General features: G+C 40.7%; 3 protein-coding genes across 5 annotated transcripts in view; 2 read left to right on the top strand and 1 right to left on the bottom strand.

Moving 5' to 3' along the window:
* The window catches only part of GPCPD1 (glycerophosphocholine phosphodiesterase 1), a 64,906-nt gene extending 36,818 nt beyond the window's left edge, over window positions 1-28,088 (bottom strand). The window contains exons 1-4 of one of the 2 annotated variants that reach the window (XM_070732689.1): window positions 27,709-28,088; window positions 18,198-18,275; window positions 6,720-6,816; window positions 4,133-4,217 (exon numbers count right to left, since the gene is read on the bottom strand). In XM_070732689.1, coding sequence (XP_070588790.1) covers window positions 4,133-4,217; window positions 6,720-6,816; window positions 18,198-18,246 — 231 coding nt within the window. In that variant the 5' untranslated portion in view covers window positions 18,247-18,275; window positions 27,709-28,088. The remainder of the gene's footprint in view (window positions 1-4,132; window positions 4,218-6,719; window positions 6,817-18,197; window positions 18,276-27,708) is intronic. The other variant, XM_070732690.1, reaches the window with a different exon arrangement.
* Window positions 28,089-47,414: 19,326 nt separating this feature from the next.
* On the top strand, window positions 47,415-107,170 carry SHLD1 (shieldin complex subunit 1). Of its 2 annotated transcripts, none has more exons than XM_070732687.1 (3): window positions 47,415-47,513; window positions 59,603-59,764; window positions 105,387-107,170. In XM_070732687.1, exons 2-3 carry the CDS (start codon window positions 59,605-59,607, stop codon window positions 105,884-105,886), a joined length of 660 nt encoding a protein of 219 aa, XP_070588788.1. In that variant the 5' UTR covers window positions 47,415-47,513; window positions 59,603-59,604; the 3' UTR covers window positions 105,887-107,170. The 2 variants fall into 2 exon arrangements, with proteins under 2 accessions (XP_070588788.1, XP_070588787.1); XM_070732686.1 differs by lacking the exon at window positions 47,415-47,513 and adding an exon at window positions 50,668-50,807.
* A 20,143-nt stretch (window positions 107,171-127,313) lies between these two features.
* Window positions 127,314-144,179, top strand: part of CHGB (chromogranin B) — a 24,435-nt gene continuing 7,569 nt past the window's right edge. Inside the window, exons 1-3 of the mRNA XM_070732682.1 lie at window positions 127,314-127,410; window positions 140,837-140,883; window positions 143,049-143,142. Coding sequence (XP_070588783.1) covers window positions 127,359-127,410; window positions 140,837-140,883; window positions 143,049-143,142 — 193 coding nt within the window. The 5' untranslated portion in view covers window positions 127,314-127,358. The remainder of the gene's footprint in view (window positions 127,411-140,836; window positions 140,884-143,048; window positions 143,143-144,179) is intronic.

Here is a 144,179-nt window from a genome sequence, read left to right as displayed (position 1 = left end):
GCTGGAAGTGACAGCATAACAGCCACCCCAGGCAGAGGGGGCGGTGGCAAGGATGGGCAGGCTAGGGCTTCCCTTCCTCCCTTCCCGAACAGGCTTCTTGCATGGCCCAAACCTCAAGCCAGCAGCACTGACATGCGTCCATTATCTGGAGTACCTGGCTGGCTCAGCTCAGACAGATCTGCATTTTCTGGCTGGGCAACCGGCTGCAAATGCTGCCCTGTGCACCTGAGCTGAGCGTTCGCTCCTGCCCTTCCTCCTACCGCTGTCTTCTGGGGCTGTGGGGCTGCACAGGAGGAATGCTGGGGACAGCGCACTGGCCTGGAAGCTGTTGAGCTTCCTTAGCAGAACTGCCTGCTAGGGGGAGAGGGCTACGCAGGGTACAGCCGGCTCTTCTGGGGTGCCCAAACTAGCCAGGCACTCTGGCCTGCCCTGGCTGACAGCTCTGCTCCCCTAGGAAGTGACTACCAGGATCCCCTCTCTGTGTCTTTTGGCACGTGCACCCATTGTTCTTGCTGTTGCTGGACTTCTCACAGGCATGCACCCAGAAAGTGGTCAACATGCACACGCGCACTAGAAACAGGAAGATGATCTTCCTGGCACGCACATGCCTACTGTGTGGCTGCTCGTCTAGTTTTTGGCACACTTGTGCTCATGAAAACCAGCTGGCTGGCATACCAGAACCCAGAAGAGCAATAGGCAATGGCTCTGCTTGCCCAGAGAGATGGTTCAGCGTGCCATTTCCGGTCCACGTGCCATAGGTTCGCCATCACAGTGCTAGGAGAATAATTTTACAAAACAGAAGGCCTGGTCTGGCCAAAGAAAACTGGCATTGTAAATTATTTTCTTTCACTTATGTGGAAGGTGGCACAAAAGCTATGGGAAGCTATCTTTATGTCTGCAGTTGAGCATTTACAGCATGCCAGCAGGGCTTTTCCATCACCCAGTTCTTTACATATAGGACTGCTGATTTTCAGCGCACTACCCATTGAAAGCAGAATATGTTCTAGGATAAAAGCTACTTAAATAAAGGAACACTTAAAATGCTGGTGTATTTTAATTACTGACACAAAAATATACTGAGATTTTACAAATTAAACATTTATGATCATTTGTATCCCTGAATTATTAGGCACTAAGATAATTTATTGTATTAAGCATGCCCATGGTCAAACAACATATTTCAAATTAAAATATTTAAAAGATACATTTTAACTGATAATTGTAAGTATTTTGTGCACATTGTAGTCCTCATCAACAAAAATATTACAATAATGGAATAAACATCTCATATGAAAAACAGTAAAAAGGAAATGCAAATGCAGTAAACAGTTATGCAAATAACTTTGTTTAGTGAGGCTTCCATTTTCAAATGAACATTCAGAGATGCCAGGAAGGAGATTAACTTCCATTGTTCAAGTCAAAACTTACAAAATAAACAGTTCATGAAACAAGTAACAATAAAAACCTAAGTTAAATTGACAAAATCATTGTAGATAGGGTTTTGGGTTGGTGTAAACAGGAAGACCTCATCTTAAAACAAGGGGGGGAAAGCATCATTTATAGATTCCTCAAGATGCTTGAGCCAGAAATAGAAGGTATGACATACAGAATTTTATTTTTCTTAAAAGTAAAAATTGGATCCCTGCTTGTCATAATAAATGTAAAAGGGTTCATATCCCATCTCTAGTATTCTACCAGCTATGTGAATTTACACTAGTTTTTAAATAGCGGTTTTTAACACATGCTAATGATTCAGTGTTTCTTAAGTATCTCAAGTAGGTGCTTTTCTGTCAAGCAAGTTTCTTGAAGCATTAATCAAATGTGAATCAAGAAAGTGAGAGAAATGTTGAACTATTTGACAATGCTTGTATAATTCAATTTAATGCAAGGCACTGTAATCTAGTACATATGCAAGTCATCATCTCTTGGCAAATCAGCCTGCTCTTACTAATATTCCAAGAGCATTATGTCAGTATTCAAAATATTTGAGACTAAGGGTCATATAATAAGTTGCTGTAACAAAAAAATATGGCACTTTCACAATTTCTAAGGATTAAGTCCAAAAGCAAACTGTTATTTTCCTTTCTTACTGCCATTCTAACCACAAATTATGAAATCAAAGTTAACATATAATGGTTTTATTATCAATTTTAGAAATTTAATCGTTTCCAAATACAATTCATGAAAAATTTAGAGATTTGCGATCTCTGTTAGAGGTTTTTTTAAAAATCACTTCAATAATTAAAATATCAAATAGTACATGGAAGTAAGCCTGCATCAGTTGCTGTACTTCCAATTTTTATTTCATGTACTTTAAAATCATATTCAATTCCTGTGCTCCTAAGACATTGAAAAATTGATCTGGATTTTATCTCAATTCAGTTCTAAATGTAGGCAGTTTCTCAGCTCAAGATTAAGGAATATGAAACATTTAAGAAATATTGAATAGATAAAATTGCTAAAAATAGATAAACAGCAAATACAGTTTATAAAAGCCTTATCCTATCATTAATCCAAGTCACAGGATATGTTCATTTTTCATTAATTTCAATCACACTAAATTCTATTTTTTCATCATTCTCTCATTTATTTTCACCTTGTATGTATCCACACTGAAACATATGCTTGACTGCAATATATCCTCTCCCACCAACTCCATCCATTGTTAAACCTCTGTTGGCAACCAGGTTCATGATGGCCCTTATATTGATTCTTTATGTATGTTTCTACTCTGCTATTCCATAAAATGTATACTTACCACAGAAGCCTCTGCATCACACGGTACTTATAGCGTGCACAATACAGAGAACCTACTCAAAGGAAGCACACTTACCAATACATACTGTGAAGTTTGCATGTATTATATGGGGGTATATCTTATTACATTCGATCTATATTTAAATGGTTTTAATGGTTATCTTATCATTTATACTGTAAGTGATTAACAACATTATGACAATACTGAATGATTTGGCAGAGTTCTAACTTATGGGTGTCCTGCCTTATTTATGTCATTATCTACTTCTAATAAGACTTCTATTTTCTATTTTGAGAAAAGTTGTGAGTGCCATATTTAATACTTCATATTCAAATTTAAGTTATCAGCAACAAAGGTACTATTGATATTTTTTCTTATGCTCTATGCAGAAAGCAACTGAATAAGAAAAGCATAGAATATACTACTTCTGTGCATTTATCACAAGTATTTATTTGGATTAATGTACATAGGTTGAAAAAATGGATCAATTGTCATTGCTATCTATACAGAAAAATGCATGCATTTTTTTGACATACAGACTTTTTGTGTAAAAATGTGAATTTAAAAATAATCTGCTGTGAGGATATTTGAATTTAATTAGCTATTTAGTACAGACACCCACAGAGTTATGCAAGATTTGGAGTATCAATTTGATTTGGAACAAATATCTTCATAAGCCATATGTAAAGTTTGAAAATTAATTAGCAATTAAGTCCCTCATTATCCACAACCAAAATTCCAACCTCAGATTCCAATGAATATACAGTGTTCCCTCAATTTTCGCGGGTTCGAACTTCGCGAATAGCCTATACCACGGTTTTTCAAAAAATATTAATTAAAAAATACTTCGTGGTTTTTTTCCTATACCACGGTTTTCCCCACCCCATGACGTCATATGTCATCGCCAAACTAATATTTTTTGCAAATAAATAACAAAAAAATAATTATTGTTAATAAATAATTATGTTTATAAATATCAGGATCACTAAGTGTCTTATTCAATGGTGAGTACCAGTAATAATGGTGAGTAAATGGTTGTTAAGGGAATGGGAAGTGGTAATTTAGGGGTTTAAAGTGTTAAGGGAAGGCTTGTGATACTGTCCATAGCCAAAAATGGTGTATTTACTTCCGCATCTCTACTTCGCGGAAATTCGACTTTTGCGGGCGGTCTCGGAACGCATCCCCCGTGGAAATCGAGGGAACACTGTACTTCAGTTTTTGGACAGTTGGTGCAATTCTGACATGTTCAAAAATTAAATTAGACAATGTTTTTGGAATATCTACATAAGTCTGAAAGTGCCTGTAGATTACTTTATTTTTAAACATGTTAACATAAAATAGCCATTTAATTGAAGTTCATTGATGTATACATACCTTAGGTTCTAAGAAACTTCCTCGAAAATATCGATATGTAATATTTTTTCCACTGGGGAGATCAACTGTAGCTTTCCACAGCAGACTACAGAAAAATATTTTTTAAAAAATATCAGGAAAGTTAAATAACAAAACATAAAAATCATTGGCTGTGTAAATGTATGCATGCACACATGCATGCACAATGGGATTTAAAAACATTTCTACTCCCTTTTCCTTTAATAAGGGTTGGTTATGACCTATAAAGCCCTTCATGGCATTGGACCAGAATATCTTCAGGACCGCCTTCTGCAGCACAAATCCCAATGACTGGTTAGGTCCCATAGAATTGGCCTTCTCCTGGTCCTGTCGACGAAACAATGTCATCTGGCAGGACCCAGGGAAACAGCCTTCTCTGTGGCGGCCCCGACCCTCTGGAATCAACTCTCCCCAGAGATTAGGACTGCCCCCACCCTCCTTGCCTTTCGCAAACTCCTTAAAACCCACCTTTGCCATCAGGCATGGGGAAATTGATTCCCCTGGGCAGTTTCCATTTTATATATGGTTTGTCTGAGATGTATGACTGTTTTTTATGTTAAGGGGTTTTAAATTGTTTTTAACTATTGGATTTGTACTATTTTGTTGTTGTGAGTCGCTCCGAGTCTTCGGAGAGGGGCGGCATAGAAATCAAATCAAATCAAATCAAATCAAAAAATAAATAAATAGAGATCATAGCTTTTAATTACCTCCACAGATTAAACAAATGGAACATAAAAATTATCCTAGTGCCCTAGCATATATTATTCAGGATTTTTAAAAAGAGGTATTTATCAAGTGTTTTCAGACAAAGTAGCTTGCATGTTCTGTTAAAGCTTCCAAACAGCAAAAAAAGAAGCTGTTTACATTTTTAAATGAAACCTGAAATCTAATGAAGGTGAAAGAGTTTTCCTGACAACAATCTTGACCTTCACAATATTTTGTTACTCAAATAAAAAGTAAGAAAGGTCAATACATAGTCCCCTGAAAATGACTCAGGAAAAACAAAGTATTTTCCCAAGCATTGAAAGGTGTAGAGAAAATTTAAAAGAGCATGCACTGTTGTACATCAACTAACAACTAGAATGCATTTCCCAATTAGAGATCAACCTTATGGGAATGCAACTTATTCAAAGGCTTTCATTTATAACAATAATACTGCTTTACAGTTTTTTAACAACTACCCCAATGTTGTATTAACTTGGCTCATGAATGCCTATGACCAACCAGGTTGTAATACAATTCATTATAATAAAATCATATCTAAGCAAATGAGCAGAATAATATCTCCACTCACTTGGACTGAGAGAAAAAAAAATTCCCTGTTGAAAATTAATCAGAAAGTTCAATTTTTTTCAGAACAGCATTTCTTACTCCCCCAATCATGCAAGCTAGTTAAGTAAAATGAGGACAATAATAATGTGAAAGAAAACATGAAATTAACAGAAGGCCACATTGTTAAGGTATGTGTTTCGGTAATATATTGATTATTTGGGATGCCCTGCTAATCCACAGTGAACTGAACTACTGTTTCCCATCAGCATGGTCTTTTAGTATAGTGTTAAGAAATGTGTGGGCCATGGGAAACATTTCACCTTATTCCATCAAAAGTATTCCTCTTACACCTTCCAGCCACTGGCATAGTTAATGTAGGCATATTGTGGTTTTTTCCATCCTCTGTACCAACTTCTTTATTTCTTAATAATTACAAACAAGTGGGGATAGGGAAGGAGTCTCATGTTATTTCTCATTCCGGGTTCTACTTTCCACAATTAGTTGCAGACATGTGAAATTTCAATTTATAATAAAGATAAACAGAGAGATTAATCTAGAAAGTTAACATGTGCCATAAAAATGTATCTGGGGAAAATTATTTTTAAACTTTAGGCATTCTGTGGTTTTGTCCCTAATGAATCCTCAGGACATCAAATATGTCAACAAGCCAGTTATATTTTGGCTATGCTGCCAGATTAGTGATTGTAGTCAAAGAACCAGAGTGAAATCTGGAGGACTTCAGTTCAGTGACTTTGGGACACTTACATTTTTTCAGTCCAATGTATCTATCAAGTTAAAATGTTCAATGTATCTACCAGGTTGTTTCAATCCAATGTATCTACCAGGGAATAAAATATGAGAGACAGAGAGAGACTCCCATGTGTAACACCTAAGCACTGCTACAGAAAAGGTGGATACAAAGACAATGAATACATATGAGGCCCAATTTGTTATAGTGAATAAAGTGATGAACTAGAAACCAGGAGACGGGGAATGTCTTGTCCTTCTTTAAGCATGAGAACAAACTATGTCTCTGGACAAACCTTCTCACAAGGTGTTAGCTGTGGGGAAAACAGGAGATGGTGACATTATATATGCTGCCTAGAACTGTAAAAAATGTGGGAGATAAATTTAATAATCAATCAAATAATCCTTAACTTTTAGGCATGTCAAATCAGCTAAGAATAGAATTTGATATCAGTGAAATAAATGACAACTGCAAATACACCCGCAAATATTATCCAGACTACTGTTACAGTTATTATTGGGTTTTAATGAACTACTGAAAAGAGCTTACGTATCACCAGCATCATCTTGTGGGTGAAGGATTACTGCACACTGCGGATTCCAGTTTCCTAGAGAATAACAGCTTCCACATATAGCCAAAACCTCTCCTAGAAAAGAAGTGTCAGAAAATAAATAATAAACTTTCAAATATTGAGTATTCAGCTAACACAAAAACAAATAATACACACTGAAGAAAAATGATAGAATAAGCTTAATGATTGAATTAATTTCAGAGTTATTACAATTTTGTTAACTAAGTTCTTATTTTTGTCATATTTGTTTTATTTTAAACACTGTAAAATAGTTGGATGTTTTGTCACCATATAATTATTGTGTCCAAAGTAGAACTACCGTATTTTTCGGTGTATAAGATGCACATTTTTACTCCCCCAAAGAGGGTCAAAAACTGGGTGTGTCTTATTTATTTATTTATTGGATTTGTATGCCGCCCCTCTCCGGAGACTCGGGGCGGCTAACAGCAACAATAAAGCAGTGTACAATAGTAGTCTGATGTTAGAAATAATTAAAAGCCCATTAATATTTAAAAAAAAATGAATGTAGCCCCCGCCCACTTGTCAGCACCCGCCCCCGAGAGCTTTTCAGGTGGCAGCACGGCGATCCCCACTCCGATTCCAAAATTGTAGCATGTGGAAACCAAGAGGGAGAATTGCGTTTTGGGTGGTGGGCATAGTTCCCTCTAAGCTGAGCAGCTGAGCAATCGCTCACTTAAAAATCATCATCAACTCAGAGTTTTCCAAACCTGCCCAGAAGCCGAGAGGGAAAGAGTGAGAGGGAAGGAGAGAGAGAGGAAGAGAGGAAGAGAGAGAAACAGATAGAAAAAAGAGAGGAAGGAAAAGAAAAAGAATGGGAGTAAGGAAGAGAGAAAGAAAATCAAAATCTAGTTTGAAACTAGCTCAACTATTTAAGTGGCATTTTGATATTGATAGAGTTTCCCTATTATGAGCTCACTGTTATAGACACACAGTACAGTATTTTATTTTGAAATTCTCTGAGGCAAAACAGGGTGGGTTTTTTATTTGTTTGTTTGTTTTGTTTTGTTTTGTTTGTTTGTTTATTTATTCTGTGCCGCTCAGACACTATACTTTTCCGCCCCCCCTCCCCCCCAAAAAGTAGAGGGAACACTGGTGGTGGGCCGTTTCGGCTAGCGCTGCTGCCCAAAATCTCTTTCCTCTATTCCAAAAATGGGGCATGCAAGCAGAGCTGCCCGCCACCCAGAATGCGATGCTCCACTTTGGACTCTGCACAACTGACAGTTTGGGGCTTGAAACTCCCACGCAGCCTTCAAAGATGGCAGTACCACCAAAAGAGCCATAATCCTGCACCCCACAGCCTTTCCCCCACACAGTAGGACACTCTGTTGTTTAGAATCGGGGAGGGGGATTGCACGTTGCTGGCTTTGATCTCCACACAACTGACACTTTGGGGCTCGAGACTCCCATACAGTCTTCAAAGATGCCAGCATTGCCAAAAGAGTGAGATCCCGCACCCCGCAGCCTCTCGCCCCACGCAGCCAAGTGCTCCGCTGTTTTGAATTGTGGAGGGGATTGCGCATTGCCGCCTGAAAACATTTTCATCCCTGATTCCAAATACAGGGCATCCAGCTGTGTGTAGGGGAAGGGCTGCAGGGCATGAGATCGGGACTCCCATGGCAATGCGTCTCCAAAGGCCACTCAGGAATCTCAAAACCAAATCTGTCAGTTATCACTTGATCTTATCGTGCCAGCATTTAACATGCAATTAAAATGAGATAGAAAACGTTGCAGTGATGTGTCCTTCTTACTTTTGCTTTCAGGTTCTGCTATTTTTGTTAGGTCTTTTAATTTTATGATTTAGTTTACTGCTGTTTTAATCCTACAGATTTTAATTTTCAACATCTCAGGTGTTGCAGAATTGCAGTGGAATGTAAATAAATAGAATTTATGAACCATTGGGTTTTTCTTTTAGAACTCTCCATTCCCTCATGCTTTTCAATATAGAAAGCTTTCCTTCCTTCCTCCCTTCCCTGTTTCTTCCCTCCCTTCATTCCTTCCCTTCCTATTTTATTTGACTCCTAGTGCGATCCAACTCAACCAAGTAACTCAAGGAATTCAAGGAATAAGATTGCATTTCCTGTTAAAAAGCGAACATTTATTTTTCATTTTAATTTTTTTTACTCCCAGCTGACTGTAAAATAAAATAGGCATTCCAAATCAAAATCCCTAAGTGCAGTTTAGGAAAACCCTCTTCCTCCACAACTGGCATTTCAATGATTTTTTCTCTCTCCCAGCTTGCTTTGTACAGAACAGCTATCATGAAAAGTTGCATCACTTAATAAATGTTTGCTCTACTAATAGACAAAACAGATGTGCTATTACGGTCTTTGTTCTTGCCCATATGCCAATTTATTTTCGAACAATGGGAGCTTGTGTACAACCACATTTTTTTTTAATGGGGAGATCTGTTCTCCTCTTTATCAGAATTGCTTTTTTCTTATTTTGCTCCCCACAAATTAAATTGTGTTTTAAACTCCGGTGCTTCTTATACACCAAAAATACGGTACTTTAAAACATTATTTAGAAATGCCCTGTTTACACACAAAATATTTGTTTCCTATCATTTTAAATTATTATTATTTTGGAAGCGCACTTAAGTGTTTTGCACACAAACCAGTTCTGTTTACAGTTTAAAACATTATTTCACATTCAAAGCACTCTCCAGATTATTGAAGAAGCTTATTTGAACTGTGTTCTGCACAGCTTGCACATACCTACTTCACACCCCTCTTAAATAACAGCAACAACAGCGCACACAGCAGAACAGAAAATTCTGAATTTTACAATAAAGACTATACTGGGATATATTAGGGTTAGTGATATATAATGCCATTATATGGATATCACACTTGGGGACACAAAAGAATGGGTTTTTTTAAAAAAAATACTATGTACAAATCAATATATATATGTAACATAGTTACACATCATTAGTTTTGCAAAAGCATTTAAAGTTCATAGGTCCTAGGCCAAAAATCTAAGGCATCCACAACTTGCTAGTTGCTAGGGGATGTTACATAATATTTCTGAATATGATCTCTAATGAAGTTTTGAAAGGAATCAGTTACACAATTAGACAAAATACAATCCACAAATGAAAAGAACAAAACAGCACTACATTGCTTTAAAAGACGGCCAGGCACCTTGACGTGCCAGGACCACATGCAGTTTTCCAACATCTTTTTTTCTGGTCCCCAAAGTTCACCATTTTCTGAATCATTCAATTTTGCATGGTTTTGTGGTGATGGGAATCAAAACACTAAGTGTAGGAATGTCAGAATACCATCATACTCCCCCAATTTGTTGGGAATGTAATTCCCAGAACTTCCACAACTCGGGCATCATACTGGAGAAGCTGTGTTAAAATATTATTCATGAAATTAATGAAGGTGAGCGAAAGGGAATAGCCAGGTGGAGAACAGTAGCAATTTCAGCCTTCTGAAATATCATGGTGGATTATATCAGGAACTACAATATGGTGGCTTAGTGTATTTATTAACTCCAACAATTTGGTTTGGAAACTGTAGCTTATGAGCTAGATTAATTTATGGATCAGGCGATTTTAGCCAATTCCATAAACCAAAACTAAACAGTGACTTGGAACAATGTGCAAACCAAGCCAATAGCAATCAATGCAAAAAAAATATCATTTCTCTATGTGAGGTATTAGAAATTATCTCATTCAAACTTCCTGACAATAATGTATTCTTTATGAGCTGTCAACATTTCTTCATGCCAATCCTCTATACTCTGGCTGGGTATGTCTTCACTGTACCGGGATTGGGAGGCGGAGGGGATGTGGCGGCGGGGGGGGGGCAGCCCCCAGCACGATGGCAGGGGAGGAGGCGAAGCTCGGAGACGGGACCCAACACGCCCAGAATGCGGATCCCCCGGGCTGACACCACCTCCGACGACGCGCGGGTGGGTATGAGAGCCGGCTCAGCCTCGGGCATCAGGGCCTTCTTCTTGGGCAGGATCGTCATGGCCAAAGCGGGGAGGGGAGGGGAAGGAGGAGGACCGAGGGACAAGAGACCCCCAGGCAGGAGCCTCGTACAAGGAGGACCCGCGTGTCGAGGAAGCAGCGGCGGTGGTCAGACCAAGACATCGCTGGTGGCCGGAAAAACTTGGAAGCCGCAAAGAAGGAAGCTCAGCTTCCGGTCTCACAACTTTTTGCTCTTTGCGCCCTCAGCAAAAAGTTGCAAGACCGGAAGCTGAGCTTCCTTCTTCGCGGCTTTCAAGTTTTTCCGGCCACCGGCAATAGAATCTACAAGGGGGAGGAGGGGAGATTTGAGACCTCTGCGCTAGGATTGGAATCTCGTGCGCTGAGCTCTCAAATCTCTTGCGCTATAGCGTATAGCGCAGGTTACAGGGAATGTGGTATCTAGTGCCTTACATTTTTTAAAAGGGATGCAAGTCGTTTAACTTTAAAAAGCACAATTACAGTATAGCACAATTCAAAGGCTATGGAGAACAAACATATGTATTCAATCAATATGGGCTGAGTTTTAAAACAGATGTATTATAGAATGAAACAGCAGAAATTGCCTAGTCACAAGTTCTACTTTATATTATATTGCAGAAATTTTTGTGAAGCACTGTTATGTAATTGCTTGGAAAAAGGAAAAGAAACTCTTCACATAGTCTGGTACCAGCAAGTAATGTAGGTGGTAAACTGATCTGAAGAGTAAATAGGGAAGTTCAACTTTTTATATACAGTGATACCTCGTCTTACAAACGCCTCGTCATACAAAGTTTTTGAGATACAAACCTGGGGTTTAAGATTTTTTTGCCTCTTCTTACAAACTATTTTCACCTTACAAACCCACCCCCGCCGCTGGGAATAGGCGTTGATTGCTTACCTGAACGCCTCTTCTCGTACGGTGAGCGGGTACAGCAGTCACATGGGTTGCTCATGTCCAATCCGGTGGAACTGAGCCTAGTATTAAAAAAGCTTGCCGGATCCGCCCCTTCCCCAGAATTCGCGAATCCATAGACTAGGCTCAGTTGTGAAGCTCTGTAGTGTTCAACTCTCATTGTTAGAGGAAGAAAGATATAGAAAGGTAAAGAAGACACATACAAGGGCGGGAAGTGACTGCTGTACCCGCTCACCGTACGAGAAGAGGCGTTCAGGTAAGCAATCAACGCCTATTCTCCGTACTGAAGGAGCGGGTCCAGCAGTCACATGGGACATACCCAATAGATGGTCCCTAGGGTGGGATTAGCTTGCTATCGTGTGAGATAACGGATTGGAGTACCCTTCTGCCGAAAGCAGCGTCCGCTGAAGCGTAGGAATCAATCTTGTAGTGCCTGATGAAGGAATTTGGCGAGGCCCAAGTGGCTGCTTTGCAGACCTCCTCCAACGGGGCTTGAGTCGCCCAAGCGGCCGAGGTGGCTGCGCTCCTGGTGGAATGCGCTGTGATGTTCCTTGGAACTGAGAGGGAGGCCGACTCATAGGCCTTAGATATAGTCCCTCTGATCCAACGGCCTATTACTGTTGAAGACACTTTGGCCCCCATGACTCTGGGATGATAGGCTACAAAAAGTGCTTCTGACCTCCGAAAGGGTCCTGTGCGTTGGATATAGATTCTCAGCGCTCTGGTGAGATCCAGGGTGTGCCATCTAATTGCCAAGGGATGGTCTCGTTGGAGGCAGAAGGAAGGTAGGACAATATCCTGAGATCTGTGGAACATGGAACTGACCTTGGGTAAGAAGGTGGGGTCCAGTCGCAAGACTACCTTGTCCTGATGGAATTGACAAAGGTCCTGCCTGATTGAGAGGGCAGCCAGCTCCGAAATGCGTCGGGCAGAGGTAATAGCCACCAGGAATGCTACCTTAAAGGATAGGTACCTGAGGGACGCCGATTTTAGGGGTTCGTATGGTGCCTGCGTGAGGGAATGGAGAACCCGTGGCAAATCCCAGGATGGGTACCTGTGGACCTTGGAAGGTCTGAGGTTGGCTATGCCCTTGAGGAATTCCTGAACTTCAGGGAAGGATCGGAGAGGCTGTCTGCGGGGACCCCCTAGGACAGATGAAATGGCTGCCAGATGACGCCGGAGGGTGCTGGTGGAAAGTCCTTTATGGAAGCCTTGCATAAGGAAGGAAATTATTCTGTGTATGGGGATGCACAGAGGGGAGAGACCTTCCTGTAGACACCACTGGTGAAACTTGGACCACGTGTGGTCGTAGATTCGATTGGTCGAACCCCTTCTGGCCTTTAAAATGACCTCCACTGAATCGGGGTCATGACCACGCAGTTCTAAATCTCTCCTGATAACAGCCAGGCGGTGAGGTGGAACCACTCCGGGTCTGGATGGAAAGAGGCCCCCTGCCGCAGCATATCCCCCGAAACGGGGAGTCGCCAAGGGTCCTGGACGGACAGCTGTTGGAGATCCGCGAACCAGGGCCGGCGGGGCCAGTGAGGGGCGATTAGGATTACTCGGGCCCTCTCGGTGAGGACCTTGTGAATCACGTCCGGGAGGATTGGAATTGGAGGAAATGCGTAGAGTAGGCCTGGAGGCCATGGACTCCGGAGGGCATTGATTGCTTCCGCTCCCGGGGATGGAAATCTGGAATAGAAGCGAGGGAGTTGGGCGTTCGCATTGGTCGCGAAGAGATCCAGGATTGGTAGGCCGAATCTGAGGGTGATTTGATGGAACAGGTCTTGATGGAGGTTCCACTCTCCTGGGTCTATCGTTGCCCGGGATAGCCAATCCGCCTGGACGTTGAGACTCCCCGAGATGTGATCGGCTAGGAGCGACTGGAGATGTTTTTCCGCCCAAAGGCCCAACTTGAGGGCCTCCCTCATGAGAGCCTTGGATCTCGTGCCCCCCTGTCTGCAAATATGGCTTTTCGTGGCAATGTTGTCGGTGAGAATGAGAACGTGCCGGTTGGGAATGCGAGGAGAGAAATGCTTCAGAGCCAGGGAAACGGCTCTTAACTCTAGCCAATTGATTGGCCTGGAAGCTTCCTCCGGGGACCACGTGCCCTGGGCTATCATCCCCTGGGCGTGGGCGCCCCATCCCGATAGACTGGCATCTGTGGTGATGACAAATTGATCCGGGCACCTGAACGGGGATCCTCTGTCCATGGCCGGAGACTTCCACCACTTGAAGGATCTGCGAACACTCAGTGGGATGACAATGCGTCGATTTGAGTTGCTGTGCCCTGATCTCTGAAAAGGTAACAGGAGCCACTGGAGTTCCCTAGCATGAAGGCGAGCCCAGGGAATGATGCCTATGCATGACACCATCTTCCCCAAAAGGGAAGATAGAGTGACTATGGAAACTGAAGAATTAGATAAAATGCTAGAAATTAACTCCACTATACTGAGTTTTCTCTCGGGAGAGAGAAAAACCTGGGAGGATTCTGAATCGATAATGGATCCCAGGTGAGAAATGGATGTGGAAGGTTGGAGGTGGCTTTTATCAAAGTTGATGGAAAATCCATGGTCCTGAAGGACTGACATGGTGACAGAAAGGTCTGTTTTCACTTTCTCTAGGGAGTTCCCATGAATCAAAATATCATCAAGATAACATAAAATGTGGATGGGAAACGCCCGGATATAGGCCGCCAGGGACCCCAAGAGCTTTGTAAAGACCCGAGGGGCCGAGGAAAGGCCAAATGGCATCGCCCTATACTGGAAATGCCTGCCTTGAAAGGAAAAACGTAAAAATTTTCTGTGGCATTTGGCTATAGGAATGTGAAGGTAGGCCTCAGTGAGGTCTAAGGAGACCATGAAATCTCCCGAGTGAATGGCGGCCAAAATAGAAGACAAGGAGTGCATCTTAAACTTCCTATATTTGATGAATAAATTTAGTTTCTTTAAATCCAAAATAGCTCTCCAACCTCCGGAGGACTTTGGAACCATAAATAGGATGGAGTAAAAACCTAGGCCCTTCTGACCGGAAGGGACCGGTTGAATGGCTCTGATGGACAATAGATGAGAAATGGCCTCCTCCATACGGTTACAATCTGAGGATGACCTGGGAGAAGGGCAGGAAATAAAACGTTTAGGGGGAGGAGAAATAAATTCTAAAAGAAGGCCTGTTTGAACAGTGTCAATGACCCAAGGGTCCTTGGAGGTGAGACGCCAATTAGAGGCGAAATGAGCTAGGCGACCCCCTATGGGAATAGAGGTAAGATTACCATCTAGGTTTTTTTGAAGCCCTGTTAGAGGAAGCTCCCCTTTGGAAGCGAAACCCTCTACCCCTGGAGTTCCTACCTTGGGAACGAAAGCGGGGGGAATACTGACCTGGAGATCTCTGGTAGGAAGCCGCTTGATCTTGCTGGCGCCCTGGGCGACGAAAGGACTGCGTTTTGGTAGCCTTTTTTGTGGTTGGACCCAAAACTTTCTTCTTGTCCGTGGTTTCCGTGAGGAGTGGATCCAGAAGATCACCGAAGAGAAGGTCGCGCTTTAAGGGACCCTGGGATAACTGCCACTTTTGGCGAACTCCCGCTTGCCAAGGGCGAATCCATAGGAGTCTTCTTGCCGTAGTAGAAGCTGCAATAGACTTAGCAGAAAATCTAGTAGATTGCAAGGTGGCATCAGCCACGTACTGGGCAGCTGCAAAGACCTTGTTGAAGTCTTGTTGACCTCTCAAGTCATCGGGAGGAATATGCTGTTGAAGTTGGCGAAGCCACAGCAGCATGGCTCTGGAGAAAAAGGAAGCCGCTGCAGAGCTTTTAGTGGCCCAGGAATCAGCGGTGAATCCTCTTTTGAGCATTTGCTCAATGCGCTTGTCCTCTGGGCGGAGGACTTCCTCCGCCTCGCCTGGCACAGCCGCTGCCGAGTGAAGAATCTTGACAGGTTCATCCGGTTTGGGAAAAGATAGAAGCTCTTCATAGGAAGAGGAAAGTTTGTACAACTTTCTGTCCTTGGTGGAGGGATTAAGGCCAGAGGCTGGAAATTCCCACTGTTTGAGTAAAGCATCTTTAAACAACTTAGGCATAGGAATTACCTCGTTATCCTCCTGTTCCTCTGTGAAGTAAGGTAAATTCTCCTCCGGGGGATCAGTGGAAGTGGAGGCTTGTTTCTCCTGGGCCGCTAATCCCGTAGAAATTCTAGCTTTGAGGAGGAGAGATTTGAATAATTGAGAAGGAAAAATAGTAATTGGAGGAGGAACCTTTATTTGGGATTCCTCATCATCTGATAGGCCTTGAAAGGCATCCTCATCATCCTCTATATCCTCATATTCATCCTGGGAGGAATCTGAATCATCCTGCATAGGAGCTCTGACCGCTGGGGGAGAACCCAAGGGGCGGGAGGAGCGAGAAGGAGGAAGAGGTAAGGGAAGCTCATTGATGGTGGAGAGTTTGGCATCAATGGCTTTGGACAACACAGCAAAAATAGACTGGAACTCAGGAGGTAAGCTGGAAATATCAGCAGAAATGGCAGAAGAATCCCTAAAGGCCTGGGAGGATCCTGGCTGGGGGGAATCTTCAATAATATCTGGTTCCTCTGGACCTATGCCCCATAGGTTAGGTTGGGGTCTGTCTAGGTTTGGCTCATCCAGAGATAACACAGGGACCCCAGAAGGAGGAAGACTAGAAGCCTCTGGTGGGTCTTGACTACTGATTACTTGGGCCTGCACTTTCAAACGTTTTGCTGATTTGTCATGGATTTTTTGTAGGGCTAGGTCCCTTCTCTTCTCGGCCCTGGTGACCTTGGTCGAGGGGCGGGCCCCTGGAGAAGAGGAGGAAGAGGCCTGGGGGATACTAGTAATCTCATCGCCTGTAGGCCTGGCCTCTCTGGGACCTTTAGTTGTGCCTCTCTTGGGAAAAGTAGCCATATTCTGACAATTAACAGAAGACAAGGCTGAGCCAATAACTGAATAATAAGGAGAAGAATTTCAAGGACTTCCCAAGAGGAATGGATCCTGCTTCGAGGCCTCGAAGCTGCTGAAACTTGAGGACAATCTGGGCAAACCCAGAGTTCGTGCCCCCAAATCCAGCGGGGCCAGCCTCCCTAAACTTTATAATTAAGTAAACCAAGGCACTCTGGTTGGAGGCTTAGCCGGTGGAGAATTTAGCCTGGGACCCCCAAGGCCCGCTCCGGGATCCACGCGGTGGACTGAGGCCTACGCGGCTGGCAGGAGGCCAACACGAGAGGCCTAGATTTAAAAAGGGCGCGAAGGCCTTCGCGCCGAAAAAATCGCCCCGTAAATTCCTTAAAGGGGAAGCGATCGACTAAGTCCAGGAGACTAGAAGGCGTCTCACTCCGCAGGAGGTATTTCTTAAGCCCTTAAATATATTGTATACAATAAATAATCAATAATTCAATAGATTAATACTTGCACCAGGACCTCCAGGCCAAAGGATTAGAAGAATCCACAAGCGGCCGCAGGAATCGTAACCGGCAAAACCGCCGGGGGGAAACGAAACCGCAACTTCTCCAAAGGAAAAAAGCCGAGCCGCAAACGGCTGGCGCTATTGGTGCAAGTAAATAATAATGATAAAACAAATCTTACTACTTTTGAAGAAAAGGAACGAAGGGAAGGTGTTAGAATGTTGAACGAGCTATCACAATACAACCGCAGGATATGCGAACTGAGCGAATTCTGGGGAAGGGGCGGATCCGGCAAGCTTTTTTAATACTAGGCTCAGTTCCACCGGATTGGACATGAGCAACCCATGTGACTGCTGGACCCGCTCCTTCAGTACGGAGAATCCCCGCCTCCGGACTTCTGTTGCCAGCAAAGCACCTGTTTTTGTGTTCCTGGGATTCCCCTGAGGCTCCCCTCCCTGGGAAACCCCACCTCTGGACAGAAAGTTTCCCAGCGAGGGGAGCATCAGTGAAATCGCAGCATCAAAAAAACACAGAAGCCTGGAGTTGGGGTTTCGAGGACTTCAGTGTTTTTGCAATGCTGCGATTTCACTGATGCTCCCCTCGCTGGGAAACCCCATCTCCGGACTTCCGTTGCCAGCGAAGCGCTCATTTTTGCGATGCTGGGATTCCCCTGCTGGGATTCCCTTTCAGCATCACAAAAACACAGAAGTCCCTCCCATGGAGGGAAGCCTCAGGGGAATCCCAGCAGCGCAAAAACGGGCACGCCGGCTGACAAAAGGGGTGAGTTTTGGGCTTGCACGCATTAATCGCTTTTCCATTGATTCCTATGGGAAACATTGTTTCGTCTTACAAACTTTTCACCTTAAGAACCTTGTCCTGGAACCAATTAAGTTTGTAAGACGAGGTATCACTGTACTTACAAGACATAATCACAGAAATATTTGAGAGGGTATAATATTTGGAAACAGTGTACCAGAACTAAGGAAACTTATCTTGTTCATTAAAAATATTTTAAATGCCAAGCATATCTACAAGATGTAACAAATGAAATTTTCCCAAAACCCCAACTACAACTGCCTGGATATAATTTGTTACATGGAAAATCAACTTTCAATGCTATTACAAGTCTGCACTAAAAACTACTTTGTACCTGGTGGAGATAGTCCTCTTATTTCAAAGGTAACCTGACAAGGTGCCATCTTCAATTATTTTCAAAGAGTATATTAATCTGTTGAGAAAGAGAAGAAACCATCAGGTTATTATTTGATTTATCTGCACACAATCTTTCAAAAAAGATAGCAATTTAAATTACAATACAAGCCAAAATAATAACAACAGAGGGTAAAAAAATTAGTAGTGGGCAAGTCAGAGAGGGTTTTTTTTTTAATTTAGTGCATATCTAAACAAAGCCAAATGTTAAATTTCTCTGCAAGGGGAGGGAAGCAGCTCTGCAATCTGCTGTATTGATAATAATTATTAGCAAACAAGAGATGAAGGTCTGTGAAACCAAACTGAAATATTCATACAGAATTTAGTGATTCTTCAAAAAAGCATATACTAAGATGTTTTTGCACATTTAAAAGCCAACTATTTTTTTTGCAAGGCTGTGGAGTAGTTAGTGCATCAATTAGTGAAGCTATCTCCACCTTTTTCCAATGAAGTGTTTTTCAGTTATATTTGCAGCATACTTATGATCATGTGATCAAAATTTAGATACTTGGCAACTGGTTCATACTTATGACCATTGCAGCGCCCCAAGGTAATGTAATCCCTTTTTGCAACTGTCTGACAAGCAAAGTCAATGAGGAAGCCAGATTCACTTAAAAAACCAAGTTACTAACTGATCAACTACAGTGATTCTATTAACAAATGTGGCAAAAAATGTTGTAAAATGTGGAAACCACTCACTTAACAAATTCTCAATTAACAACATAATTTTGAGTTCAATTGTGGTTGAGGACTACCTAATAGAAAAGGAGCAAATTTCCTCTTTCAAGCCAAGAAATATCATAGCATTTTAAAGAAAGAGTAAAAGGTGAATTTGATTATCTCCCACCAAATCTTTTTCAACTCCTAATGACTATAGATTTTCTCCATAATGACTGACTGTCAATGTAACTGAGTCCACCCAGTTACTATTGTCTTCCACACCTTTTCCAACACTACAGACATTTCTAGAGATATGTCTTTGCATAATATATCTGAAGTAAGATGAGCTTGTTCATTTGTGTAACACATGAGAACTCTGGATTCATTTGTTCTATGATTCTTTTTTTAGTTTACTTGAGTATACACAATACTCTCACGGGTCTTCTCTTAAGCCTCTAACTACTTAGCTGGGTAGTTGATAATATAGGTAGTCTTTGACCACAATTTGCTAAAATTTCTATTGCTAAGCAAGAAATCTGTTAAGTAAGTTTGTTTGTTTGTTTGTTTATTAGATTTCTTTGCCGCCCCTGTATTGTAAGCAATACAGTTTACAAATCCAATATTTAAAAACAAAACACATTAAGAAACCCTTATTAAAAACAATCACACAACTCAATAAACCATGCATAAAACGGGACAGCCGGGGGAATCAATTTCCCCATGCCTGGCGAGAGAGGTGGGTTTTAAGGAGTTTGCAAAAGGCAAGGAGGCTGGGGGCAGTCCTAATCTCTGGGGGGAGCTGATTCCAGAGGCCTGGGGCTGCCACAGAGAAGGCTCTTCTCCTGGGTCCCACCAAATGACATTGTTTTGTCGACAGAACCCGGAGAAGGCCGACTCAATGGGACCTAATCGGTTGCTGGGATTCGTGTGGCAGAAGGCGGTCTTGAAGGTATTCTGGTCCGTTTTGCCTCATTTTATGACTTATGCCATAATTGTTAAGTTAGAACAAGGTTGTTAACTGGATTTAGCTTACTCATTGACTTTGCTTGTTAGAAGGTGCAAAAAATGATCCACTGTGACCCAAGGACACTGCAATCATCATAAATATGGATCAGTTGCCAAGCATCTGAATTTTAATCACATGACCATGAAGAAAGATGCTGCAACAATCATGTGAAAAATAGTCATACGACCAGTACTATTGTAACTTTGAATGGTCACTAAATGAATGGTTGTAAGCTGAGGACTACCTATACCAGTGATGGCGAACCTTTTTTTCCTTGGGTGACAAAATAGTGTATGTGCGTGCTATCGCACAGATGCGCGTGCCCAAACCCATATTCAAGGCCCCTCATGTGCCCGCTCCCCCATTTTCTGTCTTCCAATGGGCCTGATAGGCCCATTTTTCACTCTCCCCAAGCTCCAGAGGCTTTCTTGGAGGTTAGGGAGGGCAAAAATGTGCTCCCCTGGCCCCTTAGAGGCACAAAATGTCTTCCCAGAGCCTCTGTGCAAGTCAAAAATCAGCTGGCAGGCGCCCACATATGCGCTGAGCGAGGGCAACAGCTTCCGTGCCAGCAGATATGGCTCTGCATGTCACCTGTGGCGTGTGTGCAATAGGTTCCCCATCAGGGACCTATACTGACTTGATGGCATATACTCATCAAGCCTCTTCTGACAGGTACAGATGCTTACTTCACATACTATATTATGTTCTAGTTTGTTTTAATGAAGATTTATTGAAGAAGTCATCGTGATCTGGTTCATTCCTAATGTTAAACCATATGTTATTTACAAACTATAATGGCTGAAATTACAACTGCACCACATGTTTCATATTAAGTTGGTTTATATTTCATGTAATTAATAGTTTCACAATGATTTACTGACAAAATCTAACACATCTAACACATCTAATTCAATCATTCATGCAGTATGTTAAATTAAAACAAAAACAACTACATTATGATTTAGGACACTGTGAATCTAATTTTTTTTTTGAATTAAATTGTTTAGTTCTTTAAGCTGAACAGTCAACATTCCTGGCTCGATCCATTAATTCACTGATATCAAGAGTCAAACAAAGCTCTTTCTCTTCTGTATGAATAGCTAACACAGTTTTGGATGGAGACTGTACAAACTTCTTTACACTCAGGATATACTGCATGTTCAAAGGACCAGTAAGTTATCCAGTATGTGGGATAAACTCTGGCAAACCATTTAAATCTCAATCTCAATAACTGCGTAATATACTTATTTTCCTTTCTGTTACTGTACAGCAGTCTTCAAATATTTCATTCTTTGGGGAAATAGATATACAGTGATCCCTCGATTATCGCGAGGGTTACGTTCCAAGACCGCTCGCGATAATCGATTTTCCACAGTATAGTGGTGCGGAAGTAAAAACACCATCTGCGCATGCGCACCTTTTTTCCATGGCCGCGCATGCGCAGGTGGTGGAGGCGGGGAGCGACGAGAGTGCGGAAGCTGACAGATTGCTTTGAATGCCAGCTGCCCCTGCACCCCCAGCACCCGCCCGCCCGCCGCTCGCCCGCCCGGCTGCTCGCTCGCCGCTCGCCCGTTCACCCGCCCAGCCGCTCACTCGCCCGTTCACCCGCCCAGCCGCTTGCTCGCCCGTTCACCCGCCCAGCCGCTCACTCGCCCGTTCACCCACCCAGCCGCTTGCTCGCCCGTTCACCCGGCCGCCGTTTGCCGCTCGCCCGCTCACCCGGCCGCCGTTTGCCGCTCGCCTGTTCACCTGCCCGCCCGGCCGCCGTTTGCCGCTCGCTTGTTCACCTGCCCGCCCGGCCGCCGTTTGCCGCTCGAGAGCAAGAGGGGGAGAGATAGAGAAAGAGAGAGAAGGAAAGAAAGAGATGAGAGAGGGAGGAAGAGAGTGTGAGAGAGGAAGAAGCAAGATAGAGAAAGAGAGAGAGAAAGAAAGATGAGAAAGGAAGGAAGACAGTGAGAGAGAGGAAGAAAGAGAGAGAGAGAAGAGTGGAAGGAAGAGAGAGAGAAATGGTAGAAAAAAGGGGAGAAAAAAAGAGAAATGAGAAAATGATTGAAGCAGAGAATAACAGGAAAGAAAGAGAAAGAGACAGAGAAGTGACTCTTGGTGATGACGTATGACGTCATCGGGTGGGAAAAACCGTGGTATAGCAAAAAAACCGTAGAGTATTTTCTAATTAATATTTTTTGAAAAACCATGATATAGCGTTTCGCGAAAATCGAGATCGCGAAAATCGAGGGATCACTGTACTGTATTACCAAATTTGCACTGGTTCTATCAGAGTGTGAAAGCCCCATATAAAAACTATATATTAACATTCAAGTATATTACTTACAGTCAAATCCTAACCCAATATAAAATATGTAATGCAATAGTAAGTAATTGAAGCACCTATTACTGCAAAACATTTCTTTTCCTGTGGACATCCACTTGTCCGTATCTGTTTCTTCTCATAGTTTGCTTTAATCTGCAATGCAGAATTCACTGACCTCAAACCTTCAGCTTTGAGCATTGCAGAAAGCCAGTGGAACATGTCATAATATGCTTTTCATCTTTGTGAACTACACAATAAGCAATGACTTTGCATGAAATGCAATAAAAGCGTGTGAATAACCTGTTAGAAAAATCACTTTTCTGATATGGATTAGAAATTGATAAATTGCTGCTCACCAAATTCACTACTGTGAATTTATAAAGCATCAATATTCATAGTGATACAATCACCTCACAGTCTTAGCCAAGGAAAATCCATTTGTGAGTTACAGTATTTAAATACTACTGACTTAAGTCAGTCACATTTACAACAAAGTCATATATTGATAACAATAAATAACCAGGTACTTATGATACATTGTCTTTAACAAGAAAAGAAATACAGTACACCATTGGGTGCCCCCATGAAATCTACAACAGCAATTAGGGGAAGTTCTTGACCTACGACCACTATTGAGCCAAAATTTCCATTGCTAAGCAAGACAGTTAAGTGATTTATGCCTCATTTTATGACTTTTCTTGCCCCAGTTGTTAAGTGAATCACTACAGTTGTTAAGTTAGTAACACGGTTATTAAGTGAATCTGGTTTCCCCACTGACTTTGCTTGTCAGAAGGTTACAAAAGGTAATGACCCTGGGACACTGCAACTGTTGTAAATACATGCCAGTTGCCAAGTGCCTGAATTTTGATCACCCCAACCCCAGGAATGCTGCAACCATAGTAAGGGTGAAAGAAGGTCATAAGTTACTTTATTCAGAGCCTCTGTTAACTTTGAATAGTCTCTAAGCAAATGGTTGTAAGTAGAGTACTACCTGTATGGCTGCTTGGCTTAAGACTAGGAAAGAGCCGTTGAAATAAATTTAAGCAGAAGTAGTTAAGTAAAGAAAGTAAGGTATGGTTTATCAGAATCAGGATGACAACAGAGGGCTTTAATGCTAAGACACAATTCATTGTCTATATACAGTAGTACCTCTACTTATGAACTTAATTCATTCCGTGACCAGGTTAAGTAGAAATGTTTGTAAGAAGAAGCAATTTTTCCCATAGGAATCAATGTAAAAGCAAATAATGTATGTGATTGGGGAAACCACAGGGAGGGTAGAGGCCCTGTTTCCTCCCAGGAGATTCCTAGAGAAGCCCCACAGAGGCTTCTCCCACCTTTTCCGGCCCTTTTTCCTCTCAGGAAATTCCTAAAGAGGCCCCATAGAGGCTTCTCCCCACCTTTTCCGGCCCTGTTTCCTCCCAGGAGATTCCTAGAGAGGCCCCACAGAGGTTTCTCTCTGTCTTTTCCAGTTACAGTTTCGGAAGCTCAGGTTTGTAAGTGGAAAATGGTTCTTGAGAAGAGGCAAAAAAATCTTGAACACCCGGTTCTTATTTAGAAAGGTTTGTAAGTAGAGACGTTCTTAGGTAGAGGTACCATTGTATTACTAAATCCCTTGGGTGTGTAACCTTTAAGTGGACAAAATGTTGAAGCAGAAGGTCAAATCTTTTCAACCAAAGTACCTCAAATGGGCTTACAGAATACTACTGGGATTCAGGGAATGAAATTTGGGGAAGTTGTGATCGCTTCATTCTTAAGGGGTTACTGCTTCTTCAGTGATGCTGCCACTGCACTGTTGCATGTGATCCTCATTATTGATTTTCTCTGACAGCTCCCCAGCCACCCACACAATCACTTTGTTCCTACTCCACCCAGGACCATTCACTTAATTGCCTCTGGGAAGGAGGAAGGAAGGAACACAAAAAAGGGAAAAGAAGGAAAAGGAAGAAAAAAGAGGAAGGAAGAGAAGTGGGAGTGAATGAGGGAGATTTTGGATGCTGACTGCCAGCTTCCCACAAGGACATTCAATGGGGAAGCAGACAGCAGGTCAGAAGTTGTTCCTGCACCAATTTTTTGCCCTCTGGTGGTCATTCTGTTTCTCTGCTTAAGTAAGGAAATCTGAATGAAATGAGATTTCAGAGGTCACATGATGTTTACTAGTATGATAAAGATGACTTTCAAACTTCCAAACTGTTATGGAAAAAAGTGAGCAGACTCAGCTACAATATCAAAGCAGCAGTAAGCAGAAAGAACAACTTCTCTCATTAGTGTTTCTAAAGCTGTTCAAATCACAAAGAATAGACAGAGATTATAGACAGGCTATATTGCTCCATCCCCCAAACACTTTTATTTCCTTTGCTCCTTCCCTTATTGGATTTCTTAATTATGGTTAAGCTAAAAAGCAAATAACTTTAATTGAAGAATAGTTCTCTTCTAATCTAGAGTAATATTAATATGTTTGACTGCTAGAAAGAATCTGGCAAGTGTGTCTAATTGTGAAAATGGCCAATTGGAGAAAAGTAGGATGCTTTAAATATCCCCAGCTGGTCTTGTACTATACAGGAATTTCAACAACAAAATAACAATATTCAAAAGAAGCCAAAGATATCATTTCCCAACCAAGATTATGCACACATTCTCTCAGTTTTTCCATTTTTCAAAATAATGGCAAGTGTAGGCATGGGATTGGCATCAGAGGTGGGCTTCACATATTGTCAAAATGGGTTTGCTGACACAATGGCTTCACTCACATGTGCCATCCGCACATCCGTTTGACATCAAACAAGCAATTCGCTTGTGCGCACCATCCACACATATGTGTGATGCAAAACACAGCTATGTAGGATGGGATTGTGCCCAGGAGGGTGGGCAGACCTACTCGCAGGTCACTGCTACCAGTTTACCCAAACCAGCTGAATCCCACCATCTGATTAGCATACAATTGCCAATGGCTATGCTATAGCAAATAAATATTTGAATAAGGTTGCCAGAGCCATAAAATGTTCATGAGCTATTTCTTTTGTTATCAGATAAATAGGCATTTTAAAAAACCCTGGCTTTTCCTCCTTGGAATACGTTCTTAAACAAAAAAAGAAAGGAGGGAGGTGTTAGGCCCAGAGGAATGCCATTAACCCACTGCAGTCATCCTGCCCTTTTCTATGAACAGCTGATGTCACAAAAGAGGACTGCAAAGAAACCACTAGCCTTGAGCTTTCCTCTACATCAGACAGCCTTTTCCTTTCCTTCCCAGAAGAAATATTTTTAAATATCTGCAGTTAAACTTCTCTTAGTTACTGGACTTTTATATTAGTCCACAGCTTCTTCAAAAAATAAGAATCCAGAAGCAAAGATACAATATCCTCATTTTTTAACAAATCCTCATCCTTTAATTAATCTCCAGTTTTAGGAGCACTGTGTTTTCACAAAGCCAAGAACTATCCAGCTCAGTATTTTAAACAATTTAGCCTCTGATTTCAAAATTGATACTTTAGGATCTTGGTGGGAAAGCCTTTGGACTTAGTTATTAACAGGCTTATTGGGAAGTGTCCTACTGTTTTTAGTCATTATTTGTGTTATATGCTGTTAAGACCTGGCTTTTCTGGCAGGCCTGTAATTAGGAATGATTGTGCATGGTTTTAGGACATTTTATATTTTATTGCGTTGTTGATTATTATTGCTGTATTGTTATTGTCTCAGTATTTATGACCCAATCCTTTTTGGAGTAGGCAGCATATAAATACAAATAAAATAAATAAATAATTTTGTTTGGAGGGTGCTGCTTTATTCAGTGTCTTCCTTTCTTTTTCAACATATGTATCACAACTTTTCACCCCAAACCCCCTCTCAAGTTGCCTCAAGATCAGATTTATGCCCTGTATTAGCAATTGCAGGGACATTCTTCTCCTGATTATTAACCCCTCTAATGACAATGTATATAAAATAAAAAAGAGTGAGATGTAGAGATGGAGGCTATGTGAAGGTTGTGTGAAGCAAACTGCCTACCCCTAATGTGCCTCTCATGCCTACATGATCTCACCCAATTCCCATAGCCATAATGATTTAGGACACTATCCCTGGCTGGCTGCTCCATATTCTCATCTAGGTTGTATCAACAGGATGTTCTTAAGGAATGGCAGGGAAAATTCACCAATGAAAATACTGTTGCTCTTTTCTACCTTTTGCTGCTTGGAAAACAGTATAAAAAGCAATACACACTACGAAGGCAGTTAGACATCTTAGCATCCTGCAATGACCTGTCACTACCTCCATCACTGCAATCTATTAATCTACCCACAAGCTGCTTATTTAAATGCCTTATATGCCAGCCTCAAATTCTACTTGTGCTACTTCCTCCTAAACATATTGTTTATCATTTATCACCCTGTTTATTTTTTAATCTGTATGGATGGTTATTCTTTTCTTTTTCTTTTTTAAATTTCCAAAACACTAAGTCTCATTAACAGCCTTTAAGGATAACATCTCAACAGCTAGCGCTGTTGCCCCGGTTCATACAAAGACACTGTCTTACCCTTCATTGTAGATAGCTCTTTAGCCAAGCTGTGTAGTTTACTTTAGTTAAGTCATATTAAATTGGCAGTTTTTAGGTTTCCTGAAATCGACTTTATGTACATGTTTTTGTAGATTTTCACAGGTACAGGTATGATGGTCTTGGCATATTCGGGTTTCTTCCCGTGTAGGATTCAGATATTTCTGGTGACCTTTCGAACTCTCGTCATCTTCAGGCTGGTGCTTCAGTCCTTGTTCTAGGGCAAATACTAGACTAGTAGACAAGGACAGAAGCACCAGCCTGAAGATGACGAGTGGGACCTCATCGAAATGTTGCCAGAAATCTCTGAATCCTATAAGGGAAGAAACCCGAATATGCCAAGACCGTCATATATAAATTTATATACAGTATATATAAACTTACCAGCCAGGCTTTAAGACAAGATGGCCAGGGTTTGATGTGACGATTCTTAAGTGTTATGTATATAACATAACACTTAAGAGTCGTCACATCAAACCCTGGCCATCTTGTCTTAAAGCCTGGCTGGTAAATTTGGGCTTTATTCAGTAAAAGCGTCGCCTTACCAACCAGCGCCCAGTAACCCCGCCAATTCTTGCCACACACTTTTAAGTAACCGAGTGAAAACAACGAGGGAGATAAACCGACCCGGTGCACAGAACGAGCGGCGCTGAAGCAGCTACGGCCCGGGGCGGGGGAGAGAAATCCGCATTGTTGAGGGGGAAAGACCTCCATTATGTACCATTAACAGTGAACTTGGTGGAATGGGGGTGGGTGGGTGGAATGGAAACCGGTGTCGGGAAAGGAAGAGGCGGCAGAGTCGCGGCATCCCCTTTACGGTACACCAGGAGCTTCTTCTCCTTCCTATCCCCGGCCCTTGACGTGAGCTCCTGCTTGTCTCTCTCTCTTTCCCCCCGCCTCCCTCCGCCGCCTGAAGAACCGGGACTAACCTGTGCCGGCAGGGGAGGGAGAGAACTTCGGGTGGAAGCCGGTCGGGATGCGTGAGAAGCAGGAGTTGGCTCTCGCTTCCTCCCTCGGGCAACCACCTTCTTTCCTGGCAGGGGGGAGGAGGAGGAGGAGGGCGGCTTTAAACGTCAAGGGCAATCGCGAGGAGGAAAGGGAAAAAAAGGAAGGGGCGCGGCGCAGTTGTTCAGTTGACGCCTCAGCTTCTTCCCCGGCCTAAACCGGTTACAGCCGCCCGGCTGAAACCGCCGTCGCCGGGCGGCAAGAAAGGAAAACAAGCGGCGCCAAGAGCACGTGAGGCGGCCGGCCAATGGGAGAGCGCGCGAGGAGGGTATTTAGGTCTGTGTGTGTTTCTGTCTGTGTGTAGAAAGGCGGTGGGAGGGGCGGAGCGAGATAGGGGAGGGGAACGACGGGAAGGCGACACCCTTCTTAGAAGAAACGCGCGCGCGGGCGGTCTCGGGAAAATGTGGGGATGGGGGCGGGGCCTATCAAGGCCGCGTGGCCGAATAAGCCGAGAAGAGAAGGCGAGACCGGCAGGCTCCAGCTGCGCGAGCGGCAGTCATGTTCTTATTGTGGCACCTACTATTGCTAGTTAACATTTATTAGAATAGAATAGGATTAGAACAGAATAGAATTCTTTCACACAAGGAATTTGTCTTTGCTGCATAAGCTCTCAGGATACATAAAAGAAAATATGCATTTGTCAAGAATCATGAGGTACAATACTTAATGATTGTCAGAGGGGCCAAATAAGCAAATTATTAGACCACTTATAGTAACACTAGTATGCAAAACGACCTATAATAGTGATGGCGAACCTTTTTTCCCTTTGGTGCCCACACCCAAATTTCAATGCCTGGGGAGGGGGGGGGGAAGAAAACAGCTTCTCGCCCCTCCCCCAGGCGGGAAATGGCATACTTTCCAACTTCTGGTGGGCCCAATAGGCTCATGTTTTGCCCTCCCCAGGCTCCAAAGACTTCCCTGGAGCCAGGGGAATGTAAAAGCCCCCCCCAAACCCCTGGAAGGTCTCTGGAAGCCAAAACTGCCCTCCCAGAGCCTCTGTGTGAGCCAAAAATCAGGTGGCTAGCACACATGTGCATGTTGGAACTGGTTAGGTTAGGTTAGGTTTATTGGATTTATATGCCGCCCCTCTCCGCAAACTCGGGGCGGCTCACTGAACTAGGGCAACAGCTTGTGTCCCAGCAGATATGGCTCCACATGCCACCTGTGGCACCCGTGCCATAGGTTCACCCTCACTGACCTATAATATACTCTGCAGCTTATTTTCCAAGGAACTGTAGGAAGCAATCGCCACCCTCTCCCCCAGGGCAGGTAATTTTCAAATATGCTCCTAGTTGATTTGTGATGGGTAGTAGATGTACTTTTGAATAGCTTTTAAGTCATTGTGAGTGTTTTATTTCCATGATGGGTCGGTATTTGAGAGGTGAAATTCAGAATGTTCTGGAGGACCAATAGTGGAAATTGCGTCCCCGCAAGCAATTTTGCTACCTGCCTAGGTGCAGTAGCATAATTGCGCTGGACTCAGCTAGCACTCAGAACCACAGGGGTGAGGACACATCACCATTCCACCTTAGTAGCCCACCTCTGCATACTTCCCACATTACCCTCCCTGCTCCATTCCTGTGTTCCAGAGGGACAGGACACTTCACTCTTTGTTTACTAGAAACCAGCAGACAAAACCTGCTGTAGGATAGTTAAACCAACAAGAGGGTAGCTTGGGTCTTAGTTAAGGTATGATTCAGAGCACGTGAATCAAAGAATGAATATGCTAATACTGCACCCTATATAATGATTGTCAATGAATATTGAAGCCATATTACAATATGTGAAGATAACTAAATATCCTTAGTAACTGCCAGTCTGGACTCTTATGTCACGTGTACATTATATATTAGTGGTTATTAACCACAGTATCTTGTACTGGTTTCTTGGGTTGAGAGAGTGGTTCACCATGGTTTGCATCTCTTGGTGGAGGAGCAGGCAGCAGCAGTGGCTGGGGGATGTGGGTGTGGGCTTTCCTATTTAAGGCACCTGTTCATAACCCAGAAGTCTTGTTCATAGTCTCTTATTCCTTGGGCACTGCTTGGCTAGAATTACTGCAATGTACTCTACATCAGACTGTCCTTAAAGACTATAAATTGCAATTGGTCTGGAAGAGTTTTGAAAATCAAATAACCTTTACCCATGAGCCAAGAAGTTATCAGGCATTTTTTTCTGCATTTAATATATTGTAATTATATATTGTTTACATATTCCACTGCCATGGTTTATTTGAACATTATTTTCTGAATTACAGTTAGATGAGATTACATGACATATCAATTGATAAATCATGGTTTACAAGCCACAGTGTTGAAGTCAAAGTTAAATCAAGCAATATATGACCCCTGCCTGTATATTACACAGCTCACATCTAAACCATACTTCCATGTACTGTACACTAGTCTTCAGAGTCAGATATGAACTATTTATACTGCTGAAATAAAACTCCTGTTTTTTATCCTTAATAGGACGGTAGATGTATACATTCCTTAAATGTACAAGATTTTGATCTTTATTCTCAGTATGCCTTCTCAACAAACTTTTGTCTAATCGGTCCAATTTGCAACTTTGATGATTTCAGAAGTGAATTTAATTAAATCTTAAATGAGAGACAGGATATCATTATCAATACTGTGGAAAATTAATTAAAACTGCATGACTGTAAAGGAGATATTTAATCCGAAATAATGGGGGTTGATATGGTCCAATTACCATTCCTAGTAAAGTGACAAGAAAAAGCAGCTGAGATTTATCTGATTTGTAAAAATCTCCTTTCTGTGTTCCAGATTCTTGAAGCAGCAGCTCTAAATTAAGAGAAATGGGTATTCACATGGAGGTAGAATATCTCACTAGGGAAGATATTCAGAATAAAAAAGATGGCATATAAATCAAATAAATAGGTAGGTAGGTAGGTAGGTAGGTAGGTAGAGAGATAGAGAGATAGAGAGATAGAGAGATAGAGATAGATAGAGAGATGGATAGATAGAGGGATGGATAGATAGATAGATGGATGGATGGATGGATGGATGGATAGATAGATAGATAGATAGATAGATAGATAGATAGATAGAGGGATGGATAGATAGATAGATAGATAGATAGATAGATAGATAGATAGATAGAGGGATGGATAGATAGATAGATAGATAGATAGATAGATAGAGGGATGGATAGATAGATTAGATAGATAGATAGATAGGTAGATGGATAGAGGGATAGAGGGATGGATAGATAGAGGGATGGATAGATAGATGGAGGGATAGATAGATAGATAGATAGATAGATAGATAGATAGATAGATAGATAGATAGATAGATAGATACAAGCGTGAGTAACTTGGCTCTGAGAGGGGAGGATGGACAGTCGATCCAGGCTTTAGGAGGCAGTACTCACAGCCACTTGGCCTTGTCTGGGTTAAGTCTGAGCCTGTTGACACCCATCCAAAATCTCACAGCTTCCAGACACCGGCACATTACATTCACTGCTTCACTGAACTGATGTGGGGTGGAGATATACAACTGGGTATCATCAGCATACTGCTGATATCTTATCCCAGAATGTCAGATGACCTCACCCAGTGGTTTCATGTGGATATTAAATAGGAGGGGAGAGAGGACTGAGCCCTGAAGCACTCCACAAACAAGGGTTCTGGGAGTCGACCTGTCCTCCTGCCAACACTGACTGTGAACGACCAGAGAGATAGGAGGAAAACCACTGCAGCACGGTGCCTCCGGATCCTAGCTCTCTTAGTTGTCCCAGAAGGATACCATGGTGAATGATATCAAAAGCCACTGAGAGGAATGGCCCCCATCTCAGGCTCACACCTTTGACTGTTTTACACCTGTTTGCTCACACCTTTGATTGTTGCAGCATCTACATGGCACTGTGATACAAATTGGGCTTCTTGGCAACCAGCATGCATTGCTGATGGTTATGACATTTTAGGGTCACATGATTGTCGTTTGTCACCTTTCCGGCTTCCAAAAAGCAAAGTCAATGTAGAAAGCTGGATTTGCTTAATGATTGCGTGATTCACTTAATAATTATGGCAAAGAAAAATTGTAACATCAAGAATGTTGCTTAGCAATATCTGGTCCCAACTCTGACCATAAATTGAGAACTGTCTGTACTAGGAAAGAGAAAACAACAACCAGCAGTAAGGTGGATGGCGTCAATTACAGAAATAATGGCCTTACTGTTGGAAGATCTAAAGGGGCAGATTGAGGACAAATCATCTTAGAGAAGGTCTATTTATATTGTCACTAAGAGTCAACAGTGACTTGGTGGAACATACTGTATTTTTCAAGAGTATAAGACACACCAGAGTATAAGATGCACCTTAGTTTTGGGGGAGGAAAATAAGGAAAAAATAATCTGCGCACCAGGTTCATCTGGCTAGTCTTCACTCTGGTCAGCTTCATCACATTAGTTTGCTGGTTTTGAGCACAAGTGCTTGCTTTTTATTACCTGGTTGGGGGGGGGGAACAGTTTCTAAAACCCTTCACTTCTCTCTCTCTTGGGAGAGAAACAATGAGCAAAGGGTCAATTGCTTTGCTAGCAAAGCACAGAAGATCACTTCACTTGTTAGCACCTACTTAGGGCTGAAAAAAGGCTCAGCTGATTGTTGGAGGGAGCAGCAAGGAAAGAAGCAGGCAAAGGGAAGATTGCTTAGCTTGCAAAGCAGGGAAGATCCTGTTAGCACCTCATTAGGCCAAAAAAAAAAGCTCATTTGTAAAGGCTACTTTCAGAGTATAAGACGCACCCAAATTTTCAGCCCCTTTTCGGGGGGAGTGGGGGGAAGAGTGCATCTTATACTCCAAAAAATATGGTAATCTTAAAATAAGAGTAGCTATGGTTTGCACGAGTGCTTTATAGCTTCAGCATTAATCTACAGACTTGTAGTTTCTGATACTAAGACAAGTGCCGCCCCAAGTCTACGGATTTAATAATAATAATAATTTAATAATAATTTAATAATAATAATTTAATTTAATTTAATTATAATAATTTATAATAATTTAATAATAATAATAATTATTATTATTATTATTAATAATAATAATTTGATAAATAAATTTAATTTTTTTTTAAAAAAGCTGCAGTCAAATCCAGGGCAAAGAAAAGAAGACGAATACATGATGCATTCCCAAGATCAGATGTGTTGTCAGCTGGCAGTTCTTGAAATATTGTTGGCAGAGGAACTTCTCTGCTCTGACGCAAGTGTTACGCTTTGGGCAGATTTTGGCTTGGCTTGCATAAACTGCCAATGACCTTGCTCCAACTTGCATTTGGCAAGCGTCTTTACTGAACTATAGCTGGCAATTTCAAAAAGTATGTTTGCTTCTACAAGGCGTACTTCTTGTTTGTTTAAGCTGGCACTGCCTATCTTTTTCATGTTCGTCAGGGTGAGGGAGAGATTGATCAAGTCAGAATATATTTTGCATAGTTCTGGGTAGAGAAAGGTAACCGCATTTATTTATTTATTTATTTATTGATTGATTGATTGATTGATTGGATTTATATGCCGCCCCTCTCTGAAAACTCGGGGCGGCTAACAGCAATCATAAACAGTATACAAATAATAATCCAATACTAAAAGCTAATTAAAAGCCCCTTAATATACAAAACCAAACATACATACAAACATACCATGCATACAATTGTAAAGGCCTAGGCCCTAGGGGGAGAAGAAATCTTAATTCCCCCATGCCTGGCGGCAGAGGTGGGTTTTAAGTAGCTTACGAAAGGCAAGGAGGGTGGGGGCAATTCTAATCTCTGGGGGGAGTTGGTTCCAGAGGGCCGGGGCCACCACAGAGAAGGCTCTTCCCCTGGGTCCCGCATACACATCTTAAGCTAGTTTTAAGAAAAATATGTAAACTAATTTGGTAGTTTTGGGGAAAAAAATCTCAACCCTTCCAGGTCAGCGAACACTCGTGCCACTGTAAATCCACATTACCAGTGGCTTATCAGGCCATCCAAAAGCTCTTGCCAAGACTACATTTAAGATGGAATAGTATGGGATATTCTGCTGTGATGGGGGAGAACTGGGTAGAAAAAAGGTATTGCTTAGAAAGGGGATAAATTATCTCTTGGGACAGAAGAGTACATTCCTCTCTGGGATTCAGTAGGGAAATAGCCCATTTTTAGGAGAGCATATCTCATGTGATAAACAGAAAACACAATTATTATTGTTGTTATTATTGTTGTTGTTATTATTATTATTATTATTATTATTATTATTATTATTATTATTTATTAGATTTGTATGCCACCCCTCTCCGTAGACTCGGGGCGGCTTACAGCTATGATAAAAACAATATATAATGGCAAATCTAATAGATAGAATCTAAAATAACAATAAATTTAAAAAGTCTAAAAAACAAGAAACCCCAATATATGAAAACATACATACAATCATATCATACACAAAAAACTACATAGGCAGGGGGAGATGTTTCAGTTCCCCCATGATTGACGACAGAGGTGGGTTTTAAGGAGTTTACAAAAGGCAAGAAGGGTGGGGGCAGTTCTAATCTCTGGAGGAAGCTGATTCCAGAGGGTCGGAGCCGCCACAGAGAAGGCTCTTCCCCTGGGTCCCGGCAAACAACATTGTTTAGTTGACTGGACCCAGAGGAGACCAACTCTGTGGTTGCTTGGATTTGTGCGGCAGAAGGCGGTCTTGTAGATACCCTGGTCCTGTGCCATGAAGGGCTTTATAGGTGATGACCCACACTTTGAATTGTGACCGGAAACTGATCGGCAACCAATGCAGACTGCGGAGTGTTGGAGTAACATGGGCATATTTGGGAAAGCCCATGATTGCTCTCGCAGCTGCATTCTGCACGATCTGAAGTTTCCGAACACTCTTCAAAGGTAGCCCCATGTAGAGAGCGTTACAGTAGTCGAGCCTCGAGGTGATGAGGGCATGAGTGATGAGGGCATGTCATATTACAACTCTGTAATTAATAATTAATTAAATAATTCCTTTCTGATTAGTGTTAAATGTTTTTTGGTGGAATAAGAAAGGCAATAAACAGTATGCAGATGTTTAATAAACATCATAGTTAACTCTGTGTCCCCCAAATCTATTAAAAAAGAGAGTAAAGTTAATTTTTATTGTTCATTCTTTGATTGAAAAAAAATGCTCCCTTGGAAAAAGAAATTGGGCAATTTGGCATGTGTAAAATATTTTCTTCTGCTAATATGTGTCAGTGTAAATTTAGGACGTTCTGAATTTATCAAGTTAGAAGAATTGGACACAAATAATGCCACTACTGTTAAGGTTTTTTGTTAGCCATAAATAATGACATTAAGAAATGGGGTTACACAAACCTTCCTTGGAATAAAGATGAGGAAAATTTAAGCTTTGGGTCCTTTATACAAGACAATGACATTTCTTCCTATTGTCATGCTGGGTTGTTTTAATCGGTCAAAATTCCAGTTGACTTAAATGCTAGTACATTTTTACGATGTGTATGTTGGCATCATTCAGATACGTTGCGCTAAAATTCTCAGAATTACCAGGCAGTAATTCACTGAGCAGGTGCCAAGTTGAAGTGATTTTTGAAGTTAATTTTATGTTCCCTCTAGGAAGAGTTTGCATAATTATGTCTCAAGCCAGTAGCACAGATTACCCAATTAGAAAGTATATGCTATTTGAAAGATAGAAGATGGAAGCATACATTCAGTTTTGGATTAATGTTGAAAAACCTTTAGTTGTAGTAGGCAAGGTTCAACTATGTGGCCATAGTTGCTAAATCCTAACTCTGCAGTAGACTAGGGCAGTGTTCCCTCTAATTTTTGGGGTGGATGGGCGGAAAAGTATAGTGTCTGAGCGGCAGTCCCTTTGGGACTGGGCGGCACAGAAATAATAAACAAACAAACAAACAAACAAATAAAAAACCCACCCTGTTTTGCCTCAGAGAATTTCAAAATAAAATACTGTACTGTGTGTCTATAACAGTTAGCTCATAATAGGGCAACTCTATCAGTATCAAAATGCCACTTAAATAGTTGAGCTAGTTTCAAACTAAATTTTGATTTTCTTTCTCTCTTCCTTACTCCCATTTTTTTATTTCTCTTTTCCTTCCTCTCTTTTTTCTATCTCTTTCTCTCTCTTCCTCTCTTCCTCTCTCTCTCCTTCCCTCTCACTCTTTCCCTCTCGGCTTCTGGGAAGGTTTGGAAAACTCTGAGTTGATGATGATTTTTAAGTGAGCGATTGCTCACTGCTCAGCTTAGAGGGAACTATGGACTAGGGGCAATGGTGAAGGTTAAAGAAAATTATACCTCCACAAACGTGCATGACTCCAATTGTCAAGATGTTTTAAAATGTGGCTTTGCTCCCATGCCTGGAAGTAGGATGGTTGCATTAGCTCTACCTGATGTGTGTGTGTGTGTATAGATAATCCTTGACTTAAAACCATTTGTTTAGCAACTGTTTGAAGCTCCAATGACTTTGAAAAAGTGACTTATGACTAGTTCTGGCACTTATACGCTTTACGGTAGCCCTGTAGAATAGAATGGAATAGAATAGAATAGAATAGAATAATTTATTGGCCAAGTGTGTTTGGACACACAAGGAATTTGTCTTTGGTGCATATGCTCTCAATGTACCTAAAAGAAAAGATACATTTGTCAAGAATCATGAGGTATAACATTTAATAATTGTCATAGGGTACAATAAGCAATCAGGAAATGTAGGGTTTTGAAATCCAGCTTGCTTTTTTTAAAAGGCAAAAAGGAAAGAAAAAGAAAAGTAAGCCTAGCTTTTATAGCGGAAGAGAAGAAAATAACAGAAGTTAATATCTCAGTTATTTTTCCATTTGGCAATTCTTGCTTTTACTCTATGTATTTACTGCATAGTTTTTTTCTATTGGTCAGCTGTGAAAATAAATTCCTATTCCAACCAATACAGAATGAAGAGACAAAGTATTCAAAACTGTATGAAGGCTCAAGAACTTATCAGCTTTCCAGTACAGTAGAACATCTGGTCACGACCATAATTCATTCCATAACTTTGGTCACAAACCAATTTGGTTGTGACCCAAACCTAATTTTGGAAATTTGTCACTCCCCCCCCCCCAAAAAAAAATGATGCAGAAGGGGAAATTGGCTGTGAAAAAATAAATTGTGATTTTTTTTATTTGGTCTTGGTCAGACACATTTTTTTTATTTGTTTGTAACTTGTGACCAGAGGTTCTATTGAATGTTATAATTTAAAAACTTGGCAAGTTTTAGCTTTGTTTACTTCAGTTTACAGTCCCCCGAGTTCTATGGTTATTGTAAGATATTAGTAATATCAAAATAGCAAAACAGTCAAATTTTATTTATTTTTATTTATTTATTCATTTGTCCAATACACAAATAAATAGGAAGAAAAATAGACATGTAGTAATATATATATAAGGGTAAAGTGAACTTAGAGGAGAGGATATATGAAAGAAAGAAAATATATATGATAGGTGAAAGAAAGGAAAGACAATTGGACAGGGGACGAAAGGCACACCAGTGCACTTATGTACCCCCCTTACTGGCCTCTTAGGAACCTGGAGAGGTCAATCATGGAGAGTCTAAGGAAGAAATGTTGGGGGTTAGGGGTTGACACAATTGAGTCTGGTAATGAGTTCCATGCTTCGATAACTCGATTGTTGAAATCATATTTTTTACAGTCAAGTTTGGAGCGGTTCGTATTAAGTTTGAATCTGTTGCGTGCTCTTGTGTTGTTGCGGTTGAAGCTGAAGTAGTCATTGACCGGTAGGACGTTGCATCATATGATCTTGTGGGCAATACTCAAATCGTGTTTTAGGCGCCGTAGTTCTAGGCTTTCTAGACCCAGGATTGTTAGTCTATTTTCGTAGGATATTCTGTTTCGAGTGGAGGAGTGAAGGGCTCTTCTGGTGAAATATCTTTGGACATTTGATGTCTGAGATGTGGTATGGGTTCTAGACAGATGAGCAGTAGTCTAGGCTGGGTCTGGCAAAAGTTTTGTAGGCTCTTGTGAGTAGTGTGAATTGGAAGCATCAGACTTTCCCTCTGTATTGTGGGTCTTTGCGTATCCTTCATAAAATAGTTTACAACAGCTCCTAAAGAGCCTCAATCAGCAGATGGGTGAAGAGATTTGAAGTCAGATGAGAAGAGAAGCTACTGTTTGCACTGGCCTTTAGTCAACATTAAATCAAAATCATTGTTATCATCATTAATTAATATATACAACCTATAGATTGTATATAGGCTTTACATTTTGATGCCTTTAAAAAAAGCAAGCTAGATTAAAAATCCCTAGAGTTCCTCTGTTTATCTCTATCTACCCACAGAGAACAGTATCTACATGTTATTTATAGAATTCTACATCAGGCACACTTGTGGTCTACAGGTGAAATCTTAATAAAGGATTAAAAAACAAACAAATAATAATGCTAGAGGTACTCGATACAATTAATGCGAAGAGTACACCTTGGTATTTCTTTGCTGTGTTGCACAGATTAAACCCTTCTATTACAGACTATTTGTTTAGAAGAGGAAGTATTGTGCTGTTCCAAATTTCCCTAAAGAAGAGCTATGAGAAAAACTAACAATCCAGTCGTTGCATAATACAAACTGGTTGTTTTTCTTATTACCAAGAGTCAGTTGTATAACTAATCCTGGGAGTGGCAGCTGCCCTCAAGAACTTATTATGTGACACTTTATGTGTAGCAATGTCAAATAACAAATTCCAGCGTTGCTGATTACCTCCTTTTTTTCATGGTACCCCATAACAGTTGTGTAAAATTTATCTTCTCTTTGGTACTCAGATCTGATTGGGTTTCTCGTTCAGAATAGTTCCTGAATGGTGAAGACAGCCTATTTTGACTCAAAAAAATATTTTGATCACAATGGGTTCTTTCAAATTCAGTATGTTTTGCATGCAGTGTATGGAATTCTATGCATCAGGTCAGAACCACCTGAAAAAAAAATGCAAGTCTACTTTTCTTGTCCTGGGGCAATAAGTTTACTTCTTGCTTTTCCCTACTCACAGCTCTAGGAATCTTTGCAAGGGAGCAAAAGTAATACTTTGCTTTTATTTTGATGCAGGTGACAAATTTTAGCATGACTTTTAAATATAAGCTGTTCTGCTTATCCTGGGGATTGTATTGGTATAATTAATTGATACTGCATTATTAACTTGTTCATTGGGTGCTCACCGTTCATGCACTAGTACGGTAATCAGTGTTCCCTCTAACTTTTTTGGGGGGTGGGCGGAAAAGTATAGTGTCTGAGCTGCAGTCCCTTCGGGACTGGGTGGCACAGAAATAACAAATAAACAAACAAACAAACAAATAAAATACTCACCCTGTTTTGCCTCAGAGAATTTCAAAATAAAATACTGTACTGTGTGTCTATAACAGTGAGCTCATAATAGGGCAACTCTATCAATATCAAAATGCCACTTAAATAGTTGAGCTAGTTTCAAACTAGATTTTGATTTTCTTTCTCTCTTCCTTACTCCCATTCTTTTTCTTTCTCTTTTCCTTCCTCTCTTTTTTCTATCTGTTTCTTTCTTTTCCTCTCTTCCTCTCTCTCTCCTTCCCTCTCACTCTTTCCCTCTCGGCTTCTGGGCAGGTTTGGAAAACTCTGAGTTGATGATGATTTTTAAGTGAGTGGTTGCTCACTGCTCAGCTTAGAGGGAACTATGACGGTAATTCTGTGAGGGGTTATAACAATTGTGTCTGAGTTTCATTGTGAACCAACATGTGATTTGTTGAAACATTAATATGCAAATAAATGGATTGTCCATATTTTTTGGAATATAAAATGCACCTTTTTCCTCCCTAAAAGAGGCTGAAAATTTGGGTGCATCTTATATTTTGAATGTAGCTTCCCCCCCCCCCAAGCTTTCCCCCCCAGTCCTAATAAGGTGCTAACGATCTTCCCAGCTCTTTAGTACAGGAAAAAGCTTGCAGGCTTTTTCATTGTTACTCTCTCTGAAGGAGGTTTTTTTAAAGCCCTAAGCAGGGGATAGCCGCCCCGAGTTTTCAGAGAGGGCAGCATACAAATCTAATAAATAATAATAATTATAATTATTATAATTATTATTATTGTGGTTATGATGATGATTGATGATGATGATGATGATTTACATCACACAGTCCTAGGTGCTTGGGAAGCGCCCGACTGGTGATGAAATACGAAATCCAGCATAGTGATCTCGTTTGTTGTGTTGTACTGACTGAATGATGATGATGATGATGATGATTATTATTATTTTAATAAAATAATGTGCTGAAGCTGACCAGACTAAGGATGCTAGCCAGGTGAATACTTCGTAGGCAGCCCCCCCCCCCTATTTTCCTCTCCTAAAACTAAGGTGTGTCTTATACTCCGATGTATCTTATACTCTGAAAAATACGGTACATTTATGAAGGGAAGTGTTAGATAGTGGGTAAGGATCACAGGAGACAGACTTCAGAACAGCTCTTTTTATTAGCACAGCTCAAGCAACCAGCAAAAGATAGTCTGATAGTTTGCCCTTTTATAGGGGGCAGTCAGAAGTAACAGCCAATGGCATTCAAGTATTTTTCCCACCAGAATGCAGGACCTGAGTGGAACCATGAAACTAGTTAGAACTTAACAGAAAGGAAGGTAAGCCGAGTCATAAAAATATAACAGGGTGGATTTAAAGGCCCCAGGCTTTGCCTGGTGCAAAGGAGAGCTCTCAACACTAGTTTTTAGCCCCACTATGCGGGGCCATTTTCCAATTTTGGCCATATTTGGTGTAAATTTCAACTCTCAATAATACCCAGTCACAATATTAGCTTTTGCAGACAGCTTCTGAGAGGACTGCCATAATTTGGGATGTTCCAATTCCCCCCAATTTTATAAAACTATAGAACCATGGGGGAAGAAAACCCTCTTTAAATGTCCTATTTTAGTAAATTTTCTCCATGTCTGTATAAATTTATTTCCAAAGAGAAGGGTTAGTTTTCCCATGACTGTCCTAGACAGATATTGCACACACTTCAAATCCAGCAGTTTCTGGACTTGACTCCTGACTCATTGTGAAGTATCGAGGGAGTTTTCTTAACAACAGTATGAAAGTAGATGGTCTTCAAAGCAAGTTGACTTTGCCTCCACCTCCTCCTTTATTTTCAGAGTACCCTATTATAACAACAATAGAAATAGCACTTAGACTTGTGTGCTGCTTCACAGTGCTTTACAGGTCTTTCAAAGGCAGTGATGGCGAACCTTTTTCTTCTTGCATGTCCAGAATGGGAGGGCACGTGAGCACTAGTATGTGTGGGTGCCAGCACATAACACCCCCCTATGTGCTTCCCTGCTCATGCTCTCCCCAGTGAGCCGTTTTTCATCCTCAGGCTTCCCTGAAGCCTCTGGAGTGCAAAAAACTGCCTGACGGTCAAACTGGAAGTTTGGAAAAACAGAGTTCTGGTTTGCCCGTTGGGCTGTTTTTTGCACTCTGGAGGCTTCAGGGAAGCCTCTGGAGGGTGAAAATGGCCTTCCCCAAGGCCACAAAGCCAGCTGGCCAGTGTGCAAATGCACGCTGGAACTGATATAGGGCAACGCCTCATGTGCCCTCATATGTTGCTCTACCTGCCACCTGTGGCACGCGTGCCAAGGGTTCGCCATTATAGCTCTAATTGGTTTATTGATTCAGCATATTGCCTCCATCAATCTGGGCCACCTCATTTTACCGACCTTGAAAGGATGGAAGGCTGAGTCAACCTCGAGATAGTCAAGATCGAATTCCCAGCTGTGGGCAGAGATAGCCTGCAATATTGCATTCTAAACACTGTGCCACCACGGATTTTAATCTTAATGTAAGAGCCATTTACTGGGCATAATGTTTTGACTGCATCCATATAGTTATTCAATTTATGTCTGGGTGTAGTACCAATGTTATTAATTTAATTTTTGCTTGCAAAGACCCTACAGAACAAACTTTGCACAGGACATTATAAATGGCTTTAGCAAATAAAGCATTGGGATCATTTTGAAGAGTTTTCAAAGGAAGACGAGCCCATTGATTAATCCGAAATGATTTTGCACTCTTTGTCAAACAGTTTTAGCTGAGTAAGGAGGGATGACTGGCAGATGGGAGCATTGCCTGCCCTGATTCAGCATTCTTAGCCCTCTCAATCCACAATTATATATCCAGAGCAAGTCAGATTAGTGGCTTTATTATGATACATAAAACTGGAGGTTTCAAAATCCACCATTTTTGGTTTTTTTCCATTAAAATATGTTGGTGTATATCCAAGAGAATACATATTAACACCCTTCATAAAACTGTATGTTGTGAAACTCTGACAGGGTGAAGTATCCCCTCATTCTTCTAGACCTGCCTGCTCAACCATTCCAGTCTATATACCTCTCGTGGTTTCACTGAATGTCCTTTAGTGTCTAAGGATATAAATCACAGACCACATTGAATGCTGCAAATTTTTAAACCTTTCATAACCAAAAGATCTAATGGGTTTCAAATGCTAGGCAGGTCATTACATACCACTTCTTTATAGATACATGTGCTGTCCCCAGAGACAGAGATAGTTAGACTGTATTTAGGCATATTTCTTTAAGATATTGCATTAAGGGGAAATGTAGTGAAATTGCACTCTGGGTAATGTAGTTTTACATATGACCACATTTGTGTATTCCTATTGGCTCTGACTCAGGATGAGGGGTAATTGGAGAGAACATTCCAGAGGGTCTTTGTCTTCACTCACTAAGCCAGCCAGCATGTAGATGCTACACCTAGAGCCTGGGTCAATTCAACCTCTTTTTACCTGCACAATGGGAAAGATTATACTGCAGAAGAATCGCATCATAACTGTGAGTTATTGTGAGAATTCCTGTAATAAAATGATCTGTGATACCTTATTGTGCTGCGTTATCTGACTGGGAAAAGTTGATTTGTACCAGAACAATACACAAAACATGTTATGATTCAGGATATCAGAATGTTTTCTGCAATAACTCCAAGACATTTCACAGAATGAATCTTTGTAAATTACTCATTGAAGTGCATTATGATTCAAATATCTCTCCCTCTACATATATATATATAAGTGAAAACCACTTATACCATGATCACGAAATCTCCAGAGTCATAAAGCCTACAAACTTGAAGTTTGGCACATACAGTATGTTCCCCTTGACCTCAAGGTGCTCACAAAGGATTTTTCAAAATGACGATCAGATTATTAATATTTCTTTTTATTCACACACTCTGATGCTAATTAGTTAGACATTTTACTCCCCCTCCCAACTTGAAAATAACTCTGGAGAGAATGGGATAGCATAGGAGAAGCTTCTGTAGGACAAGCCTGAGGGAGAGAAGGGGCTAGAAAGCTTGAGGGGGAGAAGGGGATAGGATAGGGGAGGCTTCTGTGGGGCAAGGCTGAGAGAGAAAAGGGGATAGGATAGGAGATGTTTGTGGGGCAAGCCTAAGGAGAGAAGGAGATAGGATAGAGACATTTCTGTGGGGCAAAGCTGAGCAAGAGAAGGGAGAGGAGAGGCTGATCATAACTACTCATTAACTTTCAAGCTGTAAGTTTTGATTTATCAAGCCCAATCACATAATTTTGTAGCGAAGCACAGGTATGCAGCTAGTCTATGTATATAAAAGCCAAATACCACTCGCTCATCAGGAAATCTACAGAACTGTAAAACCTACAAACTTGAAACTTGCCACGTATGTTCTTCTTGGCTTCTTGGTGCTTATTAAGAAAGGATTTTTTGAAATGAGCATCAAATCATTAGTATTTCTTATACAGTATTATATTAACACACTCTGAAGCTAAGGAAATAAGACACTCTGCTCCCCCTCTCCACTAGAAAAGAACTCTGTTCCAACTGCCAATTGCCTTATATTATTACATTCTGATACTACCACTTCGCTAAACTGGGCATGGGCATGGCCAGTGCCTGATTTATCCAGCATGCAGGCTGGGAGTTTAGATATTCTACTCCCCCTCCCCACTGAAAAGAACTCTGTTCCAACCGCCAGTTGCCTTATATTAACACTGATACTAAGGAGTTACACATTCTAAATAAATTTTCAAGCTTTAAGTGTCAATGTATCAAGCCCGACTGTAATTACTCATTAATTTTCAAGCTTTAACTGTTAATTTATCAAGCCCAATCACATAGTTTCGTAGCGAAGCACGGGTATCCAGCTACTAGTCAAGTATGCGGAGAGGGGCGGCATACAAATCTAAATAATAAATAAATAAAGGATTCACAGTTAAGAAAGTAACTTCATTTACATATCAGTGCTGGCAAGATCAGTTTTCAAGTCTGAGGAAATGTTTGTTTGTTTGTTTGTTTATTATTTACCTTCTATGCTGCCCAATCCCAATGGAACTCAGGGCAGCTTACAGCAATATTATTTTCTACTGCATGGCTACAGATCTTCAGAGAATCCTAGTGCTCATTTTAATCTAAAAGTGATAATAGGTACTCTGCTGGAGGTCTATGATACCCCATCCTATTTAATAACTAAAGATAAGTGCCAAACATCATTCAGGGAAAAGGTCTCAGACACTGGTGACATAGTTGGGCAGTAGCTTAATACTATAAGGCAAATAGGTTTTTCTGGTGATTGAACTGTATAGCTGCCAGAAGACCTCTGTGTCTCTGGAAACAGCTTATTCATTGACAAGCTTCAGTCATTCAGCTGACTTTAGGACAGAAGAAACACTTGTGTTTCTATCTCTGATAATAAATATACTAATGTCTTAATGATACCCGGTTACATAATTTGATTTTCACAATTCTTTATTATCTTAAAAGGGTCAGTCTTGTTGCAGTTACCTTTGCCGGAATATAAACAACCATCCAGGTTCATTCAACCATTTGGGCAAAACATGTTTTGACAGCGCACATTTATAAAAGTGTAACAGCTGTTTCAAAGATTGCAGCCAACCAGTGAGATTGTATTGTGACTGCCACCTAGCTCTTCTGCCTTTAAGATAGCATGCAGATTATTTATTTTACACAACTTAGACAGTGCCCACACAACTCTGGACAGCTTTTAATAAAGATATACACTTATAAAAGGAAAAAATATACAACGAACAGAAAAGTTCGCCCATTGTACTCCAAGGCCTGGGAAAATAACCAGGTCTTAAATGGTTTTATGATCATCGTCAGGGTGGGAAAGCTACAGATCTCTGTGGGGATGTTATTCCAGATGGCAGGCACTGTACACTGTACAGAAAAGATGCAGTTCCTAAGACATGATAAACACCACTGTTTGAGAAGAGCAAAGATGATCAAAAGCCTGGAGACTAAACCATATGAAGAACAGAAAATATTCTCCAAAGCACCAGAGGGCAGGACAAAGAATAATGGTTGGAAACTGATCAAAGAGAGAAACAACCTGGATGGAATTAAGGAGAAACTTCCTAACAGTAAGACAATTAACAAGTAGAACAGCTTGTCTTCAGAAAACGTGGACGTTCCATCACTGGAGGTTTTTAAAAAGAGACTGGGCAGTCCTGCTTGAGTAAAGGGCTGGACTAGAAGACCTCCAAGGTCCCTTCCAGCTCTAGTCTATTCATTCATTCATTTGATCAAAAGGACTTGGAATGCACCCAGCCTCTCTGGTTTTACAGGCCAGGTAGACATTATCAGGAGATAGGTGTTCCTTCCAAAAGCAAGGCCTTATGTCATAAGGACTTTATAGGTTATAACAACCTGTATTTTGAATTGTATTTGGAAGCCTACTGGTATCATTTGGACATATTTCTGCATGCTGCCACATTCTAGGATCATTCAGGGTGGTCTTCAAGCCCAGTCCAATGTGGAACACACTGCAAGAGTCCAAATGACATCACTAAGGCACGAGTGACCACCTGAACGGCTTTTTAACCTAGGAAGAGATGCAATTGGCAGACCAGATGAACGTGTCCAAAGGTCTTCTTTGCCACAGTTGCCGCCTGTTCTTCACATAGGGGTTATGAATCCAAGGAGACAACTAGGTTACACATCAGTCTCAAATGAGATAGTGTTATCTTATTAAATATTAGATATAGAAAGTCCTCAGGACAGGGAAGACTCAAATATCCACATCTTCTTGGTCTCATCGGGATTGTCCATGTCTGTCCCTATCCATCCAGACTTACACAGCTTCCAGACACTGGGACAAGGCTTTCAAGCCCAGGTCAAGATGTACAATTACAGTGATCCCAAACTGGTTTCTGGTGATAATTGTTTTCTTTATTTGCAATTTGATTGGATTGCTGTATGCTACCCAGAATCACTTTTCGTGATATGGGCAACCATATACATTTGATTAATAAATAAACAAACCAGTATGTATGTATGTATGTATGTATGTATGTATGTATGTATGTATGTATGTATGATTATTTATTTATTTATTTGTTTGTTTGTTTGTTTGTTTATTTATTTATTGGATTTGTATGCCGCCCCTCTCCGGACACTCGGGGGGGCTAACAGCAATAACAAGACAGCGTACAATAATAATCCAATAATATAGGTATGCTTTTATAGTGGTTTCATGTAAATATTAAACAAAAAGGGCAAGAATATTAAGCCCTATATCACCCCATAAGGAGCCACAGATTTCTTCATCATCAACACTGATTGGAATCGACCACCGAGAAAGAACTACAGTACTAATGCAACATCTTTGCCATCTCCCAGTGCCTGTAGTTCAGCCAGAAAAGCTACTGTGATAAATGTTATCAAAAGCCCCCTTGGTGTTGTTTAGATTTTTCAATCAGGGCAGAAGCGCTGCTTACAGTATAGGACATTCAGAGTTCAAATTTGACACATTTTCACAATATGTGCCTGAAACAGGAAGCACTTGAGCAGATTACTATAAAATGTTAAAGTGTTGTAGTCTTGCAGCGCAAGCTCAAACGGACTCTGAGACAGACAGATAATTATTGCTGATTGCTAATTTAGAGACCTGTTTATTTAGCCAGGATTAATACTCTATGATTAACTGCCTCATTCAAAGTTAAACTTTGATTAGAAATACTCTTTAATATGTAAGTGAAAGGAAAATGGGAGGAACTAGGAACAAGTGACATATTTATTTTTGGCATAACAAGGTTAGGTTTCACACTGGCAGGAATTTATAACATTAAGAGCTTCGTGCCAAGCTGTCATTCAGTCTGAATTTTTTTCTAGGATAGTTGGAAAAGGAAAACTGGGCAGCAAAAGATGGTTGTAGTACAACGGGAAATGACTTATTTGTTTGGATTGATTTTCATCTTGCCTGAAATAGCCTTGGATAACCAATTCATTCAACACAAAATAAACAATACTGCCATTTATATACTGCTCAAAAAATAAAGGGAACACTCAAATAACACATCCTAGATCTGAATGAATGAAATATTCTCATTGAATACTTTGTTTTGTACAAAGTTGACTATGCATAACAGTATGTGAAATTGATTGTCAATCAGTGTTGCTTCCTAAATGGGCAGTTTGATTTCACAGAAGTTCAATTTATTTGGAGTTATATTGCGTTGTTTAAGTGTTCCCTTTATTTTTTGAGCAGTGTATTTTACTACAACTTCTAATGAACTTCTACATTATACAATTGTCTGAGAGGTCTACATATTTTAGTCCTGTTAGATAATTTGGGAGTGCCGCTGCTCCTTTAAGAGGTGGCATTCTGGATCAGCGGTTAAGAAGCTGGGCTTGTTTGCTGGAAAGCAGGAAGTTCAGGTTTAAGATCCAAGCAGCACACAACAGGGTAAGTACCTGTTCCTTGCTCCAGCTCTTACCATCCTAGCAGTTCAAAAGCATGTAAATGCAAGTACCGGTAGCTTAATACAGTGTTTCCCAACCTTGGCAACTTGAAGATATTTGGACTTCAACTCCCAGAATTCCCCAGCCAGCGAATGCTAAGACGAGGAAAGATGACGAAGCGAATGTAGCACTTGGCTCCACTGTGACTATGGTGGGAGACGAAGAAAGACTGGTATGTTTATTGTGTCTAAAAATGTTGGCAGTGGACAGCATGAAGCCAAATAAATTAAGGCATCACTTAAAGACATAACACCCCAACCCTGCTGATAAGCCGCCAGCAAAAATGTGCCAAATATTGCAAACAATTGTCCCAGTAGAGAGTTGGGGAGACACAAAATGTTTACTTCTTCCTAGACAGGGCGTAACAAAAAATAATTGAGAAGCACTGGTCTACAGCAATGCCGTTTAATCTTTTAGACACAAGGGACCAATTCTGTGGAGAGGTTTTTCCATGGACTAAAAGAGCCATGGTTTTGTGTGCTGCCTGCACCCTCTAGATGGGGCTTCGCTTGTTTGTATGGCCCAGTTTCTGGCATGCCATGGACTGGTGCCGGTTCCCAAATAACCAAAAGTGATAAGGAGTCTGATAGCACCTTTTCATTTTGTTAAAAGCCTTTTCAAACAAAATATATCAGTCTAAAAAAGTGTTACCAAACTCCACCATCCACCATATACATGTGGAGTAACTTTTTGTCAAACAGCACAGGAAATCTCTCTCTCTGTAATGGTTTGTCCATCTGTTTCTTCTAATTATGCTTAATATTAATTCTAATTATACTTAATAATTAATAATAGACTGAAGACACTGGAACAAAGAGGCTATTGCTCTTTAATTTTACAGTATTTGTGTAAACTGCAGAGAGATACCAGATTGCCCATTGTAGGATCATAGTACTAAAATAGTAGATTGTGGTTTAAATACATGACTTTTTTTTATCCTATGAAAAAAATGGCAGGTTCATACTCTACATGAAATACTAATGAACCAAAACCTCATCTTTTAAAAGGGGCATTCTACAGATATTTGCTTCTAAGTGCCAACTGTCTTACTATATTTTTGATTCCATATGGGATTTGATTCCATATGGGATTCCATATAGGAGTCTTCAGAGAGGGGCGGTATACAAATCTAATAAATTATTATTATTATTATTATTATTATTATAAAACCTTATCAAAATATTAAGCAAATAGAAGCCAATATTGTGGGTTTTCTCGGCTGAATTATTTTATAAAAGATTCAGGATTCCCCCACACTTACAGTTAATGCAGTACATTTATTATGCACATTTTAGTTTCAGTCATTAGTGCATTCATCTATGTAAAATAAAATACCGGTAGATGAAATTATAAAAAAATAATGACACTGATTCCAAATACGGAAGACATAACTTATAGGAAGCAGGTACAAAGGGTAAGAGAAACATTAGAGGTGTTTTTTTAATATGTATATTCAGAGTATTGCAATGCACTGTTGTAGTGTTACAAAGAGATTGTATCACATGGGACAGGTAGAGGTTGCTCAAGTCTCTCGGCAAAATATAAACAGCAATACGTATTCAAGCAAAACAGAAAAAGCATGCCAGAAGAAGCCAAAGTCCTTTTGGGTGCAGTTTACTAGACTACTCTGCTTATTTCTTCAAGCTGATGTGCATTAACAGCACAGTGATAATGTTTTCTTGGAACAAAATAAAAGCAAACCTGAAAAAAGACAAAATCTGAAAGGGGTTCATAAGGATTTTTTAAAAAGAATGTTAGAAACTGCCGTACAAAGAAAAACTCAAGAACAAAACCAATACAAAAATATGTATTCTAATAAAAATACCTGAAATCATTGACAGGTAGGGCAATATCCTTTCAATTAATACTTCAGCTTCAACCGCAACAATACACGGGCACACAATAGATTCAAACTTAATATAATCCGCTCCAAATTTGATTGCAGAAAATACGACTTCAGCAACAGAATAATCAATGTGTGGAATGCACAACCTGACTCTATAGTTTCTTCCCCAAACACCAAACCTTAGATTGTCTATAGTTGACCTTTCCCCATTTCTAAGAGGTCTGTAGGGGGCGTGCATAAGCGCACCACTGTGCCTACCATCCCTGCCTTACTGTCCTATTGTCCCCATTTATCTGTACTTATGTTTGTGTTTATTCAATACTTGCTATCTTGTACATGTTTTGACAAACAAACAAACAAACAAACAAACAATATGTAACATTTAAAGGACTGTCCTTTATAATAAAGGATGCACTGTCACTGTAATTACCAGGGGATAAAGCTTTCCTGAAAGAAATAGGATAACACCGCTGTAATAATTCTAGCACCTTAGAAAAAAATATATATTGCTAAAAAAAAATAAAGGGAACACTCAAATAAACACATACCTAGATCTGAATGAATGAGATATTCTCATTGAATACTTTGTTCTGTACAAAGTTGAATATGCACAACAGCATGTGAAACTGACTGTCAATAGCGTTGCTTCCTAAGTGGACGGTTTGATTTCACAGACGTTTGATTTACTTGGAGTTATATTGTGTTGTTTAAGTGTTCCCTTTATTTTATTTTTTTTGAGCAGTGTATACTGTATATGACATTTTCACTTCCTCTCTTCCTTTTTGCCCACAATCAAAATGGCCGGAATAGGGTCCCGCCCCATTTATTCCTTATTTTCATCTTCAGAAATAAAGACCATTTCCCCCAGTTTCCTAAATACCTTAAGGCAAGGATCTCTCCAACCTTGACAACTTTAAGACTTGTAGACTTCAACTCCCACAAGTCCACAAGTCTTAAAGTTGTCAAGGTTGGAGACCCCTTGCTTTAAGGAGGCATCATTGCACACCTGCTACATTTTAAACCAGCATCTTGACCTTCTGCACACCCCTCCTATGACTGTTACATTTGGGGGGGGGGGGGGCTCGGCAAGAGGAACGCGCGTGTGTGTAGTTTTTATACAATGCTTACTGATACGCCCTACGAGCGAAAAGAACTAGTACTGTAGTAGCAAAACAAATAAAAACTCCTCTCCGGTCCCCACAGAACCCGCTTTCTGTCTTGTTCTCACGTGCTTTGCTGACTTGTGGCGCTTCCGGTAAGGCAGACTTCCTTTAGAAGCGGAAGCAGCGCCTGGCTTTGAAACTGGTTTGTTGTGTCCGTCCTCCCGTTTCTACGGATACGCCTTGTGCTGCGAATTCGCTTCGAGGCGGGGGCTGGAGGAGGAAAAGCGTGGTATGGCTTCTCTAAGCAGATGTTGGGGAAATGCCCTAAGCCATCGGGTGGGGAAGGGGGGGGGGGAAATGTTTGAGAACCCTCCCCGCATTAAGCCGCTTTTTGCATCCTTAAAACGGCCGCTGTCCTTTTTTCCCTGCAATTTTAACCCATCCCAAAGAGCCTCTTAAAAAAAAAAAAGCAATTCGGATTAGGAATGATGGAAATTGCTGGGATCGGGAAGCCCTGGTGAAGATTAGCCCGAATAGAGACTTATTAACGGGTTGGTCTGAAATCACTGCCTTTGCTCTGCTCAGCTGTAGGGGGGAAAGAAAGGCTACAGTAATCTTAGATTGCTCCCCGAGAGACATTTAATTCATATTGATTTTAGATTGCTCAATGTAGGAATGTGAAATTGTTCTGCCTGGTTTTCTCAATATAGCAATAGCACTTAGTGCTAATAATAGTAATAATAATAATAGAAATAATAATAATAATAATAATTTATTAGATTTGTATGCTGCCCCTCTCTGGCATACATAGTGCTTTTAATAATAATAATAATAATAATAATAATAATAATAATAATAATAATGCTTCATAGTGATGATGATGATGATAATAATAATAATAATAATAATAATAATAATAATAATAATAATTTATTAGATTTGTATGCCGCCCCTCTCCGAGGACTCGGAGCGTCTCACAACAACAATCAATACAATACAAATTATTGTTAAAAGACAAAGTTAAGAAACCCACTATCATTAAAAAACAGGCAAGCTACACAATCACACCACACTCAAATCCTACTAGTCAGAAGGGGGGACACACCAATCCCCCCATGCCTGGCGACATAAATGGGTCTTCAACATCTTGCGGAAGCCAAGGAGGTTGGGGGCAGTTCGAATCTCCGGGGGGAGTTTATTTATTTATTAGATTTGTATGCCGCCCCTCTGAGGACTCCGAGTTAATTTCAGAGGGCCGGGGCCGCCCCAGAGAAGGCTCTTTCCCTAGGTCCCACCAGACGACATTGTTTAGTTGATGGGACCCAGAGAAGGCCAACTCTGTGGGACCTAATCAGCCGCTGGGATTCGTGCGGCAGAAGGTGGTCCTGTAGGTATTCTGGTCCGATGCCATGTAGGGCTTTATAGGTCATTTACAGCCCTCTAAGCGGTTTATAGAGTCAGCCTACTGCTCCCAACAATCTGGCTCCTCATTTTACCCACCCTGGAAGGATGGAAGGCTGAGTCAACCTTGAGCCAGTCGTGAGATTTGAACTAGTGAATTACAGCCAGCAGTCAGCAGAAGAAGCTTGCAGTACTGCACTCTAACCATTGCACCACCAAGGCTCATAAAATGGGACAAAAAGCTCACTTTCATAAATTTTGGTCTCATTGCGGTTTAAGCTGAAGACTATGTGTACTTACCGTATTTTTGGAATGTAAGTTGCATCTTTTTGCCCCCAAATAGTGGAAATGTCGGTGCGTTTTATACCTTGAATACAGCCATTTTTGGCCTCCTGAAGCCCTGCCCCTGCGTCCCATTTTTGCGAAAAATGAGATGAACAGATGGTTTGCAGAGCACTCTTAGAGAGTGTGGGAAGGCAAAACACCCCCGTTTTTACAAAAAAATGGGGGTGTTTTTGCCTTCCCATACCGCTTAGTGCTCTGCAGGCTTCCAAAACTCTGTATGGCCCATTTTTGCAAAAAAAACCCAGCCCTGGTGAAAAATGGGTCATTTTTTTTCAAAAACGGGAGTGTTTTTGCCTTCTAATTACCCCATCTAGCATGAGTAGAGGAGGAATTCTGGGAGTTGAAGTCCACTAGCATTAAAGCTGTCAAGTTTGAAGACCCCCAGGTTATGGTTTGTGGTGGAAGGGTCTTCAAACTTGGCAAGTATAAGACATGGACTTCAACTCCCATTCCTGAGCTAGCATGACTGGAGGAGGAATTCTGGGAATTGAAATCCACAAGTCTTAAAGCTTCCAAGTTTGAAGTTTGTAAAAAATGTACATGGTTGTAAAAAGTATTCTGCTACACTGCTATTTTATTAAATAATATATTACTACACCATTTGCTTCAGAATACTTTTTTTCTTGTTTTCCTCCTCTAAAATCTAGGTGTGTCTGATACTCTGCAAAATATGGTATGTTAACATTTAAAATGAATGCTTTTGTTACCGCTACCACTTCTCATGATTGTTTGGTGGGGTTTTAATATAGGTAATCCTCAACTAGCTATCACAATTGAGCCCCCAGAATTTTGTTGCTATGCAAGACAGTGATTAAGTGAGTCATGCCCCATTTTATTTCCTTTTTTTTGCCACAGTTGTTAAGTGAATCACTGCAGTTGTTAAATGAATCAGGCAGTCATTAAGTGAATCTGGCTTCCCCACTGGCTTTGCTTGTCAGAAACCAGCTGGGAAGGTTACAAATGGCGATTACATAACCACGGGAGTGTGCAGCTGTCATGTATACATGCCAAGTGCCTGATTTTTGATCATGTGGTCATGAGGATATGGCAATGGTGAAAAACAGTCTCATATGTCACTTTTTTCAATTATGTAACTGAACAGTCATTAAAATAGTTATAAACCAAGAGCTACATCTGTCATTAGTTTTCAGTATAGGCTGGCAAATAATTCTGATTTCGTAGACTCCTCGGACCATATTAAGTCATAATATGATGTGTTTGGTTTTGACATAATAATTTGCAGGCACTTTCTAAAGCAAGGGTGGGCAATTAATTTTGCCATAGGGCCGCATGAGAAATTGGGATGGTTTTAGAGTTAATATAATTAACTCAGTTCTACCCAATACTGTATATTATTGGGTAGAACTGAGTTAATTATATTATAATTATAAATTATAATTATATATTATATTATATAATATATATAATTATGTATCAAGGAACTTGTTTGCTTTCCATAAAAGGGGAGAGAGATTCATATTTAAGTTTTATATTTCCAGAGTAATACCATTTCTCCTCCCTCCCTCCCTCCCTCCCTCCATTTCCTTCCTTCCTCCCTCCCTTCCCTCCTTCCCTTCTCTCCTTCCTTCCTTCTCTTCCTCCTTCCTTCCCTCCACTCTCAGTCTTCCAATTCCAATTTTTGTGAAAAGTAGCATTTTAAAGATGGATAATTTTTAATTCTTAAATTTTAAAGATTGGCAATTGCCTTGTCAAACAGTGATCAATTGCAACATTATTTTTTTAGATTTATGACATGAGAGTTAATCAACTATACTTTTATGTCTTGTTTCTTTATGTTAGAGTGGAACTATTCTGCGGGGGCAGCAATATTTGATTTGTTTATACACTGTTTTATACTATGTCTTTTGTGAGCTGCCCTGAGTCTTCGGAGAGGGGCGGCATACAAATCTAATAAATAAATAAATTATCTCCATGCTCCCCAACCTGATTTCCCCCCACTGGGGGTGGGAGAAGCTCCACCGCGAATTCCCAAAGAAGGTTAAGTCAACTTACGGGAAAGGTGGAGAGGGCGAGGAGAGAGCTCTGGTGTAGGCAGCGCTGTCAGCCGAGGAACAGGCACAACACGACTGCCGCTTTTTCGCTTTTTGCTTCTGCATGCCTGCAGATGGCAAGGCTGTCCGACTCCACTGTGCGGCTTTCGGAAACGCCATGTGGCTTTTGGTTTTTGCCTGCACGCTCATATGCGCGTGCACAGGTTAGACTGACCTCTGTGGGCCGGTCACAGACAACGGGTGGGTCGCATCTGGTCCCTTGTCCGCTTCTTGCCCAGGTGTGTTCTAAAGCATGAATTGAGGGGGATGGTGGGTGAATCTTGCTGATTATAGCTTACAGTATTTCATAGGGCATCAAAGTTAAATGTGATATATATTATATATATTTATTAGATTTGTATGCCGCCCCCTCCGCATACTCGAATATAGGTTTCTCTTCCTCCTGCAGCTTTGTAAAGTCTCTTAATTCTACAGTGTTCTAACTGATTTGTTAGCTTCATTTTTGTTTGCATTGTTTTTCTGGAGTCTGATTCCCTGAGCTAAGTCTATGTGTAAGCTGTGAGTCACTGTGAGTTGGACAGCCGCATAAAATTTCTTAATAGTGAAAACATTAATGGTGGCCCACAGTACTCAGTACACAATATTCTAATGGGAGCAATCTGTTCTGTTTTGGTTAAGCCTTTCCTGTGGCTTTCTTGATGTGCCATATTTTAGTGAACATAATCAGGAAATAGATGACAAAATAGGTGATGAGATACCGGATACTGTATGTGTACATGGAAAGTACATGGAAAGTTTTAAGGGGCTGGATATACTTAGCTTGAGACAAAAATCACAAGAGGCAATATGATAGCCAAACACATGATGGATTGATTGCAGGGGAAATATGGAACAAATCTATTCCCTATTCCTGCTTTAGAATTATGCAGCCTTTCAGGGTTGAACTGCAACTAATATCATACTTCATCATTGGCCACAAAGGCTAATGCTGTAGGGCAGTGTTTCCCAACCTTGGCCACTTGAAGGTATCTGGACTTCAACTCCCAGAATTCCCCAGCCAGCATAACCTGGGTGGGGAATTCTGGGAGTTGAAGTCCAGATACCTTCAAGTAGCCAAGGTTGGGAAACACTGCTGTATGGAATTCATATTACTCAACTGTTCTAGAGGTTAGGGTGTAATTAGCTAACTCAAATTACAAGATTAGGATTTCTACTAATTTAGAGAACCACTTTGGTGTTAATGGTTAAGGCAGCAGGCTAAAAGGTGAGAGGCCATGGGTTCCAGTCAAAGCCAGCTGAGTGATCTTGGGACACTCTATCTTGGTTCTAGGAAAGAGACAGCGGCAAATTACCTCTGGAAAACCGTGCCAAGGAATTTGCTGGTATTCATGCAGGCAGTCCCCAGGAATCAATATTGACTTGAAAGCACAAAAAACCTTTTTTTTTAGCTTCTGAAATTTTACAAGGAGATGCTATAATGATTATTACATTTTGATAATCCTTTATATAGCAATATAAATAACACTTACTTATATTGTATATCACACTACAGTGTTCCCTCGATTTTCGCGGGTTCAAACTTCGCGAAAAGCCTATACCACGGTTTTTCAAAAATATTAATTAAAAAATACTTTGTGGTTTTTCCCCCTATGCCACAGTTTTTCCTGTCCGATGACATCATATGTCATCGCCAAACTTTCGTCCGCCTTTAATAAATATTTTTTTAATAAACTTTAATAAATAAACATGGTGTGTAATAATCTAAATGGTTGCTAAGGGAATGGGAAATGGTAATTTAGGGGTTTAAAGTGTTAAGGGAAGGCTTGTGACACTGTATTAGCCAAAAATAGTGTATTTACTTCCGCATCTCTACTTCGCGGAAATTCGACTTTTGCGGGCAGTCTCGGAACGCATCCCCCGCGAAAATTGAGGGAACACTGTATAGTTCTTTGCAGCATTTTCTGAATGGTTTAGAGTCAGCCTATTGCCCCCAACAATCTGGGTCTTCATTTTACCAACCTCAGAAGGATGGAAGGCTGAATCAGTCGAGGTGGCGCAGTGGGTAGAGTGCAGTATTGCAGGCCACTAAAGCTGAATGCTAGATCTGCAGGTCAGCGGTTCAAATCTCATCAAGGTTGACTCAGCCTTCCATCCTTCCGAGGTGGGTAAAATGAGGGCCCGGATTGTGGGGGCAATATGCCGGCTCTGTTAAAAAGTGCTATTGCTAACATGTTGTAAGCCGCTCTGAGTCTAAGGAGAACGGTGGCATAAAACAACAACAAATAAATATCAATATCAAATAAATAAATAAATAAATAAATATAAAATAAATATAAAATAAATAAATATCAATCAATCAACCTCGAGCCCGATCAGGACTGAATTCCTGACTGTGGGCAAAGTTTGTCCGCAATATTGCATTCTAATCACTATGTCATTAGAGCATCACATTGTGAATACAGTTACCAATATCTGACTATTCTGGAGAAATGATCATCCTAGCCAAAAAACAGCCTTTGATTAACCAATAAGCAAAACAAGCATCTGCTTAGGATACCAAAACAAGGGAATACCAAAGAATGTTTTCCCCTAGCTATCAGGCCCTTATTTTTTTGACTACTGTTTGACTTTAATCACTTTTTTTGGTCATTGTCCTTTTCTGCCATGTTCAACTTTAATCTGTATTGTAAAAACATTGATATGGTAAGTGACTCACTTTTAAAAGTTTGGTTTTGAAGGTGTTGTCTGATATCATATTTGTTTCATGGCATGCTGTGAAAGCAATCATGGGCTTCCCTAGGTATGCCCATGTTACACCAACACTCCGCAGTCTGCATTGGTTGCCGATCAGTTTCCGGTCACAATTCAAAGTGTTGGTTATGACCTATAAAGCCCTTCATGGCATCGGACCAGAATATCTGCGAGACCACCTTCTGCCGCACGAATCCCAGCGACCGGTTAGGTCCCACAGAGTTGGCCTTCTCCGGGTCCCATCGACTAAACAATTTCATCTGGCAGGACCCAGCGGAAGAGCCTTCTCTGGTGGCCCCGACCCTCTGGAACCAACTCCCCCTGGAGATCAGGATAGTTGTTTTTATTATTGGATTGTACATGTTGTGTTTATTATTGTTGTTAGCCGCCCCGAGTCTACGGAGAGGGGCGGCATACAAATACAATAAATTATTATTATTATTATTATTATTATTATTATTATTATTATTATTATTTTCACAGCCTAAAAAGTTTTATACAGTATTATACAGGACAGTTCATTAATGTGATGTATAAACTCTTAATTTTTGCATTGCTGCTGTGAGCCTGTTTCTATCAAGGGTAACTGAAATAATGGATTATTCTTTTCTTTGTAGTGGCTCTGGCAATTCACCTCTTTTTAAAAAAAAATAAGGATATTTTTTAAAAATAACCAATACACTTGTTAAACGGTACATTTGTTTTGATGTTTTAATGGATTTGTTTCCGTTGGTCATATTTTGATGTGTGATTTGCAAATGCCTCAGAAAGGAAAGTTTTATTCATTCTGTTTATTTCGTTCTAATGGTGACCACATTTCTTAGAAGGGATGTTTGTATGACAGCTGCTAAAGCAGGCAGCTAATACGTTTCTCCTTGGCTGTTGCCCAGAGGACTTGTTGAAATGTCAGAGTGATCTTTGCAATGTCAGACGAGGGGCCCTTTTAGATCATCAACTCTCACTTAGGCTTCTGCCAGCTCATCTGCTTGCTGACCCCAGATAAACATTTGGGCTGAGTTTTTGTTGCTTGTTTGGCTTCTTCTATTCCTGTTCCATTTACTTTAATGGCTAGAAATAATGGAAAGGGCAAAATGGACAGGATGTAAACAAGTCGGTTAGCTTATTGCATTTATTTGCAAATGCTTTCAGCATTCAAACCTTGTAATGCATTTAAATTAACAATGACAAACTAGGTAAGTACTGAAGCTTAAGGCTTAAAAATGGTTAAAATCTAGCATTCCTGATATCCCTTTTAATCTAATTCTTGTGATAAACACAAATTCTCTTTGGCCTCAATGAGCACAATTAATCAGTTGTTTTTCCCAGCACTGCTGTGTCTCATTGAAAAAAACACTTTCTGGAAGTTCATTTGCCATAACATAAAATGTATCCTTTTTCATCCAGAAAGAACAATTTGATGTTTCCTCTTCCAGGCTCTTATATGGAAGTTGTTCTAACAAAGAATTTTGACCTGCCTTTGCTCTGTAGATCTGGTAATCAGATCTTGATGTAATATGAAAACAAATAATATGAAGTTAATTACTATTATTCAAAGGAGGGCAAGTCAGCAGCCTCCTACCATATAACAAGAGTGCGAAACACATTAGTGTCATAAAAATTGTAAAAAAGAAAATCTAATTGGTGACCAAAGAGTAGATTTTGAGTACAACATTGAAATTGCTTATCACATTAACACATAATTTCAAGTTAAAAGTGCATTGAAATGTAAAGTCTCTTCCTGTATAAAGTTACATGTAAAGATTTTCAAATATGTTCAGCACTTTTTCTCACCAATACTAGGAAAGACCGCTGCATCACAATTTTGGACACTATTTAAAAACTACACTGCTCAAAAAATAATAATAAAGGGAACACTTAAACAACACAATATAACTCCAAGTAAATTAAACTTCTGTGAAATCAAACTGTCCACTTAGGAAACAACACTGACTGACAATCAATTTCACATGCTGTTGTGCACATTCAACTTTGTACAGAACAAAGTATTCAATGAGAATATTTCATTCATTCAGATCTAGGATGCATTATTTTAGTGTGCCCTTTATTTTTTTTTGAGCAGTATATTTTCCCAAAGCAACAATCTTGTGAGGGGAATTGGGCTGAGAGAAAGTGACTGGCCCAAAGTCACCTAGCCGGCTTTCATGGTTAAGATGGGATTTGAACTCATGGTCTTCCAATTTCTGGTCTAGTGTCTTACCCATTAGACCAGCTACAAATTTGTTATGATTTTAGGTGTTAGAACACAAGAATCCAGTGTTAAATCCTACTGGTGTGAGTGGGAAATTAGATTGGGATAGTGAGACCAGATTTTCAAGATGTTATCCTTAAAAAAATGTTTTGTAAGTCTTTGAACCCTTGGTTTGATAATATATATTGAACTTATAGTTTTCAGATTTGTTAAATATCTGCAATCTTTTTTGTGTGTGTTGAAGTGTTTTTCAGTGTGATTTGCTTTAATTTGTGATGTTAGAACATTTCAAGCGGTTTGATACCGAACCTGGAAAATGAGATAGACATTTCAAAATAAAACGAAACTCTTTGGTCTCTGCTTTAGTGATGGAACGGAATGGATGCCAAAGAGCCTCAAGTTCCCAATCTGAGGAAGAAAGCAGCCTGCTGGACTTGCCTGATGACATAACTCCAGAAAGCTTTCTAATGAAGCCGAACCCGGGGGAAGGTGAAGCGTTTGATTTAATGCTACCAGCAGTTGACGCAGGTAAAAGCTGTTATTATTCTTGCATTCACTTAGAGGTGACCCAGGCAAAGGAAGCGGCTTGTGCCTATGTCTACTGAAAAATAAAATCCAATTATAAGTAGGAACTCGTGGGCATATGTCGCTATTTGCCTCATTAAGCATTGATCTCACAGCACTTCTTACTTCAGGCTTTAGATTAGCAGCATTGTCCAGAATGATGTTGTCTTTCACAAACTCCCACGCTGGTTTGAGAGCAACCTCACTGTTGCCGGCTTTCAGCAGGCTCTTTTTACCTGTGTAATTCGATCATTTTTGTATTTCCCAGAAGAGGGTATTTTGCCTGTGTGCTGCTCTGAGTAACCAATATTCAGCTTAAAAATGAGTTTTAGAAGATATTTACACTTGGAAATAAGCAGAAGAATAACACATACAAATGCCCCATATGCTGTCTGAAGTGTTTGCTTGTTAAAAACAAGAGTGCAATAGTTAAAAACAATTATTTGAAGGGGTGGGGGAATAGAAGGTACTGGTTGGATTCTCACATCACATAACTAAAACAAGAAAGACATTTCAACAGCTTGCTGTATAAAAAAGAGAAATATGCTTGATTTCGCAGTAGTCAGACATATTAGTCTTTGTCCTTGTTCACATCTGTCAATTCTTTTTTTAAAAGAAAAAAGGACAACTGATGTGCAAAGCATTCTGTGCATGCACAGAGGGTAAAAGAACCCAAACGAAATCAATCAATCAATCAATAAATGGCGGCATCCAGGTAGGTGGGCGGAGCCTCGTGCTCCCTTTGCAACAGGCTCTCCAGTGACTGATAGGCATGAGCAAACCGGGAGCATTTCACCCCTGGCTCAGAGTATTAGTTATTTGTGGTTGATTCATTAAACCTTGGCCAAATAAACAAGAGCTTAGCCAATATATCAACCTATAAGCAGCTTTTCTCCAAACTGTTGACCTTTTGGAATGGTGGAGTCAAGAAAAGTGAGAGGACAATGGCATATTGGTGGGGCAGATTTTAAAGTCTCATTGCATTGCATCATGCAGTATTGGTTTACAATTTTTTAAAAAAGTGTCCTGTGAATTGTTTCTTGTCCATGTTTATCTAGGCAGAGTAAAGGACATAATTATGTTTAAGAAACATAATCTGTGTCTTAAACTCCTAATATAGGGTTTGTGGGTTGGGTTTATTACTGTGTATTAGATCTCAATAACTCATAAATTAAGATTATTGTGATAGGCTTTGCATAGCATTATCATAATTTTCTTCAGAATTGTTCTAGAGGTTAAATACATGGTATCAAAACAAAATTGTTTTCTTTCTGTGTGCTCTACTTTTGACTCTTATAAATGATTCAGGCCTCTCGTGCCCCAGGAATACAGAATTCTGCACTTTCTTTATATGTGATTTTTATATTATGAATTGCTGTATTTGGTGACATTGTATTTGTTAATACGATTTCATGTACAGTATTGTGAAATTCCTTCACAAAGGGACTTCTCTATAGGAACTAAGATGCTGCCCCTTGTATCTTGCACTATTTAATATCAATAATCCTGTTTCCCTTCTTTAATTTGTATCATGTCCTATTGGAAAGGTTCTTGCTGAAGCTTAGTTAGTTCTGAAGTGTTATGGTGTATATAAGAAGAAATTTGTGGCGTTTCTCCAGTTGCAAATTCTGGATTCTGAGTTTTGATTCCTTGTTCCACCATTAACAGAGATTTCAATTTCAAAACAATAATAATAGAACAGAATAACAGAATTGGAAAGGACCGTAGAGGTCTTCTAGTCCAGAAGCTTGGGAATTCTGGGAGTTGAAGTCCTCCAGGCTTAAAGTTGCCAAGATTGGAGACCCCTATTGTAGTCCAATCTCCTGCTCAAGCAGGAGGTCCTATATCATTCCAGACAAGTGGCTGTCCAATCTCTTCTTAAAAGCCTCCAGGGATGGAGTATCTACAATAGGGGTATCAAACTTGTATCGTCACAGTGGCATCACATTACGTATTATGACTCCCCCCCCCCTTAACTAAACCAGGTGTGGGCATGGCCAGCGTGTGACGCACCAGGGCCACAAGTTTGACAGCTTTGATCTACAACTTCTGAAGCTGTTCCATTGATTAATTGTTCCCACTGTTAGGAAATTTCTCCTTAGCTCTAGCTTGCTTCTCTCTTTGATTAGTTTGGAGGGCAATTAGAATACTGTCTATACCAGCACTTCTATTACAGCTTTAACTAATGTTAAAAGAATATGTTTATCAATATTTGTTTCCATAGTTCTCTTGGACAATAAATAATTGGTGGACTACAGCAAATGATCGCATTGCTTATCATTAGTGCTTTCTTTTATAAATGTGTAAACATCTATTAAACTTTTCTAAGGTTTTCTTTTAAACATGCCAGAAATGTTTTATTTTCTGGCAAAAAATTATTGTGTCAGAGTTCCAAAGAAAGAAATAGTGGACTAAAGATCACTCTGCAAAAAAGCAAAGCTGACAACCATGGTAAAAAATGAAGAGCTAGTGACTGGCTCTTCATGTCAACTCTCTCCCATATAAACCAGACATGAAACGTGTCTAGAATTAATTTTATTATATTACATTAATATAATTAATGAACAGAACCTTGCAAGTCTGAAAGTGCAGGCAGCCTTTAAATATTTGAATCATTAGGACATGTAATTCCTAAGTTTCTTTCCCTGCCCATTAAGCCACTGGGGGCTTCTGCCTCTGTTGCCTGATTCTTGGCAGCATCTTTTCCTCTCATTCCCCAAGGTCATCCGTACATTCCATTACACTTCAGACATTCTCTGGACAGGGAGAGGATGGAAGATTGCCTGTATGCATGCCAAAGAGTTGTTCCTCCCAAGGAGATCCCAAGACAGCAATTCCCGGTGGGTTTTGAGCATTGGGAGATCATAGGAATAAGCATCTTGCTCACAACCACAGTCAACATCTTTTAAAGGATACTATGTTCACAAACTTCTTTTTAAAATCATGTTCAGAAATTTCTTATTTTGAAAACATCTAGTTTCCTTCAATCCTTGATGAAAAAAATTAAAGTTTCACAGTTTTTTTAAAAAATGAAACTGTAGATAAGATATATTTGTTCTTAGTAAGTTATAAATGGGTTAGGCATGTGATAAATTTGGAATAAGATTTTAGAATTAATTATGAAGAATCCTTCCTGTGGGAAATAGATTCATTTGAACTTTAGCATGACGAAATAATGAGAATTTTTTTAAAAAATTGGACACTAGATGGAATTAATAAAGATTTTACTTAAAGGAGGAAACTATTCAAGCCTGATTAACACGGTCATTTGCTGGGGCATAGAAAATGACACAAAATGTTATAACACTGAAAATACTGAAGGACACTTTCAAAAAACAGAATCAGGAATGGGTATCAATAATGCCACTAACAATGTTTTCTTGGTCTTTGGCTAAACAGAATCAGAAACGGGTATCAATAATGTCAGTAAAATGATGTTCTCTTAATCATCTCCCATATGGATTATTGCAATACACTCTATATGGGGCTGTCCTTGAAAAATATCCACAAGCTGCAAGTGCTGTAGAATGCGGCAACACAAGCAGTTTTAAGCACCCTTAGGGTTACGCATATAAAACCTCTGCCATATGAGCAGCATTGGATGCCAGTTTACTTCTGGGTCCAGTTCAAGGTGTTGGTTATCATATTTACAGCCCTTCATTCATGCATGGGACCAGGTTATTTGAAGAACTGTCTTGTCCCAATCACAATCATCCTGTCCAACACAGGCAAGAGAGGGTTGTTGCATGCCGGTCTGCTTCCTCCTGCACCCCGTGGCCATGCAGCACACACATGCAGTGTTGAAAAACAAAAAAAATAGCAAAAAAGCCAAAAACAAGATGGTGGTGCACACACGCAGTGCCAAAAACCCTGCTTCTACGCATGCACAGAAGCAAAAACAGCAAAAAAGTCCACCCCACAAAAAAATCCCCCAAAAAGAATGTCAGTGTCCACGGAGCGGCACCGATAGAACCAGCTCCACGATGTCACCACCGGTTTACGACTTATTGGAACTGGTGCGAACTGGGAAGAACCCACCTCTGGTTCTTGTACTTTACAAACATGATGAAGTGGGAAAACAACATTAGCTAATTCTCAGTGTATTATTGCAATATACAGTAACTGGAGCAGATAAGTGGTTATTGTGGGTATCTTCTTGGATTTCCATTCCATTAGGGTTTTTTAATAAATTAATGAGACTATTGTATATTCTAACCTGTAAGCAAGAAGAAAAGTTCAGTGCTATGGATTGTTTAAAGGTACAGCTGTTAGAAACAATCAGACTGAAAGATATAATTAGTCAGCATTGTTTTCCCAGAAGTAGTCATAAAATTGCTTTGGTTTGGAAGAGATCATCCTTTCCTGTATAAGAAACCAGGAAATCCATAGAGACAAACTCTTTATTTATTTTTTGAATGTGTGATGGGCGTGTTCACATGACAAGCTGAGCTAAGAAGCTTGGTTAATGGGTTTGCATTTGTTCTCATTTATCTCTACCTCTCTGGTCATGTGCTAAATTTGTGACAATTGTTGCTTTATGTACAGAATTATTATTTTTTGGCTTAATGTATCCGACATAAACCATTTATTCTTTTCACATCTTAAGGCAAGACTTGCATAATCATTACCTGATTGAATAAATAATCGAATTCTCCCATCATGTTAAAAGTAAACCCTGGTTTACAAACCATATTGACTGAGCTTACAAAACATACTCATTGAAACTAGCAGTGTAACAAGTCAACCTGCCACTAAATGGTTATATTCTTACTAAATTAATTACAACATGTATGATTGTACAGTATAAGGATTTTATATTGCTTTCCATTTGAGTGATTTGTTATTATAAATATCGGTGTATCTTAATTTTTATTACCCTTGCTAAAATCGTTATTCATTTTTTTAAATATTTAAAAACCATCCAAATCTTCAGCCTGTTTAAAGAAACATTTGTTTTCATAAGTATTAATCTTATCCGTGTTTATTAAGGAGAAGGTTCCATAGTTTTGAGTATAATTAAGAGTATATACAAGGGGTGGACAAACAAATGGAAACACTTGACTTTTTGGCATCATAATGTTTGAACTTATTCAAATCAATCACAACTTGACATATTTTAATGTTTTTTTAATTCTGTTATTTGATATGTTTTTTTGAACTACCTTTTTTTTAAACAGAAATTTAAGGAAATTGGTTATAACCTTCTAAAAATGGCAGACCTCTCAGACTTTCAAAGAGGCCAAATTGTTGGTGCTCGAATGGCAGGCGCTAGTGTAACAGAAAGTGCCCAAATGTTTGGCGTTTTAAGAGGTAATATCTCAAAAATAATGACTGCTTTTGAAGGAGAAGGGAAACGTCCTCAGCCAAGCACAGGTCTGGTTGAAAGTCAAAGTTGTCTAAGAGAGACTGTCGGACTCTAAAGCGAATTGTTAGAGCGGATTGCAAGACCACAGCTCCTAAAATCACTCCAGAGCTCAATAGATACATACAGAACCCAGTTTGCACAAAAACTGCTCGAAGGGAGCTTCACAAATCTGGATTCCAAGGAAGAGCTGTAAGGTGTTTCCATTTTTATGTCCACCCCCTGTAGAACTATGTCCTAATAGTTACTTCAGCAATACATCCTATTACAGTGATGGCGAACCTATGGCACGAGTGCCAGAGGTAGCACGCTGAGCCATATCTGCTGGCACGCGAACTGTTGTCCTAGCTCCAAGGTGCATGTGTTTGCAGGCCAGCTGATTTTTGGCTCGATTTTTGGGAGGGTATTTTTGGCTTCCAGAGAGCCTCCAGGGGGATGGGGGAGGGCGTTTTTACCCACTCTCCCAGCTCCAAGGAAGTCTTTGGAGCCTGGGGGTGGGCAACACATGAGCCTACTGGGCCCAGCAGAAATTGGGAAATAGGGTATTTCCAGCCTCCAGAAGACCTCTGGGGCGCAGGGGAAGCTGTTTTTGCCCTCACCAGGCATTGAATTATGGGTGTGGGCACTCATGCATGCGCAATAGCATGTGCCCATGTTCTTTTTGCATCCGAGGAAAAAAAGGTTTGCCATCAGTCCTATTGGGTTCAGTGGGATTAATTAACTATGAAGGGCAGCCATACACAGCTGTCATCTTTTCTAAGTAATTATTTTATAACTGATTTGTTATAAATCAGTCCTTTAAAATTTGTTTCATATGAAATAGATGAAAACTCGCTAGCTTCTGCAGGCAGGAAACACATGAAGAAGGAAGAATCATGGGGAGAAACAGTTTTAATCAGCCATTACTGTTAAAAATGATCAGATGTGAAGAAGCTTCCACTAGGGGGCTGCCAAAGAATTGTTTATACCACACAATACTCTATTTTGATTTTCTAGATTCCTGTGTAAGAAGCAGGAGTAGTAGAATCTGTTCTCTGTCCTGGGATAGAACCAGCCTTCAGAATGGGTTTATCCTGGACCAATCATCTTGAGGATCGAGTCAATCTCATTTGAATAATTGCTAGGATCCGCCTTGAGATCCCCAGATTCTGACTCAATCCTTCAAAGGATAGTCATGGCATGACTCCCTCCTGAACTTTTTCTCTAATTTGGCCTTCTTTTTTAAATCAATCCTACTACCAATCAGCTCTTTTTAGGGCTCCTGATTCCAGTTCCCTATAACTCCAAGGACGCCTCAGAGCTTCTTCGCTGATCAAGAGATACAGGCAAGATCATAGCCATTTGGCTGCCGGGCAAAGTTGCAGGCCAGATTGTGCCGGATTTCTTGGAGGCCACACAACAACAGAGGAGGCCATAACGCATGTGGCATATAAGGAGGCTGACATTTTAGAGGCATACTTGGGGGAGGGGCCTACAACTAGCGATGGTCTGATACTGGAGCAGTAAGGTGCTACGTTCTGGTGATGATTTTTGGGATGCCTGTGCAGCTGCGCGCCCCTAATACGCGCATGCATGCCCCAGCATGAGATTTGGCTTCTGCGTAAGTACAGCAAGCAAAATCTTGTGTGCTCACCATGTTCCATTAGAACTGTGGCTTGTACTGTGGGTATTATGAGATAGTGAGATTCCGTATTTCCTAAGCATGTTAAACATAGAAACATAGATGTCTGACAGCAGAAAAAGACCTCATGGTCCATCTAGTCTGCCCTTATACTATTTTCTGTATTTTATCTTAGGATGGATATATGTTTATCCCAGGCATGTTTAAATTCAGTTACTGTGGATTTATATACCACGTCTGCTGGAAGTTTGTTCCAAGGATCTACTACTCTTTCAGTAAAATAATATTTTCTCATGTTGCTTTTGATCTTTCCCCCAACTAACTTCAGATTGTGTCCACTTGTTCTTGTGTTCACTTTCCTATTAAAAACACTTCCCTCCTGAACCCTATTTAACCCTTTAACATATTTAAATGTTTCAATCATGTCCCCCCTTTTCCTTCTGTCTTCCAGACTATACAGATTGAGTTCATTAAGTCTTTCCTGATACGTTTTATGCTTAAGACCTTCCACCATTCTTGTAGCCCGTCTTTGGACCCGTTCAATTTTGTCAATATCGTTTTGTAGGTGAGGTCTCCAGAACTGAACACAGTATTCCAAATGTGGTCTCACCAGCGCTCTATATAAGGGGATCACAATCTCCCTCTTCCTGCTTGTTATACTTCTAGCTATGCAGCCAAGCATCCTACTTCCTTTCCCTACCACCTGACTATTATGTTCCATAATAGTCAACAGCACTGAAGAGTTTCCTGGAATCAATTAAGCACAGTGACTTTCTTTGGCTTTCTCAATTGTCAGACTTCCATCAGCAATAATGTCTTGTATTTCTTGGCCTTTTTAAAAGCCAGCTAGAACAGGGGTCCCCAATCCGTGGTCTGTGGACTAGCACCAGTCTGCAGCATGTCAGAAACCAGTCGACACAAACAAGCGAAGCCCCATCCTCTGGATGCAGGCAGCATACAGGGGGGGGGGGGAGGAAATCCTGGTCCATAGAAAAAAAATATCTCCATGGAACCAGTTCTTCGTGCCCAAAGGTTTGGGGGCCACTGAGCTACAATATCTGGCATTTCTCTTTCTCTGGAGATTTCTAATATGAGTTGGATTATCCTAAGTATTATTTTGCTTGCTATAATTTAAGGATATTATATGATAATTTAAACAATCTGTTAAATCTCCTTTGGTGTTGGTATATGTTGTGGTTAGCTCTGGCCCAGCTCCTGCCCCAAGGATTGTGGATGTGGGGGAGACATCCTCATGTTGCAGGCCTGTTTTGCCCCGGTGGAATCTGCTGATGAAGGCTCCTCTGACCAAGAAGACATGAGTGACAGGGAGGAGGAGACTGTGGCAGACAGCTTAGAAGGAGATCAATTATCTAGCTCCTCCTTGGATTCAGAACAAGAGTTAATGATACAGCCACGCATGCGGAGAGCGATGCATAGGCAACAACAACTGAGAGATTATTATCAAAGAAAATGAGGCCACCTGTGGTTGGGTGGGGCTGTGGTAATTAGTGAGGCTGCTATAAATAGCAGCCTGTGGGTTTGGCCATTGTGGAGGATTATCTGATCGTTGTGTTTCATGACTGCTTTGCTGACTTTGATCTTTGTGTGCTGATTTTCCCCTGCTTTGAAACTAAACCAGAGCCAAGTGTGTTTCACTTTGTGAAAGAAGAAGGACTGTGAATTGCCTCACAGCTGCAAGCTAAGTATCACAAAACTGATAAGGGACTTGTACAAATTACCAGTTTGTTTGGAGACGAGTGCTCTTTGCTATACCAAAAGAGGGCTTAGTTTAAATGAATTTTCATTATAAAGAACGTTGTTTTGAATTTTCAAATGTGTGTGTGTCTGAAATTTGTACCTGTGAATTTTTGGGAGGAGTCTACCAGAGAGCCCGACAGAACAGTATATAGACTGACTTCTTATATAGGTTGGCAGTTGCGTCATTCTTCAGATTTTCTGCCATACTATTATTAGACTACCTTTACATATTTTTCTATTACATGCCATATTCCATAACAAATATCCCATTAACTCCTGTAGCCTTTCAACTTGGCAATAGCCATAGTGCAGGTATAATTTCATATTCTAGTGCTAGAGGTTCTTGTAAGAAGAGAGTAACTTCTAAAGTACCTTTCATGCTGACGTCTGTACTTGATGTTCTGCATAAGCTTGACAATATGTTCTCTTGTTAAGTTTCACTGCTTTTTACATTTCATTTTCTTCGATTAATTTCAATTCCATCATAATGATTGAGTTCTATTCTGTAGCACTGACAATGCAGAAAGAGAACAGCTGAAAAACGGTGACTAAAATCTGCTATATAGTGATTGCTTCTTTTTTGCCCTTAAAGCACTTCTGTATTATACTATGATTAAATTATTTTGAAAAGTCCGTAACTCTTAATAAGATTGTGTGCCCCCACCTTTATTGCAGCATAAATCATTCAACAGTAGGGCCTTTCTCAATTAGTGCTTTCAAATATGTTGGAATTTAATTCCTCTAAGATTGCCAACTACTAGGGAAGGCTATGTTATGATGTCCAAAACTATTCTGGTTGCAACACATGCGCTAACTCAGGGGTGTCAAACTTGATTTCATTGAGGGTTGCATCAGGGTTGTGTTTGACCTGGGGGGAGTGGAGTGGAGGGGCCAGGTTGGGCATGGTTAGCTTGATGTCACTCTTGTTGGGAGTGCCTGTGTCCCCAGCACTCTGCCAGTGAAAACGGACACCCAAGCTCTGTTTTTGGCTACCAAAGAGGTCCTAGCAGCCAAAAACAGAGCTTGGGAACTCCTTTTCGCTGGGAGAAGCACCATGGGCCAATCCTTTGCTGTTTCTAGAGCGGCCCCATGCGGCAGATCTAAATATCCCAAGGGCTGGATCCAGGCCCTGGGCCGTGACTTTGACACTCCTATGCTAACAGAATATCTTCTCCATTTTATATCATTATCCTTGTAGCTGGTACAAGAATTGTAGCTTAGGTAAGTAGCCTACCTGCAGGGCCGCCATCAGGAATTTTGGGGCCCCATACAGCCTAAGTGTCTGCCCCCCCCCCGCCATTTTAAAACTACTTTTTTAAAGTTTTTAAGAAGATGTTAGATAATCATCTGAAAATAGCTGTAAATAAAACCCGATGTTCCCAGAATTAACTTTATTCATAAGATTATGATAGCAACAACTTGACCTTAGTTTTACTGGAACTATAGAATAATCATATAATAACCGCTGATGTTACAGGCCGTATAACTATATAAAGAAGGAACTGTGAGGATAACAGTTCAAAAGGGACGGGGGCGGTGTTTGTTATGTTGTGTTGTTTTGTTGCTTGTCTTATAAAATGCAAATACAAAATTTAAACAAACAAATAAGTATATTGTAAAATGATAGATTATGTACTATCTTATTTTTTTAATGTTTACATAATAACTACTTTTTTTAAAAAAAATCATCTGTCTGAAGTAGTGTAGGATTCCTGTCTAAGCAGGGGGTTGGACTAGAAGACCTCCAAGGTGCCTTCCCACTGTTATTCTATTCTAATTATCCAGGGGGTTGTGTAGTTATCAGTGGTATTAAAATAGGAGCTGTTAAAAAAAACCCAAATACAATTTCATATTGCTTCACATCTCAATATCCTTTTCGATCTAGGTTTTACGCCCATCGGTGAACGCAGGTCTGAACGAGCCCGTGGTATCCAAGTTAATTTCAAAGTACACTGCTCAAAAAAAAGTGAAGGGAACACTTAAACAACACAATATAAACTCCAAGTTGTCAATCAGCGTTGCTTCCTAAGTGGACAGTTTGATTTCACAGAAGTTTGATTTACTTGGAGTTATATTGTGTTGTTTAAGTGTTTCCTTTATTTTTTTGAGCAGTGTAGATAGAGCAGGAGGTCTCCAATCTTGGCGACTTTAAGACTTGCGGACTTCAACTCCTAGAGTTCCTCAGCCAGCGAAGCTGCCTGGGGAACTCTGGGAGTTGAAGTCCGCAAGTCTTAAAGTTGCCAAGGGTGGAGACCCTCTGATAATACAGGGATTCTATCGTTGTATAAGTCAGTGTTTCCCAACCTTTTTTGAGCCGCGGCACATTATTCATATTTTCAAAATCCTGGGGAACATTGAAAGGGGGGGGGGGGCGGGGGGGCGGGCTAAAGAAAAGTTTGGACAAAAAACCCCTCTCTCTGCCTCCCTTTCACTCTATTTTTCCCTCTTTCTCTCTTTTCCTTCCTTCCCTTCTTTCTCTCTCTCCATCCCTCTTTCTTTCTTTCTTCCTCTCTTTTTTGCTCTCTTTCTCTCTCCCTCCTTCTCTTCCTCTGTCTTTCTCTCTCCCTTGCTCTCTCTCTCTCTGTCTCCCTTGCTATCTCTTTCTTGCTTTTTTCTCTCTCTCTTTCACTGTCTTGCTATATGTCTCTTTCTTTCTCTTTGCCTCTCTTGCTATCTCTCTTTCTTTCTCTCTCTCTGTCTCTCTTTCTTTCTCTCTCTGCCTCTCTTGCTATGTCTCTCTTTTTCCCTTGCTATGTCTCTCTTTCTTTTTCTCTCTCTCTGCCTCTCTTGCTAAGTCTCTCTTTTTCTCTTGCCATGTCTCTCTTTCTTTCTCTCTTTCTGCCTCTCTTGCTATGTCTCTCTTTTTCTCTTGCTATGTCTCTCTTTCTTTCTCTCTCTCTCTGCCTCTCTTGCTATGTCTCTCTTTTTCTCTTGCTATGTCTCTCTTTCTTTCTCTCTCTCTCTGCCTCTCTTGCTAAGTCTCTCTTTTTCTCTTGCTATGTCTCTCTTTCTTTCTCTCTCTCTCTCTGCCTCTCTTGCTAAGTCTCTCTTTTTCTCTTGCTATGTCTCTCTTTCTCTCTCTCTCTCTCTCTCTGCCTCTCTTGCTATGTCTCTCTTTTTCTCTTGCTATGTCTCTCTTTCTTTCTCTCTCTCTCTGCCTCTCTTGCTATGTCTCTTTTTCTCTTGCTATGTCTCTCTTTCTTTTTCTCTCTCTCTGCCTCTCTTGCTATGTCTCTCTTTTTCTCTTGCTATGTCTCTCTTTCTTTTCCCCTCTCTCTGCCTCTCTTGCTATGTCTCTCTTTTTCTCTTGCTGTGTGTCTCTTTCTTTCTCTCTCTCTCTGCCTCTCTTGCTAAGTCTCTCTTTTTCTCTTGCTATGTCTCTCTTTCTTTTTCTCTCTCTCTGCCTCTCTTGCTATGTCTCTCTTTCTTTCTCTCTCTCTCTGCCTCTCTTGCTATGTCTCTCTTTTTCCCTTGCTATGTCTCTCTTTCTTTTTCTCTCTCTCTGCCTCTCTTGCTAAGTCTCTCTTTTTCTCTTGCTATGTCTCTCTTTCTTTTTCTCTCTCTCTGCCTCTCTTGCTAAGTCTCTCTTTTTCCCTTGCTATGTCTCTCTTTCTTTTTCTCTCTCTCTGCCTCTCTTGCTAAGTCTCTCTTTTTCTCTTGCTATGTCTCTCTTTCTTTTTCTCTCTCTCTGCCTCTCTTGCTAAGTCTCTCTTTTTCTCTTGCTATGTCTCTCTTTCTTTTTCTCTCTCTCTGCCTCTCTTGCTATGTCTCTCTTTCTCTCTCTCTTTCTCTATCTCTCTTTCTCTGCCTCTCTTGCTGTCTTTCTTTCTTGCTCTGTCTCTCTTTCTCTGCCTCTCTTGCTATGTCTTTCTGTCTCTCTCTCTGCCTCTCTTATATGTCTCTCTTTCTTTCTCTCTCTCTCTCAGCTGACTGCAAGCGGGAGCCCTGACGGCGGCAGCTGGACGTGCTACTGGACACCGTATATGCCAGGCCCGTAGCGTCAGCATGTATGACGTCCAGCAGCACGTCCAACCGCCATGTCATGGCTCCCGCTTGCAGTCAGCTGAGAGAGAGAGAGAGCGCTCCCTCTCGCCGCCACCATCTCCCCGCGACTGCCTGCGGCCGCTGCAGCCACCCCCCCTCCTACCGCCAGTGCCCTCCCACCGGGCCACAAAGGACACTTGCCACCGACGCCAGGAAAGCTCCAGCTGGGCGGGGCACTGCCGGTACTTCTGTCCTGGGGCTCCCGCTCGCAGCTGTCCCCCGGCTTCTGCTCAATGCCGCGGTTTTTGGCGCTCTCCTGCTGGACCCCAAAGAAGGAAGGCGGGAAAAAGGCGCGAAGAATGAAGCTCTCCTTCTTCCTGCCTTCCTTCTTTGGGGCCCAGTAGGAGAGCGCCGAAAACCGCGGCATCGAGCAGGAGCGCACCGGTTGCGAAACGCTGGTATAAGTTACAACCGGGTTCTGAAGACCAGCCCCACACAACAACAAACCTCCCTTCTTTTGCTTTGGGAAGGCGCCTCGAGTTTCCCTCACGTCCATTCATCCGGGTTATTTTTCTTTTACCGAAGGGAAGCTCTGATTGACGGCGTTAACTCACTGCGGGGCCCCTCTAATCACCGGGCCCGGTACGGGACTTTCAGTAGTACCCATCTATCGGCGGCCCTGCCTACCTGTCCCAAATTCTTTGAGAATTTTCCTTTGATAACTCTTTTAATCTAAAGAAAAAACTGTTTACATGTATGCTAGTTTAAGAAATATTAGAAACCTTAGGTAACCAATCTGGGCTAGGATTCCAAAGAACTTTTTACAGTTAACCTTACAAAATGTTCTTGTAAGAGAAGAGATTCATTTATATTCATGTAGATTTCTTCTTTTCTGATAAGTGATATCCTTCTTTCAAGACTGAACTTTCTATATTGCCTTAAGCAAGAATGGAAATACACTGAGCTGTGAAGCGAAACAGGAAATTAAATTTTAATCTGTAAAACTGAAGTGTCTTTTTTTTAAGATAGAACACAACCTATATTTTATGTAACGTTTTCCAAAGCAAAATAAATTCAAAATGTATCAAGTATAAGATTTTGTACAGGATATAATGCAGTTGATATCTTTGACAAGCAATAACTGATTATTCTCACAGTGATTTTTAACATTTCTAATGCCGTGATCCCTTAATACAGTTCCTCATGTTGTGGTGACCCCCAACCATAAGTCTAGCGCCAATTCTCCCAACAGAGCTTTAAGCTGATTGGCAGGAAGGTCAGAGGGACCCCCCCCCTTTGTAAACACTTGGTCAATCAGATTGTAAAACTGTGTTCCAAGGCATCAGAATAGAAGCTTTAGTTCCTAATATCATGAGAAAATTGTCTTTTCCCATGGTCTTAGGCGATCCCTGTGAAATGGTCATTCAACCCCCGAAGGGGCCCCAACCCCCAGGTTGAGAACCACTGCAATAGAAAATTGAAAGCAAAGATTTAATTTTTATTCACGCTGAAAACATACTACCTGTTGCTATGTATAGATTTACTGAAACTCAGTTATTTTAATTAAAAAGCCTGGTTCCTTCCCCCCGCCACCTTTACAGGTAGTTCTTGACTTACAACAGTTCATTGGTGGAATGGTGGAAGGTCTTAAGCATAAAACCTATCAGGAAAGACTTAATGAACTATTGGAAGACAGAAGGGAAAGGGGGGACATGATCAAAACATTTAAATATGTTAAAGGGTTAAATAAGGTTCAGGAGGGAAGTGTTTTCAATAGGAAAGTTAACACAAGAACAAGGGGGCACAATCTGAGGTTAGTTGGGGGAAAGATTAGAAGTAATGTGAGAAAATATTTTACTGAAAGAGTAGTAGATGCTTGGAACAAACTTCCAGCAGACGTGGTTGGTAAATCCACAGTAACAGAATTTAAACATGCCTGGGATAAACATATCCATCCTAAGATATAATACAGGAAATAGTATAAGGGCAGACTAGATGGACCGTGAAGTCTTTTTCTGCCGTCAATCTTCTATGTTTCTATGTTTCATTTAGTGATCATTCAAAGTTATAACAGCACAGATGACCATTTTTCACACTTATGACCTTTGTAAGATTTCCATGCTCATGAGATCAAAATTTAGATATTGTACGTGACAACCAGTTCATCCTTATAAATGTTGCTGTGTCCCAAAGTCATGTGATTACTGAAAGGTCTTGGCTTGGGGCTACAAACGTGAGGCGAGACATTCTTAAGGCTAACAGCTTTTATTCAGCTAATAATGACTGCTAATGAGGCAGCTGTCTGGCTAACATAGCAGCAGCCAAACCAGCACTTTGACAGGACTTTTAGAGTTGGTGCTGTCTGTGTCTCAACCAATCAGGGTGCTCCTGGCTCCCGCATCAGGCGGACCAGATTGAAAGCAGATGCAGCAATCACCTTTTGCATAAAAATCAAATAAATAAACAAACAAACAAATAAACAAACAAGTAAATAAATATTCACTTAACAACCGTGTTATCTATCTATCTATCTATCTATCTATCTATCTATCTATCTATCTATCTATCTATCTATCTATCTATCTATCTATTAGATTTGTATGCCGCCCCTCTCCGTACACTCGGGGTGGCTCACAACATACAATAGAACAATTCACAACAAATCTAAGAAATTTTAAAAAAACATTAAAAAAACCCCATTATTAAACCAGACATACCACAAATAAATTTTATAGGCCCGGGGGAGGGCGGGAATCCCTCAATCCCCCCATGCCTGAAGGGAGAGGTGAGTTTTAAGGAGTTTACGGAAGGCAAGGAGGGTGGGGGCAGTTCTAATCTCTGGGGGGAGCTGGTTCCAGAGAGTCGGGGCCGCCACAGAGAATGCTCTTCCCCTGGGACCTAACTTATCAACTTCAGTCATTCACTTAACAACTGTGGCAGGAGGCATATCATCACAACTTGCAGACTCAGTCCAAACAGCTAGCAGCCGGAGTTAACCCATTACTGGATGCTATCTGCACCCAACGAGAAGAAGCGTATCAGGTAACACTAACATTCCTCTCATTAAATTTTCTCTTTTCCTCTATCTTTTGCATTTCCCCTCTGTCCAGTTCTCATAAACACATAAACAAACCTTGCTGTTTTCTTGACATGTTCCACCCTCCCATTACCCTCTTTCTAGGGCTGAGAGAAAGTGGCTGGTCCAAGATCACCTGGCTGGCTTTGTGTCTAAGGCAGGACCAGAATTCACAGTCTCCCGGTTTCTATCCTGATGGTTTAACCACTACACTAAACTGGTTTTGCATAAAATAATTTTTTAAAAAAATATTTGGATTACAGAGCATATCTATAACTACCAACTTGCATCATCCACAGATTATATGTATACATACAGAATTCCTAACCAGCTGTTTTATAGGGTCAGATACATCTGCAATGATTCCGTGACTCATGGGGTTGGTACTCTCATTTGGCAGTGTTTTGTCATTTTGAATAGCACAGTTGAACTTGCAATTCTTCCAAATGATGTTGTCCTTTAATAGTGTGGGGGATTGTTGCTGAAGCCCATCTCATCTGAAACCTTGTTGAAGACATTGGGGTTTTAGAATGTCTCTCATCTACTTGCTATCTATGCATTTTTCGTCCATTTCTCTTTCTGATATTCTATGATCCTTTTCATGTGATCACCAGATTAGCTAATTTGTTTGTTTATAGAATTTATATAGCTGCCCACTCACTTTCAATGACTCTTGGCAGCTTACCCCCCCAAAAAAAACCCCAACCCCCCCCCCACCAACCCAATATACAAAGAGTAAAACCGGTTAGGTCCCACAGAGTCGGCCTTCTTCGGGTCCCATCGACTAAACAATGCCATCTGGTGGGACCCAGGGGAAGAGCCTTCTCTGTGGTGGCTCTGACCCTCTGGAACCAGCTCCCCCCTGAGATTAGGATTGCCCCCACCCTCCTTGCCTTTCGTAAACTCCTTAAAACCCACCTCTGCTGTCAGGCATGGGGGAATTGAAACATCTCCCCCTTGCCCATGTTGTTTTGGTGTTTGATTGATTGTGTGCTTGTTTTTTATATATATTGGGGTTGCTTTTATGAATTTTTAACCTAAAACTGTAATTAGATTGGTAAATATTAGATTTGTCACTATGTACTGTTTTTGCCATTGTTGTGAGCCGCCCTGAGTCTGCGGAGAGGGGCGGCATATAAATCCAATAAATCTAAATCTAAAAACAATAACCCTTGGTTATTAACAGAATCTCTGTTTCCATCTACTAACAGTCTTTGGTTATACTTTTGTGGCAAACTGATTGGAGTCATTATAGAATAGGACAGAATATACCTGGAACAAAACAATATATAAATGGAAACCTGTGATTAATTTTGATGATGACTCAGGCTCTAGAGAGCATCTGCAACATTAAATAAGACTGGAATCTTTAGCAGTGCGCCTTTGGAGGTATCCATCCAATCAATAGGTTTGAAAAACCGAGAAGTCAAGAGCTTGTTCAGTGGCTGAATGCTAAAATGCATTGACATTCTGTACCTCTAAATATGCAGCTGAAAGCTCAAAAGCTAGAAAAGTTGAAACCACTGTATACTGTTGATTTGTTTGCTTGTGCATTTGTGATGCTTCAGTGTCTTTTTGCCTCCATGGAATTGAAAGTGTCAAATTCTCTTCCCTATTTTGCACCCACAACCATTCAGCAGAACAGCTTAATGTGAGAGATAGCAATAGCAATTAGACTTACATACAGTATACCACTCCACAGTGCTTTACAGACATCTCTTAGTGGTTTACAGAGACACGCATATTGCCCCCAACAATCTGGGCCCTCATTTTATCGACTTCAGAAGGATGGAAGGCTGAGTCAATCTTGAGCTGGTGAGAATCAAACTGGTGGCAATGAGCTGAATTAGCCTGCAATACTGCATTCTAACCACTGCGCCACCACAGTTTCTTGATACTGATTGCTCCACAGTTTTCTGAATAGCTGGGTTAAATTCCCTTCTGCCTATTCTTGAGCTGACAGAAAACTATACTTCTGATTCCTTTCTTGCTTCTGGTGCTTCTGTTCTGCATTCCAGGCCAATGGTGGTATCAGGATTTGGGGGTCTGCAGAACGTAATAAATAAAACCAGTAGTTATACCTATGGCTTGGCTGCCTTCCCCTCTTTCTTAATGTTGTCTGCTAGCAGGAAGCCATCCACCATCACAATGTGGAGTGACAGTTTTGACAGATGGGTAGGCTTACAGATTAAGCTATCTCTTGGAATGTAGCTGCTGATCCACAATGAATGGTTCTCTACTGTGTATTACTCTGCCACAGCTATCCTGTGCCCCAAGTAAGTTGCCAGACAGTTGATAACCCCTTGACTATGAAATTCCCTTATTCTGCCGTTCAGTAATTCGGGGCTCTGGAAAGTTGCAGGTATCATGCAGGTAGTAGCTGTGTCTTACTGTGCCCTACATCCAAAAGACCAAAACATGAGAACAGAGGGGAATGGCCTGGACTCCCAGAATAGAGAACTGCCCAGCATCAGCCCAAAGTGACTAGCCAGAGACAGGTTATTGCCACCCTCAATCTGACTGTGGTGTTAACAACCTGGACTGAAAAGCAGGGCAGATTATCCTTGCCAATAATAATAATAATAATAATAATAATAATAATAATAATAATAATTTATTAGATTTGTATGCCGCCCCTCTCTGAAGACTCGGGGCGGCTCACAACAACGATAAAAACAATATTATACTGGCACAAATCTAATATTAAAAAAACGAAAAACCCTATCATAATTAAAAACCAAACAGCACATACATACCAAACATAAATTATAATAAGCCTGGGGGAAAGGTGTCTCAAATCCCCCATACCTGGCGGTATAGGTGGGTCTTGAGTAGTTTACGGAAGACGAGGGTGGGAGCAGTTCTAATCTCCGGGGGGAGTTGATTCCAGAGGACCGGGGCCGCAACAGAGAAGGCTCTTCCCCTGGGGCCCGCCAGACGACATTGTTTAGTCGACGGGACCCGGAGAAGGCCAACTCTGTGGGACCTTATCGGCCGCTGGGATTCGTGCGGTAGCAGGCGGTTCCGGAGGTACTCTGGTCCAATGCCATGTAGGGCTTTAAAGGTCATGACCAACATTAAGCTGCCACTACTTGCTGTTTACTATTTTAAAAGTTTTAAACATAACTGAAACTTGTTTCTATCAAGGGGACAGGATGGCAGTGATGTCATGAAGGCACAGTAGAATAAAGAGGCTGCCAAGGTATATTCCTACTGTAACAGACGGAGAAAGGTCTCTTGTAACTTTTATGTCTACTGAGTTTAAGATTATAAACACTCCAAGCTATGCTGTTTTATAGTCTGTCAATATTTCAAGCCCTTGATAGACATTACTGCATTGTCTAATAATTAAAATAATCCTGTAAGGGTGGTATTAATTAGTTTCACTTTATTGCACATTAGAAGAGACCCCCGGGGGAGAGCCAAGGTGTGACTTGGACTGGGCTATGGTTGAGTCTCTTAACTATACTCGCTACTGTTAACCATGAATGATTCTACCAAGACAAGTTATTCACATTTTCTTTTGTTTTCTTATAATTTATCTATTTATTGGTAATGGCTGAGATCTACTGAAACTTTTAATTGGTGTTTAATGTAGGGTCCTTATCAGTGATGGGTTGCTACCGGTACGTCCCAGAGCTCTATTCCGGTAGCGGCTGCCAGGTTGCGCAATTTGTGTGCACCCGCTCCGGTGCCGTCTTCACCGATCCGGTGGGCGGCACCATCTTTTTTCTGAATTTTTGGGCCTTTTTTGCTTCTGATGCATGCAGAAGAAAAATCCTGCAAGGGGATGCTCATGCGCATGAGATGTTGGTGGAGAGGGGCATGAGTCTACAGAGAGGGGTGGCATACAAATCCAATTAATATAATAATAATAATAATGATGATAATAATAATAATGATGATAATAATAATAATAATAATAATAATAATAATAATAATAATAATAATTTTTTGCTTCCACAGATGCGCGAAAGCAAAAAAGTGCCAAAATTGTATACACATGAGTGTCCCCTTAGGAGATTTTGGTGCATTTTGCTTTCTGCGCATGTGTGGAAGCAAAATTGTGCAAGGGAAGGTGTGTATGGGTGCGTGTTCTACTGCCCAAATGAGCAGGATGTGCCGCAGCACCTTGGTATGCTGGTAAGTAGAACCTGCCGCTGGTCCTTATGTTAAAAACAACATTAGTCCTCCATCTCTGAGAGGATGAAAAAAGGCTTCAGTTAAATGTCAACAACCTTGGGAAAAAAAGAGACAGAGAATTAATATCCCTGGAAACGTTTTTTTCTTAATAAAACCGTAGAGTTTCTTCCCTTGCTTCATCTGATGGTGAAAAAGTGATGGCTACTCATTCAATTGACCTGATGGAAAAACATCTTTTGATACTGGGTTCCTGTTTTTCAATATAGATTCCTCAAAGCAGATATTTTTAACTGGATCTGCTGAGATTTTGCAATTTACTTTCTGGCAATTAACATTTGAGCAAAGACTGCTTTTGTAACTTTTGTAATTTGAGCCGGGGTGGCGCAGCAGGTAGAGTGCTGTACTGCAGGCCACTGAAGCTACTATAGATCTGAAGGTCAGCGGTTCAAATCTCATCACCGGCTCAAGGTTGACTCAGCCTTCCATTCTTCCGAGGTGGGTAAAATGAGGACCCGGATTGTGGGGGCAATAGCCTAGCTCTGTTAAAAAAAGTGCTATAAGTGCATACAAATCGAATAAATAATAATAATAATAATAATAATAATAATAATAATAATAATAATAATAATATTGCTAACATGTTGTAAGCCGCCCTGAGTCTGAGGAGAAGGGTGGCATAAAAATCAAATAAATAAATAAATAAATAAATAAATAAATAAATAAATAACTCACTCACTCACTCACTCACTCACTCACTCACTCACTCACTCACTCACTCACTCACTCACTCAAGCTAGACTTCTATTTAACTTTTTCCAGAAAGCTTTTGTAATTTATCTACAGGATAAGTTAGCACAAAATGTATTTGTTATCAGATAACTCACTCCCGGGAATAAACAACAAAAGATTTCTCCCGTGCTTGAGGTCAAGGTTAACAGAATACCATATAACATTTAATACCATATAATATTAAGTTATTAGTTTCCATTCAGCACAATCTCTCTTAAAAAGGTAAAATTTGTGAGCATTACATATGCTGCTAGAACATCTAGACCCACAGCCCATAACCCTTTGGGCACCAGGGACCAGTTCTATGGAGAGAGGTTTTTCTGTGGATTGGAAGGGGCCTGGTTTCGCATGCTATCTGCATCCCGTTGATGGGCCTTTGTTGGTTTGTGCAGACCAGTTTTTGGGATGCTGCAGACTGGTGTCGGTCCGGGGATTGGGAACCCCTGCTCTAGACCATTTTTATTTTGTAGCATAGTTTACAGTTGTTTACTAATATACTGTATATTGCAGTTGTACATATACAGTATCTGTATATTGAAGGCAAATCGAATTCAGAGGACAATAATATTGCTGTGAGCTGCCCCGAGTCTACGGAGAGGGGCGGCATACAAATCTAACAATAAATAAACAAACAAACAAACAAACAAAAACAACAGCCTTTATTGTCATTGTACATCATGTATACAACTAAATTGGTTCAGCCTCTACTGGTGCAATCCATAACAGAAAATATAAGACAACCTGAATAGTACAGAGAATAATCCTTATTTAAGTAATTGGGAGAGAGAGAAAAATATTGGCAAGACCTTGAAGAAATTATTATTATTTTGATGCATGAGTATGAATGAAGTATGAGTATGAGTAAAGAGTATGATGCTTTTTTTTTGTGAGTCCCAAACAGCCAGATAAGTTTCAGAAGCAATTCAGGTGGACTGAACTGTAAGAAAGAGGAGGAGATACAGCATAATCAGATTTGGAGGTTTCCCTTATTGAAGCCAGTCTCAATAAAAGTGGCTTTAGCCTTCTGGTGGAATTGATTTTCTCATCTGGTTTACCAAGTGGGGCTAGGCAGGGAAGAACGTCCTGCCCACTCTGATGTTAACATGGCCGTAACAAAAAGCCAACTTGTCTTAGTTGGAGACTGTTTGTTCTACCTTCTTCTCTCTGTTCCCTTCTCCCTTTCCCTTACAGATTTCAGAAGAACTGATCATCCAGGTCCTTTACCAATAGTTGGGAAGCACTACAATAGAGAACGCTGTCTAGTACTGCATAGCTTCAGCGCTTAGTAGTGCTGAGGAGAGATTGAGTTGTTTATTTTACTTTATTTATTTTGTCCAATACATAATACACATTGAAGAGAATAGATATGTAATAATATAAGTAAAGAAAAGAATAGAAGAAAAGATATAAAAGTATAGGTGAACATATTTGAAAGGAAGAAAAGATAAATGAGATAAGGAGAGACAATTGGACAGGGGACGGAAGGCACACTGGTGCACTTATGCATGCCCCTTACTGACCTCTAAGGAACCTGGAGAGGTCAATCGTGGATAGTCTAAGGGGAAAATGTTGGGGGTTAGGGGCTGACACTACTGAGTCAGGTAATGAGTTCCAAGCTTCGACAACTCGGTTGCTGAAGTCATATTTTTTACAGTCAAGTTTGGAGCAGTTAACATTAAGTTTGAATCTGTTGCATGCTCTTGTGTTGTTGCAATTGAAGCTGAAGTAGTCATTGACAGGTAGAACGTTGCAGCATATGATCTTGTGAGCAATACTTAGATTGTGTTTTAGGCGAAGTAGTTCTAAGCTTTCTAGACCTAGGATTGATAGTCTGCTTTCGTAGGGTATTCTGTTTCGAGTGGAGGAGTGAAGGGCTCTTCTGGTGAAGTATCTTTGGACATTTTCTAGGGTGTTGATGTCCGAGGTGGTATGGGTTCCAGACAGATGAACTGTATTCAAGGATGGGTCTGGCAAAAGTTTTGTAGGCTCTGGTGAGTAGTGTGAGATTGCCAGAGCAGAAGCTGCGTAGGATCAGGTTAACAACTCTAGAAGCCTTTTTGGCGATATTGTTGCAGTGGGCTTTGGCACTTAGATCATTTGATATTAGTATTCCAAGGTCTCTTACTCTGAGTGGGGGTTGGCTGTGAGATTTTGTTTATTCAGTTTATATATGAGGTTCGGATTCCTTTTGCCGATGTGGAGGGTAGAATATTTGCTGGTTGATATTTGAAGTTGCCATATGTTAGACCAATGTGAGACAAAGTCGAGGTCTTTTTGGAGAGTAGATGTGTTGTCCGTGGTGTTGAAAAGTTTTACATAGTCGGCGAAAAGAACACAGTTGCTTGTGATATGATCGCAAAGGTCGTTGATGTAGAGAATGAATAGAGTAGGTCCTAGTACGCTGCCTTGGGGAACGCCACTTTTAACCGGGACGGGGTGGAAATGGCGCTTCCAATTTTGACAACTTGTTGCCTGTTTGACAGGAATGCAGTAATCCAGCTGTGGAGGAATCCTGAGATGCCATAGGATTTCAGTTTTAGGAGTAGTTTGTCATGTCTTTCCAATTGGCTTTGAAACATGAGAGGAGATAGGTTAACCATTTAAATAAAAACAAAAGCCAGATGCAAATTGCCTGTAAAAGGCAGTGAAGACCAGCTGGCTGCAAAGAATAATAAGACGAATGAGAAAATTGTCTCCCAGTTTTTACTTCAAAATCACTCCCCTGAAATTTCTCTTTTGCTCAGGCAGCTATTCTACATGGAAAATACCAGGATTCTGGGCTGGGTCCTCCCCCCTTTGTGGTACGTGTGAAAGCCAGTTCAGAGAGAACAGTTTTGAACATTGGGAGTGGAAAGCAATTAAGAAACTTCTCTCTAAGCAGCCTTCAGACACAAGTAGAGCTTTGGGGCTCTTTACTCTTGAGTCCTTCAGTCCCTTTATTCTCAAATGATAGAAAGAATGCACTTACCATTTATCTCAGCAATATGACTCCATTTTAAATATTCAAAAACTGTGTTCTGAGGGAATCCTGCTTTTTGGGGGGGAGGGGAATTCATCATGCTTTCTTACCAGGGTCTGCTTAAGCTATGCAAATCTAAAATATTTATGCTGGTAATCTACTCATGTCATAGCAAGGGGCAGCCCCCAACTAACCTCAGCTGATCTTGGAAAGGTGAATCAGAGTCAGATTTAGTTAGTGGTTGGGTGGAAAACCACTAGGGCCTCTGTTTTCCAATGTTGACAATTTTAAGATATATGCACTCCCTAGCCAGCTGTGCTATGCTGGGTAAAGAATTCTGGGAATTGAAGTCCACATATCTTAAAGTTGTCAAGGTTGAAAAGTACCACACTAGGGAATCACATGTAGATAGATGCATTGGAAAGTTGAAAAGTCATCCCAAGAAATGGCAATGGGAAACTATTTCTGCACTATAGCCATGGAATGTGCCCGCATACTTGAAAATAATTGAATTTGACTTAGAAACATAGAAGTCTGACGGCAGAAAAAGACCTCATGGTCCATCTAGTCTGCCCTTATACTATTTCCTGTATTTTATCTTACAATGGATATATGTTTATCCCAGGCATGTTTAAATTCGGTTACTGTGGATTTACCAACCACGTCTGCGGGAAGTTTGTTCCAAGGATCTACTACTCTTTCAGTAAAATAATATTTTCTCATGTTGCCTTTGATCTTTTCCCCAACTAACTTCAGATTGTGTCCCCTTGTTCTTGTGTTCACTTTCCTATTAAAAACACTTCCCTCCTGAACCCTATTTAACCCTTTAACATATTTAACTGTTTCGATCATGTCCCCCCTTTTCCTTCTGTCTTCCAGACTATACAGATTGAGTTCATTAAGTCTTTCCTGATACGTTTTATGCTTAAGACCTTCCACCATTCTTGTAGCCCGTCTTTGGACCCGTTCAATTTTGTCAATATCTTTTTGTAGGTGAGGTCTCCAGAACTGAACACAGTACTCCAAATGTGGTCTCACCAGCGCTCTATATAAGGGGATCACAATCTCCCTCTTCCTGCTTGTTATACCTCTAGCTATGCAGCCAAGCATCCTACTTGCTTTTCCTACCGCCCGACCACACTGCTCACCCACTAAATCACTACCCCTAAATCCTTCTCTTCTGAAGTTTTTGCTAACACAGAACTGCCAATGCAATACTCAGATTGAGGATTCCTTTTCCCCAAGTGCATTATTTTACATTTGGAAACATTAAACTGCAGTTTCCATTGCTTTGACCATTTATCTAGTAAAGCTAAATCATTTACCATATTACAGACCCCTCCAGGAATATCAACCCTATTGCACACTTTAGAGTCATCGGCAAATAGGCAAACCTTCCCTACCAGACCTTCCCCTATGTCACTCACAAACATATTAAAAAGAATAGGACCCAGAACAGACCCTTGTGGCACACCGCTTGTAACCTGTCTCTGCTCAGAATACTCGCCATTAACAATAACTCTCTGATGTCTATGCTTCAGCCAGCTTGAAATCCACTGAACTATCCAGGGATTAAGTCCAATCTTCACTTATTTATCTATCAGCTCTTTATGTGGAACCGTATCAAAGGCTTTGCTGAAGTCCAGATAGGCAATATCCACGGCATCACCTTGATCCAACACCTTTGTGACATAGTCAAAGAAATCAATGAAATTAGTCTGACATGATTTGCCTTCAGTAAAGCCATGCTGATTTGGGTCCAATAAGTTATTGTTTTTTAGGTGCTGGTTTATCCTTTTTTTGAGTAGAGTCTCCATCATTTTAACTACAACTGATGTCAAGCTAACTGGCCTGTAGTTACCAGCTTCTTCTCTACTGCCCTTCTTGTGGATAGGCACAACCCTGGCCATTCTCCAATCCTCAGGAACATCAGGGGGGTAGCAATGACAGATCTGAGTTCTTTAAGAACTCTGGGGTGGACTTGAAGATGTGTTCCTACTTTTGATTTTGTCTGACACTATAAATAAAACCAGGGCTTCCTATGTTGCATCCTTCTTCCTTTTCTAGAGCAATTTAAAAAAAAATTAAATAGGGCATTCAAAAAACCAACTTCTAAGAACTAAAATAAGATTGATCTGAGGCAATGTTATTACTTTATTAATTCTCCAATGGGAAAATACTGTGTTGGATATCAGATATGTGTATACAATTTTTTATTCCTCTTTTTTTTAAAAATAGAACAAATGGACAATTTAAAAAAAGGATAATTCAAGAACAAGTTTGTAATCAATTTTAAAAGGATTTTTAAAAAAAAAATAGTAGTGGGATTCTTAGAATTGGAGCCAGCTCTTCACCTTATCTAAAAACCATAGATTTATTCTTTGGGGACAATGCCACAGATGCCTACAGTGCAACATCTGCCTTGCCTTGTATAGTAACCTTTGCTTATAAGATTAAACATCAAAGGCAGTGCAGGTGCTGAAACTGCCATCACTTTCATGGCTACCTGTTTTTTGGCTTGTTGAAAACCTTAACAGAAGTTAGCTCAGTCTGAAGGCTGCATTACTTCAAAGCTTGTTGTTCCGCCTGAAATATATCTTGGAGAGTTAGAGACATGCTAATGGCCTCTAGGAGTTTTCAGAACATTATACTGTGGAGGCAAGAATATCAATAAAGCAATGTAGGAAAGAAATGGATTGAGGCTCTCTTGAGCTCTCTTGAGACTGCCATATATTGTCTGCATACAAAGAAAAGGAATGTTGATTATATCAGCAAGAAGATGTGTCTAAGCTTATTATGAATCATATTTGTTACAAGAATGCAGAATGGACTTTTATGTCCAGAAATGTCACTTGTGTAGGTGCATGTGTGTCTCAGAGCCACATGTCACAAACATGTTTCTAAGTCTCGTTTACAGCTTCCTTTGATGATGTGTGGACCAAGCAAATTTAAGTAAGACGCGTATTGTTTTTGTCCCCTGAATACAGTTTATAATTGCATATTCCAGAGGTTTAACTCTTCCCTTATGGATCCCTCAGTGCTGTCTATTGAAATACTTTGCAAAGGAGGTGTCTGCATGCTGGGTGTAACATATTAGGACTGTTGGGGTTGGTCTATACATATTATAGTAGCTTTGGGCTCAGAAAGAGCTAAGACTTGTGACGGATGTCAAAAACAACAAAAAATGCTTTTTGGAAAGGTTGGTCCTCTAGTGGGAGAAGATGACAAGCACATGACGGGCAGCAGGGAGAAAGCAGAACTGATTAATGCTTTTTTTTCATCTATGCTTACACAAAAAGAAAAAAAATCTAACTTTCAAAAGGAGTATCTTTGGGAGACAGAAAAGAAATGCAAGTCAAAAATAGATAAGAAATCAACAGAGGGTTGATTTCAAGATATATCCATCCTAAGATAAAATACAGGAAATAGTATAAGGGCAGACTAGATGGACCATGAGGTCTTTGTCTGCCGTCAATCTTCTATGTTCCTAAGATATCAAGATTAAGGGAAGTGATAGAACTGTGTTATGAACAGGGGTAGGTTCCACTTACCTTCGCCACCGGTTCGCATCACAATGTTTCGTGCGCATCCTCTCATGCATTTTCACATCCGCACATGCTCAGAAGCAGGATTCAGCCCGAAACACAGCTGAGGAGCTGATCAGATATAATTTGGGCGAAGAAATAAAGGTCATATGAATCGAGATGGGCAGGCGGAATCTTTTTCAAGTGGCAAAATTCACTGAAAATTCCAAAAAAAAAAAAAAAAAGAAGTAGTAGAAGATGGCAATCACCAGCAGGTCACTAATGGTTCAGGTGACCTGGTCTGATCCGGGAGGCCCCAACCCCTGGTTATGAGGCCACATTTGGAATACTGTATCCTGATCACCACAATACGAAAAATGATGAGGCCTTAGAAGGAGTGCAAAGAGTAACAAAATTGATAAGAGGTCTAGAGACTGAATCCCATGAACAACATTAAGGAACTTTGCTTAACAAAGAGAAGGCCGATGGGAGACAAAGCTGTCTTCCAATAGGTCTCCTACAGGGGAGAGGGCATTGATTTATTCTCCACACAATATTTGAGGAGAGGACAGGAAGCAATGGGTAGAAATTGGTCAGAGGGAGAACAAGCCTGGAAATATGGGTGGTGTGTGGGGTGCTCTATTTGCTGGAGGTTTTCAAGAAAAGGTTGAACAACAATTTATCTGAGATAGTTTGCCTTGGGCATGGGCTTGGATTAGGGTCCCTTCCAACTCTGTTCAGCAGGCCTAGAGAAGACTGATTGCTCTTGCGGCAGTAGTTGTCATAGACATTTCTCAGGCATGTCCCCAGCTATGAAGATTTTCGGATATAAACGGAAAATATATTTTCTTCTGCACACTCACTCCGATGGTTACAAAAATAATGGTTGGATTTTCACAATCCTAAAGCGAGAAATTTGGTGTTGTTGAATGAAATGCAGATGGCCAATATTTAGTAGACATTGTACGGGGGTGTCAAACTCAATTTCATTGAGGGCTGCATCAAGGTTGTGTTTGACCTTGGGGAGGGCAGGGTGGGGCTTGGTCAGCATGATATCACTCATGTTGGGGGGGGGCACCTGTGGTGACTCAAGTGCTCTGCCAGTGAAAACAGGCTCCCAAACTCCTTTTTAGGCTGGGTACGTCTCCTGCAACCCTCTGTCACTGAAAACAGGCTCCCAAGTGCCATTTTCGATTGATTGATTGATTGATTGATTGATGATTTGATTTGATTTGATTTGATTTGATTTGATTTGATTTGATTTGATTTGATTTGTATGCCGCCCCTCTCCGTGGACTCGGGGCAGCTAACAACAGTGGTAAAAACAACATGTGACAATCCAATACTAAAATAGCTAAAAACCCTTGTTATAAAACCAATCATACATACAAACATACCATACATAAATTGTAGAAGCCTAGGGGGAAAGAATATCTCAGTTCCCCCATGCCTGACGACAGAGGTGGGTTTTAAGGAGCTTATGAAAGGCAAGGAGGGTGGGGGCTATTCTAATCTCTGGGGGGAATTGGTTCCAGAGGGCCGGGGCCGCCACAGAGAAGGCTCTTCCCCTGGGTCCCGCCAAACGACATTGTTTAGTTGACGGGACCCGGAGAAGGCCCACTCTGTGGGACCTAACTGGTCGCTGGGATTCGTGCAGCAGAAGGCGGTCCCTGAGATAATCTGGTCCGGTGCCATGAAGGGCTTTATAGGTCATAACCAACACTTTGAATTGTGACCGGAAACTGATCGGCAACCAATGCAGACTGCGGAGAGTTGGTGTGACATGGGCATATTTAGGGAAGCCCAAGATTGCTCTCGCAGGTTGGGATGATCTGCCAATGATAACAGAGCTCAGGAGGTCTGTTTTTGCTGGCAGGTGGACCTTTGCTATTTCCAGGGCGGCCCCTGGGGCCAGATCCAACCCCCTCCCCCCCTGGGCCTTGAGTCTGATATCCTTGACATAGAAGAGACTGAAATTCAAAATTTCAGTTCTGCAGAATTCTCCCTTAATCAGGACATGGGGGTGGAACAGAACAGAAATGCTAACTTCTTTAGAAAGCTTAATTTCTTTTCCTGCTACTTAGTTATTGGCCAAAGCACCTGTGAAATATTTAATTCTTACTCTACCACTAACACATCCTACTGGTGGTCTGGAAGGCCGAGGAAATGGGGTGCTAGAGATGATGCTAAAAATAGAAAGACATTTTGAATAAACCTAATTCTTTAATTCTTTATAAGCTAATGGGGAAGTTGGACTGAAATTCTTCCGTTTCCCACTTTTATGAAATCAAATTGCTATGCGCAAATTTATGCACATTAGGGAAAATAATTCACCAATATCTTAGTTTACCATTCTATTATTTTTTCAAAATTAAAACGATCCTGCAATTATCATTCATAAAAGGTAATTCTTGTGGAACATTTATTCTCCTCTTTAGCTGGTTAGTTGAGCCCAACTTATACAATTGGTTGGGTTATTTTTTATTATTATTAGTAGCTTTAGTTGCATTGCATTATTAAAGTGTGTTTATTTACTGTGGGTTTGTGGGTTATAGATACAATAGTAAAAAATATTGTTATACTAATAATGATATTCATATAATATTGGTATAATTAATATAATATTATTATATACATAACACTAAAGGGCTTTGCTACCCAATGCTGACTCCAAGAAGGGTTCCTGAAAGACTCTTCTGGGTTGATCAGTCAGACAACAATCATGGTTGGATGCCATTTCTTCCAAGAAAGCAAATATGTGTCTCTGAAAATAAAATGGTTAACCTGAATCTCAAAGGCATCGGTTACAAATGAAGGGAGTTTCATTTACATAACAGCATTCAACACAACATATTGCAACTCATCTTTTCACAAGGCTATAAACGAAGTCCCTGGAAATTGCGACAAAAACAGATTAGCAACAGATGTTTCCATGAATACAGAAAGAACTTTTCCATATGGAGGATATGCCTAGAACCTTTCTTGCTAACACACCTGGCAAACTAATGAACACTATTATTGTACATTTTTTTTAAAAGCCTCAACTTTCATGAAAAGTGCAAAAGTCAATTGAAAGGACTGTGCATTCTTTGAACTAAACATACTTAGTTCTAGTGAAAGACATCACTAGAACTAAATATGGGCCTTCAAACAGCCATCATGTATGAATGGAGCCGTTTACTAAAGGTAGCAGAGCCCACCATGTGTTCATTTGAAAGCAGGTTTGTGTCTGGAAACCTGAGCTGTAGATGGAAACAAACTTTTAAAGTCTGCTCTGCTTTTTTTCCTTCAGTGCACCCATTAACTCCTGGCCGTGCTCCAAGGGCCAAGAAAACCAAGGGAAAGGAGTATGGGTCTCCTTAAAACAAGGAGAAAAAAATATTTTTACTTTGTGTTGTGTTACTGGGAATGTTACATACTGAGACTAGAGCTAGAAGGCTCCACTCAGGTCCTCCATTCTGGTGGGAAAATACTTGTAGGTGATTGGTTGAACAGTCTGACAATTCCCTATAAAAGGGCTAGCTGTCAGACAGAGAGTTGCTGGATTGTACATAGTGCCTTGAAACAATAACAGTTGTTGTCACTAAGCCTCATCCGTTCACCCTTTCTAACAGGAGATAAGTCTGTGGAGAAGGGCGGCATACAAATCCAACCAAATAAATAAATGTTACGTCATTGCAGGATGCTAAGATGTCTGACTGCTTTCTCAGTGCTTATTACTTTTTAACAGTTTTCCAATCAGCAAAAGGTAGAAAAGAGCAACAACATTTCATTGGTGAATTCTCCTCGCCAATCTTTAAGAACATCCGAATGATACACCCTAGATGAGATCATGTACCAGCCAGAGATAGTGTCCTACATCATCCTGGCAATGTGAACTGGGTGAGATCATGTAGGTGTGTGACGCCTCCTTGAGGCAGGCAGTTTGCTGCACACAATCTCTACATGACCTCTATCTCTACAAGTAACCATATGTTAGTGTGGTGACATGAGTTGCCAAATTAATTATCTAAATTATTGAAGTTTTGAGCTAGTGTTTCTCTATGAAATCCTTACTTTAATCACAGAAACCCAATGGTCCTGTTTATTCCTCCTTTTGTTCCTCTCTGCCAAAGACAGATGCTTGATTCTAATCCTGCTATGTCTATCAGGATGTTTTACAGAGGATCTACCATCAAGGAAGCTTCCTATGAGAAACAGGGCCCTGTGATTGTACTCAAAGACAAAATAGTTCGCATGGATTTTGGGTAGTTTCTCGCCATGCTGATGGCCTCTTTTATTGGATTTCTTTCATTTTGGAACCATAATCTCCTCATCGGTATTACTTATTGCTCTGTGTCCAAACTGTTGAACAAACGGAAATGAAACTGTTTTGGATGGAGAGCTTTTATTAAGAAAAAAGGTATATAAACATTCCGAAAAACTAGTGAGGTCCTACTGTATACAACACCCGCTTTTATGAATCGAAAAGACACATATATGTGGCAAAGTTAATTACATTTAGTGTTCTGCCTGCGCCTAGCTTGTCTCAGGATCTGGAATTTTTAATAACTAGACCATTGTGCAGATAGTTTTTAATAAAGAGCAGACAGATTAAATTTCAGGCTATGTCACAATGCTGCTCACCTAAAGGTCCATGTGCTGGAAACTAATTACCGCTCAAGCAGAAACTGATAGTAGCCTTGCTTTGCATCCAGGCAAAAACAATAAATAGCTCCCCATATTTGTATGTGTTCTTTTTTTATATATAAATTACAAATGACCTGATTTTAAAAAGATAATCTAATATGCCTTGATGTTTATCGTAGCCTAAAGTGTGTTTTGTTGGGCTTCTTGGTCTTACTAATCAGATTTACCTGCCTCTATAATGTGATTTCTTTCAATTATCTTCTTTCTAGCTCTGGGCTGTTTATGCTAGAAAACATAGTAGTTTGTTCTTTTTAGTGGGTTAGAGAGGGGAGCCAAGGGGTGTTTTTTTGTTTTCCTTTTCAGTTTTCTTTCACCCTGATAGAGAGAGTCTGCATAGTTGGTTTTTTTTAAAAGAGCAAGAATACCTGCTTCATGTTTTCATCCAGAGAATTCATAGGGAGGTTGCAGAACGCAGTTCTGGTTCTCTACCTGTATAGGCTGGAATACTAGCATAGGTCTCCAGCAAGACATAGACTTATGAGCTTTTCTGTCTCTTGATACTTACTGGTTTGTTTGGCTTTATATATTACTAACCGTCTTTCTCTGAAAATAAGACTGCATCTTATTTATTTTATTTTATTTTATTTTATTTTATTTTATTTTATTTTATTTTTTATTTTATTTTATTTTATTTTATTTTATTTTATTATTTTATTTATTAAATTTGTATGCCGCCCCTCTCTGTAGACTCGGGGCGGCTCACAACAGTAATAGAAAAACAATGTACAATACAAATCTAATAATTAAAACTAAAAACCATTATTTAAGAAAACATACACACAGCATACCATACATAAACAGTATAGGCCTGGGGAAGTTATCTCAGTTCCCCCATGCCTGACAGCAGAGGTGGGTTTTAAGGATCTTACGAAAGGCCAGGAAGGTGGGGGCAGTTCTAATCTCAGGGGGGAGCTGGTTCCAGAGGGTCGGGGCCGCCACAGAGAAGGCTCTTCCCCTGGCCCCCGCCAAACGACATTGTTTAGTCGACGGGACCTGGAGAAGGCCAACTCTGTGGGACCTAATCGGTCACTGGGATTCGTGCGGCAGAAGGCGGTCCCGGAGATAATCTGGTCCGATGCCATGAAGGGCTTATATTAATTTTTTGCTCTGAAAGGCGCATTAGGGCTTCTTTTCCAGTTGGGGAAATTTTATTTTATTTTCAGGGAAATACCTTGCCAAATGTGTCTGGCTGATGATCTTAACTGGGGCTTATTTTTAGGTTAGGGCTTATGTTAAGAGCATCCTAAAAATCATGCTAGAGCTTATTTTCCATTGGGTCTTATTTTCAAGAAAGCATGGCATCACTCAGGTTTCTCAGAAGCTTCAGAAAAATAAAACTAAAGTAACTCTTGATATTAAAGTCAAACATCATTAAAAGCATATTTGAAAATGTATCTTTAGGGTCTTTTTTTTAAAGCCCCTAACTCAGCAGGAGTTGTGAAAACCTGAGGGGAGTCTGAAAAGAGTGTGTCTAGCTGAGCCAACAACAAGGCGAGACTGTGACAACCGTTAGTGAATGTCTCCAAATCTATTTTGAATATTTCAGATTTTAAATGCTAATTTAAGATACATCAAAGTATAATTAACATTTATGCCACAAGATATGAAGACAAACATTGGCTTTGAAAGGGGATTAGAGGAGGCTAGAGCTGTAAGCACTTGTTCCCATAGCGAAGTCGGGCCTCCTGTTTCAGATGAAAGAAATCTTTTTAACCGAGAATGAACAATAAGAGAAGGCTGTTAGCTTTAAAGTATCAGGCTGGCTCATAATTGTGATTTAGGCAGCTTATTCAACGGGGATTCTCTCATTGTGTCAGATATTGCCTATGCCATCTGTAAAAGCCTTCCTTCTTTTATCCTCATTGTAATTAGGGCCTTGGAAAGGGATTACTTCATGCAAGGCATGAATCAGTGATGCTAAAGCTTTATTGTCTCATAGGCCACCGCATCACAGTTTCATTAGAAAGTTGGCCTTGTGTTACTAAAATTAGCCAGATTGTACAAATGATCTTTCATTTCTTCTTGTATTAAGGAGACCCATATTGCTTTCCCCTGGTTTGCTCTTTAGAGCCAGACCAGGAATCAGTGGGTACACTGAAGGAAAAAAAGCAGAGCAGACTTTAAAAGTTTATTTCCATCTACAGCTCAGGTTTTCAGACACAACCTTCTTTCAGGTGAGCATGTGGTGGGCTCTGCTACCTTTAGCTGATCTCCAAAATGGTAAATGGCTCCACTCATACATGATGGCTGTTTGAAGGCCCATATTTAGTTCTAGTAGTGGCTTTCGACAGCAGAATTCAAAAAATGCACAGTCCTTTTAATGGACTTTTGCACTTTTCATGAAAGTTGAGGCTTGATTTTTTTTTTTTAAAGTACATTAATTGTTGTGGTTAGCTCTGGCCCAGCTCCTGCCCCAAGGACTGTGGATGTGGGGGAGACATCCACATGCTGCAGGCCTGTTTTGCGCTCCCCCCCGGTGGAATCTGATGATGAAGGCTTCTCTGACCAAGAAGACATGAGTGACAAGGAGGAGGAGAGTGTGGCAGACAGCTCAGAAGGAGATCAATTATCTAGCACCTCCTTGGATTCAGAACAAGAGTTAATGATACAGCCACGCATGCGGAGACCGATGCATAGGCAACAACAACTGAGAGATTATTATCAAAGAAAATGAGGCCACCTGTGGTTGGGTGGGGCTGTGGTAATTAGTGAGGCTGCTATAAAGAGCAGCCTGTGGGTTTGGCCATTGTGGAGGATTATCTGATTGTTGTGTTTCATGACTGCTTTACTGACTTTGACCTTTTGTGTGCTGATTTTTCCCCGCTTTGAAACTAAACCAGAGCAAAGTGTGTTTCACTTTGTGAAAGAAGAAGGACTGTGAATTGCCTCACAGCTGCAAGCTAAGTATCACAGAACTGATAAGGGACTTGTACAAATTACCAGTTTGTTTGGAGACAAGTGCTCTTTGCTATACCAAAAGAGGGCTTGGTTTAAGTGAATTTTCATTATAAAGAACATTGTTTTGAATTTTCAAACGTGTGTGTCTCTGAAATTGTATCTGTGAATTTTTGGGAGCAGTCTACCAGAGAGCCTGACAGAACATTAATAGTGTTCATTAGTTTGCCAGGTGTGTTAGCAAAGCAAGGTTCTAGGCATATTTTTATGTAAAAGTTATTTCTGTATTCATGGAAACATCTGTTGCTAGTGCTATCCTGTTTTTGTACTAATTTCCAGGGACTTTTGTTTATAGCCCTGTGAATAGATGAGTTCTGATGCGCTGTGTTGAATGCTGTTATGTAAATGAAACTTGTTTAATTAGTAACCGATGCCTTTGAGATTCAGGTGAAACCATTTTACTTTCGAGACTCATGCTTTCTTGGAAGAAATTCAAAATGGCATCCAACCTGGTAGTTGTCTTTCAGGAACCCTTCTTGAAGTCAGCATTGGGTAGCAAAGCACTTCAGCGTGGAGCCAAATGGTTTCCAAATACCAACCAGATAGACCTTGACCTACAAAATGTTCATTTTAGTGACCCTTCAAAGTTACAATAGCACTGATAAAAGTGACTTACAGCCATTTTTCACAGTTATAACTTTTGAAGCATCCCCATGTTCATGTAATCAAAATACAGATGCTTGGCAACTGGTTCATTTCTGCGACTGTTAATTTGTCACGTTATCACCTTTTGTAATCTTCCGACAAGCAAAGTCAGTGGGGAGGCCAGATTCACTTAACAACTGGGTTACTAACTTATCAACTGCAATGATTCACTTAACAACTGTGGCAAAAAAGATCATAAAATGGGGTACAATTCACTGAACAAATGTCTCATTTTACAACAGAAATTTTGGACTCCATTGTGGTCGTATGTCAGGGACTACCTTTATAATATTTCAATCAGTTACAATATTCATGACTTCAGTTATGTAAATTTAAATTTTCCTATGATCATTTGCCTGATACATTGAACCAACCTTCCTTCCTTCCTTCCTTCCTTCCTTCCTTCCTTCCTTCCTTCCTTCCTTCCTTCCTTCCTTCCTCCTTCCCTCCCTCCCTCCCTTCCTCCCTCCTGAGCCTGGAAAGGAAAATGGACTTTTGTGAAATGTTGCAGAATGAAAATATATGAATATTTTTCTGATATCATATTAACAATTAGAGCCCTCTCCATTAGAAGTAAGAGTAAACATAATAATGAGCCGGGGTTGCGCAGCAGGTAGAGTGCTGTACTGCAGGCCACTGAAGCTGACTGTAGATCTGAAGGTCAGCGGTTCAAATCTCATCACCGGCTCAAGGTTGACTCAGCCTTCCATCCTTCTGAGGTGGGTAAAATGAGGACCCGGATTGTGTGGGCAATAGGCTGGCTCTGCTAAAAAGTGCTATTGCTTACATGTTGTAAGCCGCCCTGAGTCTAAGGAGAAGGGCGGCATAAAAATCGAATAAATAAATAAGTAGGTTCTAATTTAATATTCTCACTGATTTTTAAAAAAGGGACAGCGGTATAGCAATGGTGGGATTTTAAAAAAATTACTACCAGTTCTCTGGGTGTGGCGTGGCATGGCTGGTGGACATGGCTGGGGAAGGATACTGTAAAATCTCCATTCCCACCTCACTTTAGGAGAAGCTTACTGCAAAATCTCCATTTCTTCTCGATCAGCTGGGACTCGGGAGGCAGAGAATAGAGGGGACAGTCAGAGATGATACTTATGCAGACACAATATTTTGTCTTTCTTTACATGTTTTAACATTTTACTATGTATTTGTAATCTTTGATTGTCATATGGTCAGTTGTTTTCAAAGAGCGCCCTGAACCCATTGTTTACTTATGACATGATTTTGGGAAGGGGGCTGCCCATTCATTTAGAAATATAATTTTGGAACTCCATAAAGGTTGCCCTCACACATATGTGCTAGTCACTCCCGACTCTAGGGGGCAGTGCTCATTTCTATTTCAAAGCCAAAGAACCAGCATTGTACAAAGATGCCGTGTGAATGGCATGACTAAACGCCGAAGCATGGAACACTGTTAATTTCCAAGTAAAGGTGGTCCCTATTTTTCTACTTGCATTTTTATTGTGCTTTCAAACTAGGTTGGCAGAAGCTGGTACAAGTAACCGGACCTCACTCTATTATGCGACATTAGGGATTCAAACAACCAAACTGCTGACTTTTCTGATCGACAAGCTCAGTGTCTTAGCCACTGAGCCATTGCACCCCTGATTGGAACACCTTAAAATACCTGCATTGTTTGGCTCCCTCACTGCTTACTCTTGGTTCCAGATAATTTATAAAGGCTGTACTGATTCCTGGATCACCTCACTCTATTTTTTTTCCATTTTTTCCATTACAAAACAGGCTTTTAAATACATCTTTTTTCTTACTGCACCATGTATCAGGAAAATCTGGGTGAAAATAATTGAGGGTTGTGGTGAAGAAGAGAGAGTGAGATTCAATTTTGTCTTCTTTCGGCTTTTATATGTTGATTTATGAACTATTAGTCATCTTGGCTATATGATTTTTGCTATAATGTCAGAAGCTTTATGCTTCTGAATATCTGTTGCTGGGAAACATGAACAGCAGAAGTCATGCTGTAGCCTTTACAGAGGCGAGGGTGGACCAACGAGGTCTATGCTATGATTAATCTCATTCTTCTTTTATCTTCTTATTATGTACTTCTTCATCTTGAAGTTAACAGAGTGGTGCCCATAAACGTAGCCTCCACCTCCAAAGATATAGGCTCTACTTTATTATGGTCTAGCCTTCCAAAACAGTGGCAAAGTGCACATGCAGGAGATGAAAGCCTGCAATTAATAGGAGCAAGTTCAAAGCATGAGGAGGTTCGTGCTATGATGTCCTTTTAATAGCCACATTGTAAGTTGACTCAGCTCCCAGGCTGTTTGTTATTTAATAGCCGTGGCTAGGCCACAAGGCTTCCTTTGAACAGGTTTTCAAATGTATATAAAATGCTGGGCTACTTGTCAGGTTCCAATAAATTATACAAGATTTGGCTTGGAAAAACAGCTACAGGATGGCTCTGCAAAAGGCAGCCACAATTATCATGAGCTTTACCCAGCTTCTCCAGCCATTCACATAGGACCACCTCCTCTCCTCTTCCCCACTGTCCACAAAGTGGAAAAGATTCAAAAACTCTGCTTTACGATATACTTTTTATGAGGATTTCAAAGAAAGAAATAATTTTATCTACATCAAATTGAGGTTTGCTTTTTCTTCCCAAGTGTCAATGGTGTCTTTACAAAACCCTTCAGTTCATTAGAAAAAACAAAGTGGTATGATGATTATTTCATTTTGCTTTGAATTAAAAGTACAATACAGCCACTTCTTGTTATACTTGAAATAGAATTAGAATAGAATTATTTTATCGTCCAGGTGTGATTGGACACACAAAGAATTTGTCTTTGGTGCATATGCTCTCAGTGTACATAAAAGAAAATATAGATTTGTCAAGAATGGAAAACTTTGGAAAATAATTTTTATTAATGGAGCCCCAGGATGTGCTGAGGGCTCGTCTTAAGGTGGGAAAAAACCAAACCAAAATGCCACAATGGAAGTGCCATAGTGAAGGTGACAATGGAAGATCTGGTGTTTTCGTTTTCTTAGGACTGAGAGCAGTGTTTCTTGTTTCTTTTTAAAGCTAAATGCAGCTGGTTTCAGGCCATACACTAGTTTTTTAGTGTGTTTCCTAGTTCACAGAACTCACACCATTTCCAATTTTCAGGCATCCATGATTAGAAGAGGCCCCGAAGGCTGCAAAAATGAGATTTGGTGGATGTTTATGGCATGGAAACTACTTCTAATATAGCTAAAAAGCTGACTTGAGGGCTGTTAAAACTATTTAGCAATGTCTGATACTTGCAACTACTTATTAAACTTGGGAGATGGATTGTAAATACCTGAACAGCAATCTTTACAGTCTGGGAAAATACTCAACAGTCATATCTTAGGGTCAGGGTCAATAATAAATAGTATTTTTTCTAATTGCTTCTTTAAATCGCTGTTGCTGATATGTTTATGGTGATTCTGGAATCAGTCCCTTACCTTTTTATTTATTTGCAGACCTGTATGAAAAATCAAAATAGGCAACAAAAACATGTGCATTATTGTTAAAAGAAAATGTGACGTAGCTCAGATTGAAAATACTACCAAAATAAATAAGGAAAAGGTCAAGCAGAGGGGAAGATTGGAGAACTTTTTCAAAACCAGGCTTATCTGATTTAGAAATCTGACAAACGAGGAAAGGTACAGTATCACAAAGATTTTCTGTGATTCTCAGAATTTGATAGACAACTTAATGCAAACTGCCGTTTCAGGACTCTTTATCTTTTCATTCCAACAACCAGGCCTAAAATCAAGCACACAATTTATTTTTGCTCTTTTTGGTAGTCTTTAAACAGTATCAGTATTGCCAGATCCAATTCAGGCTTATCAGCCCCCAATGTTCTTTATTAAAATCACAAATTTTCAACAGCCAGAACTGTCTAGGTCAGTGATAGCGAACCTTTTTTTCCTCGGGTGCCAAAAGAGTGTGTGCACACACTATCGCACATGCGTGAGTGCCCACACCCATAATTCAATGCCTGGGGAGGGTGAAAACAGCTTCCCCTGCCCCCTAGAGGCCTGTTTCAGAACTTCTGGTGGCTCCAGTAGGCTCATATTTTAGCCTCCCCAGGATCCAAAGGCTTCCCTGAAGCTGGGGCAGGGTAAAAACGCCCTTCCCCACCCTCCTCGGAGGCCCTCTGGAAACCAAAAATGCCCTCCCAGAGCCTCTGTGCGAGCCAAAAATCAGCTGGTCAGCACACACATGCATGTTGGAGCTGAGCTAGGGCAACAGCTCACATGCCAGCAGATATGGCTCCGTGTGCCACCTGTGGCACCCATGCCATAGGTTTGCCATCACTGGACTAGGTCCATCTTAATTGTCTTTCCCTTAGTTCCCCTCTTCTGATTACTCCAATATGTAGGACTCCCATCATTAATGCCAACTTGGCATTTACAGCCGCTTCATCCATCTTTAGTGGGAACGCTTCTTGTAAGAAGCAATTCTCAGATTCTACTCAGAAGTAAGTTACTGTATCAATGAGGTGGGCGGCATAGAAATTTAATAAAGAAATAAAAACTAGCTCACAGCATTTCTTTGGGCATCTGCAGGACACTGAATAGCAAGGTACAAACCATAGTTAAATTTAGCCTGTTACACACAGGTAGTACTCAACTTACAACAGTTCACTTAGCAACTGTTCAAAGTTACAACAACACTGAAAGATTATGACCATTTTTCACATGACAGTTGCAAAATCCCCGTGATCATACGATCAAGATTTAGATACTTGGCAACTGACTCATATTTATGACAATTGCAGTGTCCCGGGTCATGTGATCACCTTTTGCAACTTTCTGACAAGAAAAGTCAGTTGGGAAGCCCAGATTCAATGAATAACCATGTTACTAGGTTAAGAATAGTAGTGTTTCAATTAATAACTATGGCGAGAAAAGTTGCAAAATGGAGCAAAATTCACTTAACCAATGTCTTGTTTAGCAACAGAAATGTTGAGCCCAATTGTGATCATTAAGTCAAGCACTACTTATTATTACAATAATGTATAATTATTACATTATTATTACAATAATATATAATATATATAATATAATTATTATTGTTCTAAATCCTTAAATCTTGCATGAAATTCCACTTCGGTTTTGTGCATCCTTTCCAGCCCTACTCCAAGCCAACATTTTGGTATGTACATGAGACAATTTGACAAGAATGGATTTGCCACCTTCTTACCAGTTCTTGTTTTCCAAAATAAATGCTCTTTCCTCTTGAGCTTCCAACATGTATGTGAATCTGATTTCCTTTTCCCTTTCTTTCGTACTTACCGATTATGAATCTGTTCCGCCAAATATTATATAAAGCACAAAAAAAGCTATTACAACCTATCTTTGCTTGTTCACCTCTGACCAGCTTAATAAGCTCTTCTAAATCTTTAAGTATGTGTGCACTATGTGCTCCGGTATATTTTTCAGTATACAGTGGTACCTCATGATACTAACCCCTTGCCATACGAACAACCCGAGATACGAACCCGGGGTTCGGATATTTTTTGCCTCTTCTTACAAACGTCTTCCGTCTTACGAGCCCGCCCCCGCCGCCCGGCTGTCGTGTTTTGAAACAGCCGGGGGGCTTCCCGGCGTCCTCCTGAACCCGAACGCCAAACCCGAACTTCCGAGTTCGGCGTTCGGGAGGCCGCCGAGAAGCCCCCTTGGCTGTTTCAAAAGACAACAGCCGGGCGGTGGGGCATTTTGGCCGCCTACCGAACGCCGAACCCAGAAGTTTGGCAAAGGTTCGGGTTCGGGAGGCCACTGAGAAGCCCCGCCGCCGGGCTGTCGTCTTTTGAAACAGCTGGGGGGCTTCCCAGCATCCTGCTGAACCCGAACACCAAACCCGAACTTCTGGGTTTGGCATTCGGGAGGCCACCGAGAAGCCCCACGGCTGTTTCAAAAGGTGACAGCCGGGCGGCGGGGCTTCTCGGCGGCCACCCGAACTTTTGCCAAACTTTTGGGTTCGGCTTTGGGAGAACGCTGAGAAGCTCCTGGCTGTTTCAATTGAAATAGCCGGGCGGCGGCGTTTTTTTGCGGGTTTTTTGTTGTTGCACGCATTAATTCATTTTTCATTGTTTCCTATGGGAAACAATGTTTCGCCTTACGAACTTTTCGCCTTACGAACCTCCCCCGGGAACCAATTAGGTTCGTAAGACGAGGTATTACTGTATATCAGACCAGGGATTTTCAACCTTACCATAGTAAGATAGGTAGACTTTATGGTTAGTTAAAGAATTCTGGTACTTGAAGTCCACCCATCTTAAAATTATTAAGTTTGAGAAACCCCAGTATTTTGATACAGGGTTGTTGTTTTTTTAATATTATTATACCCATTGTGCACACTTTTCCCAGTTGTTTATGTTTTGTAGTTCAAAGGTCTTTGGAGTAGGGGTCTCCAACCTTGGCAACTTTAAGCCTGGTGGACTTCAATTCTCAGAATTCCCCAACTGGTTTTGCTGGCTGGGGAATTTTGGGAGTTGAAGTCCTCCAGGCTTAAAGTTGCCAAGGTTGGAGACCCCTGCTTTAGAGTGTTGAGTGCCTAGCCGATCCTTGCTCTCTGGATTATATTGGCTACATTATACTGTCTACAAAAGAAAAATTGGGAAGGAGTGATGGGCTTTCATATTGTGGAACCTGTCTGTCTGTTTCACTGTTTGTTAACAAACATCTGTAAGGAGGTGGAGGCGGGAATCAATAGAAGATATTTATTAGCCGAATTGAGGATGTACCGATGCAAAACAAAAGATGTAAAAGACGCACCGATGCAAAACATATTCATTTCTTGGATGGGAGAAGAGAGGGGCTCCAGACATGTAAATCACTTTAAAACTTACGGTAGGTTAATTAAGCAGTAGGAAAGTAATTGGCAGAGAAAGCAACAGAGGGTGTATTGGCAGTGAGCCACTTACTGGATTGATGCTAAGATGGCTGTTCTCTATACTGGCATCATATTCCCTTTCTGTAAGTAAAATAGCAATGGAGAGAGAGGTACAATTTTGAAAAACACAACAAAGTCATAGGGTAATTGTTAAATAACAGCTTTCCCTTTTTAGTGCATACACGAACATTTTAGTTTCTATAGGCAGTTCACTTATTTGTGGAGAAAATTAGACAGCTAAATGTAACATATAATTTGAATGCTATATTGCTGCATATAAACTGGCATAATTGGTTTAGTGGAGGTGGTAGTTTACTAATAGTACGGTCAACCTGAATGTGGTTATTATGCCTGCAGTCGAATAGCTCACCAATGGTTCGTTTCTTTACAAGTGTATAATTTTATAAAACATAAAAAGTTTAACTAATGGCAGTGCTCCTTATATTACAGTGTTATTGAGTTTTATTAAGTGAATCATCTGCATTTTGAGAAGAGGGAAAATGACTATTTCTAAGCCTTTTATTTCCCCAGGGAAGCTCATAACTTTTCAGATGCAGCGTTCAAGTAATAAAAGGACTCCTAGCAAATCCAGAGTAAAATTTCATTTTGCAGTGGATGATTTGTTTGATGACAGAAAAAGGTTTAAGCCAGATGTGCAAGATTCTCAAAATATTGTTGAGAGCCTAGAAGGAGTGTTGATCCCTGGTGGCATAACGAACATTGGCCATAGAATAAGATCACATGTGAAATTTGTATTTATTTGTTTATATCCTGCCTTGATTATTTTTACTAATAACTCAAGGCGGACATGTCCAACACACCTTCCTCCTCCTCCTATTTTCTTCAGAACCCCAACTCTGTGAGGTGGGTTAGGTTGAGAGAGAGAGAGAGAGCATCTGGCAAAAGGTCACGCAGCTGGCTTTCATGGCAGTGGTGGGACTTGAACTCACAATCTCCTACCTTCTGGCCTGGTGCCAGTAGACTAAACTGGCTCTCAATTAATAAAGTGCATGGAGCATTTGGTTTCTCTTGTTGTCTGCAAGACAAATGTAAAATGCTATGTGCTAACCCTAACCCTAACTTATCAATGCAGTGTGTTTTTTCTTTGTCTTATGTGACCTCATAAACACCTGCAGTGGCATTTGAAGCTGGAGATAACACCATTTCTCAGGGAACACAATTGTTATGTATTGAATATATATAGTTGAGTTAAGCCCTGCTAAAGTGAAACTAATCTTTAGATGACTCTTACCTGTTAACTTCAACTGTTTTGGAGGGAACTTAGAACATCCATATTGAATTGGGCTCTTTCAAGTACAGTGATCCCCCGATCGTTGCGAGGGTTCCGTTCCAGGACCCCCCGCAACGAGCGGGTTTTCGCGAAGTAGCGCTGCGGAAGTAAAAACACCATCTGCGCATGTGCAGATGGTGTTTTTACTTCCGCAGCGCTAGCGAGGAGCCGAAGATTGGGGGCGGGGCGGCTGTTTTAAAACGTTGCCGCCGACATGGGGGGCTCGCTAGCACCCCCCCTAACCCGGGTTGGGGGTTTGGGGGGTGCTAGCGAGCCCCCCATGTCGGCGGCGAAGTTTTAAAACACCCGCGCCGCTTTCCAATGAGTCCCGAAGACAAACGTCAAACTTCCGCGTTTGTCTTCGGGACTCATTGGAAAGCGGCGCGGGTGTTTTAAAAGGTCGCCGCCGACATGGGGGGCTCGCTAGCACCCCCCGAAGCCCCAACCCGGGTTTGGGGGGTGCTAGCAAGCCCCCCATGTCGGCGGCGAAGTTTTAAAACACCCGCACCGCTTCGCAGCTGTCTCCTGAAGCCGAACGCGGAAGTTAGCGTTCGGCTTCAGGAGACAACTGCGAAGCGGCGCGCGTGTTTTAAAACGTCGCAGCCGGCCTGGGGGGGCTTTCCAGCAACCCCCGAGCCCGGTTTGGGGGCTCGGGGGTTTCTAGAAAGCCCCCCCAGGCCGGCTCCGATCGTTTTAAAACAGGTGCGCCGTTCTCCGCTGACTCCTGGCGAACTTCCCCGCTTTAGGAGTCAGCGGAGAACGGCGCGCCTGTTTTAAAACGATCGGAGCCGGCTGGCTCCGATCGTTTTAAAACAGGCGCGCCGTTCTCCGCTGACTCCTGGCGAACTTCCCGGGCGAAGGGTGAAGGGCGGGCGAGCGGGTGCTGGGGGGGCTTCGCCCTCCCGCCAGCAAGAGGGGGAAGACCCAGGGAAGCCGCCCAGCAGCTGATCTGCCCGGCACCATCTACGCATGCGTGCCCATAGAAAAAAAGGGCACGCATGCGCAGATGGTGTTTTGACTTCCGGGTTCAAAAATCGCAAATTACCCTGTTCGCAATGGTCGGGGACGCAATAACCGGGGGATCACTGTATTATGTTTGGTTGAGGCACTATAGGTCCAGATTAAAAATTACAGGGATTTGCCTTCCTCAGTTCCAGTTGGAGTCAGTAAATGCTGTTGCACCCATGCTGGTCTGTTCTTTCTTTCTTTCTTTCTTTCTTTCTTTCTTTCTTTCTTTCTTTCTTTCTTTCTTTCTTTCTTTTTTTATTTATTTATTTTATTTGTTTATTTATTTAAAGTCTTTTAGCTATATTAATTGGATGTTTAGATGTATTGTTATGTTGTTCTGATATGTTGTGAGCCACCCCGAGTCCTCGGAGAGGGGCGACATACAAATCCAATTAATAAAATAAATAAATAATAAAATAATTTATTTATTTATTTATTTATTCATTCACTCACTCGCTCACTCACTCACTCACTCATTCATTCATTCATTTTATTGGACTTATATGCTGCCCCTCTTTGAGGACTCTGGGTTTGTGGGTTTTCTGGGTCTGTGAAGCAGAATTTTTTTCCCCCACTTCTACATATGATACATCTAGTTTCCTGTTGATCCAGGCCTTCGGATTGGCCCATTTAGGCTATTCTTTTGATCCATCTTCATGGCACTGGTAAGCTCAGAGGTATCCAAACTTTATACGTGAAGCATATGAATGCCCTCTTGCCCACTGAGTCGATAGCTTGTTCTCGCTTGTTCCAAAAGGAATTTTGAACTGGAGTTCTGCTTCAAACATTGTCATTGACTGGTTTTGGGTTAGAATACGGGCCACGCACAAGCATAACATCCTGTTTATTGGATCGCATTCCCTGATCAGCTTTTTCTATTTGATTTTCAGGTTATTTCCCGACAGAACCCAACAATCGGTACCTGCCTGGGCCGGATGCCAAAGACAACATCACTCAGTGGCCTTACCTCTATGAGGGGAGAGAGTCTGTCAGCTGCGAGAGCACAGAACACCTTCAAGGGAGTGAAATCGAGGTTCCTGAGCAAAGGGGAGAAGGGGAATCCACCCTCAGAAAATCTCTGGACACATTCTATAGGACTTTCTGTCAGAAGAAGCCATCTGGAGGGAGTCCGAGATATGAATCAGCTTCGCAGGCTCTGTCCCTTAAGACTGCAGATCTTGCAGGCAAAGAGGGAACAAAATTTATAGCGAAGAATCTCCAAATCGCTCAAATGGTTTTGAATAGAGAGGAGAACAAAATCTTTCCTCAGCCTCCCTGCAGCCACTTCTGCCTTTTGACTCCCGTCAGTAGCAATGCTAATTCAGAGAAAGGAAAAGCAATCCCTGGACTCTCGGACGATGTCTTTCGATTTATCTTAAAACAGAATTGATGCTGAAAGGATGCTGAGCCCGGGCGTATTTCTCAAGTCTAAGAATTGATAAGATTTCTTTAGTGGGGGAATGAATTGTTAATAACAGCTTGAGAGAACCAAGAATATAGAAGTATGATTGAATTGCAAAATGCCATAAAGCAATTGCTTTTAATTATTCCTCATGTCAGTGATTGGAGAGTACATTTTCTGTATGCAAAAAAAAAAGCTTGAGACCCAGATTTGATTATGTCCAATATTAATAATTGCTTCTACTTCTAAGAATAGAACTGGAATCGAAAACGTTCTGTTTGAAAACTAATAGGCTTTCAGATTAAAATGTAAACCTAGAAATAATTGCTTCTACTTCTAAATGAATTCATGAGAGGAGATAAGCTTTGCAAAGGATAGCCTTGTTTCAATGGAGAAATCAGCAATATATGGTGTAACCAGTGATGGCAAACGTTTTTTGGGCTCAGCTGCCAAAAGGGTGTGTGTGCGCACAATAGTGTACACGCGGGTGCCCATACCCATAATGCAATGCCCTCCCGCGTGCATGAGCACAACCCCCACACTGCCCCTCCTGAACATGGCCATAGGTCTCACTGAAGCTATCTGGATTGGGACTCACTGCTCACAGTCACTCATGCCCTCATCACCTCGAGGCTCGACTACTGTAATGCTCTCTACATGGGGCTACCTTTGAAAAGTGTTCGGAAACTTCAGATCATGCAGAATGCAGCTGCGAGAGCAATCATGGGCTTCCCAAGGTATGCCCATGTTACACCAACACTCCGCAGTCTGCATTGGTTGCCGATCAATTTCCGGTCACAATTCAAAGTGTTGGTTTTGACCTATAAAGCCCTTCATGGCATCGGACCAGAATATCTCTGGGACCACCTTCTGCCGCACGAATCCCAGCGACCGATTAGGTCCCACAGAGTTGGCCTTCTCCGGGTCCCGTCGACTAAACAATGTCGTCTGGCGGGTCCCAGGGAAGAGCTTTCTCTGTGGCGGCCCCGACTCTGGAACCAGCTCCCTCCAGAGGTTAGAACTGCCCCCACCCTCCTTGCCTTTCGTAAACTCCTTAAAACCTCCCCCCCCCCGGGCCTATACAATTTATGTATGGTATGTTTGTGTGTATGTCTGTTTTAATAATGGGGTTTTTTAAAGTTTTTTAAAAATTTATTAGATTTGTTATGAATTGTTTCATTGTTTCATTGTATGCTGTGAGCCGCCCCGAGTCTACGGAGAGGGGCGGCATACAAATGTAATAAATAAATAAATTAATAAATAAGCTGTGGAGCTGCCCTATTACTTGCCTTCAGCTGCCCTACTACTTAACTTCAGTGGAGCTGCCCTACTATTTACCTTCAGATAGTTGCAACCAGGCCTCGCACACCTGGGCCTATTTCTTCTGCAGTCTGCAAGCTTTTCCTGAAGGCCTCTGTAGCCAATAACAGAGTTCTGGATTGATCCAGAGCTCTTTTATCAGCCGTAGAGGCCTTTCCTAATGGCCTTTTCTGAAGGCCTCGCTAGCCCAACTCAGAGCTCTGGATCAATCTGGAGCTCTGTTATCATTTGCAGAGGCCTTCAGGAAACCCTTACCAGCTGCAGAAGAAATGGACCCAGGTGTGGGAGGCCTGGCTTCAACTGTACAAGGAAGTTCCTGAAGACCCCTGCCAGTGAAAAGGAGCCCGGGGGTGACGCACACCAATGAACTTTTGGTTGGCCCGTTGGTCCATTTTTTGCCATCCCCAGGTTTCATCAGGCTTTCCTGAAGCCTGGGAAGAGTGAAAATGGCTGAAAAGAAAGCTGAAAATCAGCTGGCCAGCACATGCATACACGCTAGAGCTGAACTAGGGCAATGCTTCACGTACCCTCAGGTATGGTTTTGTGGGCCACCTGTGGCATGCATGACATAGATTCGCCATCACTGGAATAGCCTGTTGATACAGTTCCTTATGATCCTAAATGTATTCTTCCATATATTATCCTATGTTGCTTGGGATTAATAGGAGTCAAACTTCACATCTATAAAGTGACTGGTTGCTCTACTTGCACTAATAGAAGAACCTGCTAACCTCCCCATCTTGGCACCCTTCATTTTTTTGTAATTTTATAATAAGGTTGCATATATTTTTAAATTTTTCTATCTTAAATTATTCTGTCTTTTAACGCTTAACTTTATTGATTAAATTGTACACTGCCTAGAGCTCCTCTCTAAGGGAGGTGGGCAGTTAAGAAGCTAATTCATAATTTGGAATGTATGCATAGCGAGAGGATTCTCTTTCCCTCCCAGGAGAATAATTGATCTTGCTATTTTAAAATGTGCTATTTGAATACTGAATTCTATGTTTCAGGCATGCATCAGGTAACATGATCTAAATTGAAGATATTACCCTCCCTTTATTTATTTATTTATTTGTTTGTTCGTTCGTTCGTTCGATTGATTGATTGATTGATTTGTATGCCGCCCCTCTCCGCAGACTCAGGGCGGCTAACAACAATGATAAAAACAGTATGTAGAAATCCAATTAATAAAACAACTAAAAACCCTTATGATAAAACCAAACATACACACAAACATAACCATGCATAACTTGTAATGGCCTAGGGGGAAGGAATATCTTAACTCCCCCATGCCTGGCGGCATAAATGAGTCTTGAGTAGTTTACGAAAGACAGGGAGGGTGGGGGAGTTCTAATCTCCGGGGGGAGTTGGTTCCAGAGGGCCGGGGCCGCCACAGAGAAGGCTCTTCCCCTGGGGCCCGCCAAACGACATTGTTTAGTCTTTTTCATACCTTGCAGACAGTCTAAATATACCGATGAACCATACAATATAAGATCCAGGGAATGGCCCATGGAAAGGTGCTTCTATGTATTTTTATGTATAAGGTCTTGTTCAATCTGATGCATTCAAGAACCTCTCATTAAGAGGCACCCAAAAGCTTAGACTATCATCTTTTCCACTGATACAGTTCCACCGAATGGCCCACACTAGGATTTTGGCCCTTCCTTCTTCAACAACTTTATTGATAAAATTAGCTCTAAATTAGAACCTATGAGAAATGCAAAATGGATAGAGAAAATTATTTCTATAGTTATGTTTCAGATAATACCTAGTACAGGAAATATAAAATTGCTTCTTTTACAAAACGGAACTACAAAATTGCTTCTTATACTGAAATCTGCTTATAGTAAGAGTCCATTATATTATGCTGGAGATGATGCAGTTTGTCACATATGATGGTTTGTCCTTTTGGACCAATGTAGTGTTTGTATCTAAAGGGAAAGTTGCATTGTACTGCATAATCTTATTTATTACACTAGGAATAACTAACCCAGTCATTGGAAATCATGAGACTTCTCTCAGTGGTTCATACTCAAAAGTATTGGATGGTATTCTGGCAAAACAATACATGGAAATCACAAGCAAAAATAAAGTCCCTCCATTGGAACTATTTTGAAAAAAACATAATTTCCTTTTTTTAAAAAAATTACATAATAAACCAATGTATTTCATTTTTATAAGTTATTCAAATACCTTTCTAGATATCTAATTAAAAATAGGGACTTATATACAGTTTTATGAAGGTAAAACCTGTGATTATAGATGTTTTTTCAGGACGTTCTTGGCCTCTTTTCCTTCATAGACAAGATTTAATTACAAAATGTGTGAGTTGATTTGGATTCTGCTAAAGTTCTAAAGCAGGGATGTCAAACTCAAGGCCCATGGGTCGGATCTGGCTAGCTAGGTGCTTAAATCCAGTCCATGGGACCAGCATGGAAATATCAAAGGACAGTCCACAGTGCCTCTGCTAGACAAAACGGGCTGCATGCACTCTCCCCACAACCTGTTTTTGGCCAGCAGAGTGCTACTGGAGCCGAGGAGGCCAAAAACCGGCCTCACAGGGACCTTGGGAGACCTCCATGTGGCCCATTTTTGGCTGGCAGAGTGCTACTGTGGAGGGTGAAAACAGGTCACACAGGGCCCTGAGGAGCCCCCCTATGGCCCATTTTGTCTGGTAATGTGCTGCAGCAGGCCGTTCAAGTCGAAAATGGAGCAGATGGGGGCCACACACAGCCCCCCCCGCACCCTGTTTTGGCCAGGGAGCTGTAGGAGGCATCCAGCTCATCTCCCCGCTCCCCTCCTGCCAGCCCACAGAAGAGAACTACTATTTATTTATTTATTTATTTATTTATTTATTTATTTATTTATTTATTTATTTATTTATTTATTTATTTATTTATTTATTTATTTATTTATTTATTTATTTATTTATTTATTTATTTATTTATTTATTTATTTATTTATTTATTTATTAGATTTGTATGCCGTCCCTCTCCGCAGACTCGGGGCGGCTCACAACAATAACAAGAACAATATAAGAACAAATCTAATAATTTAAAAAACACTAAAAACCCCATTATTAAAAGCAAACACACACACAAACATTCCATGTATAAACTGTATAGGCCCGGGGGAGATGTGCCACTTCCCCCATGCCTGACGGCAGAGGTGGGTCTTAAGAACTTTACTAAAGGCAAGGAGGGTGGGGGCAGTTCTAATCTCCGAGGGCTGCTCTAGCCCTCGAAAAATCCACTTTGACACCCCTGTTCTAAGATATTCTTTCCCTTAAATTCTTCTACTATCAAATTATCCCTAATCAAGTGGCAGGGCTTCCTTCCTGCAGTTTGAGGAGGGATTTATTCAATCATCATGGTTCCATGCCTGATTAGATATTCCTGGAGTGACTTTTAAAGTTTGGAAAACAAGCACACCTCTTGGAAATTTTATACCTATGAATCATCCCTGTAAAAATGTGTTCCTCTTGCTATCAGTGACAAAGCAAAAAGCACTGTCTTCAACTAGAGGAACACAAGAAAACCATATTAAAATTCTTGCAGTGCAATTCTAGACTTGTTTATTTGAGGGTTAGCCCACTTTTATTTTAGATGCCTTGTGGATTTTACAACTTATTAACCAGGAAGACCCATCCTCACAACCTTTCCTTGATTTACCAACGTGACTTGAAATACATGTATTTAATCAGTTCACTTCAAGGCATATCTTTCTGAATTTAATGGCATATAGCTTTCCCCAACTGGGGAAAGTCCAATGTTTGCTCTTCAACCAGTTTTGGTCATTTAGATGTATATTTTGGGATATTATCCTGCTGGAGGACTCATGACCTGCAACTGAGAAAGAGCATCTATTATCATTGTGTCCTGAACAGATTTAAGGCATCCTGTCTTTCTTTCCCACTCAGCCTTATTTGGAGCTATAGAAAACACTTGAAGCAAACTGCCTGCTGCATGGACCAGGGATTAAAGAACAGTGGATACTATTTATATGTATCAATTTCAATTTATTTCATCAAAATTGGAATTTTTTGGGGGAAAGTGAAGAGGTACCACTATATAGAGCGCTGGTGAGACCACATTTGGAATACTGTGTTCAGTTCTGGAGACCTCACCTACAAAAAGATATTGACAAAATTGAACAGGTCCAAACACAGGCTACAAGAATGGTGGAAGGTCTTAAGCATAAAACATATCAGGAAAGACTTAATGAGCTCAATCTGTATAGTCTGGAGGACAGAAGGAAAAGGGGGGACATGATCAAAACATTTAAATATGTTAAAGGGTTAAATAAGGTCCAGGAGGGAAGTGTTTTTAATAGGAAAGTGAACACAAGAGCAAGGGGACACAATCTGAAGTTAGTTGGGGGAAAGATCAAAAGCAACATGAGAAAATATTATTTTACTGAAAGAGTAGTAGATCCTTGGAACAAACTTCCAGCAGACGTGGTTGGTAAATCCACAGTAACTGAATTTAAACATGCCTGGGATAAACATATCCATCCTAAGATAAAATACAAAAAATAGTATAAGGGCAGACTAGATGGACTATGAGGTCTTTTTCTGCCATCGATCTTCTATGTTTCTATGTTTCTACCAATACTTTTTGTTTGTATCTGTAGATCATTTCCAATACTGCAGAAATAAATTTTTTTCATGTCTTTATTTGAACTATTTATATGGCTGCCCATCTCAAGGCAGGGATTTTGTGTAGGAAAAAGAGCTAAAAATAAAGGAAGCAAAGGACTGTGGTTTCTATTCTTCTAGCCAGCGTGTGTTTTAATGAAAAAGACCGTCATTCTCCTTTCTATTTATGCTTTCACAGTTTTCAAATGTTATAACGCACAAACATGCTGCAGCATATGGTTTCTAAAGGGCGCATAGAACCTTGCAGATTTTGTAAATGCATCCTTTTTGTTAAGTGTGACACCTTTTGTTGGCTACATTAAAAATAGACCTTTCATTAGATAGTAGTAGAGTTGCTATTTTCATAATTGGTTTGTGTGTTCATTGATGGTAGACACTAGACCTTGAAAACAATTATTGGTTCTGAATGTCTCTGGATCTTCTTAGTCATCCAGGTCATGGTTGTCCCAAAGGTGCTTTTTAAAATATATATATAACTGAACTTTCTGGTTTTTCTTTAAGATATTTCATTTCTCCCAAAAGCTTCTTCAGTTCTAATTAACTGGTGGGGAATGGAGGGGATTTATACCTTCTGCAAACAGCCAGTTGTTAAAAGTCTGAGCACCATTGAAGAATCTAAGGGCTAATCTATGTCCTTAGAGTTCCTGGATCAGAATGCAGACAAGTGTGGAATGTCTTGGGACTGCTGAAAGGGCTGGGTTGTAAACAGGAGGTAAGTGGTGTTATATCCTCTCCCTCTGTTAAGAGAGCGCCATACCCTCACTCTAGGCCACAGGATCTCATTCTTTCAGCTTTGTACCTGTATACCTATATATACTGTGTGTGTGTGTTTGAGTTTGTGTATGTGTATGTATGTGACTAGCTGATGAGAGCAAAATAGCTTGGAATATATCTATACTAGTCTCCCTTTTCATTATCCACAAAAATATGTCACACACATAAAACTATATACTGTATATCTGAACATGAATAAGGAAAAAGATATACAGTAAGTTTAACCGTAACACCAATGTTGGTATGAAGTTAGTTTTGAATTGGCCATCTGTTAACTACAAAATGAATTAGAGGTACTTGGGGAAGTATGATAATTGAAAAGGAAGGGAGACTAGTTTATATAACTAGTCTCCCTTTTCAGTTATCAACAAAAATATGTTGCACATATATATTATAGTTTGTTGACTATAAAAACAATTTATCTGCCTTGTATATGGCCACAGGTGGAGCCAAGAAGCAAAAGGAAAGCCAGATGCTTCCTCCCATATTTGGGTTTAGCAGGTGATTCGACAGAAAACAAACATATGGCTTTTCCCTGGTAAAAGCTGATTCAGAGGTGAACCTGTAGCCTAGAGGTTAATATCCTGTCCTGTAGGCAGGGGTCTACTGGTTCAAATCTCGGCAATGAGATGTCTAGCTGACAAGATCATAACAAGCTCAAAATAGATCTATGCTAGTCTCCCTTCCTTTTCAATTATCAGGAAAAATATGTTACACATTTATATTATAGTTTGTTGACTAAAAAACAATTTATCTGTCTTGTATATAACCCCAGGGGTGGGGGGGCGAGAGGCAAAAGGAAAGATGCTTCCTCCCATATTTGGATATACCAATTATACACTGCTCAAATAAATAAAGGGAACACTCAAAGAACACATCCTAGATCTGAATGTATGAAATACTCTCATTGAATACTTTGTTCTTTACAACATGTAAAATTGATTGTCAATCAGTGTTGTTTCCTAAGTAGACAGTTTGATTTCACAGAAGTTTGATTTACTTGGAGTTATATTGTGTTGTTTAAGTGTTCCCTATATTTTTTGAGCAGTATATATTCTTGTATATATATTCTTTTAGGTATATCTACTGCTATTGTAATGCTGCCTCCTTACCTACTATTTTTGTCGTCTGGATGTACCACCTTTAATTTTCAATTTTCTTCCAAATCAATTACTATAGCTTATCTTCCAGACATATCCATTATCTCTTATGCCTCTTAATTTTAGGCCATAGATGATCTCTTTGACTCCTCTTTCAAACCAGTAGTTCTCTCTATCCAGGAAGTAAACCTTACTGTCTTCAGAGGAGTGGCCTTTTGTTAGAATATTCATGAATGGAAGAGCCAGTGGTAACAAGGTCAGCCAATGAATTTGCATAGCAACTCAGTCAGCCAATGAATAGGCATAGCAACTCAGTCAGCCAATGGGAGATAACCACTTCTGAGTCTGTGCAGAGAATCGAAACTGGAATTTAAGCTTAAAGCTGGGTATGGCTCCAGTCTCCATTCTGCGGTCTCCACCTTGTACTCTTCCACTCTGAACTCTGCTGTAATGAACCTTATTCTGAAGCTGCTTGTGTTTTACTTTTAACTGTTGCTACATTGAAGAAGAACTCTACTAATGGTATTGTAAATATATGCTATTATGTGAATAAAGAAGTTAATGAATCCAGTTGAATCTGTGATTTGTGTATGCTTCTGGTTTTAATTTTAAAATGAACTTTAATACCCCTTTTTTTCAGGTGCAGATGGACTGCTGAATTCTGACTGCTGAATCATTGACTACCAGTCAGTTAGAACCAGGGGTGGGCTGCTGCCCAGATGGGGGGGAACGCAGTGGGGTAGTGAAAATGGAGCTCCACCCCAGTGCACCCAATTTGCACTGAAAAATGGTGAAAGAAAATGCAGGGAGTCCTGCATAAGCCATGCCCACAGTGTGGTAGTAAAAATTTTGGTAGCCCTTCACTGGTTAGAACTGAAGAAAGTTCTTGGATGAGAAGTGAAACGAAACTTTTTTTTTTCAACGAACACCCCCCCCCCCCCCCAGAAATGTTAAACTGGAAAAAGTACTTTTAGGATAAAAGCCCACTTTTGGGACAAGCACCTTTGGGACAACCATGACCTGGATGATTGGGAATCTCCATAGACATCTAATGTGGCTGCTATTAGGGCAGCAGATTTGGCATTATGTCATTTCTCTTTGCCCTCCCAGATTTGTAGGTCTTCAGTGTGGGGTATAAATCTGCCATTTACTTGTTTGTTTGTTTATTTATTTATTTATTTATTTATTTATTTGATTGTTAATTTGATTTATTCAATTTATATGCTGCTCATTCCAAAGCGGACTCAGAGCGGCTAACAAATGCGATAAATACAATAATATTACAATACAATCACAAATACATAATAAAATCAGTAATAATGATAAATAATAACTTTAAAAGAACCATATACACACACAGCAGTCAATCTAATTCCAGGCCTTCTGGAAAAGCCAGGTCTTAGCAGCTTTCTGGAAGACTGGTGGGGAGGAGATAGTATGAATCTCGGGGGCAGTTGATTCCATAGGGTCAGAGCCGCCACAGAGAAGGCTCTTCCCCAAGGTCCCGCCAACTGACATTGTTTGGCAGATGGGACCTGGAGAATGCTGACTCTGTGGGCCCTTACTGGCCACAATGAGGTATAAGGGAGGAGGCGGTCCTGTAAATAGTCTGTCCCTGAGCCATTTAGGGCTTTAAAGGTGATGACCAACACCTTGAATTGGATTTGGAGACCGACTGGCAACTAATGCAGCCCGCCAAGAGATGGAGTAACATGGGCATACCTAGGTATAGCCGTTATTGCATGCGCCTCTACATTTTGCACCAGCTGAAGTCTCCAAACAGTCTTCAAGGGTAGCCCCTTGATTCCATTTGTATTATATAAAAAGATGGCAGAGAACAGGAAAACTTGGAGGAACATTGTCCATGGGGTCCCCGATGGGTCGAATCACAACTTCGCAAATTAACAACAACAATAACAAATTATATAAGCATAACTTCAAGTAAATGCAACAGATCTAAGAAGCCTCAGGTCTGTTCATTGCTGGCTTAGGATATTGACAGCATAGGCAACTGTTCTCAGTTTCTCAAGATACGGCGTGTTTACGATAATCTGCTCAGAGCTTTCTAATATCCTTTTGCAGCTAAGGATCAATGATAAACCTTAATGAGTTTTGCCACAAGAATGAAGCTTATTAAAGTTGAATAAACTGTAGCACAATGGATTGTTGAAGACTTCTATACGTTGGTTTTAACATTCAGCAGACTCTTTCCTTTTGCTTTTATATTCCCAATAGGAAAACATAGTCATCAGAGATCAATGAGTGCTTGTCAAGCTCTGAAATATGAGAAGCTGTGACAGCTCAACTTGCAGATAATAGAAAACTAGTTCCTTTGTAACAATTCCTCCGAAGAGCCCCTTCCCACAACTCCCATTTCTAGCTGGTCAAGTACCGGGATAGCTTTGCATTTCCTGTGCAGAAACAATTTTGCCAGGATACCCCTCACATTCATAGTGGAGTGGTAGATATGGCATAGTACATAGAGCATTGATGGCGAACCTATGGCATGGGTGCCACACAGAGCCATATCTGCTGGCACGTGAGCCGTTGTCCCAGCTCAGCTCCAACATGCATGTGTGTTCCAGCCAGCTGGTTTTTGCACAGAGGCTCTGGGAGGGCGTTTTTGGCTTCCAGAGAGCCTTCAGGAGGATGGGGGAGGGCGTTTTTATCCTCCCCAGCTCCTGGGAAGCCTTTGGAGCCTGGAAAGGGTGAAACATAAGGCTACCGGACCCACCAGAAGTTAGGAAATAGGCAGGTTATGGCCTCCAGAGGGCCTCTGGGGGGAGGATTGTTTTCACCTTCTCCAAGCATTGAATTATAGCTGTGGGCACTGGCATCTGCGTGATAGCCTGCACACACGCTCTTTCAGCACCCAAGGGAAAAAAGGTTTGCCATCATTGAATATATGTGTGATATAGCCCTTATCCCTGCATCCAGCCACATCTTATACCACCAAAAAAAGGAACAAGCCCTCCAGCGTACTATGAAAATTGCTACCAAGTTGGGATTTTTAATATGAGAAGAGTGACAATAATTATTTGGGGAATCACACTATATTATTAATTAAATTCAGCTACATGAAATATTTGAGTTTTTAATCCTACTCTGTCTTTGCTCAGCCTTCTACTTTGGGACAGCACAATGTCCCAATGTTCCAGTCAGAAAATGATTAGACACTGTGACTGGTAGGACTGAAATGACTATTGATATGTCCCAAAGATGCTTTTTTTAATTTTTATCTTGCCTTTTGAAAAAGTACCTTTGGGACAACCATGACTTGGATGATTGCCAGAAACCGGGCCAACTAAATAAGCAAAGCTCCATCCATGGGATGCAGGTAGCACACAAAACCACGTCCACTCTGGTCCGTAGAAAAATCTCTCTCCACAAAACCAGTCCCTGGTGCCCAGAAAGTTGGAGAGCACTGCCATAGATGACTATTGATCTGCTCAGCAGACACAATCTACTATTAAATTTTCCTGTGTGCTGTGACCCCATCATTCTCTGCTATCCAGCTGGCCTCCCTGGGCCTGCCTACGCTTCCTTGGGTTTTTTTTTTTAAACAGAAGCAATGGCTGTATAATACCGAGGAGATTAAGAAAAGCTGCCCTGTGTTCCTTTTTCAAAGGCAGTTCTTTTGTAGAAAGTGTTCTCGCTTTCATTTGTGTTTAACTGGAAAAATCATTGTGGTGAATAGCCTTCTGCTAAACACAAGAGCTCTTGGAGAGAAACACTGGTAAAAGATGTTGGCAGGTATGCAAAGAAATATTAGGTTAATCATTTTAATGTTTATTTACTCAGCTCCAATCAGCAGGAATCGCTGGTCTTGTTTAAAACATAAAAGTAGATTTACTGTTCTGGAAATTAATCTTTGGAATCCTAACTCACCGGTGAAATAAATCAACCACTTGGCCGCTGGCGACAAAAATGTGAAACGTTTTTAATACTTACCTTAAGGATGAAGGGGGGGGGGAAGGCTTAACAAAAAACTAACATATCAGCAAAAGGATGCTATCCTACTTAGCCTGCTGGATCATAGGACTATAATATAGCCATCTGGCTATGCCCAAAATCTGGTTTCTGGTAAGATTGCCAAGGTCCCTTTATTATAAACCAGCCAGCTGAAGTGCTGTTGGCCTGGGTATTATCCCTAGGAATCTCTGCATAATTACTGGATGACAATTGCATGGAATCTGATGCCAGTTTGATGGGTGGTAGCAAATTGATATTTAGTACAATGCAACTCTCATCTAATGGTCATGTAATGGTTTCCTAGGAATAAGACCTGCGCCAACAGCATTTCAGTTGGCCAGTTTAAAATGAAGGAGCCTTGGCAATTTTACCAGAAACCACAGCTTGGGTATAGTCAGATGGCTAAATTATGGTCCTATCATCCAGTAAGTAAGGTGGCATCTTTTTTGTTGGTATGGTATTTTTTGGGAATGTCATAATCCAATGTCTCATGGCAATTAACAACAGAATGAAAACATCCAAAATAAGTTACAAACAATAAACCCCCCCTTCAGTAAAAGATACAAGAATTGTAACAATGCAAAACTATAGTTTGTCAACTACAAAGTGTAATTCTCCAGTGGGCCAAGAAAGACCATCCAAATATCTCACTAGAGGGTTGGCCATCTCTTTTTGGATCAAATGGGTCCAAAGATGGGCTACAAGAATGGTGGAAGGTCTTAAGCATAAAACGTATCAGGAAAGACTTAATGAACTCCATCTGTATAGTCTGGAGGACAGAAGTAAAAGGGGGGACATGATCGAAACATTTAAATATGTTAAACGGTTAAATAAGGTCCAGGAGGGAAGTGTTTTTAATTGGAAAGTGAACACAAGAACAAGTGGACACAATCTGAAGTTAGTTGGGGGAAAGATCAGAAGCAACATGAGAAAATATTATTTTACTGAAAGAGTAGTAGGTCCTTGGAACAAACTTCCAACAGACGTGGTAGATAAATCCACAGTAACTGAATTTAAACATGCATGGGATAAACATATATCCATCCTAAGATAAAATACAGAAAATAGTATAAGGGCAGACTAGATGAACCATGAGGTCTTTTTCTGCCGTCAGACTTCTATGTTTCTATGTAAACGTAATATTTTCTGGTAAAGCTTTTGGCTCTTTATTGAGCCTCTGTGTTCCCCCCCCCCCCCCCCAGAAATACCATAGTAGTAGTCGTCATCATCATCATCATCATCTTGTTTGCTGTGTTGTATTGTTGGTAACAATAACAACAACAGAGTTGGAAGGAACTTTGGAGGTCTAATCCAATCCCTTGCTTAGACAGGAAATCCTACACTACTACTATATTACTCTATATTACACTACATTACCATCCCAATTGGTGAAATGTGCTTTGCTGTAGACCATGGATGTTCAACCTTTTGACTTACCTGGGCACACTGAGTGAAGTGGAATTATCTTAGACTACATGTAACACAAATAATATAGTTAATGTATACAAATCACATCATAATGTTAAAGGTTTGCAATCGTGCAGGGCCACATTGCTAGCTGTCCAGAGCCACATGCAGCTTGTGGGCCATGGGTTAAACACACCTGCTTTAGATGATCTCTGAGCCCCTAATAAGCTGAAATTGTGATTTATTATCCTGCTTAAACTCACCCGCGTGTTCACTTTGAATGGCAAATTATGATTAATTTTTATCTGCTTTAAAAAACAGATAAGCTCATCTGTCATTTTGTGAATTGCAAATGAGAAGAATTTGCATTGATTGGTTCCAGAAGTGACAATTCCAGATGTGAGGCAGGCACTTCATATCAGATTGGACTGTTGACAAACTATAATAAAATTAAATTAGTTGTTTTTAAAGCATGGCAGGAACAGCCACTTTTAGAACTCATGTGATACTGCACAGGAACAGAGAATTATCTCACATTTCTATGTGTGAGGTTTTTGGTTTTGGTGGGGGTTGGGTTTTTGTTTTTTTTTTGGAGTTACACATAAGCTTAATTACAAGAGAGATGTTACAGTCATTCCCTGAAGCAAAACAAACTCAACTGAGGACTATAATGAAAATACATGAGAAATAGCACTTTTTTCCCCCTCAGAGACACCCGCTGAGAATGGAATACAAAAATATTATTCTTAGTTCAATATTAGGTTGCACAAGAGATAGTTGCTATGGATAAATTATAAAATATCTCCCAGCTTAATATTCGGACAACTTTCTTTTCTACCCGAGTGTGTTCAGAGAGCTAACAAACACAAAGAGCTAATTAAACCATTAGCTCTAGGTATTAAAGTGAGTTTATCCGTTTATTTAATTTCCATCTTGTCCTTTTTCAAAATGGAGCTCCAGTTAGTGATAAGATACCATCCATTGGTGAAATCCAATTTTTTTTTAGTAACGGTTCTGTGGGGATGGCTTGGTGGGTTTGACAGGGGAAGGATTCTGCAAAATCCCCATTCACACCCACTCTGGGACCAGCCAGATGTGATATTTGCTGGCTCTCTTAACTACTCAAAATTTCCACTACTAGTTTTCCCAAACCTGTCAGAACCTTCTGGCTTTCACTCCTGATACCGTCAGTTTGTGTGTTTGGCATACTCTCTTTGTTTGTATGTAAAATGTTTGCTATGTTTATATATTTCGCTGTGTACGCACACACACACACCTTCCCAAAATAAACAAAGAGTGACAGTTCATTAAGGAAGCCTGGATTTTCCTGAAGATAAAAGGCAATTTCTACCATGGGGGAGGAACAATGTTTGAGAACCATTAAGGTACAGTGGCTGAAGTATGAGAACAATGGTTGCGCAGATTCCGACCAGGGTTCCTGCTCAACCATAATGTTCACTAAGAGGTTTAAAAGGTTGAAAGTATGTAAGTTGAATGGGTGTGTAATACCACTTATGTAATATTTTCCTTCTCATTTCCCTAACCCTTGTATTCTTAGTTTTCCTTATACTGTATTCTCCACTATATTTTTCATCTCTTGTGCCTCTACTTGCATTTCACTTTGCCACCATTTAGTCAATCCTTGGATCACATCCCCGTCTGACTTCACTAACATATTATATACCGGTATATTACTTGCTTGCGCCTTGCTACCCTCACTTTTTTCTCTTATTATTTTCTCTAGCTCTATCTCCTCCCTAATTAGTGCTTCTTTATTCTCCCTTTCATTCAGATATTTACATATTGCATTTATTTGTAGCTATCTTCCCTTACCCAGCCACCATTCTATACGATTTCTACTTGGCCTCCCATCCTTCTCATATAACTGTTCTATCTTAATTATCCCTCTTCCCTTCAACTCTCCTATAACCCTATTTAGATTTGTTTCATTATCTCTATTTATTACATATAACAATCACAGTTTTGATTTATATAATCACTCCAAGACACTACAACCTTCAGAAGTACACACTAGTTGCCATCCGAATTTTGATCATGTCACCATAGGGAAGCTGCAACAGCTGTAAGTGTAGAACAAACCAGTCATAAGTCACTTTTCTCCATGCATTGTAACTTTGAACAGTTACCAAATGAACTCTTGTAAGTTGAGGACTACATGTATAAAGAGAATAAGTAGCATGTGACCATTTGCAAAGAACAAATATTTTTAAAAAGCAAAAAAAAACCCTCTATAAAACACGGTGCTTCTATCTACTTTTTAATATGAGAACTGAATGTATTAAGAAAAACAGAGGAAATTAAATACAGGTGGCATGGTTAAATTTGGAGTAAAATGAAAACAAATTAGAGTCCAGACTGAATGAGGAATAGGTGAACATGGGCTGAATACAAAAATGCAAAAATATAAAACATCAACAATAGTACTAAAACCTCTAAAAACAGTTTAAAAAGCAATTTACAATACAGACAGTTAAACCAATTGTTAGAACCAACTGGGTGACTTCTGGCTTAGATGTAATGGAGGCGGAAGATGCCTGAAATGGATATAAACCAGAAAATCTGGAGCTTTATTCCTACTGGAGGGATTCTCATCTGATTCTCTTCTCCTGACTCTTGAGCTGGATGCTTTATAAAGTCCTGGAAGTGGAATGCTAGTTTGAAAGCTCTGTCATAGTAGATCAAACTGTTGAGATCAATCACCAGACTATTTGATTGTTGTTGATGTTTTTAATTGCATCCTCCCCCCTTTAACCTGTGTGTGAAATAAGCTATAAGGAGAAATGGGTATTGTAATGGAATGGAAAGTCCATTAATGGAAAATCGTGCCTGTTGTTGTAGAAGGTCACATGGCAGTTTGGAATACGATTGTGATTGTCCATCCTTGTTACCATTTCTGAGCTGGCAGAAGTGAATATGGTCCTGGTGAGAGATATAAAAGTGACTGCAGACTGTTTAGGCTTATTGTACCACTCCCACCCAATTTTAAGGATTAAACTTCTGGCTTTTAAGAAGATACTGGACGACCACTTGTCTGGATTCATATAGGGCTGTGATGGCGAACCTGTCATCATTCCAAATAATATTTGAAATATTTGAATATATCATTTTGAGTTGGAGATTTTGGCCTGCCACAATCTATGGCACACATTCCAGTGGTGGCATGCAGCACCCTCTCTGTGGGCACACGAGCTGTTGCCCCAACTCAACTCTGCTGCGCATGTGCTTCTGCCTCCCATTGGCCAGCTGTCTTTCATGACTCTGCCGTACATGCGGGGGGGAGGGGAGGGCACATGTGTGTGGCATATGCATATGTGGGGGTCTTGGTAGGGTGCATGCAGAATGGCACATGTATGCATAAGTGCAGGCCATATGCAAGGGGGCTCATGTGCATTGCATTTTGGGGGTTCACATGCACACGCTTTGGGCACTCAGTCCAGAAAAGGTTAAACATAATTGATTTAGGGTCCCCTGCTTAAACAGGAAGTTGGATTAGAAGACTTTCAAGGTCTTTGGAGAAGGGCGGCATACAAATCTAATAAATAAATATAATAACAACAACAACAACAATAATAACAACAATAATAACAACAACAATAATAACAATATTATTATTATTAATAATAATAATAATAATAATAATAATAATAATGCTATTATTTTGTTAAAGGAGGTTCTTTAAGGAAAGAGCCTCAAAATATGACATAAGTTATACTGACTTGAAGAAAGGCCTGTGAAAAGATTGGGATGAATCATTAACCCCTCTGGAATCTAATGAACTGAACGATTTCAATTAACTCCAACTATACCCTGTTTAGAAAAAAATGCACATTTTAATGATAGTTACATATTACTTAGCTGTGTTTCATCTGTGCAGATAAATTCATGTACTGAAGGATACTGCATAAAAATAATTAGTACCCAACAGAGATATTCTCACAACTATTTCACTTAAGTTAATGAAGGAAGAATGATAAACCTGTTACACTGAGCAATTTATCCATTGCTAAAGCCAGAAGCAAAAATGAAAATACAGTATTCAATTTCACTTACCTTTTTCCGTCCTCCCACTACCCATTAGGGATGCCGACAGATGGTGACCACATAATGTTGTGCTTAACCACAGTGCAGGATTTGCTTAATGATGGGAAACCAGAAATGCTTTGAACTGCCATCACTAAAAGACACAATTGTGTATCATCACACTTTATGGCCCTGTCTCCTAATGACATAAATCCTGGGCCCAATTGCCTTCGTTGACCAAGGGCTACCTGTACTCTCATTCTGTAAACAGGTGGTTCATTGTAGGTCTTTTCTTTTTGCCCCTTTTGTTTGTTGTGTTGCACAATCCCTATGTTCCTGAGTCCCGAGAGGGTTGCTAAATTAGGGACTGCAGTAACAAAGTTATTTCTGGCAGAGTCCCTGAGCCTCTGAAATGCTTGAACACAGGCACTGTGCAAATTGCATGGATAGCAGTACAGGCTGTGGGTTGGTAGCTTGTCTGCATCACTGTGAGGTCAAAGGCTGGGTGACTGTCTGAGTGGCATGAGAGATTGCTGGCTGGCACAGTCCTGAACATGTCATCACTGTCAGTGTTTCCAGGGTTGCTGTCTTCTCATCTGCTTTTATATGCTCTCCCCCTTTATATGTTCAACTTGTTCTGGAAGTAATGGTCCTTCTGCCATAGCCATAGGCATAGCTCAAGGTGATTAAAGAATTGCTCTGTCTATGCAGAAAAAGAAGTTTTGCTTATTTGTCAAATTCCACTGTTCTTTCTAAAAAAAACCTTCCCAAAACCAGTGAAATAGGTTGGATGCAAAAAAAGAGAGAGAGGGACTGACACAATCATTTGGTATGTTTCTGTGAGTGGGTTAAAACCTCCTGTCTCACTATCAACACATCAATCACGTCATCGCAGTGGAGTAAAAACTGTCACTAATAAACATTACTTTTATTGTTTGTTTGTTTGTTTATTGGACTTGCATGCCACCCCTCTCTGTGGACTCAGAGCAGCTCACAACATATCAGTGACCAAAACAGTGTACAATAACATAGCTAAATCCAATTAATATAAGCAGTTAATTAAAACATCATAAAAAGGCTAAACATTTAAAAATCATTCATACAATTACAACTACAAGCGTACTAAACATTCAATGGCCAGAGGCTGGGATCTAATGCCCCCATGCCTGACGGGCCAGCATAAATAAGTTTTCAGGTTCTTACGGCAAGAAGGGTGGGGGCAGTACGAATCTCTTGGGGGAGCTGATTCCAGAGGGCCCCCCCCCCACAGAGAAGGCTCTTCTTCTGGGCCCCACCAAATGACATTGTCTAGTTGGGACCTAGAGAAGGCCGACTCTGTGGGACCTAACTGGATGCTGGGATTCCATGGTTCTATTAACCATGGTTATCACTTTAAAAGTCTTAATTGTGACTACTTGAAATCAGTTCCTGTAACTCAACCTTTAGAACCTACAGCCTAGTTCTTTTCACCCCATATTAAATACCTATAATCCATTAACAGAAGGAAGATGCAACACAGCTCTCTTAATTTGGGGCATGTACTGTGTTAATATGGTTTATTTAGGTTTGGCTCAGAGGATTCTGAGACCAGGTTACTTATGGGACCGCCTTCTGCCGCACAAATCCAGCGGCCGATTAGGTCCCACAGAGTCGGCCTTCTGCAGGTGCCATTGACCAGACAATGTTGTTTGGCAGGGCCTAGGGGAAGAGCCTTCTCTGTGGGGAGCCTGGCCCTCTGGAATCAGCTCTCCCCAGAGATTCATACTGCCCCCCCTCGCCTTTCGCAACAGTCTTAAGACTCACTTATGTCGCCAGGCATGGGGCAGATAGATCATGTCCCCCCGACTATTAAATGTGATGTGTGGTTATGACTGAATTGATTGACTGTTTTTAATATAGTGGGATCTTAGCTTATAGTTTTAATTAATTAGATTTGTATACACATTGTTTTGTATTGTACCCTGTGAGCCGCCCTGAGTCTTTGGAGAAAGGTGGCATACAAATCTAATAAATGATAATGATGATGATGATGATGAACCTAGCTGACCATGGCTTATTCAACAACTCTTGCTGAAACCAACCAACCAACCAACCAACCAACCAACCAACCCAGACATACTGCATGGAGCTAATCTATAGATGAGCTGACACAGACTTGTCCTATGCAAATCAGGGAAAAGCTTAGAGGAAAAAGTGGGTAGCAAAGAAAGCAGCAGAAAAAAATAAATAAAAGGAGTCTTTTTCTTTGCACAAGCATCTCCATTCAAGAATGTGTCGAAACGAATCCTGTCTGGATGAGGGCTGTGGAGCAAGGGCAATTGGTTCTCCTGCTCGTGGAGAGAACCAGGGGGGAAGGGAGAACAGCACCCAACCGCACAGAGCGTTTTGGAGAAAACAGGACGTCAGCAGGCAGCAGGCCCTCTCTTTTCTCATTGGGTTCCTTCCATTTTCTCCTCCACATCATAACCAACGCCTGAACAAACAGGACGTAAATCTCCTGCTGGCGGAACCCTGAGACGCGACCGTTCTTCTCTCCCTCCATGAATTTCTCTGGGATGAAGTGAGGCAAAAAGCACAAAAGCCACCAATGGGCGCGCGCGGACTGAATAGCTCTGCTGAGAACGAGAATGAAGGGGAGGAAGGGAGAGAGGGGGGGGGAGAGAGAGATAAACAGGGAGGGGGAGAGCGAGCGAGCGAAGGTGTGTGTGTGGCAGGAAGAGGGAGGGACAGAGAGAGGGGGAGAGAGAGGGGAGGAAGAGAGAGGGGTAGAGGGGGAGGGTTGGAGGGAGAGAGAGGGAGGGGGAGAAAGAGACAGGGAGAGAGAGGCAGGGTTGGAGGGAGAGAGTGGAGGTGTGTGAGTGGCAAGGAGAAGGGAGGGAGAGACGGAGGGAGAAAGAGAGGGGGGGGGAGGGAGAGAGGGGGAGAGGGGGAGGGAGAGAGAGGGAGGGAAGGAGAAAAAGAGGGGGAAAGGCGGAAAGGGAGAGAGTGAGAGTGATGTGTGGGAAAGGGGAGCGAGAGGGGGGGGAGAGAGGTAGGCAGGGAGGGAGAGGGTGTGTGGGTGGGAGTGAGAGGGAGGGAGAAAAGAGGAAGAAAGAGAGGGAGAGAAGGTGTGTGGGAGAGGGGAGGGAGAGAGAGGGGTGGAGAGATAGAGAGAGGGGGGAGGGAGAGAGAGGCAGGCAGGGAGTGGGCGAGAGGGAGAGGGAGGGAGGGAGAAAAAAAGAGGGGAGAGAGGGAGAGAGAAGGTGTGTGAGAGAGGGGAGGGAGAGAGAGAGGGAGGGACGGAGGGAGGTGTGTGGGCGGGAGGGAGAGGGAAAGTGAGGGAGAGGGAGGGAGGGAGAAAAAGAGACACACACAGAGAGAAGGTGTGTGGGCGGGAGGGCGGGGGAGCGGACCAGTGACTGAAAGGGGAAGGGGGCTTTTCATTAACAAGCTTATATTGAACAGCCAGCGTTTCCTAAGCATTCAAGGCTTCGCACGCACACAGACGAATTGTCTTCAGGGGCTGTGCAGCTTTGCCTTGTACCTCACATTTCCTATTCTAGCAGCAGATTCCCGGGGGCGTCTCGCTCTCTACCGATGCATACAAGGAGCCCTCTCTTCTTTTGGGCGGGCAGCCATGGTTTAGGAATCCTGGTCGCCCTAGAAAGGAAGGGTTACCATGAAGCCACCGAAAAAGCTTCGCAACACTCTGCTTGGGTGGAAATCAAAAGGGAAACAATCAGGCCAAACAGCGTGGGAGGCTTGACTGAGGATAGAAAGGGGACACTTGCATTTCCAAAAGGGGATGGGGGGGGTGTAGGGTACAGGTGGCCTTCTTGGCAACAGTGTTTGTTAATTCCAAAGGATTGAGGGTGAGGGGGACAAGGATCCTCCTTATCTGAGAAATAAGCACCATCCTACCGGGGTGGGAATTGGGGGCGGGGGAGGCTTTCTGCGGCAAACGGAAAGATGGGGATGTGGTGGGAGTCTTTCCTGAGCGGATTCTAAGGGAGGGTCTTTGAGGCCATCTCAGGAATTCTCCGCCCCGTTCCTTTGGGATCCACCTCTGACGCAAAACCCTTCCCTCCTTCCTCCGCTTGACTCTGGCGCGGATCTCCCCCTCCCTCCCTTAAATAGCTCGTAGAAGAGAGCCGAGAGGAAGAAGATTCAAGCCCTTGGCGTGCCAACTTGCTCTCTCCACCAGCCGGCCATGGTGCCTTGCGTGGCGCTGCTCAGCCTGCTCGGGATCGCAGCTCTGGCAGGTAAGTCCGACCGGCGAGAGCAGGATCAGCACCTTGGACAGCGGCGACGGGATGGAGGACCGAGCGCGGGAAAAGCCCGGTGGGAATTCCTCAGCCCTGACCAAGAGCTTCTGTGCTGGTTGAGAATCGGCATGAGAGGAGGGAGTAGTCTTTTGGCAATGAACAGCTGATAGATCAGTCTGCCTATGGCTCTCATCTCATGCAAAATGTTTGGGCTAGAAGTTTATTAATTACCATCACTAGGCGCTCTTATCATACACATACAGAAACAAGACTGTGGATGCATACGTGGTCTACTTAAACGATCGGTACCTAGAGCATATTCATATCTTTGCTGAAGGAAGCTCCATCAAGATTCACTGCAAGAGCCAAAATCTCACAAGTATGTTGGGAATGAGTCCAGTCAATGGGTAGCTTCTGCCTTTCAGAAGTGCACTAGGTTTCCTGGTCAGAACCATTCATCCATAAACTGGGCTAAGTTTTTTTGGGGCGGAGGAAAAGATACTAAAGCTGGATAAAATGAATGCAGTGTGCATGTTGATATGTGTGTGAATGGACTTATTTACTTATTTATTTATTGAAATTTAATTAAATTTGTATGCTGCCCACTCCGGAAGGACTGTTTGTGTCTATATTTGTTTCTTGACAAATATATATGATATTTGATATATGAGAAAAGAGAAAAGATATATGAGAAAAGAAGCAAGATGAAAAGTCTTGTGTAGTTATTGAGTGTAGGTACACACACACATGGTTTAATTAATTTAATTAATTATTCAATGATTAAATATATTTTGTAAATGTTCAGATCATGCTTTGTGGAAGTCAATATATATTTTTTTAAAAAACTAAATGTTAAAATTACTGAAGAAAAATAATAACCAGTAATTTGACAAGAAGTGGCTCTGTGTTTTATCATTTGGCAAAAGCATATTAAAAGCTGTTATGCTTTTAAAACAAATTTGACTTTTCTCCATCAGCTTGAACACGTAAACAATTAAGAAAATGCTGCTTGGTGGTCATCAAATAAAAGCAAATATTTTTTAACAAAAGTATTCCTGAGGGTAATTGTCACTCTTTAAGTGTTGTTGCTCTTTCCTTTAAAACCTGTAGCATTTAGACCTTTTAAAAAAGAGTCTTCCCATTACAAGTGTGTGGATTTTGTTTTTCAGGTTTTAAAGCTTTAGCGAGAATGGGGGAAAAAAGATTCTTGAACTTCATATCTGTGTATATCTGAAATGCTGCCCATGCAGAAAAGTAATTAAACAACAATGTATGCAGATGTTGACCAAATTGTGTGTGTTGTGTAGAATTTCATGCCTACATATCAGAAATTTATCCCAGATCTAATAAAAATAAATCTATAATCTGAATTGGAATTAGATTAGGAATGGACAATTTAAGTCCCTGCCATTTTATTCAGTCTACTCTAATGACTGAATCTCAAATGAACTCTACTTGTTACAATAATGAAATGCAAATCTCCATTCCCCTATAGGCTTTATGTACTTAGCAGAGTACCAGCACCACTGAATTTAATGAGGCTTACAAGTTAACATTTCTGTATAAGAGAACAGTCAGTTTATCATTCTTTAATCACTAGGAGTTGTCCCAGAATATAACATAACGGATACAGTATATTGTACAGTAGTTTGAAATCAGGTGATGTAATAACTTCACCCTTCCATAAAGAAATATATAATCAAAGATAAATAGCCAATTGGTCATTTAGTATGGTACTTTAATATTCAAGAATGATTTATACCTTGGCTCTATATTTAAGTTAAGGCATGACCAAGCAGAACCATTTGAATGGCTAATTCTATAATCCCATTATCTTGTGAGATATCTAAAACTGTCTTACTGATAAGAGTTCCCCAAAACATTTAATTCCCATTAACGTTTCTCATGAAGATCCACCAATCAATATAATATTCCATATTCAATTACTCTTACAAATCTTCTTTTTGTTTTCTGGAATGAAGAGGAAGCATGTATTGTTTGGTGTGTATATGTGCATCAAAGGGATCCCTAAGACACACATATTATTCTCATCTTAAATTGAATTTAAGCAAGAAATGTGGAGAAATATCATATACTGTATTATCATTGCTTCTGATGTTTGATCATGTCAGCAAAGCAAGGAATTCTCACTGATGCTTTTGATGTCATGTTGCTATTGACTAGTTCAGGGGTCCCCAACCCCCTGGTCCATGGACCTGCACCAGTCCATGGCCTGTAAGCAAGTGAAGTGAAATCCCATCTGTTCACACATGGAAGCAGGGAACCACGGCCCCACCTGGTCTGCAGAAAAATTGTTCTCCACAGAACTGGGATTTGCAGCACCCAGAAGGTTGGGGGCCGCAGGACTAATTGGGATAATAATAATAATAATAATAATAATAATAATAATAATAATAATAATAATAATATATTAGATTTGTATGCCGCCCCTCTCCGCAGACTCGGGGCAACTCACAACAACAATAGTAACAATATAACAATGTAACAAATCTAATATTTAAAAAACATCTAAAATACCCATCATTGAAACCATACAACACAAGCATACCATACCTAAAACTATATAAGCCTGAGGGAGATATCTCAATTCCTGCATGCCTGGCGATACAGGTGGGTCTTAAGCAATTTACAAAAGACAAGGAGGGTGGGGGCAGTTCTAATCGCTGGGGGGAGTTGATTTCAGCGGGCTGGGGCCACCACAGAGAAGGCTCTTCCCCTGTGGCCCGCCAGACGACATTGTTTAGTCAACGGGACCCGGAGAAGGCCAACTCTGTGGGACCTTATCGGCTGCTGGGATTCGTGCTGCAGAAGACGGTTCCGGAGGTATTCTGGTTCGATGCCATGTAGGTCTTAATAATAAACAGAATGGAGAGAAGGTCCCTTCAATTCCAAAGGCGTCATCTGACTGTACACTCATCTTCTTTCCCTTGTCCTCTCTCCCCTGAGGATTCCTGACCACACCAAGGATAAAAAGCTTTGCATCCCTCTTTTCATACTGGAAGCATAGGGATGTTATATTGCTGATGCCTCTTCCCTTTTTCAGATGCTCCAAAGCATAGCTCTATTGCTGGCAAAGTGGTAGCCAAGGCAAGCAAGGGAGGAAGCTTGTTTATTTGTATATTACTCAGTCACAATATTTCAGGTTCTTTACCACCATTACAATCCTCACACACTGGTTAAAATTCATTTGACTTCATTAACTTAAAGCAGCGATGGTGAAGCTTTTTTGGTTTGCGGGCCAAAGGGCAGACCCATAATTCCATGGCAGACCCATAATTCCATGCGCCCCTCCTGTGCGTGCACGCATGATCCTCCCCCCCCCTCCTGGCACACGATGGCATTTTTTTTTCACTCTCTCCAAGCTTCAGAGCCTTTCTAAGAGCCTAAAGAGCCTAATCACAAATGGACTTCCCTACCCCCCTGCAGGCCCCCTAGAGGCAGAAAATGGCCCATTTGCCAAGTTCCAATTGAACCGGAAGGCTTGGGTTTTTTGCCTCCAGGATGGTGGTGGCCATTTTTATCCTCCTCAGGCTCTGGAGCTTGGGGAGAACAAAAATGGGCCTTCCCAACCCTCTCCATCACTGAAAATAGGCTCTTTCCCAACTTCCAGTGGGCCTAGCACACACATAAGTGCCAGAGCTGAGCTTGCTATGGCTCTGTATGCCACTTGTGGCATGTATGCCATAGGTTCCTCATCACAGACTTAAAGCATTTCATCAGCATCCAAATCTTACAGGCTTTAACAGCATCTGTACTGGTCAGTGGCTTCTGTTCCATCTGGAAGATCAACTTTAGTTGCTTTCATAGGCTGAGTGATTGGCATGCCTGCTGTTGAGGGCTAATGAAGCAGAATCATTCATATACCTTAGAAGAGGGTCCTGGAAGATGTATTGACTCCAGGCAGGGAGTCATTCAACCTGGATTGCCTCTGGTGCGATGTATCAATAATTCTCTGCTGTAGGTTAAATATAATAGAAGCAACAACAGACAACTAGCAGGCAGCCTGATTATTTATTAATCTGTTTTACTATAACGTTTGTCTCCAAGCAATCTATTTTGCAGCTTTGATCATGGTGAGACATAACCCAATGAATTAGATTAGGTTTAGAGATAATGATCTGCCCAGCCCCATATGGTTAGATTTCCCAGCAAGAGTGGAAGTTGGTGTGTGTGTGTGTTGTGTATACACATACACACACCAAGTCCTTGAATGCCTCCTACTATGAAACGGCTGGCTCTGTTTATTTTGTGCTGTTTACAGCTAGTTGCATTTACCGGTAACCTTAATTAACCTCAATGGGATATTTAGACTTGGAGAAAGTTAAGGAACAATAGGGTGGTTGATCCACCTGAACTCACTGTCCTATACGAAACAAAAATGTAATCATTCATCTAAAGAAAAATAAGCAAGTATAGCGCATTTGGTAGAGAAAGGTACAACATTTGTATATTTTCATAGCTTTAGGAAATAAACCAATAAAACTCTTTGCTGGGAGATGTATCTTTTGCAATCTGAGGCCATATTGTTCCTACCAGCAGTAACAGTAATTTATCATCATCATTGAGGGTTATTTTTGTTCAGTGTGACCCATTTTCTCTAATCTCGAACAACTTAATTGTAATGGGAAGATGCTATCTTCAAGAAAAGACTGGGGTGCTATTGGACTAGCGTGATGTAGGATCTCCTGCACCAGCAGGGGGTTGGACTAGATGACCTGCAAGGTCCCTTCCAACTCTAATAATAAATTAAAAAAAATGCATTATACATGTATAGTTGTCATATCTTGTAATACATTAACTTAATGTCAAGGAGGACATCAACCTTTATATATAATAGTATAGCTGTTCAACAATAGACCAACAATAAGCAAAAGAAGCAATTCTATTACGTGTATATATAACATAGATTGTAATCATATCAGTCATAACAATTATATTAAGCTATTTCTTAATGTTCTCTTAATCCAAGACAGGATTTAGGAATACAAAATTGCTTGCAATTGCTCTAAAATTTTATTTCATAGAACCACATTCTCAAGATGAACTTTTCATTATTTTTGGTGTGAGATTTAAAATTGAAGGACCCAGACAGTAGGGACTAAATGGAATTTTCCACGTCTGGTATTAAAAAATATGAATTTTTGCAACAACTGTTGGAAGCTATCTTGTATGGGATCAAATGTCTACATCCATCTATAAGGGATGTCTATTTTGGATCTCAATTCCTTTTTATCCTCAGCTTGCACGGTTTATGGCAAAGGGTTGTGGCCTCCATCTTCGATAGACTTCTTCCTAGGTCAAGAGCATTGTCTTTTAAAGCTCATGTAGTCTCAAAGCTTTGAGGCAAGACCTTTTTTTGAACTTCTCAGTCTGTATTGAACACTAAGACCCTGGCTACACAATGACCATTATAGTTCATCTATTTTAATTAGCTGTAGAAAATCTCAGGATAAAACTTCATACTGAGTGATTCTCTTATTTATTTTTTATTTGTTTGTTTTGTCAAGTATGTATTGGTGGTATACAAAGATATAATAATATTTATATACATGATACTAGTAAAAGAAAAACATTAGGACAGGGGACAGAAGGCACGCTGGTGCATTTATGCATGCCCCTTATGTGCTTAGTTAAACATTTGATACCATCTGAAGAAAGAACAGCCAGTGCACCGATACTTTCTAAGTTTACCAAAATTTAGAACTAGCAAAAATGGAACTGCTATGGCTTAAAGAGCATCCTTCTGCTGGTTATGCATTTTCCTTCCCTAAAACAACAACACCACTTCAGACATGAGCTTTTGACTTTTTCACTGGTGTCACCCTGTAATTTAATGTTGCAATATAGCAATTTATTGATACATTGCTTTGACCTTGGTTGGGATCTAGCACCTTAATAGATAGATAGTGACTGTTTATCACATGGACTCAGTATTTGTTATTCCACATATGTAATTTTAGGGTAAAATCACTCAAGAGTTTCTTTGGATTAAAAAAAAATGAGAAGACTACATTCCAAATTTCGTGGATTATTTTTCTTCATGCATTAGAAATGGGATTAACTACCCCACCCCTTTCCACCCCCTTCTGCATCCCTTCCATTTCAAATTTGGTCCACAGATTCTCCAGCTGTGCAGAGCAGGTGAATGGGACACAAAAGATGCAGTCAGGAGGGGAAATCCAAACACATGCCATTCCATGAGAAGACAGACTCAGCTGTGGCCTAGAGGTGGAGCTCTTGCCTCACACTCAGGAGTTTGTGAGTTCGATCCTAGGTAGAGGCAAGATGTCAGGGTCTCCTGCTTGGACAGTGGGTTGGACTAGATGACCTACAAGGTCCTTCCAATACTGTTAATCTGTTAAGGACTCAATACAGACACTAGAGTTTGTTGTAAAGATGTATGTTGTACTGTGTGATGATCCTACAGATCCTGTCAGATCTGTACTGTATCTAATTTTCTTTTCAGCAGAACCATAAAAGGATTTTGTTCTACAATCCACAACCCCTTCCATTTGGTTCAAGAGCCATCCCACCATGAAAAGCATCAACATAAATATTGGTGAACACAACTACATTTGTAGCCTTAATAGTGTTTATATAAGGGGAGGGAGGGAAAAGCCCTCAATGTATGGTGCTCCAAGGATATGGTCCAAATAGATACTGTAGTTCTGTATGCTCTTTTGCCAGCTGACAGATGGTAGCATTTTTTGTTCAGTGCTTAAATTACTGTTAGGGAATTAAACAACCTCGACAGCCATTTCACTTGATTCTTACCATGCTTTCCTTTGTAAGCATTTTGAATGGCAGTTAATTTATGTCGTGGTGAATCTCAGGCCTTTCCAACAGCATCATGGTTAGTCCTCAATGTATGATGAGGGCTGGAGTCCTGGAACATATGGCACAGTTCTGGCTTGAGTGTCACATCTGGCACACCATTTGACTTTCTGTTATAGTGTTCTTGCATTATAGCTCCTTTATGTATGGTAGTAAATATGAAATTAAGAACAATCTCTTCTCTGGACTGCAATGCCAAAATTCATCCACAAATGGCCAGATAATGACCATGATTTTTCTGCTAACTTTCAGCGGAAAAATAGTTCAATAAGCTTATTATTATTATTGTTGTTGTTGTTATTATTATTAATTAGATTTGTATGCCGCCCCTCTCCAAAGATTTGGAGCGGCTCACAAGACAGCTTATCGTTATTTTCATTTAAAATATGAGAGGAGGTAGTATCAATAATGTTAAAAATCCCTGTAATAATCATGGACACGTAGACATGATGTCTGAGCAAGGCTTTTGAGGTAAGAATAAGTCTCTCCCCTCGGGCAGCTGCAGTTTAAACTTCTTGTGTACACAATTACAGTGATTGATTTATTCCAAAAATAGCTAACTAGTAATAATGGATAAATGGTTAACACACACGATACAGCCAGATCATACCAAGTGCATAGGTGAGCGAGTGATTGTATTTAGCTTTTACTCTTAGCTAGAACAATAGAAAGAGCTGAGTAAGTAACCTTTGCCTTAAATAGAACAATAGAAAGAATTGAGGACCTTTACTCTAAATAGAACAGAGAGCAGTTTTTTTAGTCAACATAGTGTGAAGATAGGAATTGACAATGATTGACAATAATCTACAATAATCCTTTTTTTCATTTGCTTCAATGACAAATAACCTGACATCTCAGTTTCTTGTTATCCTGGTCTCCTGAAAAAATAATAAAAGACTTTCCACTCGTGGAATAATCTAGTTCAACAGAAGGGACTGCCTATCTCTGATTGAAGGCAAGGAAGACTCTACTGCTCTTCTAGCATTCCTCTTCTCAAATGTCCTGCTCTCACCATGAAGACATTTCTTGTAATGTTCAACTAAAATCTCTGTTTAGGTCAAGTCAAGTCTTTTGGAGAAGCAAAGAGCAAGTCTTTGCCATATTTGATGGTATTAAGGAGAATGTTGATGTGTTATGTTATACCCTTCTCAGAGATGGGCTCCTACCAGTTTGGGCTGGTGTATGGGCTGTTCAGGAAGGGAAGCACCTCTGCTGTAGGAACATGTTTTGTCCTTTCACAGCAGCCCATTTTAGGGTAGCTTTTAGGGCACCTCGCTCACCTTTGGTCCCCATCTGTCACTCAGCTCTCACCTGTGGCTCCCAGTAACTGTAGCATGAGCAGCAGCCACACCCCAAGCAACGGCTCCTACAGGCTGGCCAAACCAGGTTGAGAGTAGCTGTTGGGTCATTGACCTTTGGTGCAATAGGGACTTTTCTATCCAGAGCATGTGAAGACAGATTCCAGCGGATTGAGCCAATGAAATCTACTAGATTAGGACAATGTTCATGAAGGCGGTCTCTGCAAGTGATGTGGTGCACTAAGAGCATGGCAAGACACGAAAGATGCTCTGGTCAACCACCGTGCCCAGCCCATCTCCAACTATCTTGACTCTTGTCTTACTATTGGAGCAAGATGTAATCTGGGAAGAGGGATGGTGACTATGTGCATCTCTCCCTGACTTTAATCCAATTCACGTGCAAGTCTTGACATCCCCTCCAAGATGTCAAGGTCCTCTTCGAAAACGATGGATGAACATCATCACAGAACCAGTAGTGGGAATTTCCCCCTGGTTGCTGAATCGGCAGCGATGGCCGGCTGGACACTCCCCTGAATGGGTCCCCCGGCTTGAAATCTGTCCACTGGAGCCAAATGTATGCAAACATAACACTCTGTGTCAGATTTTGTAGATAAATCACAGCCCGCGTGAGCTATGATGAATCAAATCTGGAGGCGATGGATTAAGTTACAGAAACGGCTTCGAAACGGCTTTATTTAGTAAAAATAAAGAAAATAGATTTGCCTGGTCCCAGGCTCTTAACGTGCGTCTTACATTGTTAAAGACTTAGAAAAAGAAAGAGTTTCTTCCCAAGAAGAAAGGAAGTGATGCTGGCTGTCCAGACAGGATTTTACATCATCATGGGTGGAGCTAATTAACATACACACAGTTAACTATTTATTTACTGAATGTCTCTGGGGCTGGCAATACACAGCGTGACACTCTGCACATGTGCAAAGCCTCCTGTGCATGTGCAGACCAGTTTAATCTTGAAGCAACAGGGGTGCGCAGTACTTCCGACCTGACTCCGAACTAGTAGGGAAGGTAGGTAGAACTCCTCTGAGCCTTCTAATAACTATTACTAACTGCTATATTTTCTTCTAGACATGGCTTCCTTTCAAATCACATTGAAGAAGTTCTGCAACAGCATTTTGACCCAGAATATAGGGACCAGAGGTCCCCTTTACAAGCAGAAATCATGTACAAATTAAAAAAAAGAAGAAAAACATTGAAAGTTGGATGCTGATGATGACCATATTAACAATGGAAAAAAATAATACAATCTGTGCCTTTAATGCTTGTAGTGATTTTAATTAAGTAATTATAAGCATTAAAGTTAACTGCAAAATTTCAATCCTGTAGGCTTGGGGAGGGAGGTATCACAAAAGAGAATTGAAGGGATTCACTTAGATTGTGATTTGACTACTTACTAAGCAAGAAAGGAATAAATGATGGAATTCTATATAATTATGGGAGGTAGGTAACTGCATGTGGGCTTTATTATTATTATTTTACTCTAGATCATGAGTTCTTTGACTTTTAGCCCAAACCAGCTTCTCCATATAAAGGATTGAAGATGAAAAAGACCCTTTAAGCTGAGGTTGCAGCTATTTCATATACCACTGGCAGCTCTGGTGACAGATGACGAATATCTTGAAGCAAAAAGCAATTTACCAAAGGATACATGCTAGGAAAAATGGAATCTGTGCCAAGTGCCCAAAGGGTTTCTCCAATGTTTTATTCAAAGCCTGTTCTAATTTGCTCTCACACCGTATCGTTCCCTCTTTCGTGAAATATCAAATATCGTGTTCTATCACTGCACCTTCTTTAATAGACATTGTCATTTGGAAGAGGCTGGAATGATCCAACAGGGCCGTCAATGCTGCTTTCATTTTTTTCCCTCTCTCTCTACAAAAGTATACCTTAGCCCCTTTGCAGCATCAAAGCTACAAACTGATTTTGGGACCAGGGCGAGAAATTACGGCACCTCTTCTGCTTGGGCACCCATGGGGTTTTGCACTACCAATTAGTGCCCTGCCTGATGGATGGCTGCACATTGGATGTTCATTCATGATTTAAACTGTGTGAGCAAACCAATTTGCTTATATTGGTGCTGTGTCCGCATCTGCTTTTTACTGCCTGCATTGCAGATGGAGGCAGGGACTCACGTGGTGGTGGTGGTGGTGAGGAAGGCAGAGGAAGGGGTGATTTCAAACACAGAGGCAGGAAAGATGAAACAGCACTCCCTTGACACCCTTAGGTGGGGGGAGAGAACTCCCCCAATGCCATCTGGCAACTTTGCACTGCTACTACGGTATCATAATTAGCAAACAATGTGAAAATTGAAAGGTTATGTTGATATATTTATTTATTTATTTATTTTTATTTATTTATTTATTTTGTCCAATACACAATGAGGGTTTTAGTGGGTATATATATATATATATATATATATATATATATATATATATATATATATATATATATTCCATTTACAACAACACAAAGATTGGAACTCCAGCCTGAAGATGGTGAATGTGATTTCACCGAAACGTCGCATAGACATGCAAAACATTACACAGGGCAAAACCCGAACTCAGAACAATCTACATATATATATATATATATATATATATATATATATATATATATATATATATATATATATACACACACACACACACACACACACACACACACATAGTAAAATACATGATGAAGGTTATAGAGGAGATACTCATAGTAAAATATATCTAAGAAAGAATAGAAAAGAAGGTATAGTAATAGAACATATCAATGAAAGAATAGAAGAAGAGATATAGGAATAGAAGAAAGGAATAGGAGATATAGGAGAGCAATAGGACAGGGGACGGAAGGGACTCTTGTACTCGCCCCTTACTGATCGTACTTACTTTCTTGTTCTTCTTTCTTGTTCCATTACAGCTGTTATTATTTGAACCCAAGGAACTTTTCAAAAAAGGTTTCATATAATCATGCCAGTGGAATAATACATGTTTTATTAATAATGGGAAACCACAATATCACATAAACCAGTGTTAGTAAGAATGGCAAATCAGAGTGGCAAATTAATATTTGTTTTTCATATTTATTTATTATTTTATTTATTAGATTTGTATGCCGCCCCTCTCCGTAGACTCGGGGCGGCTCACAACAATAACAAAGACAATGTAAGAACAAATCTAATGATTTAAAAAACACTAAAAACCCCATTATTAAAAGCAAGCATACACACAAACATACCATGTATAAACTGTATAGGCCCAGGAGAGATGTCTCAGTTCCCCCATGCCTGACGGCAGAGATGGGTCTTAAGAACTTTACGAGAGGCAAGGAGGGTGGGGGCAGTTCTGATCTCCGGGGGGGAGCTGGTTCCAGAGGGTCGGGGCCACCACAGAGAAGGCTCTTCTCCTGGGTCCCGCCAAATGATATTGTTTAGTCGACAGGACCCGGAGAAGGCCAACTCTGTAGGACCTAACCGGTCGCTGGGATTCATGCAGCAGAAGGCAGTCCCGGAGATATTCTGGTCCGATGCCACGAAGGGCTTTATAGATCATAACCAACACTTTGAATTGTGACCGGAAATTGATTGGCAACCAATGCAGACTGCGGAGTGTTGATGTAACATGGGCATACCTAGGGAAGCCCATGATTTTATTATTTATTTATTTATTACTTAGATTTGTATGCCGCCCCTCTCTGAAGACTCGGGGCGGCTCACAACACGTGGAAACAAATCATAAATAATCTGACAATTTAAAATATTAAAGATTTTAAAAAGACCCCATATACTAACAGACATACACACAAGCATACCATACATAAATTAGACATGCCCAGGGGAAGATGTTTCAGTTCCCCCATGCCTGACGGCAAAGGTGGGTTTTAAGAAGTTTACGGAAGGCAGGAAGAGTAGGGGCAGTTCTAATCTCCGGGGGGAGTTGGTTCCAGAGGGCCGGTGCCGCCACAGAGAAGGCTCTTCCCCTGGGGCCCGCCAACCGACATTGTTTAGTTGACGGGACCCGGAGAAGGCCCACTCTGTGGGACCTAATCGGTTGCTGGGATTCGTGCGGCAGGAGGCGGTCTCGGAGATATTCTGGTCCAATGCCATGAAGGGCTTTAAAGGTCATAACCAACACTTTGAATTGTGACCGGAAACTGATCGGCAGCCAATGCAGACTGCGGAGTGATGGTGAAACATGGGCATACCTAGGTAAGCCCATGACTGCTCTCGCAGCTGCATTCTGCACGATCTGAAGTTTCCGAACACTCTTCAGAGGTAGCCCCATGTAGAGAGCATTACAGTAGTCAAACCTCGAGGTGATGAGTATTGTTTTTGTTTTTCTCTGTGGGGGCCCTGGCCCTCTGGAATCACCTCCCCCCCCAGAGATTCGTACTGCCTCCATCCTCCTCACCTTTCCTAAGAGTCTTAAGACTCATTTATGTCGCCAGGCTTGGGCTGATTAGACCTTAGCCCCTGGCCAACGAATGATTGTATGGTTGTTGTACGAATGGGGGCAATTGATTTTAATAACTAGGGATTTTAGATAGTTATGTAGTTTTTAATTTAATTGGATTTATTTTTATTGGAACTTACTGCTTTATATGTTGCAAGCCACCCCGAGTCTTAGGAGAGGGGTGGCATAGAAATCCAATAAATAAATAAATAAATATTGAAAGAAGCATCTAAACAAAGATACATAAAATGAAATATAACCCACTCACTGGAACCAAACAAAATTAATCAATTGTTCTCTCTCTCTCTCTTTCTCTCCCTCTGTATGTGTGCATTGCACATTGCTCTGCAAATCATAATCACAACAAATTGCAATGTTGATGCATGGTTGTATTTTCACTGTTCAAATATGCATCATTGTATATACAGTACCTTGTAAATACAGGCAATCCAAATAACCCAAATAGCCCCATCAGGCTGGTCTTTGTCTCACTTGGCTTGCCTGCTCCCAGATGCATTGGATGCAGTTTCTGCACTATACTGGAAATAAAAGAGGAGGATGCTTGCTATCATTTGTCTAACCTCCTACTAGTACCTTTTTAAATAAAGAGAACTGTGTTAAATCAGAGCAAGCAGAATGTCTGTTTGTGCAAATGGTGATATGGGAGCCCTAAAACTAGGGTTAACATTATTCTTTGATTGAAAAAATGTTTTCAAATATTCAGTAAAACTAAAGTGCATATACTGTAGTTGTTCTTTTTTTAAAATAAGTTATGATTTTAAACTCTCTTCTAATTTTTATCCTTTTGATTTATAGGTATTCATTCAGCTCCAGTAGAAAATGATGACCATACTGGAGAAATGGTGAGCAGAAAACTTACAGTATTTATCTAAAAAGTGAAATTTATTAGGTCACCTCTGTAGGAGTGGCAGGGCCCAGAACAGAATTAAGAGAGAGGGTCAGCCAAGAATCGTTATATCTCCACAAGCAGTCTAAATTCTACTTCTCTTAAATTATAGTTGACTAGATTCTTGTGAATAGGCATGAGCAATAAATCAGCTTAATTGGAGTTTTCGGAGAAGGGCAGCATACAAATCTAATAAATTGAGTAGAATTGAATTGAACTTTGATCCTGATTATTTGCACCGGACACTTTTCACAGATTCTTAGAAATTCTTGCACGCTCTAGAGCTGGGATGGCAAACCTATGGGATGCATGCCACAGGTGACACTTGGAGTCATATTGGAAGACACACGAGATATTGCCCTATGTCAGCTCCAGTGCATGCTTGCCAGATAATTTTTGGCTGTTAGATTCTCCGGAGGCTTCAGGGATATTGCAAAAAAAAAATCCATCCAATGGACAAAATGGATGTTTGGAAAAAATGGACTTCCAGTTTCTACTGTTTTTGGAATCGTGGGGCTTCAGAAAGCTTACTGGAAGGCTCTGGAGTGCGAAAAACAGCACAATGGGCAAACCATTTGGCCATTTTTTCACCATTCCAGTTTCAGTGAAGTCTGTGCACATGCATGAGGATGAAGGGGGGGAATTATGTGCATGCACAGCGCAGAGGGCTACACATGTGCGTGGGCAGGGAATGGGTTTGGGCACATGCGTATGTGCATGCTAACACACACACATACTTCCTTTTGGCACACGAACCAAAAAAGGTTCACCATCACTGCTCTAGAGAAATACAAAGTGTCTTATACATAGGCACTATCATAAGAACATAAGAACCTAAGAAGAGCTATGCTGAATCAGGCCAAAGCCTATCGAGTCCAGCATTCTGTGTCACACAGTGGCCCACCAATTGTCCATGGGGATCTTGAGCAGAAAGAAAAGGCAAGACCCTCCCTTTCCCCTGATCCCCAGCAAATGGTACTCAAGGGAATCCTGCTGGCCTCAACCAACATAGAGGCGCCACATGGACATCCGTTTCAATAACCACCGATACACTTGGCATCCATGAATCTGTCTAATCCTGCCTTGAAGCTATCAAGGCTGACAGCTGTCATGACCTCTTCTGGAAGTGAATTCCATAAACCAACAATCCTCTGGGTGAAGAAATATTTCCCTTGATTTGTCCTCACTTTCTTACCTATGAGCTTTAGGGAGGATGTTCAAACCAGAGAAATGTTCAGCCTCTTCCCATATTTCTGTTGTCAACCAAAATCTTTCTTTTAGGAGCCGCTTTTTAAAATCTTAAAAACAGGAATGCAAAATGTTTACATTGAGACTCCTTAAGTGTAATTGAAGTCATAGTAATTCCAGCTACTATGTCTCATCACATAGGTATTTCATAGCAAGTCCAAATCATGGTAGTGGCCTATCATAGAACCTTTCTATAAGTGTCCCTGAATTATCTTAGTCATATCTTATGATCTAAAAAAGCTGGATTTGTGCAGTACTTCATAGCACAATGTAGGATACATGACTGGTGTTTATATAATTCTAAAACTTTTATATTTTCTGTCTTCTTAAAAAAGCAGGATCACCATATCTTTCTTGGTAGATACTAAAATTGAGATCATTGCAGGAAGAAGATGGTGTAAATGAAGAGTGCAGAAAATATTGATGGCCAGCTGGCTACAAAACTACTTTATCTTGATCCAAAATTAAGTAGTATGATTCCATGGGGATTAGATATAACAAAAATATGGCTGAAGTTTCCATGAGGGGCTGGGGGCTCTTTGAAATAAGCAAGGCATATGAAAAAAACCCACAACATTTTTGTTGGTGTCACATGCTTTGGAAATCTATTAGCCTAAACTTTTGGATTTCCTTCTCTTGCTTATATCTTGATGGGAAAAATAAATATGCTATTATTTAGCTGGGCATTTTTGGTATTTTTTTTGAGCAACTATTAAATAATTTAGAAATTTAGTTTCCTTTGCTTCAGGATTACTTACTGATTTGGAGTCTTTCAATTATAAATTTGTTTTCCATGTTTATGATTTTAATCAGTTTGAATATTTGGTTGAAATATTTCAAAATTAAATGAATCCTTTGTTGCTTTTGATCTAGATAAGCCGATGTATTATAGAAGTCCTTTTGAACAGTCTGTCAAAAGGCAATTCTCCGGTTATTAATCCACAGTGTAAGGAGCTCCTGAAGAAAAGTAAGTGAATGTATTAAAAAAAACCTAACATACTTTCCACGACAAGCCTTTATATTAGTTGAACATTATATAATATTGTAAATAATATTTATGTAATGTGGACTGGGAGATTTCCAAAATTACAACTTCCAGCAGATTTTAACTATTACTACTAAAATTGCTAAAAATGGTAGCTCAACAATAGCTGAAGAAACATATTCCCAGTTCCTAATGTAAATAACTTAAGAATCCATCATCTTTCTTATTTAATTATTAAATTTAACTGCCTGCCTGAACTTGACTCTAATAGATATAGCACTATATATAAGAGATAGTAGGGAGCATTTGTGGGAAAGTGAACTTCCCAGCAAGCACATTATAAAGAAGATCAAGTTCATTGCTTCTTTTCTAAAGAATCATACTGTGGTGGAATCTCCAGCTAAAGTGGGATGGGTACTGAAGAGACAAGTGGTGGTGGAAGTAACAGAGGTCAGACCCTATTTAAAATCCCTGAAATTTTTATCTGTCTGTTCCCAAGATAATGGAATCAACCTCACAACTTCATCAGTCCCCTGAGGGCATAGGTCTGTTGCCATAACCAGATCTTGAGGAACTTTCAGAAACTCATGAATGATGTGGTAAATTTTATCTCTTAGGAAGAAGATTCTACAACAAAAGTGCCATAGCAGAAAAGGCTCAGTGCCTATGCCCTACAGCCCAACCAAATATAGGTCTCTAGACCAGTGTTTCTCAACCTTGGCAACTTGAAGATATTTGGACTTCAACTCCCAGAATTCCCCAGCCAGCGAATGCTGGCTGGGGAATTCTGGGATTTGAAGTCCAAATATCTTCAAGTTGCCAAGGTTGGGAAACACTGGTCTAGACAATGGAACCTATAAAATACCCATTCTGTGAGATCTGTTCAGACAAGACCAGTAGCCGAAAGCTGGCTCATTGAAGAGTACAAGTTTTAATGCAAATAGTGAGTACTAATTTTCAGAAAGCTGACAACAGTTAATAGGCTCCAAGTGCAGTTACTATTATGAGTTTACATGCAC

The sequence above is a fragment of the Erythrolamprus reginae genome, chromosome 1 (assembly GCF_031021105.1).
Source record: "Erythrolamprus reginae isolate rEryReg1 chromosome 1, rEryReg1.hap1, whole genome shotgun sequence".
NCBI lineage: Eukaryota > Metazoa > Chordata > Lepidosauria > Squamata > Dipsadidae > Erythrolamprus > Erythrolamprus reginae.
This window is presented reverse-complemented; position numbering and strand designations above follow the sequence as displayed.

What these genes read in the sequence shown, in the direction of transcription:
- SHLD1 (XM_070732687.1), top strand. Translation starts at nt 59,605, where the DNA reads ATGGAACGGAATGGATGCCAAAGAGCCTCAAGTTCCCAATCTGAGGAA. An exon ending in GCTACCAGCAGTTGACGCAG is followed by an intron (nt 59,765 to 105,386) that starts GTAAAAGCTGTT and finishes TTTGATTTTCAG; the next exon opens with GTTATTTCCCGACAGAACCC.